Source organism: Lactuca virosa, chromosome 4 (assembly GCF_052849685.1).
Source record: "Lactuca virosa cultivar CGN04683 chromosome 4, Lactuca_virosa_CGN04683_v6, whole genome shotgun sequence".
Classification (NCBI taxonomy): domain Eukaryota; kingdom Viridiplantae; phylum Streptophyta; class Magnoliopsida; order Asterales; family Asteraceae; genus Lactuca; species Lactuca virosa.
This window is the reverse complement of record NC_136429.1, coordinates 95,790,529-95,934,707: the sequence shown is the minus strand read 5'-3', so window position 1 is coordinate 95,934,707 and position 144,179 is coordinate 95,790,529. Positions and strand designations below refer to the sequence as shown.

The window sequence follows — 144,179 nt, the reverse complement described above, 5'->3', positions numbered from 1 at the left end:
TAGGTATGTTTGAACTATATGTTCATAAGGTGTTCTCGAACTATATGTTCATTAGGTGTTTTTGAACTATGTGTTCATCCGATAGTTCTTCTTTTTGACACTAATACGTGTCGGGGTACGGGAGCGTACAGGAGTAATTTATTAGTATTTTTCCCTATACTTTTTATTTTTTGAAGAGCTTTGGAGTCTTCGTTTCTTTTATGAAGTGATCGGACAAGCTTCATGAGTCAGCATTTCCGTTCACAATGGCGGATAGGGTGAGTCTCGGAGTAAAATACCTCACGATATTCGGATCACTACTAGGCAAAGTTCGATGCTGGATAGGGTGAATCTGGGGGTAATATACCTCACGATATTCAGATCACTGCTAGGCAAAGTTCGATGTTGGATGGGGTGAGTCTGGGGGTAAAATACCTCACAATATTCGGACCACGGCTAGGCATTGATAACTACCACTGACTTAATTGTCTTGTGGTTCTTTCTTTTACGAACGAAGGTTCGTGGTGAAACTTATTCCATTCCTCTCCTTTGATGTCTTTATCGATCCTCGTTTGCTGCTAGGGAATTTCCGAAGCAGTTTCGTCAGTTGGTTGTTCATATCGATCCTTTAGGTTAGATCTAGTAAGATCACTGTATAGGATCAGTATGTGGGGATCGACGTTTGTTAGTGCTTCTAGTATAAACCTCGGGCAGCGATGGACTTCGTGCCTATTCCTTAGGAATGAGTGATAGATGATTCTTAGGGTAATCCTTAAGAAATAAAGAAGATAATGGGGTTGGGTAATTGGGTTGATTGTTTGATGTTTAAACATAATAAATTTATTTATTGTGGGTTGAAAACCCTATATGCTCACCAGGCTCCCAAGCCTGACCCACTCAGTTTATTTGTATCACAGGTATCGATACGATGTTGCTTTACACTGAGAGGTTAAATAGGGAAGTAGATCACTAGTGTAAATGAATGTAAGTTTTGTTTATGCTTATGTTTTTGTATTGACAATGACATCCCAGTGGTTTAAATGAATAAAATACATTTCTTCAAAAATGATTTGATAACATATTTATCTTGTTTTTCTGGGAACAAATTCCGCAACACTTTCAATCAAATGATTACTCTGGTTATATTTTAAAAAGCATAAACGAAATCGGTCTTTTCTGGCCGTGAAATTTGGGGATGTCACAGTTGGTATCAGAGCATTAGTTTAAGCGAACTAGGAATTTGTAGGATTTCTACACTTAAACTTAGAATGCTAAGTGATGATCGTGAGATGAGTGTGTACCATATTTTAAGACACGAGCACTAGTATATTTTAGGAAAGATGTCTAAAATGATTTTATGTGCTAGATGTTATATGGTTGCCATATATTATATTATTTGTTCGGATCTATGGTCTGTTGCCGACCGGATCTGGAAACCTTACGTGTTTAGGATTCTAAGCGTATGACTACGATATTAGAACTAGCATGTAAACGTTTCGAAGTGATAAGGAGATTTATACGTCTATCGTAAATAAAGCTTTCCTATCTTTAATTCTCGCCCGGTACACCGAACGTCTGCTTGGGTGTACAAAACGTTATGGTAAAGACTCGTAGAGAATTAAGTAAATAGAGGAAATGAAAGGTTTATGATAGTGAATGACACCTATCGAAAGATATCATAAGAGTGGTATCTTGCCTTTAGAAGGTGTCTGATAAAATAACGGAATGTTTAAAGGAGTACGGTACGTCTGAAGTACACCTTCGATTGGCAGGATGATGGAACGATTGGTGTAATTCTTGAAGTTGTCCTATCGTCTGAAATTTCCATCACCAACCAAGTTGAAGTAGAATTGATGATTGAAGATACGCATAGAAGAAGTCCTAGTATAGTATAGGAAAATTTTATGATTAATTGGACATATTCGTATGTCTTAAAATGTTTTGTGATTTTAGGACTTGGGGACTGCTAGACAACACTTGGGACGAGTATGAGTAGGTGTGAATAGTAGTAGAGATCTGTACTACTGGAAGCACAAGACTCACACTTGGATCAGGGAAAGTCACAAGGTTACCAAGAAGCTAGTAATTGATTTCGTTTTTGATCAAGTATGTCGTTACCATCGTTTTGGTAATGACTAAGAAGATGATTGTTATTCCGACCCTAGAGGTCATATCAAATCGAGTCCGACTACGATGAGTTTATTACGTGGTTTAGATAACCAAGTTTGATGTAGCATTTGACTTAAGCCAAATTGAAGTAAAGGATGATCAAAACGATCAATAGAAGTATCGCGTTCATTGTTAAAGAAGTTGGGTTAGGTTGTGTTCTGACCCAAAGGGATAAAGTGATAACGTATGCATTGAGGCAATTGAAAGAGCATGAAAAGAACTACCCCACTCATGATCTGGAGTTGACAGCAGTAGTATTCCCCTTAAAGATATGGAGGCATTATCTTTATGGCACAAAGTGCAAACTTTTCACTGATCATAAGAATCTTCAATATCTCTTTAATCAGAAGGAATTGAACATGAGGCAACGACGCTGGCTAGAGTTACTCAAGGACTACGACTGTGAGATACTTTACCACCCTGGTAAAGAAAATGTTGTTGCTGATATTCTCAGTCGGAAGGTAAACCTTGAAAATAAAAGGCCAAGAGCGTTGAGAATTGAAGTTGTCTCGACAATTGTGGAAAGTATAAAGAAATCTCAAGAGGAAGCTTTAGAGAAAAATGACTGAAAGGAAGAACGTTTGGGAAAAACGTTAGTGTTTGATACAAACGGTCAAGGACTGAAGGGATTCAAAGATAGGATTTGGGTACCTAAGACAGGAGGAGTAAGAGACCTTCTGATGGAAGAAGCTCACAAGACCATGTACTCGATTCATCATGGCAGTACAAAAATGTATATGGATCTAAAACCCTATTACTAGTGGCCGACGATAAAGCTCGATGTTGCTAAGTATGTGGCCGAGTGTATAACATGTGTTAGGGTTAAGGCACAACATCAGAAACCGTATGGGAGTTTAGAACCTTTACATGTACCCATGCGTAAATGGGAAGACATCACCATGGATTTTGTGACTAAACTGCCCAGAAAAAGGAACGGTCACGACATGATTTGGGTGGTCGTTGATCGCTTCACTAAGAGTGCGCATTTCATAGCAGCCAACGAGAAATGGTCTATGGATAAACTTGCGAATTCTTACGTGAAGGAAATTGTGAGGCTTCACGGTGTTCCGTTAACGATTGTATCAGATCGTGACAACCGTTTTACCTCAAGGTTTTGGAGGAGTCTATCAGAGGAATTGGGTACCAAGTTGTGTTTGAGTACAACTTACCATCTGCAAACCGATGGTTAGAGCGAACGAACAATTCAAACGTTGGAGGATATGCTGAGAGCATGTACCCTGGAATTCCAAGGTAACTGGGATAAACACTTACCTCTAGTAGAATTTTCCTATAATAATAGTTTCCACTCGAGCATCAAGATGACACCTTACCAAGCTTTGTATGGAGAAAAGTGTCGAACGCCGTCATGTTGGATGGAAGCTGGGGAAAAGCAGTTTATGGGACCTGAAAAAGTCCATCAGACTGCTGAAAAGTTGAAAGTGATTAGGAAAAGGATGTTAGCTGCTCAAGATCGTCAAAAGAGCTATGCTGACAAGAAAAGACAACCGATATCCTTCGAAGTTTGAGATTCGGTTTTACTTAAAGTCTCACCGTGGAAGGGACTTATAAGATTTGGAAAAAGGGGAAAATTGAGTCCAAGGTTTATTGGACCATTTAAAGTTCTTCAAAGGATCGGGAATCAAGCTTACAAGCTAGAATTACCAGAAGAACTAGAGGGTATTCATAACACCTTTCATGTGTGTTATTTGAGGAATTTCACGGGAGATGTGCCCGACATAATTCCAATTTCTGAATTAAGGTTGGATGAAAACAAGAGGTTAATTGAAGAACCAAAGGCAATCGTTGACCGTAAGACTAAAAAGTTGTGACGGAAGATGGTCGAATTAGTGCTTGTGCATTAGAAACATACGAATGGGCCAAATCTCACCTGGGAAACGGAGAGTGACATGATGAGTCGCTACCCGCATTTGTTTGCTGATGTGTGATTCCGGGGATGGAATCATTCTAAGGGGGAGAGAATTGTAACGCCTGTGTTTCCAGGATAGGCATTAATGATGATGAAATAGTCTAGGTCAACCTTTGTAACTCATTTTGAAGAAATGAAAAGTAATTATGTGAATATTATGTGAATTATGTGTTTTATGCTTACTTACTAGAATTTAATTAATTAAGAGTAAAAATGAGCGTCGAAAATAAATATTAGATAAAGCTGATATCTATTAATAAAGTTGTAGTGGTCGCGACAAGGATTCCGGATATATAAAGAATACCGAAATCCGAGTAATAACGAAGAAGTTATGATATGTCGAAGTTTCGCGACAAAACCGGCACGGCGTCAAATGACGTAAAAAGTGAGTTTTTAATAAACTACTTTTTAGACTTGGTGATCTAAATGAAAGTCGTAGTGTTCGTAAAACCGAGAGTATGTATAAAAAGAATGTCCAAATCTGACTTCGTATGAGGAAGTTATGATTTTTCTAAGTTTCAGCTTAGTATTAGACAGCTAAAAACTCGAATCTTAGATCGAGTGATTTTTAGCCGACACAACCTAAACGAGAATCGATGGTCTCGTCAATAGTAGTACAATGGTAAAAAGACAGATGATAACGGACGTCGGATGAAGAAATTATGAATTTTTAACAGATTTTCTGTCCCGGTCTGTTAAAAATAATAATATTAAAATTAAATTTAAAATTAGCCGACGAAGTCTGAACGAAAGTTGCACAGCGTAGTTCTACCTACGTGTGCATATAAAGAACGTCAAAAACGGAGCTCGTATGCGAAATTTATGGATTTTAGAAGTTTTTGGCACAAAAATCGAGAATAATTGCGAAATTCGAGAAAAATCTCATGGCCTGAGTTCGGCCACGTCACCTTCGCTCCATGCGCGCCCCGTGTCCGATCCATGACTCATCCGAAGTTGGCTTCGCCGCGTGTCGCACATCTGTCGCTGTCTGATTGGACCGAAACCGAAGCCTATCCCCATCCGACGTGCAGCTGCTTCCGACGTCGCGTTGTAGGCTCCGAACTCGGACGCGTGGCCTCGCATGCGAGACATGTCCGAAGCGTGCCTTCTGTTAGGGAGCAAAGTCACTCTTGGATGTAGTGTTTTAGGCTTACCCTCTTGTATGTGTAAATGGGTTGAGTCTTTCCTATAAATAGGAAGTGAGTGACTCCCATTAGGTAAGGAACCATTTTGGAGTGTTAGACTAGAGAGAGAAATTGTGTACAAACCCATTTGTATATCCTTTCTAGATCTAATATGAGCTTACAAAGATTTATTTACTCCTTGTGTTCTTGATTTTACATGATGATTTACTAGATCTTTCTAATTCCGCACATGCCATCATAATCAACACCACTACAATTGGTATCAGAGCGGGTGTTCTTGATTAGATCACGAATTGATCCTTGATGGCTATCTAGATTTGGTGATTCTTCATGCTCTTATTAATCTTCGTGTTTAGAGAGTGTTTTGTGTTCTAGAAATCGAATTTTTCCTTGATTTGATCCATAATTCGATTTTCTCTCTCTAGAATACTTGTTTGTACCACTTTCTCTTACTAGAATTTGGTTCATATTCACTTTCTCTCTCTAGAAAAACCCAATATCTTATCGATTGATCAAAAATGGAAGAAACAATTCGTGAAAATTGGTTTGTAGAGGATCTTCCATGGTCATTCACTTTTGAAGGAGTTCTCAATTGTTTTGTAACCGGGTATTTTAAGCGAAAAGCATGCATTTCTAAGGAGAAATGTGAATGTGGAAAGTTCAATGGCTATCCTATAGATCATGATAATCATAAGGTGTTGCTTGATCGTTTGGTAACAACTTATCATGAAAGAAGGAAGAAGAAAGATGGTGAAGTAATTGAAGGAATTAGTCTTGATGAATGCAAATATGGTGATAATGTTCTTGCTTCTTACCCGGATGTTCATGATGTTCAAGAAAAAGGAGTTCAAGTTGACTCTTATGATGAAAAAGTTTTTTGCTCGATTGGAGTTCAAACTGATGATATTTTGTGTTCTTGTGATTCGTTTGAAGGAATGATTCCTTATCGGAAGCCGGTGATCCAAGAAATTCACAAGTATCAAACTCCAAAAGATTTGATTCAAAATCATAAAGTTGAAGTTGTGGAAAGTGGGTTTGTTCATGAGATCAAGTCTTCAAGATGCAAAAAGATGAGAAAGAAAAAGAAGAAGAAGATTAATCGGAAAAACAAGCGGGTTTACTCACAAAAATCGTCAAATGTTGTGAAGTCGAAATCCGTGAAGCAAATTTGGGTTCCAAAGCAACAATCTCCAAAGGTTGCATTGAATTTGAAGTCAAAACCCAAGAGTGTGGAGGTTATTTTTAAGATGTTCTTGGATCGACGAAGAACACCAAGCCCAACCCTCGCAGAGCCCGGTTTCTCAATAAAACTTTCGGTTTTATTAGAAACGATTGTTTTAGGAAACGAAGTGCTGCCTGATTATCGTTAAATCATGTGAGTGTAGAGTCACTTTCATTTTACACATAGATATGAAGTATTTTATATAAAATATGTGCTATATGAATATATATTGCTTAATTATTTGAGATGGATGATGAATGAATGATTTATACAGGTTTTTAAATTGTATATGTATTTCTATCTACAAATATGTTGGGCAAAACACGAGTAGATGAATTAGATGATGTGTGATGAAATAAAAATTGATGAGAGGTATCGATGTTTAAGATGATCTACTCATCTAGCAGAGTATAGACAACGACCACAGACTACTCTAGATAGTCCAGTGGAACGTTAGCAGACTCGTAACCGGTAGGTATGTTTGAACTATATGTTCATAAGGTGTTCTCGAACTATATGTTCATTAGGTGTTTTTGAACTATGTGTTCATCCGATAGTTCTTCTTTTTGACACTAATACGTGTCGGGGTACGGGAGCGTACGGGAGTACTTTATTAGTATTTTTCCTTATACTTTTTATTTTTTGAAGAGCTTTGGAGTCTTCATTTCTTTTATGAAGTGATCGAACGAGCTTCATGAGTCAGCATTTCCGTTCACAATGGCGGATAGGGTGAGTCTCGGAGTAAAATACCTCACGATATTCAGATCACTACTAGGCAAAGTTCGATGCTGGATAGGGTGAGTCTGGGGGTAAAATACCTCACAATATTCGGACCACGGCTAGGCATTGATAACTACCACTGACTTAATTGTCTTGTGGTTCTTTCTTTTACGAACGAAGGTTCGTGGTGAAACTTATTCCATTCCTCTCCTTTGATGTCTTTATCGATCCTCGTTTGCTGCTAGGGAATTTCCGAAGCAGTTTCGTTAGTTGGTTGTTCATATCGATCCTTTAGGTTAGATCTAGTAAGATCACTGTATAGGATCAGTATGTGGGGATCGACGTTTGTTAGTGCTTCTAGTATAAACCTCGGGCAGCGATGGACTTCGTGCCTATTCCTTAGGAAAATTCCTTAGGAATGAGTGATAGATGATTCTTAGGGTAACTCCTTAAGAAATAAAGAAGATAATGGGGTTGGGTAATTGGGTTGATTGTTTGATATTTAAACATAATAAATTTATTTATTATGGGTTGAAAACCCTATATGCTCACCAGGCTCCCAAGCCTTACCCACTCAGTTTATTTGTATCACATGTATCGATACGATGTTGCTTTACACTGAGAGATTAAAAAGGGAAGTAGATCACTAGTGTAAATGAATGCAAGTTTTGTTTATGCTTATATTTTTGTATTGACAATGACATCCCAGTGGTTTAAATGAATAAAATACATTTCTTCAGAAATGATTTGATAACATATTTCTCATGTTTTTCTGGGAACAAATTCCGCAACACTTTCAATCAAATGATTACTCTGGTTTTATTTTAAAAAGCATAAACGAAATCGGTCTTTTCTGGCCGTGAAATTTGGGGATGTCACATCTACCCTTTCTTCAGGTTCTAAAACTCGTTGTTTAGGTCTATCAGATCTATCTTTGAGCAGTATTGCATTTAACCGCTCCATGAATGCTTCCCAAGATATCCTCAGGGCTTCTCCCTGTGGGATTGTATCTGCCAACAACTTCCACCAACTTAAAACTCCAGTCTTTTGTTGTCTCACTGCAAAGACGGTTTTCTGCTTGTTACTGCAATTGCAACTTTCAAATACCATCTCCATCTCGGAGATACAGTTCATGATCTCTATAGGCTTCGGGCTTTTAGAAAGAATTGGTGGCTTGGCACCCAAGAAGTTCTTATACATGTGCCCATCCATGTCAATCCTTTTGTCCGGGTCGTTCCTCCTGACCATTCGGGGTTCAATTTGACTATAGTTCCCTTCATCATATTGCTTAATGTTCAACTCGGGTTGCTCAGCAGGCATAGTAGGCTTGTCCCGGTTCTATTGAAGTAAACGCCTTGTTTCCTTCATCTGACGTTCCAACATCATTTGGATCATTGCTTGCACTCCTGCCATCGTGATTGGCTCAGGTGCAGCTGCTACTTCTAGTGCACACTCAATCATAGGCCGTTGATTAACATTTCCATTAGTGTTTCCGCTTAGGGTTCTTGCCATGTCGATCTATACACCAGATTCATACGTTCGGTGTGCAGTGACGAGAATTTACATATAGAAAGCTTTATAGATATATAAATCTCCTTATCACTCCGAAAAGTTGTATGACAATTCAAATACTGTAATTAAACGTTTACAAATCTGAACACATAAAATTTTCAGATCCGGTCGGCAATAGACCATGGATCAGATCAAATAATAGCATCATAAAGCACATAAGGCTATACCATAAATCATTTAGCACATACAAGAAATTTCGGCATCTAATCCTAAAGTAAGCTAGTGCTTGTGTCAATTCAGGTGTACTAATTCAGGTGTACTACCTAAAATATAATAGACATACTCCTCACGATCATCACTTATCATTCTAAGTTTAAGTCTAGATATTTCCTAAAATTCCTAGTTCGCTTAAACTAATGCTCTGACACCAACTGTGACATCCCCAAATTCACGTTCATTTTCAAAATTTTATTTATTCTTATTTGAAAATCAGAGTATTCATTTTTAAAGAATAATGTTGCAGAATTTGTTCCCAGAAAAACATGATAAATACATTATCAAAACATTCCCGAAGAAATGTATTTTATTCATTTTAAAACATTTGGATGTCATAGTCAATACAGAAACATAAGCATAAACAGACCTTACATTCATTTACAATAGTGATTTACATCTCCTTTAATCTCTCGGTGCAATGTGTCTTCGTATCGAAACCTGTGATACAAATAGACTGAGTGGGTCAGGTTGGGAAACCTGGTAACTACATAGGGATTTCAATCCCACAATCTTATATCATATCTATATATTTTAGAACTCACAAAATATACAATTTCACCATATATAAGTAACTTCACCCCACCCCGTCGATCCTCACAACGACACGGTCTATACTCTCGGGTCTAAAATTAACCTCTTTACCTAATCTATACTCCCGGATCTAAAATTTACCTCTTTACCAATCCATACTCCCGGATCGGGTATGTCTGATCCATACTCCTGGATCAATAACTATGCCCATTCCATACTCTCGGACTAGGGACAATTGACTATGTCTGAATCCATACTCCCGGATTAATAAAAAATAACTATGTCCTATCCATACTCTCGGACTAAGGACAACTGACTAAGTCTAATCCATACTCTCGGATCAATGACAAGTTTTAAAGTTATTCCCTCCGTGCATATCTCACTCGTACTCACAAGGAGATACTACCCAATATCCCTCTTAATTTATTTAGGTATACTATATATCCTAAAATCATCATATATTTATCATATATGCTCTTAACACGTATTTCAGGCAAAATCAAATATATCACACATAAACATACAATTTAATACTTGTATTAAAATCATGTTCATGAAAGGGACTATGTACTCACATTAGTAGCGTGATTTGATAGAATCTAACTAAAAACGGTCAGCGGTTCGTGATCGTCGGGCTCGGAACGCGGAACACCTTCAGCAAAAACGATAGAGAGGAAAGAAGGTTTGATTTAAGGATAGAAAGGGCCTAACTTTCTATTTATAGGCTGTTATGGGCCCATTTACGTCGTGGACTTGATGTTCACGTCGTGGCGCATGGTTGAATCACTTCGTAGGCTTTCCATCTTCGTTCTAGCTTCGAAAGGTGTCCGGATGACATTTCCACGCCGTGAACTTCCATGAGTCATCCCGTAGCCTTAGTACATGTTTTCTAGCCTTGATTAGTGTCTTTGACTAGTTTTATGTTGTGGACTTAATGTTCACATTGTGGACTTGACGCGGCTAGGGTTTCTGCCACGTGTCATGCCCTTAGAGACCTATATCTTCGGAAGATCATAGAGACGTATTTTCTAGCCTTGATTAGTGTCTTCGAAATTATTTATATCCATGCGTAGGTGGAGATGTACTCTACAACTTTGGTTTAGGTCACTAAGACCAAAAAGTAGTTTATCGTAAACTCACTTTTTATGATTCCTGGTGTCGTGCCGGTTTTGTCGTGAAACTTCGACAAGTCATAAGTTCTTCGTTATAAGTCGGATTTCAACGTTCTTTATGTGTACAGAAACCTTTTGAAATATACTAAAACGTAGTTAAGATTATTTATTCTAAATAATCCTTTATCAAAAAGTCATTTTTGATGCTTATCTTCTCTAAATTGACTAGCCTGAATCTGTGGGCGTTACACGTGGGAACCTGAGTCCGAGATGCGTGAGCAACATCCTGAGTTGTTTCCTGAGGATGACTTCGAGGTCGAATTCTGATGGGGGAGAATTGTAACATCCAGAAATCAAGTATATATTTTATTATCTCTTGAATATTTATCAAAACTATCACATTTGGTCCCTTGAAGAAAAAGACTCGTGGAATTGGTCGTACACAGGGCATACATAAGAGTACGCACATCGTACTCATGCAGCATGCATGATCGCAGATGGCCAACTAGTACGTTGGGCGTAGGTGTTGTACGTGTTGGGTTTTATGTAATATAACACTCCTATGGTGCACATACAACCCTATAGCTTTGGATCTATGTTTTCTCTAGTTATATATGCAACAAAAATTTCCAAAGCATACAGCCTACAACTAGCATACAATTTGATATACAAATCATAAGAAATAGTTAGAAGATTATGTCTTTATTGTAGCTTGTTGGAATTGGCCTTTCAAGAACTTAGCACCCCAAGTGTTGTGCCTCAAACAAGTCATAAACATCATGAATAATTGGAGAATATTCAGAGAGAAGTTATGAAGCACAAAATCGTCCATCTCATGTCATTTCACTCTTAGGCTCTATTTTGGCTAAAAAAGGGTTACATTTATGTTGGAATTAAAAACCCTAATTTTGATTTGATGAACAAGATGCGGAAAATAAGAACAAACACAATAACAAAGATATGTTGAATGATCACTCGATTTATTCAATATATGAGGAATAGATTACACTTTAAGAATAGACTAAAGAATCAAACTCTACATAAGAAACCTCACAACGTGGCGGCTACATTTTGTCTCACTCTTAACCCTAATTATGAATAATACATGTCTATTTATAGGGAAAAGACTAGTCTTGGGCTTTTAACCTACACTACATCAAGGGGGCCCATTGCCATAATCCATGGAGTACTTTGAAACCCTACAATCTCACCCTCAAAGTATGGAATGGATGACAATGCTTCAACTTCCAAAACAAGCATCTACCAAATAAGAAATGAACTTGCAACGAGGAATATTTGAAGCAATTCACGAATCTTGATTCTTCAATAGTCTTCAAAAACGGGTTCTAGGATATATGAACTAAGCAGTGAAGTAATGTCTTTAAACTTCATTTTCTAATGTAATCCTAAAGATCTTCAAGAAAGCCAAACCCACCATAAAAACCCATTTTAGAATTAAGAAACCGAATCACTTCTTGTCTTTGAAGAACTCCCCCTCCAAGTCACAATTATCTTCAATAAAGCTAATGATATAAGCCACCAAAAATTATCATGTAACAACCCAAATTTTAAGATTCGGAACGCCACTTGATCGAGAAAATACTAGAAGTCGTAGATATAACAAGTCCTTAGAAGAGCTCGATGAAGAAATGCTACTGTAAAGGATACTTCTCCATAAAAGCTTTAGAAGAGCTCGATGAAGAAATGCTATTGTAAAAGCTACCTTCATAATTCTGCCACAAGCTTTATCAAAAATCTTCAAATTTGAAAAGTCACAAATCCAATTTCGAATGGCCATACCAAATTCTCCCCCGATTTATAATAAAAAACATGATTATAAAGCCTTCAAATGGTCATAAGAATGATCTTGAATGGATTAAATACTATGCTGCCCGCGACAAAATGATATAAACGATGAAGTATAAAATCCGAAATAGTCGAAAAAATTTGACGTTATCACGAAAAACGACTTTCCGAATCGCCAAGACCTGATGGAATCCTTAATTTTCACGATGAACAATATCAAACACCATAAATCTCCATGAACAGTAACTTGAACAGAAATTTGATTCCAAGACGCCAAATCACCAATAATCTTCAATAACTTGTGTAGAAAATCATCAAATCAAGAACTGATACTTCAAAAATCAATAGATCTTCAAAGAACCGCTCTGATACCAATTGTTAGGATTAAAATCCTTAATGATCGATTAGATTCAAGAACAGGTAAAATGAAGAACACAATAAAGACTCAAGAATGTCGAATGATTAAATGTCACGCCTCAGAAGAACTCTATGAGGAATTGCTACTATAGAGGCATGATTAGGGTTACAGCGTAAATGATAAGAGTTGACTAAAATATGATGCCTGCATTCACCTTAAATACTTTAAACCTAGAATTCATAATGAGTAAATAGGCCCAACTCGATAATACAAAAGACTAACTAAGAATGCCCAATGCCACAACATCAAATACCCAACAATCTCCCCCTTTGCGTCAATTGAGGCACGAACCCATCAGCCTTGGATTCGCTTCTGCACTTCATACACCTTCAGAATGATAGAAAAAATTTCTTGGCGAACTTGCATGTACCAAAAAATCATATCAGTGAAGCACTTAAGGTCATCCTTGCTGTTGCCTTTGTATTTGCTCACCATATCCAAAATATACTCAAGAAAGTTAGTAGTGAACAAATGCTTGTCAGAAAGGAAGAAACATCATTTACGAAAGTCAGCACCTGTTCGTTCCCTAGCAGAATAAACCACGAACCATCCCTTTCTGTAGATCTTTCCCAACTTCAGATTCTCAAAATCTTTTGGAGATTCCTTAAGGACCACAGAAGGCTTCTTTCGCAACACCGCTGAAACCTCTGATTGAGTGCGAGAGAGTCCTTGATGTTACTCTCCTTTATCAGTTATTCTTTAAGCTGTGAAATCTGAGAGGAAATAGTGGCTAGAAATGTTTCATGGTCAGTTTTCAGACCAGTACGAATTTCTTGCAGTTTGGTCTTCTCAGTTTTGAAGAGAGAGCCCAGACTCTTCAACGCTTCATTGGCTGACGTGGTGGTGGAGTTGAAAGTGGTTTGGAAGTTCTCCATGAAAGCAGTACTTTCATCAATTAGTTTATCGACTTTTTTGGTCATGGACTTGCAAACCTCAGCGGAATCAGCAACAGCCTTGTTCATCTTGTCAGCATTGGCTATATGCTCCTTCGAGATACGTTAAAAAGGTGAATCTACTGTGGCTTTAGCATATGCATCAGAAGAAGAAGCCTTGGCAGAGAGAATTAATTTGTCAATCTTTTCATAAAGGGACTGAAGTTTCCCTTTCGTAACCTGCACCTCATCTTCACTCTCAGTCTGGATTTGAAAAGGACTGTATGTAAACCCCCCCAATATCTTCGAATTCATCATCGCCAAAGACCATTTCTGGGTCATCTCGGTTAATAGGGGAAACAGGAGGTGAAATATGAGTGGAGAAACCTGAAGTTTTAGCCCCCGTATCAGATACGTTGACTGAAACGAAAGGTGGGGTTGAGGTAGTAGGAGGTACTGTTAAATCAGTCAACAGTGGGATGGAGAGAGGAATGTTGGTTTGTTGTTGTGAAGAGACTGGTGGAGGGCATGGAGCAATGGTAATTGGGATGGAGATGGTTTTATATTTCTTAGTTATGGTGAAAACTTTTACTTTATCATCTTTCTTTTTCATTTCTTTTGAATCAAATTGCTTTCGTTTATTTCTGATTTGATTCTTGACGAACTATTTCTCAACTTTCTTGGGGTTAGTAGTCGACTTCTTAGTTTGAGCTTCAGAATCCGAGACTAATTTTCCCTTTCCCTTGACATCCTTTCGTGGGTTGAAAATGATGAGATTTTGGTTTCTCAATGGGTTTCTTTGATAAAGAGGGTTTTGGAACAATGTTCTTTTTGAGTTTATGTGAGTTACAGGAATGACAATGCGAACATTGACCAGGGTTTACATGCGAAGGTGCTTTCGCATTTTGATTAGAATATTTTTCTGTGCGAACATAGTTGGAATTTTGGTATTGCCAAAATTGCTTCCTTTCATTGAGATTTCTCTGATATCTCCGATTTCTTTGTCGTCTTTGCTCGGCAAGTTGCTCAGTGGACTTGTGAAGATTCGCCCTGGGTTTTGGTTTTCCTGCATGAAATTCATTCTCAACTGACTGAGGTTCGTTTTGACTATCCTTTTTTCCACTTGAACTGCCTTTCTCATATCCTGAACGATTATCGTTTTTAACAAACTCTGAGCAAACTACCTCATATTCTACATATATTTCGCTCATATCACTGTCCTCATCGAATTCAGATGTGCTTCCAACATTTATCTTATTTTCTTAACTCAATTTGGTACTCAATGAATCGAATTTCTGTATAGTATCAGATTTGATTTGCTTTTTATCGTTTTCGTCCAAAAGTTGTTTTAACATGTTTTTGTTCTCTTTGGACTTAATGTATGATTCAACTCGTTCCATTCCTACCCTGTAAGCATCAGAAGTCTCATCAGACGAGACAATGGATTCGCATTTATAACAGTCGGCATCAATTTCGTCTTCCTTTAATTCGAGGAATGGTAAAATCATCTTGTGAATTTTCTTACCAATCTCACAATCAAGGTGCAACTGAGTAATGTTAAAGGAAAGCCTTTTAGCAATCAAACAAAAAATGTTACGTTGTTTTAAAAGCATCAAATTGTCTCGTTGCAAATAAATTAACTGACCCCTAGGCTTAGACATATCCGACTCGATCTTCTCAATCCACATTCTCCTCTCATCGCTTTTCGACGAATCCCTGCTGATTTGATCAGTTAGGTTAGAGTTTGTTAAACGAGTTCGTTTTAAACTATCACTAATACTTGAATAGGTGAATTTTAGGTCATTTAATTCATTCCCATATCTAGACACAGGAATATTTAGAGATTCAAGAATAAGATTTGGTTTGTTGATCAACTGTTCGCAGTCATTGATTTGTTCACCCACCGGTTTCGCAGCGAAACAACTATCATCCCTTCTTTCACTCCCAGTAGCATTCTCCTGCGTCTGTGACCTATCACTTGTGTGACAACCCGAAATTTTTATTCTTATAAAAGTCAATATTAGTCAACAAAAGTCAAACTTCTCATTTTGATCTATCTTATATTAAATAGATTATATCTAAAAATTTGGTTTAAAAGCCTTTAATTCAAAGGTGTTGTGTGTTTAAGAAGGAAAACTTTTAGAACCGAGAACCCTCGCATCTTTTTCTTCTTTCTTTCCTTCGGGGACCGCAAACGGCTTCTGAGCCGCAAACCTCGCGTGAGCCGTGAACAGTTTGCGGTTGTGAACCATTCCTCGGACCACAAACCTTCGGATTCTATCTCCTCGGGAAGGGTGTACGACCGCAATCTCCCATCTTATCGTCTCGGGATGTGTTCTCGGCCGTGAACCCAACCGTTCCTGCTGCTGTTCCAGTCCCTGTTCCTACTTCTGTAACTACTACTCCAACAACCCCAAATGAATATGATGGATCATTGCCAAATTGCAACAAGTGCAATTACCATCATAAGGGATATTGCAAAGAAACGAACTGCCAGAACTGCAACAGAAAGGGGCATACTGCCCGTTTTTGTAGGTCACCAACACAACCCATTTCCCAAGTCCCTGCTGCAGGAGTGAGCCAAACTTGCTATGAATGTGGGGAAGTAGGGCATTTCAAAAGCAACTATCCTAACTTAAAGAACGTTGGTGGTACAGGAAGAGTTTTGGCGATGGGCTATGAAGAAGCCGTAGCAGATCCTAATGTGGTGACCGGTACGATTCTTCTCAACAATTCTTTCGCATGCATTCTTTTCGATACCGGTGCAGAGAAAAGTTTCGTAAGCCATAAACTCAAACATTTGTTAAAACAAAACCCCGAAGCATTAAAAGATACATTCACCGTTGAGATGGCCAACGGAAAAACCAAAAATACCAATAACATATACATAGGATGCATACTTACTCTAAATAACCATTCATTCTCATTTGACCTTATGCCGGTCTCAATAAAAAGTTTTGACATCATATTTGGCATGGATTGGTTAAGTATTCACCGTGCTGATATCCTATGTTTCGAGAAAGCTATCTGTCTTAATCTACCAAGTAACGAATCTCTCGTTATTTATGGCGACAAATCAGGTACAAATCTTCAAATCATTTCTTGCATCAAGTCTCAGAAGTATCTTCACAAAGATTACTGTGCCTTCCTAGCTTACGTTGTGGATAAGACTCAAGAAGTGAAAAGCATCAAGGATATCCCCGAAGTCTGTGATTTCCCTGATGTGTTCCCCGAAGATATCTCAAGAGTCCCTCCTGAACGCCAAGTTGAATTCCGAATCGACTTGATTCCCGGTCCTACCCCTGTAGCTAAAGCCCCGTATCGTCTTGCACCTTCAGAAATGCAGTAACTATCCAACCAGTTGAACGAACTTCTCAGTAAAGGCTTCATTAGACCAAGCTTCTCACCCTGGGAAGCATCGGTCTTGTTCGTGAAAAAGAAGGATGGATCGTTTCGCATGTATATAGACTACCGGGAATTAAACAAACTGACTGTTAAAAACTGATACCCACTTACTACTTGTTGAATTCTCCTATAACAACAGCTATCACACTAGCATTAAAGTTTCACAATTTGAAGCTCTATATGGTCGTAAGTGCAGACCCCCTCTGTGCTGGGCTGAAGTGGGCGATACACAACTAGCAAAGAACCAAGTACCTGACAGTACTCTAACCGGTCCCGGGATCATTCATGAAACCACAGAAAAGATTGTCCAAATCCAGGAACGATTGAAAGCTTCTCGAGATAGATAGAAGAGTTATGCGGATAAACGACGAAAACCCTTGGAATTCCAGGTTAGTGACCACGTCTTGTTGAAGGTCTCACCCTGGAAAGGAATGATACGTTTTGGTAAACGTAGCAAACTGAATACAAGGTACATTGGACCATTCCAGATCATTGCTACAATTGGTCCAGTTGCTTACAGACTCAATCTACCGCATGAACTCGATATCATTCATCCCGTATTTCATGTCTCAAATCTCAAGAAGTGTTTGTCCGCTGAGACTCTTGTTATCCCACTCGATGAAATTAAGATAAACGAGAGTCTAAATTTCATAGAAAAACCGGTTGAAATCTTAGACAGGGAAGTAAAGAGAACTAAACAAAGTCGTATCCCGATAGTGAAGGTTCGTTGGAATGCAAAACGAGGACTTGAATTCACTTAGGAGCGAGAAGATCAGATGAAACAGAAATATCCCCATCTCTTTCCCTAGTCTTCTGTATCTGTATAATCTTAAATTTCGGGATGAAATTCCCTCTAACGGGGGGATGATGTGACAACCCGAAATTTTTATTCTTGTAAAAGTCAATATTTGTCAACAAAAGTCAAACTTCTCATTTTGATATATCTTATATTAAATAGATTATATCTAAAAATTTGGTTTAAAAGCCTTTAATTCAAATGTGATGTGGTTTAAGAAGGAAAACTTTTAGAACCGAGAACCCTCGCATCTTTTTCTTCTTTCTTTCCTTCGGGCCACAAACGGCTTCTGAGCTGCAAACCTCGTGTGAGCCGTGAACAGTTTGCAGTCGTGAACCATTCCTCGGACCGCAAACTTTCGGATTATATCTCCTCAGGAAGGGTGTACGACCGCAATCTCGCATCTTATCGTCTCAGGATGTGTTCTCGTCCGTGAACCCAACAGTAAACGGTTTGCTGTCGTGAACTATCTCTCTATATATATATGAAGTCCGAAAATTTCTCTCATTCTACACATATCAGCCGAAAACACACCATTTTCTCTCTAGATATTCAACCGAAAACCCCCTCTCTCCTCAAGAACATGCAAAGTTCTCTTGAATTCAACTTAGAATCTTGTAAGAAGCACACCTTGATCTTGTAATCAGCTTACAAACACTTCCAATCTTCATACCTTTAGGCCGAAAACTCAAGAACACCAACTGTTCTTGGGCCGTGAACCCCTCTTCTGGCCGTGAACTCCAATCAGCTTCAATTTTTGCTTCTAACACTCTTATTTATAAGTTAAACTTGCAAATTAGTTCTATCCCTTATCGTATTTGTGATTATATTCACTAAAAATATACATATATTACATGAAATGCTTATAGGACTCGGGATATAACTCGTGAAAATAACATCCAATATTGAACCTCCAATCGAATCACTCACAAAAGGTGAGTTCATACCCCTACATTTTTATGATTTTTAACTGTTTTAGAGGGGGGGGAATACAAGTGAAACACAATGAAAATTGTGTTAATATCTAAAATGTTGTTAAAGTTTTTAAATTGTTATAATTATCAAAAATTACATATTTATATATGTGTAAATTATACAATTTGGATTCAAAAGATTTAGAATATATAATTTGACCTCATTTCCTGTTCCTTGTTTGGTTGTGGGCTCGGGGTAAAGTTATTTAATCAAAGGTCTAATTAATCACAATTATATAAATATTACATTTATATAAATATAAAAGGGTTTTCAAACTGTTTAGTACTATTTAGTACAAACAGTGAACTTCATGGAATAACAGTATTACCGATTCTTACCAACAGTTAAACTATAATAGGTGTAGTTTAGAGAACTCATTCATTGGTTTCAAATTTCAAAGCACATAACAGAAAAAAGAGTACTTAACGGAAAACGAGTAGAAAACATTCTTCAGAAAACAATCACAACACAACCATATAAACTATATATTATATAGTTTATGAAACTGACCTACTGAGTATTTATTACAAAGTATAAATTGTCAATATTCTATACATAATCATCAATATAGCATTTGTGAGACAACCTTCATGTACTTTTATAACTACCCCCCAAGTCCTGAAATTATAACCAGAGTCTCCTGGAGGTAGAGCGCGACACTTGTGTATAGATCTATACGAGACTGACAATCCCGCACCAAAGCTGATTGCAACAGCTAAGTCGGCAGACCCGTGGTGAAAATGTCCTACCAATTGCGACGCCTGAAGAACGTCGTGTTCAGGCGATCATAGGTCATCTAGTATGGTTATAATAACTCACATTTTGATATTGAATAAAATGATTAGTATATGAATAAGTAAAACTTAACATAGTTTTATCTTTATAAAACTATAACATAGTATTTTACAATTATAAATACGGAATGCTATTTTCGTATAGGAAAAAACCTTTTCTTTATGGTTTTATGTAAACTAAACTACATTTTTACCTTAAGAACACATAAACTTTCATTCTTTTGCTTACCGTATAATACAACATAAAATATAGGATTTTCTGGGGAAAACGTGTTTACTTTATCAAAGAACGAGAAAACGGATTTGAGTTATAAACATGCTTATGAACTCACCAACTTAAATGTTGACACTTTTTCAAAACTAATTGTATTCTCAGGAAATCAGTAGACAGGTACTCCCCCGCTTTTGAGAAGACGAAGCTCTTTAAACTCATGTCTTTTGAACTTATACTTTTGGTGTCATGAATATTATGTTTTGAACACAAATGTAAAACTTGTAACTTTGTAAATACAATGGTTGTTGTTGTACTTTGATTACTAATATGCATTGTTGTGATACTATACATGACGTCCTCCGCCCCCGAATGTTTCCGCCGTTCCGGTTTGGGGGTGTGACAACTTGTCACCATCAAACACCTTCGTGCGAACCTCGAACTTTCCTCTTTCGCAACGAATGCCTTGCCATGTGTGGGCCTGCGAACCTAATCGTCTTCTGAGTCTATCGACCAGACCTCAACTCCTCCAAATTCATCTTCAACCATATTTTCCTGCACAATTAAAGCAAGAATAGAGTTATCAGCAACCTTTTTCTTCTTTATTTCCTCCAACTTTCGCAAGTGGTAAGCCTCATCATCTTCTCCTTCCTTTTTCTCATTCAACCTTCTCAGCATGCACTCCTTTGCTAAGTGGTTTTTGCCATGACAATAGTTGCAGTCATAGCCAGAGTCCCCCACAAGCTTATTCTCCTTTTTGTCTTCATCTTTTTGAGAAATGATTTTATTCTCCTCTTTCACCTTTTCTAAGCTGTAGCTGCCCTGCCAGTTTCGGTTCTTGTTAGATAGAAACTTCTTTCTTGCAAACTGCTTTGGATTTGAGACCATTAGAGCATACTCTTCGCTTGTGAGATCACATTCAGAGTGATCAGACTCAGGCTCTTCCTCTGTAACATTCTTGCCCTTCGCGACAAGAGCTAGAGATCCCATACCAGAAACAACTTTCGCTTCTTTCGACACCTCACTTTCACGTGCCTTAAGAATCTGAGCAAGCTTGGCTAAAGTGTAACTTTTGAACTGTTCGTGCGGATTGACAGTAGAAACCACTTCCATCCACTCAGATCTAAGCCCATTCATGAAAGTGACCTTTTGTTCGATCAAATCGCGTCCAATACCATGCTTCATCATCTTGCTAAGAAGATGATTGTAGCGATTGAATGCCTGGCTCAGATTTTCTTCTGGCTTCTGCGCAAAGGCACCAAACTCCGAAAGCAGGAGTGTTTGAGTAGAGTGCTCAAGATCTTCGTCAGTGGAGTAAAGTTCTTTGAGCCTATCCCAGATGGCTTTCGCAGTAATACACGAACTAACTAGACGAAAAGTATCGACCTGCAAAGCGAATCTAATGATCCTCTATTATTTGACGTTGCTGATCAGTTTATCTCTCTCGTCTTGAGGAACATCCTTCACGTCAAGAAGCAGCTGGTTGTATTCCTTCTGAGTTTTGATGGTCCTTTTGGTTTCTGTGTGAACGAATGAACCTATAGTAATCGCTTCCCATCTCAAATAGCCATTGTCGTCTGAACCGAGAACATAATCTTCAAAGTGGAGCGCCCAAACTTCATATTCATGAGGGAAGAGAATCGGGATCCTTGTTGTTGATCCAATACTACTTGAGATATTAATGGAGTTGATGTTAGAATCGTCTTGTTGCATGATGAAGTTTTCTTTAATACTTGTAAAGAATCAAACGTGTAAACTTAGATTGTTTGTAGGGTAATATCAAGATCACTTCAGGCCGTCAATGTGACAATGAAGATGACTGAACTAGATCATATATTAACAGAAACCCTAAAACTCTGTAACAGAAGAGATGCGTATAGATTACACAGTCTCCTGCTCTCATACCAATTGTTAGGATTAAAAACCCTAATTGTGATTTGATGAACAAGATGCGGAAAATAAGAACAAACACAATAACGAAGATATGTCGAATGATCACCCGATTTATTCAATATATGAGGAATAGATTAAACTTTTAGAATAGACTAAAGAATCTAACTCTACATAAGAAACCTCACAACGTGGCGGCTACATTTTTGTCTCACTCTTAACCCTAATTATGAATAATACATGTCTATTTATAGGGAAAAGACAAGTCTTGGGCTTTTAACCTACACTACATCAAGGAGGCCCATTCCCATAATCCATGGAGTACTTTGAAACCCTACAATTTATAGTGTGGGCTTCCTAAGGTTTAACTTGTAAACCCTAGTCCATTTACTTAAGCCTTTAAGCAATTCAATAATCCATATGATGGGCCTTATGGACTAACTCTTCATGGACTTCCACATAGAATTAGTTCATCCTAATCAATATGGATCATTGGTCCAAACTATAAATATTTCTGATTGACCTAATCAGTCCCCGTTAATTTAATTAGTCTCTTTTGATCACTAAATTAATTCCAAATTAACTCTTGATCAATAGTAATTAAATAATATGATTTCTCAACTGTTATATTATACTTATAATATATTAATAAATCACAAATAACCTCTTACTCAAATATCCATTCTATCAAATTATCCTGATGAAGGCAACCCGAAATGGACCATGCTACTATCGGGTCAAGTACATACCAATTAAAGTTATGGGCTTAGACACCTAATCCAACAGTCTCCCACTTGGATAAGTTTAATAACTATTATTTCAAGTACGACTCCAAAATTCGATTAGCAATCATAGCTCTTAAAAGTCGCTGCCGAACTCCGATCAATGATGCGTCCATTAGATAAGGGATCATATATTCCTCCATTCTAGATATCGTAGGATCTGATACATGGATTATAATCATTCTCTCTGTTCATGTGTTGTTTCCCGATTTCCGATTTATGACGACCGACTAATTGAACAAATCAAATCAGTCCAGGCTTGGCCAAGCGCTTAGGGTTGTCATCACTAAATCATCGAGGGGCCCACAAATATCGCTTTTATCTAACATTGGGTAAAAGGAATGGATAAAATTTGACTCAAATGCTTGCTTGTACTTACTCATCAAATCACACACAACAATATGTTTTATAACACCAAGTTACTGGTACGTTTACATATGTCAATGTGCAACCAACATGTAAACTACAACTCACATGTCTTGGTTTCAAGAATATAAGATATTATCGTCTGACTAATCATTCGTGATAAAATCCATGAAGTGATTAGATGAGCGTGGGTTGAATCCAATACTCAAATCTTATTAGAGGAGTACTCATGAATACTACAACAAACTTGTGCTATGTCTAAACACCTTTAGACAATCTACAGACCCATTCATGACAGTCTAGCTTCAATACCTACTTCCAAAGTATGATCGACTGTGGATAGTTTCAATAATCTTCTTATTCGGGAAGTCAAAACATGCAAAGTGAAACACAAGAATAATCGAATCCCATATAGTCTCAAAACTTTTGAATATAAATAAAACACCTTTTATTTAATCACCATATTGATTACACATTATTCATTGTATAATGTTTCTATTTATCAACTTAATACTTGAATTAAAACAATAGTCATCCGATGCTCCAAGCATGCACAATATGTTTGCCTTTGGTCATTTCTTTGTGAAATAGATCAATTGAACACATTTTCAATAAAATTTATTTCACAATTCCAAGTCTTTATCACAAGTGTAAGAATGCCAAATTCTTGCTACTAGTAGAATGTGTTAGATTCTAAACTATCATGCAATGATCCTTTTGTAATGTCGAGGTACACTAGTCACAGAGACTTTGCCAACGATATTACAAAGTATTCCTTTGGATATTGTCACAAGAACAATTCCAAGGAAGCGAAGTCTCAAATTCAAAGTTCATTCCTTTGAACATCCTTCTTGCATAAAAGTTTCTAACTTACACATAGATTCTTAATATCCATCTCCCATTATGGAAACATTTCCATATTTTCCATACGACTATCGATTTTAAATAGTATCCTATCTATTTAGAACTATATCAATATGGTCCATCCATTACCATACTTCCAACTGTCCATAAGCGACCAATCCTTGGCGAACCTTAGATTGTCCTTAACAGTTGTTTAACCACTTTAGTCATATCCAGTTCTAGTCCTTTTTCCCTCTTAATGCCCTAGGCATTTGGAAAATTAGAACATGTGAATATTATGGCATATGTAATCGATCCAATACCCGAAGTATATGGGATACGATTCATAATGTCTTACATAAAGACATGATACTGGACCAGTCTTTTCTTATAATATTTCCATATAGAAATTCCAATGTTGCAGCATTTCAACATGGTATTCATATATGCTCATGACTAAGCTTGATTAATACTTCAATCTAAACTTTTAGATTCGAAATAAAGTATAAGTATCCTCTCCCTTACTATAGCAAAACAACTTTTCAAATTCTGCAACTTTGCAAAATTCTTAACCTTTGTTTCCTATTACCAGTATTGCTAACCTACAACACCTAACATAATAATCATGCTCCCACTATCATGATAATTATATTTTTATTAGTACAACACTTATGCTCCCACTAGCTTTATACCCAGAAATCAGCTGGACTTCTAGAAATCAATACATATTGACTTACTTACCAAAGTTCAGATTTCTGATACGAGATGCTTTGATAAGTCTTTATCTAAGCTCATACACCTTTTATAAGAAAGCTCAAATGTGTGTCTAAACTATTTCAGAACTTACCGCAGTAAGTCCCGAATGTTCAAACTATTTGCCATTTCTCACAATTCGAACTATGAAGAGGGATACCGTAATCATAATCGAATTTGAGAATGTAAATATCACAATTGCTAACTCTTTAAAGTATACGTAGTGAAAGCGTTTCCTTACAATCATTTTCATGAAATGGAGAGAAACCTTATAACACTTAGATTTTATGGTGTATGTGTTCCTATCCATGTGAATTTGTTATTACTAACCATTATCATAGGATAAGGTCTATGAAAAATTCAAACTCATATGGACTGAACTTGTTGAATCTTAATTTATTGCCACTTGGCAGCACAAGGGCTTACCATGTCTTCCAAGTTGTTGAGCAGATCACCTTTACTGATCAATTAACTTTCACTAATCAAGGTGCTTTGCCTTATGCAAATAAATTGAGAACTCATAGAACTCACATGCATGGTCAACTTTAATTGGAATGGGCACAGAAACAAGAATATGTCAACACGATAGGTTACAAACCTCAACTCGTGTGCTAGTGATTAACAATAGGTTTTATTCTTGATTAGTTCCTAAACCTTTTCAAGATCTTAAAGACTCCCACTGACCTCTTGACATATAAGATTCTCTTGTCAAGACATTCCTTGACAAACAAATATTCAAGAGTTAGTGCGGATTCTTATCAAGAATGACACTTCACACAATTGGTCTTAGTTGGTCTTTGTTTTATCCAAAACATCACAACTACCATTTTGATTGTGTTGTAAACCTACTTAAGATATGTCAATCAAGTTACAATCTTGGATAATGACTCTAAGACTCGATTTTGGAACAAAGTATGACTCACCTTAATTGATTTAACCATTTCTACAATTCCCGATTCCTCTAGTTAGCCATACAAATGCACTAAGGTGTCCTTAGAGGATCAAATATGATATGGTTTCATAATCATTAGGATGATCATAAAACACGATGCTAAAGTACTCTCATTTCCTTTCAGATTGGAGAAACTTTTATCTTTCTGCCTATTGAGTCTTCTTATTCGTTCTGCTATACATTGAAACTTTTTCAATGATTCAGAATTACACTTAATCTTGTAAGCATAATCATATTCACCAAACTTTTAGTAAATCATAACAAATAGTCTTATCGTTCTTTGTAGTGGACTTGACCAGTGCACAAGAATGTGTACTCGATCCCTTAGTCCTTCACTTGACTCACATTTACATGTGAACAAGGAATTAGTCTTAATGTCTCAAAGACAAAAGTTATCATTCATCACAAAATACAAGTTGCATGATTCCAAGTTTCTGTCCTATTGAAACTTGGTTGATGAGAATCTTTCCTTATTTGGTAAATTTCTGACACTACCACAAACGAAAGAATCAAATCCATTTTCAACATTGCTAAAATATATAAACACCAATTTTCACAAATGCCATTGCAAGGAGATATAAGATAAGATAAAAATTCAAAATTTTCCTTTATTTATAAAATGTGGAAAAACCTTTCCTTACAATGCAATTATAAATGAAAAATATGTTACTAAATATTTCTAAGCAATCTATCATAACTCCTAAGCAGCAGCTCAAAAATCTGATCATCGAACCATGCGATCGAAATCCATCTCTTCTCGGTCAGACTTAGCTCACTCTTCCTTTAAGCTTCCTTTCATTTCTTCGATCCTATAAAACATCAAAATGCGACCTTGTCGCATCCTGTATTAAGAATCTACAAATAGGAACTTAATAGAGTTAGATAGTGGAATTACCTGAAGCAGAGTCAAACATTTTGACTTTCCCATCCTTGTGGTCCTTCAGGTAGATACGGCAGCTTCGCAACCAATGCCCCTTCTCTTGGCAGTAGAAGCAAAAAGACTCTTTAGGAATGGCACACGGGACAATCTCAGACTTAGCCTTTCCCTTTCCCTTGGAAAGAGAAATATTTTCTGGACTTCCAATGTTTCTATTGTCAATGTCCATGGAAGTTTGGGAAGCAGATCTTCCAATCAAATTTACTTGACCAGTGCGCCAAATCATTGCTGATTCAGCAGCAATTAGCAAATAGGTAAGATCAATAAGGGTCATGTCGTAGTTTTTCATATAGTAATCTTTAATGAACTCACTATATAACTTAGGAAGTGATTGAAGAACCAGGTCAACAACCAACTTACTCGAGACAACGACACCCAACATTCCCAGCCTGTCAATATGCAACTTCATCTGTAAGACATGAGCACATACAGACCTTTCATCTTGGTGTTTGCTTGCCAATAGGGCTTGAGTGACCTTGAACTTTTCAATTCTTTGAACATGTGGGTCAGGGAGAATTATTGGAGGAGGTGGAGGAAGTGAAGTATGATTTCTGGGAACATCATCTTCATGAGGAAAGCTTTTTCCAAAAGATTCGGGAAGACCATAGTTGTCAGAACTAGACATCTACAGGGAGAAATTCAAGTTAGTTAATATAACACCCAAAATAAAATATTAAGGCTAGGACCCAACACAATATTTTAGAATTCGGAAGAGGGATGCTGTAATCCAATTGCAAAATATTTGAAGGTAGGTAAATGACGATGTACCAATTTCCACCATGAAAAATGAAATTGAACATTAGGTTTTAAATGAATTGAAATTCCTAGATCTTTTGAGATTCATTGAAATTTTCAATGGCATGTTTAAATCTCAATTATGCCCTCTCAAGTTTGTGACTGGGATACTGAGAATCACAAACAAGGTGTGAATAACCATGCAAATTAGCTTGGTACACTTAATGTTAGAAATCGCCTAATCAATGTGCCGGTTAACCACACACGCTCCATTGATCCATGATTAACATCAAGCTACCCCTTGCCATACATTGTTAGTCACAAATTAATGTGTCGGTTAACCACACACGCTCCACTAACGACTTAACAAGGTGCAAAGTGCAATTTCATGGAATAACATCAATTCACATTTTTCCTAGGTAACTAAGATTGAGAATTTATAAATGTTTAGTTACTTGGTATTTCCATTATACTTATAGTGGGAGTTTGTGTCCTATCCTACCCATTCGGCTAACGATCCTCCACCAATCAAGTAAGCGGTGGGTGAGAGTGGACACTCATTCAACTGCCATTTTATAGGCAGTTTCCTTATACCCCCCCCCCCCCCCTTATAGATTGGCTTCGTGAATGAGGCCTACTAACGGTAAGACTGACTTTTTAATTATATGTATATAATATATTAAGCTTTTAATTTTATATAGTATTAGGGTGTATTTTAAACATTTAAAATACTTGGTGGTTTAATCTATTAATTAAACTATACTTTTAGTTTAATTAAACTCAAACCATATAATTATGGATTTATTAATACTCTTTTAATTAATCACTTTAATTAATTATCAACAAAGCCATAATTAAAACTTTTAATTTTTCAATTTAAGTTATGAAGCCAAAAGGTTTAGTATTTAATATTTCTCAATTAAAAACCCTTTTAATCAAATTTTAAATTCTAAAACTTGATGACAAGTTTTGTAACTCATGAAAACTTTTAGAATTCCATAAAAGAGACTTTCCAAGTTCCATAACTTGAGGGAAAGTTATGAAACTCTTCATAGCCTTTTAAAACAATTTTGTAACTTTTTGAAGACTCTTGGAATTCATAACTTAAGGAGTTAATGAATGAGACTTTTCACATCCATAACTTATGGAAGTTTCATAAACTCTTTAGATCAAACTTTAAAAAAAACTTTTCAAATCCATAAGTTATGGAGGTTTCATAAACTCTTTAGATCAAACTTTTAAAACTAATAAAATAATCATATCGTTTTATCTTTTAATAAATTGACCTAATTCAACTCTTGTAGCAAAATGATTCGAATTTTACAAATAATTAGTTTTTCATAAAATCAAGTAATTATCTTAAAATTTGGCAGTCATCATGTTATTGGATGGGGATAATCATTACCATATCAAAAAAATCAAATTTTATGAACCAAAACAGTTTGTGGTAATGATCCTAATCTAATTGAGGCCAAAAAACCCGAAAAACTGCAAACAGCCTATCCAACTCATCGAGTCTGATAATGGACTCGTCGAGTTGGTTGATGTTCTTCATGGACTCGTCGAGTTCATGTATGGACTCGTCGAGTCCACTGTCCAGTGTGCAGATTTTCAGTTTTTCCAGCTTTGAACAATTAGCTATGCATCTATATAACAGAAAACAACCTGGCTCTGATACCACTGTTGGGTTTTAGGTACTATAACACTCATATGGTGAACATACAACCCTAATAGCTTTGGATCTAAGTTTTCTGTAGTTATACATTGTGACATCGCCAAATTTCTCGGCCAGAAAAGACCGATTTAGTTTATGCTTTTAAAATAAAACCAGAGTAATCTTTTTAAAAGATGTTGCGGAATTTGTCCCCAAAACAAAACATGATAATTATTTATCAAAACTTTCTTAAAGAAATATATATTTTCATTATATATCAAAACCTCGGTATGTCATGTTCCGATACAGCCCAAAAGCATAAACAGTACATTATAAGCCTTATAACAGTTATTTACAACTACTGGTCTATAATCCAAAAATCCCTCTTCATCATCAAAACTATGCTCTGGGTCCACTACCTGTAATATAAAAAGCTAAGTGGGTCAGGCTTGGGAGCCTAGTGAGCATATAGGGTTTTCAACCCACAAATAATAATAAATTTATTAAATTCATCAATCAAAAATAAATTTATTAATTTCATCAACCAACAATAACCCTGATTACCCATTCCCGTTATCCTCAATTTACGTCCCTAAACACCTATTATAAGGGACCTAGTCTAAGGATTTTCATCGGGGTGACAACGATGCTTTAGGGATTCCTCAGCAATTTATGTCAAATAAGGCAACCATGAGGGGGATGGAGTACACTAGCAAACATATAGTTCACCAACACCTACAGGTTGCGAACCTGCTAGCGTTCCACTGGACTGTCTAGAAAGGTCCGTGGTCGTCATCTATACTCCGCTAGATGACTACAACAACAACAACAACAACAACAACATCGAGGCCTCTCATCATTTTAACACACATCAACTATTTCATCTACCCATGTTTTACCCAACATATTTGTAGATAAAAATACATATACAGTTTAAAACTTGTATAAAACATTTATTCAACATCCATCTCAAATAAACAAACAATATAATTACACATAGCACGTATTTTATAGAAAATACTTCATATCTATGTGTAAGATAAAAGTGACTACACACTCACTTGATTTAACGATAATTGGGTAGCACTTCGTTTCTTAAAACGATCGTTTCCGATAAAACCAGGATGTTTTCCCAAAAACCAGGCTTCACACGGGCAGAGTTTCAGCTCAAAAACTCTTTTTCTCGGGATCTTCGGGCTCTCCGGGGCTTGCTTACGAAGCTAGGATGATATAATAGGATTTGGGGTAATTTTTGCAATATAGAAGAAAGTATAGGGTGAGAGAATGAAAGTTTGTATCCCAAAATCGGCTGGCATCGTCCGCTATTTATAGGGGCTGAAAGCTCGAATTACGTTGGGCGTAAATTTAGAGTACGCTGGGCGTACTCCTTCTTCAGCCAGTACGTTGGGCGTACGAAGAGATCACATCAGACACGTCAAGGCTATGACACGTGTCTTTCATGCGAAGAAGTAGGGAGGGTGACTAACTCCGGGACGCTTCCACGAGTACGCTGCGCGTACTTCTGTACACTGGGCGTACTCCGAATTTTCAAATTTCAAAATTTCTTAACTTTCGCATACGAGCTTAGTTTTTGACGTTCTTTATATCCACGCGTAGGTGAGATTGTGCTCTACAACTTTCGTTTAGACTCCGTTGGCTAATTTTGATTTATTTTTAAAGTTATATTTTTAACAGGCCGGGACAGGAAAAGTCCGTTAAAAATTCATAACTTCTTCATTCGACATCCGTTTTCATCTGTCTTTTTTCTGTTGAACTACTATCAACGAGATCGTCGATTCTTGTTTAGATTGTTTTGGCTAAAAATCACTCGATCTAAAATTCGAGTTTCGGACTGCATACTGCTATGCCAAATCTTAGAAAATCATAACTTCTTCATACGAAGTCAGATTTGGACATTCTTTCTATGCACGCTCTCGGTTTAACGAACACTACGACTTTCGTTTAGATAGCTAAGGCTAAAAAGCACTTTATCATAAATTCACTTTTTATGTCATACAGCGTCGTGTCGGTTCTGTCGCGAAACTTCGACAGGTCATAACTTCTTCGTTAAAACTCGGATTTCGGTTCTGTTTATATCTCTGGAATCCTTGTTTCAACCACTACAACTTTCTTCATAGATATCGACTTTATTTAACATTTATTTTCAACGCTTATTTTTATCTTTAATTCATTAAATTATAATAATTAAGCATAAAACACATAATAATCAAATAATAGATTTTATTATTTCAAAACAAGTTACAAAGGTTGGCCTAGACTATTACATTATCATTAATGTCTAGCCTAGAAACACGGGCGTTACATACAGGCACCAAAAATTTCCAAAGTGTATAGCCTACTACTAGCATACAATTTGGCATACAAATCAATAAGTACTAGTTAGAAGATAACCTCTTTATTGTAGCTTGTAGGAATTGGCCTTTCAAGAGCTTAGAACCCCAAGTGTTGTACCTCAAACAAGTCACAAACATCATGACCAATTGGAGAATATTGAGAGAGAAGTTATGAAGCACAAAATCGTCCATCTCATGTCATTTCACTCTTAGGCTCCATTTTGGCTAAAGAAGGGTTACATTTATAGTGTGGGCTTCCTAAGGTTTAACTTGTAAACCCTAGTCCATTTACTTAAGCCTTTAAGCAATCCAATAATCCATATGATGGGCCTTATGGACTAACTCTTCATGGACTTCCACATAGAATTAGTCCATCCTAATCAATATGGATCATTGGTCCAAACTATAAATATTACTGATTGACTTAATCAGTCCCCGTTAATTTAATTAGTCTCTTTTGATCACAAAATTAATTCCAAAATAATTATTGATCAATACTAATTAAATAATATGATTTCTCAATTAATATATTATACTTATAATATATTAATAAATCACAAATAACCTCTTACTCAATTATCAATCCTATCAAATTGTCCTAATGAAGGCAACCCGAAGTGGACCATGCTACTATCGGGTCAAGTACATACCAATTTTAGTTATGGACTTAGACACCTAATCCAACAGTATGTCGGGCGTACTAGCCCAGATTTCAAACCCTAAATTTAAGGGTTCCCCTTATTTAAAGAACATTATGTCTTCATTTGAGCATCCTTATTAACCTCCAAACCCTCTCTAAAACCCTAATCCCAAGTTGTGTTGCTTGTGTGAGCTTTTGCGAGTTTTTGAGTGTTCTTGGTGCTTGTAGTGGAAGAAGGATACCTGAGAAGAAGGAGTGGGTGCTAGCAAGCTTGTAGATCCAGAAACCTTCCCTCTTTGTGCATCATTTTCAGGTATAAAGTCTATACCTTAGCAAGCCTTTCTTTAGATCTTCATGGTTGAAGTTTTATGAACTTTTGTCCCCAAGATTGGACCTTTATGAGTTTGGAGCACTCCAGGGAATTGTAGCCATCCTTTCATGCATTGTAGGACCTATAGATCCATAAAAATGGTTCCTTAATCATTCTCTTTGTTCATGCATGGGTAAGGTAGCTTAGAGTGCATTAGAAGCAAAAGATTGTTGCATTGGGTCCTTCCTACCCATGCAAAGGATTAAAGCCAACGACTTTATGGGTTAAGACATATTAGATTAGCAGATCTGTGGTTGGGTTAATTGTCTTAAAGGATTAAAACACTAACTTGGTGGAATTTGAGGCAGACGGATTACGTCGTGCGTACTCCTGGCTACGCTCAGCGTAGCCCGATTCCTCCCCCGTTCAAAGTTGACTTCGTTGTACGCCCAGTGTAAGGAATGTTTCGCTCAGCGTACTCGTTGAGCATTGATTTTTGTTGACCTTAACGCTTGGTCAAGACTTAGGGTTTTGGACCATGAGAAGGAAAAAATGGTCCTTTTGTCCTTAGAAGGTTTAGCTATGGGATTTGGTCTCGCGAGTGAGTTTTGGACCTTAATTATGAATTAGGGTTAATTATTTTGTTGACTAGGCAGAGTCTAGATCCGGCAGTTCGGGTGTTGGATTTACTTGTCGTCAGTATCAGGTAAGTCTCCTCACTTATTCTTACATGTGTGGTAGAATAGTTGTATTTATGATGACCAACTAGGTCTAGCTGTCATGATTATGTTATGTTATGTATTTGTGACTGAGGCTGCTGATAGCCAACAAGGGTTGCTGTTAGCTATTTGGGTCTGTTGATAGTCCCCAGGGTTGCTGATAACTCATAGTTGTTTATTTATGTTGTGTTGTATGTGGTATGTTGGAGAACTCACTAAGCTTTGTGCTTACAGTTGTACACACGCGCTTGGAGATTTACTACTGGGACATGTTTATGAACTCTGATATTTGTGATACTGGTTGTTTTGGGTTAATTATGTAAATGATAACTTGGTTGTGAAACTCTGATTTTGTTAAATTAAATATGAAAATTTTGGTCTAAAATTTGAGGTGTTACACTATCAAGATCATAAATCTTCGAAAAATTATGATTAATAAAAGAAGTTTTGTTTGAACGAGTTTCGTGGAATTTAGATCCAAAAAAGCTACAAACTTCCTTTTTAATAGTCATGACATCAGTAACCCAATTCCCATTAACCATCAACCCACTAAAATAAGTTTTTCTGTTTTTTAATTTGAGTGAATAATGAAAAAAACTGGAATTCTCATCCCTGTCACTTATCCACTTAGCCTTAGCTTTTTGGATTAAGTCCGTCTTTTTTAATTTCCCCAATTCGATAATTTAGATTTTTCTATATTTTAGTTTAGAGATCTCCAAACTATTCAGCTGCCTCCTTTCTTCTTCCATATCCAAATCATCGACCAATTTCATGCTTTCAAGAAGAGATGCATTTTCTTTCTCGAATTTAGCTTGTCTCCAATTCTTGATGGCATTTTTGAAAAATCTTAATTTGTCAGAAAGATACCTATCAGGAGCTCCTCCACCAACAAAATCTCCCCATGCTTTTAAAACAATTGCGTCACATTCCTCTCTCCAGAGCCAAGAGTTGTAAAATCTACAAGGAGATGCTCCAAAATCCATATAATGTGTGCGAAGTATGATAGGAAAATGATCCAAAAGCTCTCTAGGAAGAGCCGTGATGGTAGTGGTTGGAAACACAGAAAGAAAATAAACAAAATGTGATCAAGTTTGCTTAACTTGCACCCATCGTCACAAAAATCAGTGAATCTCCTGCCTCCCATGTTGAGATCAAGAAACCTTGCATAACAAATGAATTTATTGAAAGCAGATGCGATACTAGAGAAAAAATGAGAATTAAGACGTTCATCCGGTCTTCTGACAGCATTGAAATCACTGAAAATAACCCAGTTACCAGCCCTAGATTTCATAAGATGGAGAAGCTTCCCCCAAAGAATCTTTTTATCAACCGGGATTTGAGGGGCATAAACATTAACAAGGATGGTTTCACCTAGAATGCCTTTCCAATACCCAACAACAGCTAAGAAGAATCTATCTTTAATAACAACAATGTCATTGAGGAGATTTTTGTCCCAAAAACTGATAAACCCACCTGATTTCCCAACCGATTCAACAAAGTCCAAGTCGAAGCCACAATTCCCCAACCAATCACAAAACTCTGTCGGCAAAGAAGAAATTCGAGACTCCTGAAGACCACAAAAAGAGATCACATTTTCCAATTTTAATCTTTTAAGTCGGTCTATCTTATGAGATTTACTCATCCCCTAATGTTTAAAGATAACAGATTCATGAGGAAATCTTCTTAACGCCACCACAATCACATAAATAAGTGAAACACAATAAAATTTAAAAAATTAGCATGATCACATAAATGACTTGGGTAAATGGTCTAATCTCACAAATTGAACTACCAGCGGCAAGCGTCAAAACCATAATCCTAGATTTTGATTTTCTAATTTTGATGTTATACTATGTTAAAAATTGACCAACTTGTATAAAAAACACTTAACGAAATACAACGAATCAAAAATGTTCAAATATATAATATTAATTTACGGTGCGAGTGGTTTGAACTACGGTTTCATACTAAAAAAACCGCATACCATAATGTGGTTTTAAAAAATTACAAACCGAAAACACACCGTGAAAATTATAAACAGCATAATGTGTTGTGGTTTGGTCTAGTGGTGGAGGTTTATACGGGTTGTGTGGTTTTATATTTGCACTTAAATGTAGGGTCCGTCGGGAGATTTTGAAGTTACCGACCCTGTGCAATTTAACGAAAAAGCCTTGAAACTTGAAATATCTAACATTTTAAACAAGTCAATTTAATTTTTCAGTTTTAAATTGAAAAATACATAAATTAAAATCTCATTCAAAATAATACAAAAAAAATTGTTTTAAATTGAAAAAAGCCATCCTTCTAATATTAGTTGAAAATGAATTTCCTTGTAACTCTGTTCCTTGTTATATTCGAATTGGATTTATGTTTCCCTTCAAAACAAATCAATAAATCAGAAACTAAAAACCAAAAACTAACCATTGACCCAAAAAAATCAGAAAATCCTTTAACTGATGATTTTGAAACGTTTGGAGCTTCTAAAATCTGATTTTTGAGTAGCTTATCAAAAATACATATAATCTGATACCTTCAAAAATCAAAGAATTAGAATATGATCTTCAAGAAGCTTATCAGAATGTAGAAACACAAATAAAAACTTATCATAAATACAAATCATAAACAAAAAAAGGAAAAAACAGAATCTGATTGCTTTTACCTTAAAAAATTAGAAATGGATTTTCTTGTTAACTATGTTCCTTCTGATTTCCAAGTTTGATTTGTGCGTCCCTTCAAAAAAAATCAAAGATAAGAAATAAAGAAAGAAATAAAGAAAGAAACTGAAAACAAAAAACGAACCACTGAACCAGATTACCAGAAACTACAAACCAAATAAATAAATAAATAAATAAAATAAAATAAATAAATCAGAAAATCCTTTACCTTATGCTTTCGTAACTTAGAACTCTAAAATCTGATTTTCAATAAACAAGATGAACGATTGTAAGATTGTAAGAACTAAAAGTTATTTTTCGAGAAGGTTGTAAGATTGTTGCTTCTGATTTTCTTTGAGAGGAAAGAAGAAAGAAATCGAAAGTAGAAACTTCTATAATTGATTGATTTTTACAAATATTGAGAGTGACGACGATTTAGTAGCCATTATTAATATGTGCATAATCAGCAAAGAAATCAAAGCGTTTTTTTTCTTTTCCCCAAGTTTTAGTCGATTTATCGTATTTGTGAAGTTGTGATGCATACGTTTCCCGGTAAGAATGTTAACCTAACTTGATTTGGGCCTAAACTTAACCTATGCTAATATATATGCTAAAAACAATTATACCTTATGATTTAGTGGGTCATGTTTATGGGCAAACTTTGAACTCCTTTTGAGCCAACCATGCTTAAACACTTAAACACACTTTGAGCTCCTTTTGAGCCAACCCTAATTAAACACTTAAACATAGAAAATTATATCTCTATACCATCTACTTATATGTAAAGTCGATCATAAATCCAATTTTCTAACCTTCAAAAGTCAACAAAACGTTTACTTGAATTAGTGCCTAAATATATTTCGGATCAATTTCATTGGATGTGTTCTTTCTTGTGTAGGGTTAGACTTGCACTTCAAATGAAACTATGTGTGCTATAAAGATTAAATATGCCCACACCACCATTAAATAAAGGATATAGATTTAATCACCACATGGCTTATTAGTATTTCTATGTGGTATTTGTTTTGAAATATTAAAATTGTAAAAATGTCCTTACAACAATAATTTTTTATCTGTGAATGAATATTGCCTTTCATACCCCTCTAGGTGTGGTTAGATGCTCAACTTTATTCACTCATCAAGGAGCCCCAATAATTTTTTATCTGTGATTGAATATTGTCTTTCATACCCCTCTAGGTGTGGTTAGATGCTCAACTTTATTCACTCATCAAGGAGCCCCACCGATATCAAACTCCAACCAATTTAAGAAACAAATACCATATTAGCATATTTGTGTTTCTCACATGTCATATATGAAAATAGCATTTATAATTGTCATGTTTCAGATCAGCGTTTGACAAGCTTCAAGGTATGAAACTACAATCATTCGTAAAGCAAGAAATATTCTCATGCCGAAGGACATTAAATCCTCATAATCATTTGTCCAATGTTCACTCAACGATGTAGATCCATGAAGTACAACCTCGAAATAGGCCATTTCCAATATTCATCAACTATGTATGTATGTGGTTGTAACGTTCCAAATTTGAAACAAAAATTTTCATTTAAAAATAAAGTATTTATTCGAAATACAACTTTAAAGATCTAGATAAAACCATTTGATTCAAAACATTTATCAAAGTATCGTCAAGAAGTTATTATGTGTGGAATTCTCCAATGGAAACGATGAAATCGAGCCATACCCTTCCTTGAATATAGGAAAACCTGAAAACATTTAAACATGAAACCATAAACACAAAACTTGGTGAGTTCCCCAAAATACCATATACCATACATAAGATAGTGAACGATATGGGCCGAATCATAGTCTTATAGTCACTTCCTGCCATCGGCCAAATCATGGTCTTTCCTCGCAATGTCGTGGGCCAAATCCCGGTCTTACATACAAGTGTCAGGAGCCAGATCATAGTATTCCATTAAAGTATCATGAAGACAACTAGCATCCTACATATAAATGTTAGGGGACAGATCCTAGTCTTATATACAATGGCTAGGGGCCAGATCCTAGTCATACATAAAATTGCCATGGGCCAGATCCTGGTCTTTTATACATATGCCAGGGGTCAGATCTTTGTCTTCCATGCAAGTATCACAAATACAAATAGAATCCTACATAGTTTAGTGAGAAGACTCACCTCACATTCGTAGTCAAGTACCCATAGCTCAAAAAGTCCAAAAACCAGTACTCCAACATACCTATCAAAATACCCATGGTCAAAAAATAGTCCACACTCTAAGACTAGGAATTTTCCTAAAAGTCAACCAAGTCAAAACACAATGGTCAAAGTCAACGCCTATTGACCTCCACGTCATGATCATCCTTTGGTTACGTCGTGGGACCTTCCCGACAAAACAGTCGTGAGTCCTATTTTCGCCACGTCGTGACACCCAACTCATCATGTCGTGGCAACAGACTGAAAACAGATTATTTTCTCAAGCTTTTAATCGGTTAAGTCCTCAACCCAAACATTCCAAAAGGCTTTTATGGGATCAAAGGGCTCATAAAAATCCAAACTTTATGGACATGCATGCCTTATGCACGTCCTTTCCCAAACTAGGTCAATATATAAGAAAAGGGACCTAAAGCTGATACATGATTACCAAAACTACTCCAAATCCTAAATCCTGAAGATATAATGACCAAGGGATTTAGGCAAACAATAAAGTTGCAAACTTTATCACTTTCATCCATCCAGAACTCAAATATGGACCAAAACAATACAAATAACCTAGATCTAAAAGGAAGACATCACCAAGAAGAGAACTTGAGAACTCACAAATGGTCTAGAAGATGCAAACAAGGGTGGGGATAGCTTGCTTGCTGGATCTATGCACCAAACTTCTTCATTCTTCCTTCAAAATCAACAAAACTTGCAAATGAGCTCTAAAAGCTTGAAGGATGCTAGGGTTTCACTTTGGGAGGTTAGAGGCTGAAGAAGATACCCTAAACTCTAAGTTAAGGGCTTTAAATACGGATGAAACCCTAAAAATTTTGGGCATGGGCTGCAATAGCCACCCCATCATGACATCCCTTTTGTCACGCCATGAGGCTCACCTGAAATGCAAACTTCATGAAAGTCATGGAACGCCATATTTGATTCCATTCATCCCTTAGCTGCTCCATCTTGAAAAATGAGTGTAACAAATCTCTCCAACTTATATTAGACTTCGTCCTCGAAATTTGTCCTAACAGGTTACTCTTAAAACACCCATTGAACCTATTGAGGATTCTTCGAGTCCATTTAGTTCTTGCACGATCCAACGCCATTATGAATGCCCGAAACAATGACTATAATCACAAGGAGTTCCAAAAGCAGGCGAATATGCCAAATCCAAGCGGAAACTCTCAGGGGATAAAATCGCATCCAATGCAACACTGAGATGACACCTCATGTAGATGATCACCATCCTACACTAATTCCAAAACAATCTTTAACGAGAAATACACGACCCGATGAAGGAAGAACACCAACTTGTGCCCCACTAACCTACAACGAGAAGAACTAACTTCCATGACCATACCTGAAAGATTCCAAAGTCATGCCTGACTCCCAAGTAGATAGATCCACCCCCATAAGTCACCCATGATGACGAAACGCTCATATATTTGGTCCCAACGGGACCTCCCCGTCCTCTCACCACCTTACGGATAACTGGAAAACAGACTCCATGACCAACCACCGATGTCAACAACCTCACACTCAAATACAAATGCAAATCCAAACATCATCCCCAACAACTGAAGACTACACTAACCTATACATTAATCGTGCTTATGGAAAATTCGCAATTTCGATTTGACGAATATATTCTCGAACTTACGTTGTCATGCTGATAACTAAAGAATGGAATCCACTGCCAACTGCTGAAGCTAAAAACCTCACACATGGTCGCACAACGAAACTCTAACTGAAAGCCTGACTAGATAAAGGCTAACCTAGCCTATACATCAACATGACTCTAATAACCCTTAAGTCTAAGCAAGGGGTGACTAACAAACCAAAAAACGAACAATGACAGGTCTGTTTCTACTCAAACGTATGCTATGGGACAAATCGTAGTCTTATATCACTCCTGGCCTAATCAACGAACGATCTATTTCAACTATATAAATGTTGTGGCCTTCCTACAGTCTTAGAAACACCCTTGCATCGACCTATCTTAACCAAGTGAATCTTACGAGCCAGATTGTAGTCTTACAACACTCATACGATTACCATGGGCTCCCCTCATGGTCTTTCCAACAATCTACAAGATTACCAAGAAAAACTAACACAAGTTGGACCCCTAGCCTGCTAGACCCCATCAGGCGGTTGAGTAGTGTTTCGAACCCGAAAGCCTTAATCAGACAAGAACAGATAGAGAGGCCCTCGCACAACCCTCAACCTGGACCTAGGCACTAACATAAACTTGTGCCACTGCCGAAGCTTCAATCCTTCAGATGAGATAACCTTGAGTCTACAACATCTGCTTCCCAATTACAACTGAATGTTGAACATATTCCTTTCATAAGCTTCAATTCGGGCAACAACCAAAAACAGCTATCCTCCTATCCTTCAATATGAAACACTAGGATGACCTGCAATTAGAAATATTTCCATCTAACCCAATCGGTTATCCCCCACTTAAATATAGTTAAACTCGGACGACCTCATTACCACTCGAATTTCCAAGCCAACCCAATAACTTCAATATCCGGTTCTTAACATTCACGCTTAACATTACCATGATAAGAGAATCTGAATTCTTCAAACAAAACTCAAGAGATCCACATATGACTACAACCCATAATGACAAGACCCCAAGAGTTCCAACTTATGATTACAATCCCACAACAAAAGCAACTCAATCATAAAACCTTCACAACATGCACATCCCTAAAGGCATGAACCTAACGACAACTAAGTTTGCACTCGTGGTCTGACCAATCCTTAATTTTTTTTGTAACCATATAGGACTCTGAAGAATCCTTGAGAACACACCAAGAACTTCCCAACTCTTATGTCACAATAATCCCGAACCAAAAATCCAACATACCTTCACTGTAAATTCCTTCGACCTATTGTGCTGAAATCATAAAATCAAATCGGGTAATGATCCTCCAAGCAGAATACCTAATTCTACCGCACTTAGGGTTCAAACCATCATCAAATGACGTCTAGTACACAAGATCCTCAGACCGGCTCAACCAGATACATACCAACCTTGACTCTTGGAATGCAACATAGCATATGACGATTCCTTTGGATTATGACCAAACAATCATAAAGAAACCCTGAACCTTAGATGGGGACCTCAGAAACTCTTCCTAGCATCGCCACCTCAATCTTAGAGAAATTGATCATAATATTATTGGATTGATGAGGCACCTTACGAATTGAACTTCATGCAAGCAAGAATTGCATTAGAATAATTTATCGACAACCTTATCCTCCTCTGCAGCTTCAAGAATCCTTTACATACACTCAAATAATAGCTTCAACAAACTCATCATATCAATAGAACTCTCCATTCCGAATCAGAAACATTTTGATCCTCCTTGGATATGCCCGATCTTCTAAAAAATGTGCCACATATCCGAATTGCGACATGGTCTTCACCTAGGCCACTGAACCAAAAACACTGTCGAGTCTCGCACATTTCCTTGCTGAAAGACGAAAACGATTCACCACGAATCAAATGGTACCCCTTGTAGCAGAAACTGATACGGAGAACACCCTTCTTTTCTTCTATCTGTCGACAAACACACATTCGATCCCTTCCCCCCTCAAATGCTGGAGGCTGGATGAACATAACACCATCATAGAGAACGACGTCCCAATCCATTGGCCGACCACCCATCCTCAGGCTGCAATCCTTGAGTCGATCGTCACATTCGCTTCCTACATGAGTCCCGCGACTCAAACTGGCATTACATTAAATAAGGTCTTCAGCACCTTAAGATCAACTAACTTGTACTAATTTGTACCCTTCATATCCAAACTGCAAAATACCAGACTCGTCTTTATCCTAGACAACGATAACCGAAGGACCGATAGATACTGAAATACTACAATGAACCATGGAGCCAAAAAATGCTCACTACCCTCAACCAGCTTCCTAGAATCCATGTCATTTACCTTGATTCGAGTACGGATCTTGTGCTTCCTATAGTATGAGCCCAATACTACCCCCCACACCTATACATAGTTTCCTCAAGAATCATCATGGATCCTCTAAGTCACTTCCCTATGATATAATGCCCGTGTTTCTAGGCTAGGAATTAATATTGACATGATAGTCTAGGTAAACCTTTGTGACTCATTTTGGAGAAATGAAAAGGAATTATGTGAATATTATGTGTTTTATGCTTAATTATTAGGGTTTAATTAATTAAGACTAAAAATGAGCGTCGAAAATCAATATTAGATAAAGTCGATATTTATGAAGAAAGTTGTAGTGGTCGTGACAAGGATTACGGATATATAAAGAATGCCGAAATCCGAGTTATAACGAAGAAGTTATGACCTGTCGAAGTTTCGCGACAAACCGGCACGGTGCCGAATGTCGTAAAAAGTGAGTTTTTGATAAACTACTTTTTAGCCTTAGTAATCTAAACGAAACTCGTAGTATTCGTTAAACCGAGAAGTTCTATACAAAAAACGCCCAAGTCTGACTTCGTATGAGGAAGTTATGATTTTTCGAAGTTTCAGCTTAGCAGTAGACAGCTAAAAAACTCGAAATTTAGATCGAGTTATTTTTAGCCGACACGACCTAAACGAGAATCGAAGGTCTCGTAAATAGTAGCACAACGGTAAAAAGTCTGACGAAAACGGACGTCGGATGAAGAAGTTATGAATTCTTAACGGATTTCCTGTCCCGGTCTGTTAAAAATAATAATTTAAAAATTAAACTCAAAACTAGCCAACGAAGTCTAAACGAAAGTTGTAGAGCGTAATTTTACCTACGCGTGCATATAAAGAACGTCAAAAACGGAGCTCGTATGCGAAAGTTGTGGATTTTAGAAGTTTTTGCGCGAAAAACGAGAAAAATCCCCAAAACCGAGGAATTTCGCATAGGTGGACTTCGGCCACGTGTCCTCGCTTAGAACATGCCATGTGTCCGAAACTGTGCTGAGTCATCCGAGCTGCTGATCTGATCCGAAGAGGTCCAGTGAGAAGGCGACACGTACCCCCTTCCTCGTGTCCGAACCCTCGCAATAAGCCACGGAACCCCCTACTTCGGACCTAGACCTCGGTCCAATCACAAGAGGACAGCAAGCCTTCGCATGCGCAGCCATGTGCGAGCCCACGTGCGAGCAGGTGCTGCGAGCCCTCGGATCTGCACCACCAGGAGCCTTCTCAGCCGTTGGATCAGGAGGCTCGCCCCTATAAATAGGAGGGTACGAGACCTCCCGGGTATACTTTGAAAAATTGTCAATTTTAGCCCCTTTTTCAATATTTCTTTCATTTCAACTTCCCTCGAAGCCCCGGTATCAATTATAACCCCCGGAATACGCCACGAAGTGCCAGAGAAGCCCGGAAAATTTATCTTTTCGGTTTCGAAGTCCGACCTTTGCAGAGCCCGGTTTCTCAATAAAACTCCCGGTTTTATTAGAAACGAACGTTTTAGGAAACGAATTGCTGCCCGATTATCATCAAATCATGTGAGTGTATAGTCACTTTCATCTTACACATAGATATCAAGTATTTTATATAAAATACGTGATATGTGTATATGTGTTGTTTGTTTATTTGAGATGGATGTTGAATGAATGTTTTATACATGTTTAAAATGATTTAAAATGTATATATATTTTATCTTCAAATATGTTGGGTAAAACATGGGTAGATAAAGTATGAGGGATAAAAGTACAGTATAGATGTACGTTGGTAGCTATGAATTTAGTACAGTATAGATGTACGTTGGTAGCTATGTATTTAGTACGTTGGCAGCTATGAGACGTAGTGCCTATTTTATAAACCCTGGCGACTATGAGACATAGTGCCTATTGTATAAACCCTGGCGACTATGAGACGTAGTGCCTATTGTATAAACCTTGGCGACTATGAGACGTAGTGCCTATTGTATAAACCCTGGCGACTATGAGACGTAGTGCCTATTGTATAAACCCTGGCGACTATGAGACGTAGTGCCTATTGTATAAACCCTTGCGACTATATGACGTAGTGCCTGTTGTATGAACCTTGGTAGCAATGGACTTTGGATAAATTCCTTAGGTCAATCCTGATGAATGATTGGATGAAGGATAGTCGATTCTTGATCGACGTTTGTTAGTGCTTGTAGTATAAACCTTGGGCAGCGATGGACTTCGTGCCTATTCCTTAGGATGAATCCTTAGGAATGAGTGAGATTTGATTTTTAGGGTAAATCCTTAAGAAATAAATAAGATAATGGGGATTGGGTAATTGGGTTGATTTTTTTATGTTTAAGCATAATAAATTATTTATTGTGGGTTGAAAACCCTATATGCTCACCAGGCTCCCAAGCCTGACCCACTCAGTTTGTTTGTATCACAGGTATCGATACGAAGTTACTTTACACTGAGAGATTAAAAGAGATATAGATCACTAGTGTAAGTGAGTGTAAGTTCTGTTTATGCTTATGTTTCTGTATTGACGATGACATCCCAATGGTTTAAGTGAATAAAATACATTTCTTCATAAATGATTTGATAATATAATTATCATGTTTTTATGGGAGCAAATTCCGCAACACCTTTTAAAAGGATTACTTTGATTTTATTTTAAAAAGCATAAACGAAATCGGTCTTTTCTGACCGAGAAATTAGGGGATGTCACAGTTGGTATCAGAGCATTAGTTTAAGCAAACTAAGAAATTGTAGAATTTCTAGACTTAAACTTAGAATGCTAAGTGATGATTGTGAGATGAGTGTCTACCATATTTTAGACACGAGCACTAGTTTATTTTAGGAAAGATGCCTAAAATGTTTTTATGTGCTAAATGCTATATGTTTGACGTATATGCCATTATTTGTTCGGATCTATGGTCTGTTGCCGACCGGATCTGGAAACCTTATGTGTGTAGGATTCTAAGCGTACGATTACGATATTAGAGCTAACATGTAAACGTTTCGGAGTGATAAGGGAATTTAAATACCTATCGAGGGTAAAGACCTAAATTCGCCTTATTCGGTATATAGATTGTAATGGCAAGAACTCGTAGTGGAGTTGCAAATGCAAACGGAAACAGGGATCAACAGCCACAACCTCAAGTAGTTGAGCAAGTACCTGTTGTAGGAGTTGCACCTGAGCCAATGACGATGGCTGGGGTACAAGCAATGATGCAGATGATGTTAGATCGCCAAATGGAGGAGACCAGGTAATTACTACAAAAGAATAGGGAAGAAACTACGATACCTGTTGAACAACCCGTATTGAATGAAGGGCAATCAGTAGGAGGAAACTACAGTGGGACTCTTGGTCAAGCCAACCCACCGATAGTTAGACAAAACAACCAGGATGGAGGAGTTGATGGACGCGGGTGCAAATACAAAGATTTCATGGCATCTAAACCACCGTGTCTATCTGGGAGTCCGACACCGGTGGAAGTCATGAATTGGATCTCCGAAATAGAGACGATGTTTGAAAGCTGTGAGTGCAGCAACAAACAAAAGACCGCACTTGCAATTCCTCTGTTGAAATCTGGTGTGTTGAGCTGGTGGAAGTTACTAGCTGATTCGATGCCCAAGGGGGAAGCTAGCAAGATTTCGTGGGAAGAGTTCGTGGTGCAACTGAAAATGCAATACTGCTCTGAGCAGGATCTTCTGGAAATCAACAATGAGTTCTAGAATCTGAAGAAGGGAAAAATGAGCGTCATCGAGTACGCTACTAGTTTTACAGAAAAGATGAAGCTTATTCCCTATCTAATTCCAACTGAACTCTCCAAGGTCAACAAGTTTGCCCATGGTTTACCAGCGGACTTTGGTCCGATAGTCAAACAAGCAACCACTCTAAAAGCCGCCATCTGGGCTGCTAAGAATGTCGAGACTCAGATAAGAGAGAAAGGTTTGGAGAGAGCTGAAGTTGGAGAGAAAAGGAAGCATGAGGGATCTTCAAAGATCATCAAAGAAAGCAAATTCTCAAAATCTGGAGGAAGAGATGAAGCTAAGTGGTGTGAGAAGTGTAAAAAGAAACACTTCGGGAAGTGTAGCGAGGAGATGACTTGCTACAAATGTGGGAAGACAGGGCATTACGCCAACAAATGTGCATCTAACAAAAAGGTGTGCTACGAATGTAACGAAGAAGGGCATATTTCTTGAGACTGCCCAAAGAAAAACACACCGCCAAAACCAAAGGCATTCCAAATGATCCTTAATGAAGCAGATGGAAATATAAGGGATCAGGAGTAAGGACCTTATATTCCCAAAACTAAGACATAAAGTAGTAATGCAGTTAATAACTCGTGGTGTAGCCTATTAGAGGCGTAGTATAGGGTAAACTTGAACCTCTGTGTAATTGTTTCAAGAAATAATATAAACCCTAGTATTGTCATCTAATGAATTGAATGACTATGTGAAATTCTTGTATGGTGACTTGGAGAACTGCGAGACAATACTTGGGACGAGTATGAGTAGGTGTGAATGGTAGTAGAGGCCTATACTACCGGAAGCACAGGACTCGTACTTGGATCAAGGAAAGTCACAAGGTTACCAAGAAGCTAGAAATTGATTTCGTTATTGTTCGAGTACTTCATTACCTTCGTTTCGGTAATGACTAAGAAGATGATTGTTATTCCGACCCTAGAGGTCATATCAAATTGAGTCCGACTACGATGAGTTTGTTATGTGGTTCAGAGAACCAAGTTCGATGTAGTAGTTGACTTAAGCCGAATTGAAGTAAAGGATGTTAGCAGCTCAAGATCGTCAAAAGAGTTATGCTGACAAGAAAAGATAACCGATATCATTCGAAGTTGGAGATTCGGTTTTACTTAAAGTCTCGCCATCGAAGGGACTTATAAGATTAAAGTTGAGTCCATGATTTATTGGACCATTTAAAGTTCTTCATAGGATCGGGAATCAAGCTTACAAGCTAGAATTACCGGAAGAACTGGAGGGTATTCATAACACCTTTTATGTGTGTTATTTGAGGAAGTCCACGGGAGATGTGCCCGACATAATTCCCATTTCTGAATTAAGGTTGGATGAAAACAAGAGGTTAATTGAAGAACCTAAGGCAATCGTTGACCGTAAGACTAAGAAGTTGTGACGCCAGATGTTCGATTTAGTGCTTGTGCGTTGGAAACATACGAATGGGCCAAATCTCACCTGGGGAAAAACGGAGAGTGACATGATGAGTCGCTACCCGTATTTGTTTGCTGATGTGTGATTCCGGGGACGGAATCATTCTAAGGGGGAGAGAATTGTAATGCCCGTGTTTCTAGGCTAGGCATTAATATTGACATGATAGTCTAGGTTAACCTTTGTGACTCATTTTGGAGAAATGATAAGGAATTATGTGAATATTATGTGTTTTATGTGTTTTATGCTTAATTATTAGGGTTTAATTAATTAAGACTAAAAATGAGCGTTGAAAATAAATATTAGATAAAGCCGATATTTATTAAGAAAGTTTTAGTGGTCGTGACAAGGATTACGGATATATAAAGAATGCCGAAATCCGAGTTATAACGAAGAAGTTATGACCTGTCGAAGTTTCGCGACAAACCGGCACGGTGCCGAATGTCGTAAAAAGTAAGTTTTTGATAAACTACTTTTTAGCCATAGTAATCTAAATGAAACTCGTAGTATTCGTTAAACCGAGAAGTTCGATAAAAAGAACGCCCAAATCTGACTTCGTATGAGGAAGTTATGGTTTTTCGAAGTTTCAGCTTAGCAGTAGACAGCTAAAAAACTCAAATTTTAGATCGAGTGATTTTTAGCCGACACGACCTAAACGAGAATCGAAGGTCTCGTAAATAGTAGCACAACGGTAAAAAGTTTGACGAAAACGGACGTCGGATGAAGAAGTTATGAATTCTTAACGGATTTCCTGTCCCGGTCTGTTAAAAATAATAATTTAAAAATTAAATTCAAAACTAGCCGACGAAGTCTAAACGAAAGTTGTAGAGCGTAATTTTACCTACGCGTGCATATAAAGAACGTCAAAAACGGAGCTCGTATGCGAAAGTTGTGGATTTTAGAAGTTTTGGCGCGAAAAACGAGAAAAATCCCCAAAACCGAGGAATTTCGCATAGGTGGACTTCGGCCACGTGTCCTCGCTTAGAACATGCCATGTGTCCGAAACTGTGCTGAGTCATCCGAGCTGCTGATCTGATCCGAAGAGGTCCAGTGAGAAGGCGACACGTACCCCCTTCCTCGTGTCCGAACCCTCGCAATAAGCCACGGAACCCCCTACTTCGGACCTAGACCTTGGTCCAATCACAAGAGGATAGCAAGCCTTCGCATGTGCAGCCATGTGCGAGCACACGTACGAGCAGGTGCTGCGAGCCCTCGGATCTGCACCACCTGGAGCCTTCTCAGCAGTTGGATCAGGAGGCTCGCCCCTATAAATAGGAGGGTGCGAGACCTCCCGGGTATACTTTGAAAAATTGTCAATTTTAGCCCCTTTTTCAATATTTCTTTCATTTCAACTTCCCTCGAAGCCCCGGTATCAATTATAACCCCCGGAATACGCCACGAAGTGCCCGAGAAGCCCGGAAAATTTATCTTTTTGGTTTCGAAGCCAGACCTTTGTAGAGCCCGGTTTTATTAGAAATGAACGTTTTAGGAAACGAATTGCTGACCGATTATCATCAAATCATGTGAGTGTATAGTCACTTTCATCTTACACATAGATATGAAGTATTTTATATAAAATACGTGATATGTGTATATATGTTGTTTGTTTATTTGAGATGGATGTTGAATGAATGTTTTATACATGTTTAAAATGATTTAAAATGTATATATATTTTATCTTCAAATATGTTGGGTAAAACATGGGTAGATAAAGTATGAGGGATAAACGTACAGTATAGATGTACGTTGGTAGCTATGAATTTAGTACAGTATAGATGTACGTTGGTAGCTATGTATTTAGTACGTTGGCAGCTATGAGACGTAGTGCCTATTGTATAAACCCTGGCGACTATGAGACGTAGTGCCTATTGTATAAACCCTGGCGACTATGAGACGTAGTGCCTATTGTATAAACCTTCGCGACTATGAGACGTAGTGCCTATTGTATAAGCCCTGGCGACTATGAGACATAGTGCCTATTGTATAAACCATGTCGACTATGAGACGTAGTGCCTATTGTATAAACCTTGGCGACTGTGAGACGTAGTGCCTATTGTATAAACCCTGCCGACTATGTGATGTAGTGCCTGTTGTATGAACCTTGGTAGCAATGGACTTTGGATAAATTCCTTAGGTCAATCCTGAGGAATGATTGTATGAAGGATAGTCGATTCTTGATCGACGTTTGTTAGTGCTTGTAGTATAAACCTTGGGCAGCGATGGACTTCGTGCCTATTCCTTAGAAATAAATAAGATAATGGGGATTGGGTAATTGGGTTGATTGTTTGATGTTTAAGCATAATAAATTATTTATTATGGGTTGAAAACCCTATATGCTCACCAGGCTCCCAAGCCTGACCCACTCAGTTTGTTTGTATCACAGGTATCGATACGAAGTTACTTTACACTGAGAGATTAAAGTAGATGTAGATCACTAGTGTAAGTTCTGTTTATGCTTATGTTTCTGTATTGACGATGACATCCCAATGGTTTAAGTGAATAAAATACATTTCTTCATAAATGATTTGATAATATAATTATCATGTTTTTATGGGAGCAAATTCCGCAACACCTTTTAAAAGGATTACTCTGATTTTATTTTAAAAAGCATAAACGAAATCGGTCTTTTCTGGCCGAGAAATTAGGGGATGTCACATATGACCCTCCTCATAGATCCTTGCGCTAAACAACGTTCTAAGGCACTTTCTAGGCTCTCCTAGGATTCCACATCCTATAAAAGCATGTTCTAACACTGTTCCTAATCCATTAGGAACCTTACCTCACCCCGCTCTCAGGTGCAAAGGAAACTTTCGCCAATGTCAATTAACTATCTTACGAATACGATTACATGCAACAAATATTAAATAATCTTTCGACTGAAAGATCATGCCCTACAACGTGGGACTCAAACAAGAGCTGCATAGTAGAGCCAAATCAATTAATCTAAAATTATTTAATCTTTTTGGCATGCAACATAACATATTTGCTTAACAGTTAATTAAAATCAATATAGGCCTTATATAGCACAAAGCAAGTGACATTCGAGCAACAAAACCGACTAGCAATAAGGCAACATAAATATCAGGAAATTCTCATATACACTCTTGAAGATCCTTAATCTACTCACTACCAGGTATCTCTACAAGTTCACATATCAAGCATAAAAGGCATCTCTCCCGAGCAGGCATACTGGCATGCAACGCTGAGCAGATCCTTAATCTAACATCTAGCATGCATATCATACTATAACACATTTAACATGTCAACATGTATGAGTATTTTGGGAATTATTTACTTGAGCTCGGCTGACTTCATGCATCACACTCCCTTTTATTTATAAAAACCTTTTTAGAAAATCATTTTCCTTTTTAAAAGATTTTATAAATCCTTAGTTTGAGTTCTGACACACCATAGAGTGTGCCTGAATCCCTCAAACCAAGGCTCTGATACCAACTTGTAACGTCCTAAAACTCAAACCAAAATTTTCATTTAAAAATAAAGTATTAATTCAAATAACAACTTTAAAGATCTAGATAAAACCATTTGATTCAAATCATTTATCAAAGTATCGTCAAGAAGTTATTATCTGTAGAATTCTCCAATGGATGCGATGCGATCGAGTCGCACCCTTCCTTTTATATAAGAAAACTTGAAAACATTTAAACATGAAACCGTAATCACAAAGTTTAGTGAGTTCCCCAAAATATCACATACCGTACATAAGATAGTGAAAGTTATGGTCCGAATCAAAGTCTTTTAATCACCTCATGTTGTGGGCCAAATCATGGTATTTCTTCGTAATGTCGAGCGCCAAAGATCAGTCTTACATACAAGTGCCATGGGCCAGATTCTGGTCTTCCATGAAAGTATCACGAACACAAATAACATCCTACATACAAATGCCAAGGGCCAAACCTTTGTGTTACATACAGATGTTTGGGTCCATATCCTAGTCCTCCATGAAAGTATCTCAAAGACAACTAGCATCCTACATAGTGTAGTGAGAAGACTCACCTCACACTCCTAGTCAAGTACCCACAACTCGAAAAGTCCATAAACTCGTACTCCAACCGACCTATCGAAATACCCAAGCTCAAGTCTTAGTCCACACTATAAGAGTAGCAATTTGATCAAAAGTTATATAACACCCGCAAATTCAGGCTACACATAATAAGTAATAATTATTAAAATTAAATCACTGATTACGATAATCTATAGTCGTGCGCGTTGCAGACTATATAATATGAGTTTCGTATTAAGAAAAAATAAGAAAATCAGCCAAATCGTCCGTAAGTCGTAACAATAAGTGCGCCAAACATATGTATATATTATTATATATTTAGAAAGTACACGTTGTCCCGTTCCCGAAAATATAAATTTCGTAGAAATCCGACTCCATATGAATTAGACATGATTTTTATTTAGAAAGTACAAGGAATGTGTTACGTTAAAAGGTACGAAGAAAATTGTTGATTTTTGGGTAAATTCACCAAAAGGACAATCGTAGTACTCTTTAAGATAAGAATTTAGGTAAGAGGAACACCAAAATCGGAGTCCGTATGAGAGAGTTATGATTTTTGAAAAATCATTAAATCTTATAAACATAGGGACGAACCATAAAATCAGAATTATCTGATGGAGTCTAAAGGAAAGTTGTAGATCTCGTCAAGAGCTTTCCGGGGATATAAAAATGTCGAAAATGTAGTACGTATGAAGAACTTATGGAATTTACAAAATATGTGATTTGCGCCCTGTGTAGTGCACACCGGGTGCACGACGCGCGCTTCTAGAAGGTGAAAACGCAGACCACAAAGAGGCTGACATGTGGCACAAAGTGGATGGGGAGACGTATCCTTAAAATGAACGACATGCACCCCTTTTGCACGCCATGCACCCAAAAAACGACTATAAATAGGAGGCCAAGCCTCATTCCCTTCCCACACCTTCCAAGATCTTCTCTCTCGAGTTACTTTTGATTTTAGGCCATTTTCCCTTAGCTTTAGCCTTCGGCGAAGCCCTGCAATCCTTGAAATAGTAGTATCTAGCGAGTAGAAGCTCTGCCAGTGCAATTTCCTAACTTTTTTCAGGGAAAATATCGGTAAGTTAAGCTGCTCTCTATCTCTTTTAGTATAACTTATATTTATAGTCATAAGTCGTTATTATGAACCTATAAATAAGCTTTATCAGTAATTCCATGTCGTTATACATATTTATCTTCTTTCGAGGATGATGTCTAAGTTGGATTTAGTGAGGTGTTTAAAGTGGGATTTCCAAACAATATACTCTATATAGCAAACGGACCCTGCCTCCAATATGATCTTACCTGGTTGTCCCTTATCATTTATAGATCAGTAGACATTGGGATTTTTGAGGAAACTAGACTATTAATTAGTCATAAGAGGTAATAAACTAATACTTGGAGATAATTGAACCTAGGGCATATCAAAGGAAAAGCCAAATGCTAAAGCGAAGCAGTGTCCAACTTTCCAGTCATCCACTTTAACAAGTGAGTGCATAGTTACCTTCAACTTACACATAGATATCAAGTATTTAATTTGCCTAAATTCTTTATGTGCTTATTATCTGAGTTTCTAATATTTGTGTTACATGAGATAATGATTTTTCTAAAATATCATATATGTTTTTTACCGTACTCGTAATGTATTGGGTAGGACAGGTAGAAAGAGATAAGAGAGACGAGATAACAGTTAGGGACCATCAGAGTAGAGATAACGGTAAGAGACCATAAGAGAAAAGAGATAATGGTGAGAAACCATACCATATATAGAATAGTGGTGAGATACCATGCCAGAGTTAGGGCAAAGAAACCATACCCAACAGAGATCAGTCATCAAGCAGAGTATTGATGACGACCATAGACAATTCTAGACAGTTCAGTGGAACACAAGCAAACTTGCAATCTGTAGGTGTTAATGAATCACACAAAACAGGAGTGTGGTTTTTGTGGTTTGATTTGAGTACGCTATTCTTCTATTAATAATTTTTCGACATATAATGTTAGGTAAATTCCGTAAGAAAAACTTTCAGTAATCCTTAGGGTAGAACCCTTGCAATTATCCTATAGGATGAGAGAGAGTGTGTGTGTGAGAGAGAGAGAGAGGGATAAAGAGAGAGAGAGAGAGAGAGAGAGAGAGGGAGGGAGAGAGAAAAAGAAAGAAAGAGAAAGAGAGTAATGGGAAAGGGTAATTGGGTTAATTGTTGATGTGAATATATAAGAGATAAATTATATTATTATAGGTTGAAAACCCTATATACTCGCCAGGTTTCCCAACCTGACCCACTCAGTTTATTTGAATCATAGGTTATAAAATAAAGATACTCGGATAATGATGTATGAGAGATTCAAGGAGATGTACACCGTTAGTATATTGAGACATTATAAGTCTCCGTTTATGCTTATGTTCTGTATCGACGATGACATCTTGAGTTTTATAAATAAAAAAATTTCTTCGAAAAAGCTTTGATAATATTATTATCATGTTTTTGGGACAAATTCCGCATAATTAACCTTTTTAAAAAGAATACTCTGATTTAGTAAGCATAAACAAATCGATCTTTTCTTACCAAAAAAATCAGGATGTCACAGTTGGTACCAGAGCATTAGTTTGAACTTAGAATGTTAAGAAATAATCATGAGGATAGTGTCTATTTTATTTTAGGTAGTACACCGAATTGACACAAGCACTAGATCACTTTAGGATAGGATGCCTAATTTTCTTTTATGTGACAACCCGAAATTTCTATTTTGTACAACCATTCACTTCAATAGGAGTCAAAACTGTTTCTGCTAATTTTCAAGCTTTTTGGAATAAGTTTGAGTATTTTAAGATTAGTACTCCAAGTGATAACAGGAGAGAGGATGCCCTAGGGTTTATTGTGCAACAATATTATTCCAAAACTCCAAGAGTTTGGAGTTTACGGCCTAAACAAAGGTGTTTACGGCCGTAAACCCTAAAAGAGGGTATAAATATGACACTTAGTCATTATTTATCACTTTTCACAATTTCAAGATCCAAAACTCAATTCTCTCTCAAGTATCATCGACTTTTCTTCTTGATCTTCAACATTGTAAGTGTTTCTAGCCCTAAAAAGTTGATATCTTACTTAATCTAGTGATCTAACATGATTCCATCCGTGAAATCATTCCAAAAGTGTAGATCTTCAAGTTTCACCAAGAACACCAAGAACACACACTAGTGTTCTTGTACTTTTAGCACCTTTTCAAGCTTCTACCTAGTAAGTACTTCTATCCTAGATATTATAGAGCTTCTTACACTTCTAAACATCAAGAAAACACCCAAGAAACCAAGGATCAAGGGTGTTTACGGTCCAAGATGTTCTTGGACCGTAAACCCCAAAAGGGTGCCAAAGTGTGCCCTAGTCCCTTCTAAGCCTTGGAAACTAGCCTAGATCCATTCCTTGATGTGTTTATTACTTGAAAACATCAAAAGACCACAAACCATTTGGGTTTACGGCCGTAAACCCAAAGGGAAATGGTCCAGGGACCGTAAACTCCTAAAAGGAGTGAAATGGTGCCCTAATCTCTTCTTAAGGCTTAAACATGAAGTAGGAATGCTTCTTATGATCTTTAATGCTTCAAAACACAAGATGGTCAAGAAACATGAGTTTACGGCCGTAAACTCATGGGTTTACGACCGTAAACTCAATGAGTTATGGTCACAAAACCGTAAACTCAAATAAAGGGTTCCCTTGAACCCTAAACTCAATAGCAATGTCCTACAACACTTAGATGCAATCCTTAGGACTTATAGCACTTAAATAAGGTGTTTTTACATGTCCTAGGATGTCTTAACTTTGTTAATTAGTTGTCTAAAGACTAACTGGATACATATATGTGATATTATATGTTAACTAGGATCATCGTGTGTGTACAAGTCCTCACTTGACACCTAGCATCCTATACATTCCGTTCATCCAAACCACTTACTACAGGTGAGTTCATACCCCTTAATTAACCTTTTAAATGTTTTTAAATGCTTTTATGGGGGGGGGGGGGGGGGGAATACAAGTTGAACTATTATAGTTATTATATCAATCACATGTGATTAATAACTACCAAACAAGTGGATTTCTTACTTTTCAAACTGTGTTATCAAACTGTTTTACTTCAAATTGTTTTACAAACTCTTTTACTTATCAAATACTTTTATTAAACTCTTTTAACTTATATTCTGTGTATCTATATGGATATAATTATATAAGTAGGATTGGAAGGACTTAGGACTGATAGCTCACCTTACTTCCTGTTCCTTGTTTGGTTGTGGACTTAGGGTATTCGGGTTATTTGTCCGAAGGTCGTTTGAATCCTAGTTATATATCATGTATATGTGTATAGATATAAAAGGTTACTTCTTTCATTCAGTTCAATGCCTTTGGGTAGCAAAGGTATACAAACACGTTCATATACACAAACAACATTACTAGTAAACTATAATAGGCATAGTTTAGGAAGATACTATTACTAGAACAATGAAACATACAATGAGTCAGTTCATTCATGAGTAATACATAGTGATGAGAAAGAAACATAATACATAGTGATGAGAAACAAACATAATACATAGTGATGAGAAACAAACATAATACATAGTGATGAGAAACAAACATAATACATAGTGATGAGAAATGAACATAATACACAGTGATGAGAAACAAAACATACAAGCTAGACAGAGAAAGAACACACAATACAGCTAGCACATACATATACATATACATATACATTACTTACAGTTATGTGAGCCACTTAACGGGGGCATGGCACTACCTGTCATGACCCGTTTTGTATCCAGAATCTCCTTAAATAGGGAGCGTATGAGTTTGTGTATAGATCTATACTGGATTGACTATCCTACACCTTGCTGCTCGCTACAGTGGGACTTGCAAGTCTACGGGTGCCAAACGTCATTTCTTACGATGTCTTACATCGTCGTTTTACTATAGAGTCGGTAGCAGGATACAGGCCGATCACATGGTACTTTAAATAACAAATAGTTTAAAGTAATTAGTGCAGCAGTAGTTACTTAATACAACACTACAGTACTATTTCATTTTCCCTTTACATTTACTTTGTGATATTCACACAATAAATAATAATGTAAAAACTATATTTTTGGTTAATGATAGTCAGATTTGGGAAAATACACACTCTTATAAGAGACACACACAGAGATACTAGATGCCTTGGTAGAAGGCTACTTTTAGTAGGAAACATAGGGTTTTCTAGGAGAGTTCAAACAATTACAAACTTTTACAAAACTTATACATTTCAGACTTACAAACACTTTCATACAAATACAGACACTTATGTACTTATGATCTCACCAGCTTTAAAGCTGATAAACTCTTTCAAAATAACTTGTATTCTCAGGTCACCAGTAGACAGGTACCGGTGCCAGGTTTTGAGAAGATGGAGCTCGTTCAAGACTCACCTTTTATTTTGATGTATATTTTTTTGGTGTCTATATAACTTGACAGAACACACTTGTATGAAATTATATTATTAATGCAATGGATGATGTTGTTGCTTGTTTACTACTTTGCATTGTTGTGATACTGAACATGAAGTCCTCCACCCCCGAACGTTTCCGCCGTTCCGGTTTTGGGGTGTGACATTTTATGTGCTAAATGTTTTGATATATAACATGCCTTAGGTTGCCTATTTAAAATGTTATTATTTGATTAGATCTAAGGTCTATTCCGACCTAAAATTAGGGAAATTTTATGTGTTTAGGTTTCTAAACATTTAATTACGGTATTAGAACTGACATATAACTTTTCAAAGTAATAAGGAGGATTACGCGTCTAAACCTTCTCTATCTTTATTCTCATCTCGATACACTGAGCGCCTGCTTTGGTGTACAGAACGTCATGATAAAGACTTGTAGCGGACTGAGCAAATGAGAAGGCTTACGATCGTGAATGATACCTATCGGAAGATATCAATGATTGAAAGTTTGGTAGAATCCCTAAAGACATCCCATCGTCTGACGTTTCCAATGCCAACCAAGTAGAAGAAGAATTGTTATTGAAGATTTGCAAGGAAGAAATTCTAAAAGAGTCTATTAGGACATGTGCTTATTTGGACACATTAGTATGTGTTAAATTGTTTGATGATTTTAGGAATAGTAACTTAGTCCACTGCGAGACATATACTTGGGACGAGTATGAGTAGGTGTGAAAACTAGTAGAGGCCTATACTACTCGAAGCATAGGACTCGTACTTGGATTAGGGAAAGTCACAAGGTTACTAAATCTCTAAGTAATCGAGTTATTTTGTTCATTTCCATCATTACCTTTGTTTCGGTAATGACTACGATGATAAATATTATTCCGACCTTTGTGGTCATATCGAATCGAGTCCGGCTAATCTACAAAGTAAGTTCGACATAGCATCCGATTTTAGATTGAAGGAAAAGATAATCGAAGTGATCAGTAGAGGTATCGCGTTCACCGTTAAGCAGCCTGTAGCTAGGAATGCGACATGACAGAATGTGATTATATCACATTATAACATGAAGGAAGGTATCCTTCGTGTTAGAGTCTAACTTAAAGAGAACTGAGTCTAATCGTTAAATCATACGATAAGAGGTCATTAGAACTTCACCCATCGGTATGTTACGGTATTCAAAGTAAATACCTTAATTTAGGAGGAAGAGTAGGTGCAGCACCATCAACAGTCAAGAAGTCTATGAGTTAGAAACTCGATAGAAAAGACATGCGAGTTACGATTATCACCTAGGATGGAGAGCTAATGTGCGGAGTCATTATACAAGCTCTGTTTTGTTGATGATTTCGGTACATAATCATCCTAAGGAGAAGATAATTGTAACACCCGCAAATTCAGTCTACACATAATAAGAAATAATTATTAAAATCAAATCCTGGATTAGGACAATCTATAGTTGTGCACACTGCAGACTATATAATATGAGTTTCGTATTAAGGAAAACCAGCCAAATCGTTCGTAAGTTGTAAAAATAAGTGTGCCAAAACACACACACACATACACACACACACACATATATATATATATATATATATATATATATATATATATATATATATATATATATAGAAAGTACACGTCGTATTGATCCCGAAAATATAAATTTTGTAGAAATCCGACTCTGTATGAATTAGATATGATTTTTATAAAATATAAAAGTCATACGTGCACAAGGAATGTGTGACATTGAAAGGTACGAAAAAAATTCTTGACTTTTGGGTAAAGTCAACAAAAGAAAATTGTAAAAATCCGACTCTGTAGTACTCTTTGAGATAGGAATTTTGGTAAAGGGAACACTAAAATCAGAGTCATTACGAGAGAGTTATGATTTTTGCAAATCATCAAATCTTATAAAAATAGGGACGAAACATAAAGACATAATTAGCTGATGGAGTCTAAAGGAAAGTTGTAGATCTCATCGACAGCTTTCCGGGGAAATAAATAACGAAAAAAACAGAGTCTGTATGAAGATGTTATGGAATTTACAAAATCTACGATTTGCGCCCCACGCGGTGCACGCCGGGTGCACGTCGGGTGCGCGAGGTGCGCTTCAAAAAGGTGAAAACGTACACCACAGAGAGGCCTACACGTGGCACAAAATGGATGGGGAGATATAGCCTTAAAATGTGTGACGTGCACCCCAAAAATGGCTATAAATAGATGGCCAAGCCTCATTCCCATCCCACACCTCACAAGATCTTCTCTCTAGAGTTGCTTTCAATTTTAGCTCATTTTCCCTTAGTTTTATCCTTCGGCAAAGCTCTGCCAGTGCAATTTCCTAACTTTTGTCAGGGAAAATATTTGTTGACCTCCACGTCATGATCATCCTTTGATCACGTCGTGTGAACTTCCCGACAAAACAGTTGTAATTCCCATTTTCGCTACGTCGTGGCAACAAACTGAAAATAACTTATTTGTTCAATCTCTTAATCGGTTAAGTCCTTAGCCTATACTTTCCGGATGGCTTCTAGGGGCTCAAAGGGCTCATAAAAATCCAAACTTTATGGACATGCATACCCTATGCATGTCCTTCCCCAAACTAGGTCAAAATATTAGAAAATTGACCTAAAGCTCATACATGATTACCAAAACTACTCAAAATCCTAGATCTAGAAGATATAATGACCAATGGACTAAGGAAAGCCATAAATTTGCAAAATTTATCACTTTCATCTATCCAATACTGAAATAAGGACCAATACAATCCAAATATCCTAGATCTAAAAGGAAGACATCACCAAGAAGAGAGCTTAAGAACTCACAAATTGTCTAGAAGATGCACACAAGGATGGGAATAGATTGCTTGTTGGATTTATGCACCAAACTTCTTATTTCTTTCTTAAAAATTACCAAAATCTTCAAGGAGGCTAGGGTTTCACTTTGGGAGGTTGGAGGTTGAAGAGGATCCACTAAATCCAAGTTTAGGGCTTTAAATACGAAAGAAACCCTAAAAATTGTGGGCTTGGGCAGCAACGGCCACCACGTCGTGATAGTCCTTCTGCCACATCGTGAGGCTCACTCGAAATGCACACTTCTTGAAATCCATGCCACGTCCTGGTCACAATATATCTCACGTCATGGCACAAGGTTTTTCTCCAAAAACCCTATCTTTGATCCCATTAAGCCCTTAGCTGATCCATCCTAGAAAATGGGTGATACAGTGGTTTTGGTGCTTTCACTAATATACATCCAACTCATGAATGTCACTAAAATTAGTTGTTCATCATAACTACACCCATAGACATGACCAACTATGGACTATAGAAAGTGAATCACATCTCTTTCACAGCAAAAGAAAGCATGATAAACGTGGAGCATTTTGATGATGATGAAGACAATGCACCTCATGTTATATTGATCATATATACACATCATTACTTTATGTTCCAATGACATGGTCTCAAATGTCGATTAATGACATTACTCGAGTGGACATTTCAAGAACAACTATTTTTGTTTGTTGGTATTTACCATAATGTCACTAATAGAAGACAATGTTGATTTTTCTTAGAGACCATTCCTTGTAAAGGGTTGAATATATATACATATATATATATATATATATATATATATATATATATATCATTCAACATATTACAAGGGTATAAATACAAGGCATACCGCCCATGTTTGGCTAAACTATAACCACAATACAAGGAGGATACTAATAGAGTAATTAGAAGACTAAGAGGTAAAATAAAGGACAAGGTTTGACTAAATCTATACAAAGTTATCACTTTTGGCAAGTTCAACGATGGGACGATCTTGAAGCTTGGAGTATAGCTAAGCAATGTCATCCTTTCCAAGTTGTTTGGTGAATATGTTGGCTATTTGATCAAGAAAGGATGGGTGGATGATTATTAGTTCTCTAGTTTAGTTTGTTCCCACACAAAGTGGAAATCAAAAGCAATATGTTTGGACCAAGTATTGATGATAGGATTTTGACACATAAAGGTGACACCAACATTATCATATAATAGACTCGGAGGCTGCTAAATTGGAGCTATGAGATCATGAAGAAGTTTCTTGATCCATTGTATTTTAGCATAGGTGTAGGCAAGATCTGGATATTCGCTTCAATGCTGGAAAGAGCCTCCACATGTTGTTTCTGTAAGGCCCAAATGATCACATTTGAACCATGGAATGCAACATATAAGTACTTAGATCGACTATCATCCTTGTCGAAGATCTGACCAACATCACAATAGGCCATAAGAGACAAGGTTGGTTGACAGTGAAACAATGATTTAATGTGCTCTTCAAAAATCATAATATTCTTTTGACGACTTGCTAATACAGAGTAAACGGAGCATACATATGTTGACATACACGGTTGACTGTATTAGCAATATTTGGGTGGGCTACAGTCGTATATTGAAGGGAGACAATGACTTACCGATACAACATTCGGATTAGAAAATAGATCGCCAACTAGAGTAATAGTAGTGAACGTATATGTAGGTATTAAAGTTGGCTTGCAGCCAATTATCTTTCCGCACTTCATAACATCGAGAATGTGGTTGTCTTGAGAAAGGGTGATCCCATGTGTTGTGTGAGTAATCTGAACCCCAATAAAATGAATCGTATCACTAAGATCTTTAATAGAGAAGGTGTAACATCCGTGACTTAAGGTAATGCTAATTATTTAATCTTGTAATTTATTTGTTGGACTATGAGAATTAATATTGGATCATGATTTGGGCCTTTATGGAGTTGGGTTGGCTGAAGCCGTACACTGGGCGTATGCTTGGCATACGCGGAGCGTAGTAGGAGCATTGGATGCGGGGGATGATACACGTACGTGCAGCATACGCGAGCTGACTCAAAACCCCATATATATATATATATATATATATATATATATATATATATATATATATATATATATATATATATATATATATATATATATATATATATATATATATATATGTCATTATGTCCCAAACCCCAGCATCCTTACCAGCCTCCTTAACTCAGAAAAACCTAGAAACCTAACCTTGTTCATCTTTGTGTGATCTTGATCTTGTGAAGTCCATTTTGGTAGCTTTGAGCTTGGAGGAGAAAGAGGAAGTTGGTGAAGAAGAGTTTGTGTAGCTTGAGCTTAAGGATCTGAGACATCATCATCATTTAGCACTCATTTGAGGTAAAAAGCTCAAAACTTGTCTCGTGAATGCTTAGATCTATTATGTTGAGTTTTTGGAACTTTTTGGTCCCAATAATGGAGCTTTATGGTTCTAAATCCATTTCTAGGCTTGCGGTTGCCACCCTTGGTGCTATTTGAGTCCCGAAGACAAAAAGTTGCCATCTTGAAGGTCTTAATGGGTTCATGCAAGAGTTATGGCCATTTTCATGGAAGTAGATTGCGATACTTTGAGTTTGGGTTCATGTGGGTCATATAAAGTCACAAAGTCAGTGAATTTTTGGATTAAGACGTTGAAGAGGACTTGGATCTGTGATTTTAGCCTTTGGAATAAAATATTAAGTGCTTAATGGTATAAGTGGCTTAACAGAGCAGTACGGTGGGCGTAAAAGCCCGTACACGCAGCGTACACGTCATGCAGCCTATACGCTTAGCGTACAGAGGAGTACGCCCTGCGTACTCACTAGATTTGGGCTTTGCGTCATTTGGGCCTCGGTTTGGGCCATTCCTTGGACTTTGCTATTTTGGGCCATAGTGGGCCATCATGAATTAGTTATTTTGGGCTAAGAATATGTTTGGGCTTAAGGGAAGGCCCATTTGAGGAGTTGGCCCAATTTAGAAAATTAGGCCAATGGTGGGCCACTAATGGGCTTGGGAAGTCTAACTAGTATTGGGCCTTTCATGTTATGGTTTTTGGCCTTAGGCATGGGCCAAATTAGATCAGGGGTAAAATGGCCATTTTACACTAAGAAGGATTATTAGTTTTTGACTAAGTGTTATTGTCGTAATGATAGCTCGGGGAGTCGTCGGAGCAGCCGTTAGAGATTCCTTATCGTGACATTCTGCATTCAGGTTTGCGAGGTGAGTTTCCTCCTATAGGAACGGGTCGAAGGCACCAATGTCGGCTCGTATGTATGATTATATGTGTCTGGATTTCGAGCCGATGTCGGGCGGTGCCCGATGAATGTTTATATGCTTTCCGAATTTCGGACCGATGTCGGGCGATGCCCGAGGAATGTTTGTATGCTTGATGTCTTCGTGATTCTTGCATGTGTCTGTATTTGTATGTTTCTGGATTACGGTCTGATGTCGGGGAATGTTAGTATGCTTTCGAATTTCGGTCCGATGTCGGGCGGGGCCCGAGGAATGTTTATATGTTGAATATTTTATGTGTATTTTTTGATATGGTATTATGTATACTGAGCTTTGCTCGATGCCGAACATTGTTCGATGCCGAGCAGGGCCCGATGAAGGGGCGGGGCCCACGATATGTTTATATGTGATTATGTGCTTATGTGTATGGTATGTGGTAGTTTGTGGAGACTCGCTAAGTTTCGTGCTTACAGTTTTCAGTTTTGGTTTCAGGTACTTCTTGTAGTAAAGGGAAGAGCTCGGGATAACTGCAGTGCGCACACCATTATGTTTAGCCTGGGATGATTACTCTGATGTTTTGATTTGGAAACTTTGATAATAATGTTTTGAGATAGTTTGACTTCTGTTTCGATGAAATGTTTTGATAACTATGCTTTTATTTAATGATTTAAAACGAAATTTTTGGTCTTGGTTTTTGGGATGTTACAGAAGGAGTGATGTAGATGATTAATGAAGCGTTATATAAGATCATAATTATTGCCAGTATTTATCATATCATCGACATATACAAGAACATATATGGTGTCAATAGAAGTAGAGTGCACGAACAAGGACGTATTTGATTGACATGCATAGAAACAATTAGCGACGAGATGATGTTTAAGCTTTTTAAAACAAGATCTAGGAGCCTGTTTCAACCCATAGAAATATTTGTGTCCATAATACAATGAGGATACTAACAAAGTAAATAGAAGACTAAGAAGTAAAACAAAGCATAAGGTTTGATTAAATCAATACAACTTTATCACTTTGCATACAAGTACAGGCACACATCCAGACATAATTCAATTTTTTAGGCAACTTGTCTTCTCTAAGACGATTGAGCTATAAATTTCACATGTTCCCGAAGGTGTGTCAAATCTAATATTTGTGTAGACATCTCTTGTTAGACAGACCATATTACTCTTCTCAATAGTGGTTTATTTTGCTCGACATTTATGAAAATATGGGCAGATGAAAACATTAAGTTATTGATAAACAATGCCAAAGGTTTGTATCAACAATACAAACTATCATTTATCTCTTCGTTCATGTCTCGATGTTATTTTTAGCTCTACATTGAATTTGAAAATACTCTCGAAAGAACCATATTCCTAGACCAAGTGTATAACATCTCATTTGTGGTGGCCTCAATAAAAAAGAGTCTATGAGTCTAATTACCTTATCCAATATGATATTCACCTGTTATATTGATGTGACGAACAAGAGGAGGTTGTGCATCCTGAAACACTTTTGGGTCCAATGGTTATACTTTATCTAATAAAGACAACAAAAGCTTTAAAACTAGAATAAACTTAAAACCATTTTAACCCACCGAGGATCATTTTGCAATCATGGAAAGATTAAATTAACCACATAAAGTAAAAGATTACAACCTTTGAAGTCTTTGATTCTCATGGGATATGGAATTTGATGAAGTGATCCATGAAGCTCCAAAGGAGAAGCTCACTAGAGGTATCACGACAACAAAAGCTTTAAAACTAGAATAAACTTAAAACCATTTTAACCCACCGAGGATCATTTTGCAATCATGAAAATATTAAATTAACCACATAAAGTAAAAGATTACAACCTTTGAAGTCTTTGATTCTCATGGGATATGGAATTTGATGAAGCGATGCATGAAGCTCCAAAGGATAAGCTCTCTAGAGGTATCCACTAAGCAAGAGTAGACCACTAAAACATGCTAGTGTTCACTTGTATATAAGTTATTCTTAAGACTTAATACATATACCACATAATTCTTAAGGATAAGCAACAAATATGCAATCAATCTAAAAAACACATTACAAGAAAGAGGATAGGGAAAGAACACCAAGTCTCTCAGTTTTAGAGATGAAAAAAAGTTGAATCCTTAAGTAAAAACTAACTAGTTTTTGCTATACTCTCTTCTTTATATACAAGAACACCTCATGAACGACCATTCCTTCATTAAATGTAAGAGTAACGACGTGTAAGGAAAGCATAGGAGCAATACAAATCAACCAAGTCACAATCCCATTCGTTTAAAAGGGACCTACAACTTTTACAAGAAAGATGAGGATTTGGTGTGATCTTTACTTAAGCTCCTAACTAACTAGTTACATTACTAACTAAATGGTTACTAAAAGTGTCCAAATAATTTGTACATAACTTATATATTCATGCCTTATGAATATACTTAGTTAATGTTCTCTTTTGTTATTATTTCCTAGAAACAATAATTCCCAATATGATGCTAAAATATTATTTTTCATAGAATAATGATTTTGAAATTAAATACAACTGTTGATTTTACTTATTAACAATCAAATTACTTTCATAAATAACCAACTAATAGTATTTATATATAAGGTGTGACCATATAGGATATTATGTCATTAGCAAATATCATTCTACAATGACTCTTGGGCATATATGTAACATCCTGTTTCGAGAAGTTTCCTATTTCAATAATTATGGTAATTGGGTGGATCAAGTAAAGGCCTTGGGCTTCAAAGGATTAGGGTTTAGATGCAATTGGAAGTGGATGATATAGGTTATATGATCCAAGCTCTCAGTTTGTGTTTTGGAGTCAAAGGGTATAATGGCAAAAGTGATGCTTCAGACTTCTTCATGAATTAAGGATTCTAGTTTGGTAAGTTTTAAGTCAAAAGAGATCATATGGGATTGTAGGGCTTTCCATTACCTTAATGAGCATATTAACAATGCCGCAAACGGAGTTGGGATGCATAAGTTATGACCATTGCAAGTTAGGAGGGAAATGGGTTTTAGCCTATACGTTGGGCATACATGGCATGTACGTTGGGCGTACTGCATGGAAGTGGCGCGATTATCCTTTGAGCACACTGAGCATATATAAGGGTATTCAGGGTGTAATAACGTGAATATTAGACCAAATTATTAGGGATTGGACCCTATTAAACCTCATTATCTCCCTTGAGCCTGGCCTTATTTCTAGCCTCCTTCCTCTCCAACTGGAACGTCCCAAAAGTTATTGTGTAAAAATTTCGTTCTTAAAACCAAGACAAACATTATTCATTCATTTCAAAATGCATCAAAATGTAATAATGTATAAAATAGTTATCAGAGTACAAATCATGTCATTAAATATGGACTGCTGGTGGATGCGATGTGATCATGTCGGGCCCTTCCCTTTCAAACTGGAAGTACCTGAAACCGTAAACAAAAAACTGTAAGCAAAAAGCTTACTGAGTTCCCCCACAATACCGCATACCAAACATATATAACAGCTTGAAACAATAACTGGGTATCTTTTAACCGGTATCGGGTCTATTTCACCCCCTTCAGTATCTTTCAACCGGTACCTGGTCTATTTCACCCCATTCGGTATCTTTCAACTGGTACTAGTCTATTTCACCCCTACAACTAAGCATACAATCATATCATCAAGAGTCACAAAGACAAAAAGCACATACATGCATATTAGCAAGTGTCACAAAGACAAATATCATCCTACAAACATAATCTAGTGGGCCGATATCGGTGCTTTCTGCCCACGAGTATAGTGAATAGACTTACCTAACATATGATGATCAACTACTATTGCTCCTATTGTCACGAATACAGATGCTAAAAACCACATATAGAACCATACAAAGTACAGCCTTAGCTTCCCTTTCAACACTAAGGGGTTGACCAAAAGACAATGCAAGTCAAAATTCAAAGTCAACGGTCAAGGTTGAGCCTCCATTCCATGGCCATCCTTGGCAAAGTCGTGGCTTTCAAACGAAAAAAAAACAGACATGTTTACCCCAGTCCCCATGTCGAGGCAACATGGGCCACGTCGTGGGCACTGGATTCAAAGTGTCTTAATGGGTCAAGCCAAATCCTTCAATCCTAGAGGTTCCAAGGTTCAGATCTGATCATTATTATGGTCTAATTGGATAAAGTTTCCAACTTTATCCCTTGAGACCCACCAAGAGGTCTAGATCCCAAGTTTATTGCCTATAAAGCTTAACTATGGCATGGACTTAATCAAGAAGCACTTAATCCCTTAAGTCCCAACCCTATTTGCTCCAGAAGAGCTTATGATACTAAAACAATCCTAAAGATTGGTGCTTTTTAGACATGCATGTCCAATGCATTTCTTGGACTCAACCTAGGTTAAAATGGGGGTTTATGGCCTAATCTCATGCATGGCTCAAACAACTCACCAAACTTTAGATCCAAAGCATGAACTACTATAAATGATCCAGAGATTCATAAAGTTGCAATCTTTATGAAATCTCACCATCCCATCTAACCAGATCAAGAAGAAAATGGGAGAAAATACAATATCTAGCACTCTATAATAAAAAAAGGTGGAACCTTGAACACTTACAAGGGTCCAGAATTGAGCTAGGAAGGGAGATAGGGACTCTCTTGCTGATCCTTGGCTTACTCCTTCCTGCTTCTTCCTTCAAGACCTCTCACAAGCACTCAAGAAAGCTTCAACAAAGGAGGAAAAGAGTTAGGGTTTTCTTCTAGATAAAAAGGGTGGTGGAGGTTTAGGGTGAGCAAACGCTAGCCTCCTCATTCCTTTAACTAGGGTGCAAACCCGAAAATTTAGGGTTTAAGACGTCAACGGTGGTAATGCCGTTGCCTTCCTTGCCACGTCGTGGCGAGTCAAAAGGACCCGCGACTAAAAATGCTTTGCCACGCCATGGTCATCCTTCCCACGTCGTGGAGACTCCCAAGGTAATATCAAAATAAAACGTACCTTAGAACCGGATGTTACAACTCTCCCCCACTTGAATCAGACTTCATCCTCAAAGTAGCTTGTTACGAACAACTCGGAGTAGTGCTCCCTCATTTCCTCCTCAGGCTCCCAGTTCCATTATAAGCCCTATCGGTGCTTCCATTTCACCTTCACCAGGTTCACCTCCTTGTTTCGTAGGTCTTTGGTCTTCCTATCGAAGATCGCAACCAGTCTCTCAATGTAGTTCAAGCACTCATCCACTTGAATGTCCTCCAAAGGCACCACTACGGAATCATCAAGCAAACACTTCCAAAGTTGAGAGACGTGAAAAGTGTTGTGGATCTGACTGAGCTCTTTGGGCAGATCCAAATGACAAGCAACCCTGCCCACCCAGCAAAAAACCTTGAAAGTACTGAAATATCTGCGGAACAAATCGCCCCACTTCCTGAACCGGATGACACCTTTCAAGGGTGACACCTTCAAGAGTATCATATCTCCAACCTGAAACTCCAAATCAGATTGATGCCTATCTGCATAACTCTTCTTTCGAATATACGCAGTCTACAATCTCCTGCGCACCTATTGGATCAGCTCGGTAGCTCATAGAACCACCTCCGTTCTACCTATGAATCTTTGATTGAACTCGCCCCTACAAATCAGGGTCTGACACTTCCTCCCGTAGAGCATCTCAAAAGGATGTCGATTAATACTGGTGTGGTAGTTGTTGTTGTAAGAAAACTTAGCCAATGCGAGATACGTATCCCATCTACCACCGAAGTCCATCACACAGGCCCGAAGCATATCCTACAAAGTCTGGATTGTCCGATCACTCTGACCATCGGTCTACAGATGAAAATTCGTGTTGAAGTGCAGACGAGTACCTAACTCCTCAAATCTCTTCCAAAATCTGGAAGTGAAGTGAACATCCCGATCTGAGACCACTGATACCCGACACCCCATGGTGTGCCATAACCTCTCGGATATAAATGTTTGCCAACTTCTCCGCAGAGACGCTATCCTAAATGGGAATAAAAATATGCACTCTTGGTCAATCGATCCATGATGACCCACTTCGAATCCACTCCTCGCGCTGTCTGTGGCAACTTAGTGATGAAGTCCATCGTGATCTCTTCCTATTTCCAAACGTGAACTCAGAACGGATCCATTTTTTCCTGAGGTCGCTGATGCTCGACCTTGACCTTTCTTCAAGACAAGCACCTCTCTATGTACCAATCCACATCCCGCTTCATGCAGGGCCACAATAATTGGGTAGGAGGTCTCTGTACTTTTTCGTCGCACCAAGATGAATGGAAAATCTCGAATTATGTGTCTCCTCCATCAGTACCTGCCGTACACCACCCCAATACTGAACCCATATCCTCCGATGTAAGGTCAATAGTCCCCTACTGTCGTAATCTAAAGAGGACACCGGCCCCATAATGCACTCACTCTTGCGGTGTTCCTCTTTTATGGCCTTGACCTGATCCTCGCAAATCTGCACCAGTAATGGGGTAATCACCATCATGCTCAAACATAGATCTCGAATAGGTGCACTTTTCACCTTGTGACTGAGCGCATCGACCACCACATTGGCCTTTCCAGGGTGATAAAGGATCTTGCAATCATAATCCTTCACTACATCCAACAACCTACGCTGCCTCATATTCAGATTTGGATGATCCATCAAGTACCTCAAGCTCTTTTAATCCGTGTAAATGATACAACGAAGCCCATAGAGGTAATGTTGCCAAATCTTGAGGGTGGAAACCACCACCCCTCAACTCCAAATCATGAGTGGGATAGTATGAATCATGAGGCTTCAGCTGCCTCGAAGCATAAGCAATAACCCGACCCTATGCATCAGTACCACACCCAAACCTGTGATCGACGCATCATAGTATACCAAGAAATCATCTATGCCCTCTGGAAGGGTCAAAATCAGAGTCTCGCACAACCTCTATCTCAAAGTCTCAAATGTCGCCTGTTGCTCAGGCCCCCAGTGGAAACTAATTGTCTTCTTCATCAACCTGGTCAACGGAACTACAATCCTGGAGAAATTCTAGATCAACCTTCGATAATACGCTACTAAACCCAAGAAGATCTGAATCTCTAAAGGAGACTTTAGAAACTCCCACTTCATCACTGCCTCAATCTTGGCCGGATCAACTAATATCCCCTTCAAATTAACAAGGTGCCCCAAAAACTGCACCTTGCACAACCAGAACTCGCTCTTGGAGAACTAGGCATAAAGTATCTCCCTCCTTACAGTCTCCAAAACCACTTGCACATGATCCTCATGTTGCTCTTTGGTCTTAGAATAGACCAAGATATCAACAATAAATACAATGATAGATCGATCCAACATCTGTCTACATACGTGGTTCATGAGATCCATGAACGCGACTGGGATATTGGTGAGCCCGAAAGGCGTCACCGCGAACTCGTAATGACATAACGAGTCCTGAAAGCAGCTTCTGGATATCCTTATCTCTGACTCTCATCTAGTGGTAGCCTGAATGTAGATCGATCTTGGAGAACCAAGACGCACCCTGTAACTGGTCGAATAAATCATCAATCCTCGGAAGTGGATAATGGTTCTTCACTGTTAGCTTGTTAAGATCCGAATAATCGATGCACATCTTGTGGGAGCCATCCTTCTTCTTCACAAACAAAATCGGTGCTCCCCAGGGAGAACTGATGGGTCTGATAAACCCCATATCTATAGCTCCTGCAGTTGTTTAGACAACTCCTGCATCTCTGACGGTGCTAACCGATAAGGTACCTTGGCTATCAGATCCGCACATCGTACCAAATCAAGACGTAACTCCACCTGCCTCTCCAGAGGCACTCCAAGAAAGTCCTTCGGGAATACATATGAATACTCTTGAACGAACGACACATCCCCAATCGTCCTCTTTCTTTCCATACTGGTGTCCAGTACATAAGCCACAAAACCCAAACATCCCTGTTGAAGATATCTCCTAGCTCTCGCAACTGAACAAAGAGCTGGACCGCACTAAGCAACCTCGCCCTAAATAACCAGTTCTCCCCACTTGGGGTTCGAACCCAAACTTACTGGTGCCTGCAATCAATCATCGCCCCATTAGGGCTCAACCAGTCCATCCCTACAATGACCTTGTTCTCGCGTAGAGGAATAGAAATCAAATCAATTGGGTATCTCTCTCGGAATAACTTAAGAGTACAACCTTAATGAACCCTCAATACACTCACTGAATGATCATCGACTATCACCACATCCAACGGGTAATCCATCTCCCCAGGAGCGTCATCAAATCTCTTGCTGAGTGCAAGAGATACAAACGACCAGGTTGCGCCCGAATAAAAAAGAACCAGAGCAGACAATTCGTTCACTAAGAATGTACCTAAAAATTACAACATGAAACGTAAGCATAAAAAATAATGAAAGCGCATAAATAAACGGAAAACATAACAGTAACCACATCAGGACTCGCACGCGCCTCCTGGGCTGTCAGGTGAAAATCCCTGTTCTTCACTACAGGGGCCGCCTACTTGCCCTCCCAACCGATTGTGAACCTCAAAGTCGCAGGAGCGGGTGTTGCAACCGCTCCTACCATCAAACTCGGGCAATCAACTTTTTTGTGGCCCCTCTGGTTGCAATGAAATCAAATCAGACCTGAAGCATGGTTGGTAGTAGTGGCAGTGCAATCCATGCCGAAGTGCCATGTATTTATGCACATATAGCAGCCCGAACCACCCGCCCTGCAAACCCCATCATGCATCCTACCACACTTGCCACAGCAGGCCCGACCCTGCTAGCCCCTCGATCTAGAATAAAAAACCTTGGGTTTCTTTGCTAAATCTCCAATAGTCTGCACCTGCTCTGCCTTCCTCTTTCTGATGTGCTCCAAATCGATTTCCCATTCCTGGGCCCTGGATATCATGTCCCCTAATGTCGGACATGCTGAATAGCTAACAAACTTACTAATATTTGATCTCAATTTGTCATGGTACTGAGTCTTCTTCATCTCCTCATTTGTAGCATATTGGGGTACCAATAAAGATCTCCCTCGGAACTAGGTGGTGATCTCTACCATGGTACCAGTTGTCTGAAGCATATCTTGGAACTCCCTTGCTAGCTGTTGCACCTCAAGAGCCGGTGAAAACTCTGCTCGGAACGAGGTCACAAAATCTGACCATGTCATGGCCTCGATGGCTGGTGATCCTCGAGCATAACCAACCTCCTCCCACCAATCCCAAGCTCTCTCCCTCAGACAGCCTGCAGCAAACGTCACCTTCGACCCCTCGGGGTAGAAGCTAGTCATCTAAGTACAATACATATCTCCCATCCATTATCCGGAAGAAATGGGGTCTTTCACCCCAAAGAAATCTAGTGCCCCGCGTCCCCTATAGTCCTTGAAGGAGAGAGTGTGGGCTTCATAGTGACCAGTAGGTAGCTCGGCTATAAAGGCCCGAAAACGTACCTCAATCAACTCAATGATACCGTCCTTGATCGACCCGAACATCACCAGGGTTGCATCAAGGATGCCTCCCGTAATCTCAGACGCGATAAACTCATGTAGCCCCTCATCAATGGGTTTGGTGCCCGTAGCTGAACCCGATCCATATCCCAAACCTCCTGCTCCACCACATGTCATCACCATGCTGAAACACAATACATAAACAATTAGTATACGCACAAAAGGTTCACGCTCTCGATGTTTCTCGAAATCATCAAGACCTTCTTTGTCTCGGGTATAGATCCTATTATTTTAGTAGCACGGGCCCAATACTAACTTCCACACCTATCTATACCTTCCTTGAGGACTATTTCAAATCCACTAAGTCACTTCCCTACTATTACTTAGTTCACACATACTATAGAGCCCCCTACACACAAAGACATACACTAGGCTTTCCTAGGATTCCTTTTTCCCATCACCCTCTGCCATCAGCTGCATAAAAGATTCCCTCCAACACCTTCTAACTACCTCACAAATACAGTTACATGTTATCGACATCAGATAATTTTTTAATGCTAGATCCCTGAAAGATCTAATATGCTCAAGAGTCATATTAGAATGATATTGCTAATTAACATATGATACTAAGGGTCACACTAACAACAATTTGATACAATTGATTATTTATTAGAAATTGATTTTAAAAAATATTCATAAACTCTTATAATGAATTGGAAAAATATTTATTTCATGGAAATAATTATTTTACAATACAATACGAATGAATTAATAAGTCATGTACAACATTTTGGACTAGTTGAGTCTTTTGTCTTTTACCTAAAGATAAACTTTATATTTTAGAAACTTTGAGTTTATAAAATTTTAACTTTTTGTCTTCCTTTTGCTCCTTGGCCAATACTTGCTTAGGCTAGAGAGGGCATGGTCGTTGTATTAATTTAGTGAAAAGAATACAACCTAAGAAGCATGGTAAGACACATTCATGACATGAGGACATGGTTGCTTAAAGTGTTAAGACCTAATGTGTAATAACTTGACTTTATGCGTGTAGATATATGGCTTGCATTTTGGTCTTGCACTTCTTAATGCATATGGCCAAAAATTCCTCCCTTCTCTCACTCTCTTACCTTCTTGCAAAGTGTTGAAGTTTTGAAGAGTTACTTGCATTCTCTCTTTAAGTCATACTTTGGTTTTGACTTAAAGCTTAAGAGTTGTAACTAGCATTACATCAAGTTGATCAATTGTTTGTGGCTTTTGGTTCCACATTCTTCATCAAAACTCAAGCCTCCCAAGAGGACTCAAGGGACAACAAAGGTTGTTATCATCTTCCTTCTTTTATGGTTGTGTTTTTATCTTTCCATTTATTTAAAGTAGATCCTTGGTGGGTTGTAATTTGTTATTGAGTTCGAAATTTACAAGACTTCCGTTGTTGTTATTTTTGATTTTTTGAAACTATTTTTGAACCAAAACCCAACAATTGGGATCAAAGCCACCTTGAAAGTTTTAGTTAGATTTTTTTATTTATGTAAATCTTAGTTTTTTTGGAGAATGTGGATAACTTGGGTTTGTTTAAAAACATGTTCATACATATTTTCTTGACAAATTTTTTAATTGTTATTTTTTATGAGAAAAATTTACATGCATTTTTTGTCACATAAAGTTGTCTTAGAAAAACAAAGGTTGTTTTATGTTTATATGTATTTTAGAGTGCATAAACAAGCCTTGGACCATTTGTGTTGTTGTTTGTGTGAATTATTTGAAAATGGTTTGCCATATTCTTCTATTCATAGAGGTATGTAATAAAAGTAGCTCGTTTTTATTCATTTTTATATAATTGATTAGTTTTAGACAAGATTTATTTTATGAAAAATGTAACAAGATGAATATGGAGGCCATTTTTTAAGTCTACAAGTGGAGGCCATGGTTTTATAAGGTTTTTATAAAAGTTCATAATTTTTATAAAAATCTTATAAAATTGCAACACAGTTGTTATTGCAAGTGGGAGCTTGAAGATCACATGAAGAACAACTTGTATTATTTGGTCCCTTTTTTCCTTTAGGAAGGATTTAACACTTTTGTGTTGGCTCACAAAAGTGTTAACTAGTTTAAGACTTGTTTATGTCAAATGCATGCTTGTGTTGTTTATTTTTCAAGTAAATATTTTGTGTGGTTGATAATTTAGCTTTTCACAAACTCAAACTATTTTTTTGGTCACAACAAACATCACATGGAGTTTGGTTTTCAAAATTTAAAAGTTGAACGTAAGATGTAACAAGTTAATGTTTTAAAATAAAAACTGGTTTTATTAAAAACGTTAATTACCGCAAATTTTGAAATAATAAAATATAAGTCTAAAAATTGTGATTTTGAAACTTATACAAACTCCAAATAATTTTTTAATGAAAGGAAGTATTATTAAACAATATTAAAAGGTTCTACAAGACTCAAACTCAAACTTAATATTTGGATATTATCGTTAAAATTGAACCGATCAAAATATAAAACCGGGTTTTATATTTGAACCTCAAAATGTGATTTTTTGAAAATTGATACCATGATCAATTGGATACATGAAATGATCATGATATCATATGTTTTAAATAGAATAGTAAAACATCCAAAACCCTTTCAAAAGGCAAGTCTTTGACATCCAACTTTATAAACATTTGCCCGCCATTTGTATAATGATTATGGGATAAAGGATACCTAACCATTTGTGTTATCTTTTGGTGGCCAAAGTATTTTTTTCGATTTCTATAACCATGTTATAGGCCAATTGTACAAGTTTCTTCACTTGGATGACTTGATTGGAAACCTCTTGTGATAAAGGTCACCTAAGCAAGAGTGTCCCAAGGTATAGATGAGACCAACCATGTCAAATTAACAAATGGATTGTTAAGGGTCTCATTTATCTAGGAATTACAAGTGGTGTAATTAATAAAAGTTATTTACCTTTTTAAAATTAAGTAAGTGAGATAAAGGATACCCAACCATTTATTTAATTTGTAATTTGGATCCTAGACTTTAAATAAATAATGTTTTTGGAAACTAAAGGGTATTATTTATAAAGAATTAAATACTAAATAAAACTTTGATAAATTTTGTAGATGGCTCCACCAACTACTATAACACATCATCACCCCCATGAACCTTCGATCCATGGTTGAAAAGGAAAAACTAGGCCACTCCAATTTTTTGGATTGGCGCAGAAATTTGAGAATCGTTTTAAAACAAGAAAAGAAAGACTATGTCCTTGAATCACGAGTCCCGAATGAACCACCCTCTATCCCAAAGGTTGCACATGATGCATTGATTGAGTATATAGATGATTCACTTGATGTGTCATGCCTTATGCTTGCCATAATGATTCCTGATCTTCAACGGGATGTGGAACTCTTCACTGCCTTTGGCATGATTGAACATCTCAAGAAGATGTTTGGTCCGCAAGCTAGGACTGAAAGATTTGAAACTGTTCGAGCCCTTCATGCCTGCAAAATAGAGGAAACCGGAAATGTAAGCACTCATGTTCTCAAGATGAAAAGTCATCTGGATCAATTGGATAGATTGGGCTCTCCATATCCACTAGACTTAACCACAGACTTAATTATGAACTCATTTCCAAAGTCTTATGACACTTTCATCATGAACTACAACATGAATGGGTGGGATAAACCTATATTTGAGTTGCACGGGATGCTCAAAACTGCAGAGAAAAAACATCCCAATAAAAACCCCCCAAGTGTAAATGATTTGGGAGGGACAAGTCAAGAGGAAGAATCAAGGCAAGAAATCCAATGGGAAGCCACAAACTAGCATGGGCAAAGGGAAGAAAGCTCCCCAAAACCCACCATCAAGGAAAAAGGAAAAGGTTGCTAAATATGACACATGGTTTGAGTGTGGTGTCGTGGGGGCATTTGAAAAGGAATTGTCCTAAGTACATTGTTGAGTTGAAGAACAAGAAGGTCGGGGAAGGCCCTTCAGGTGTATCCATTTTCATGATTGAAATGGGACTATTTTACTTTTTCATCTAACACTTTGGTATTTGATACTGGTTGTGGAACTCATAATTTTAATTCGTTGTAGTGGTTCAGAAAGAGTAGGGAACTGAAGACAGATGAGATGGTATTGCATGTGGGCAATGGAGCACGAGTTGCAGTCCAAGCAATAGGACATTTTGATTTACATTTACCATCTGGTATGTACTTAACATTGAACAACGTGTGTTTGATTACTTCTATCACTAGAAATATTTTATTAGTTTCCCATTTAAGAAAATCTGGTTTTAATTTTCAATTTGTTGATGAAAATATCCATTCCTTCTTGGATGGAATATTCTATTTTGAGGCTAGACCAATAAATGGAATTTATGAATTGAATCTAGATGACACTTCAAACAATAATTCCCTTTATCATGTTAACACAAAAAGGATCAAACAAGGTTTGAACCAAACATATGTATGTCATTGTCGTCATGGGCACATAAACAAGAAGCGCATATCACAACTCCAAAATAGTGGACTTTTGGGGGAAACCCGTATCTTGAATATGGCACCAACAAAGAAGGTAGACAAGACACCTTATCAGATATGGTATGGAAAAGTTCCATCATTATCTTATATGAAAGTTTGGGGTTGTGAAGCCTATGTTAGACAAGAGGCTTCCAGCAAACTCGAGCCTAGTTCTACCAAATGCATCTTTATAGGATATCCCAAAGATTGCTTATGATATTACTTCTACATCCCTAGTGAGAATAATATCTTTATCTCACGAAATGCTGAATTCTTAGAAAGAAATTTTCTAATGGATGAAGCAAGTGGGAGGCGCATGGGACTTGAAGAAGATCAAGAACCACAGACTGATGCAACTCAAGTTGGCACTAGTACTGAACAAGAGGTTGTTGAAGATGAAGAGATCATTACTCGTCAACCTATTCAAACACAAGGCGTTTGCAGATCCGGTAGAATTCGTCAAGATCCTGAGAGATATGGATTTCTCATTGACGAATGCTTCCTGATGATGAATTTTGATGATCCCATCACTTACCAAAATGCAATGGCGGATCCTGAATCTGACAAATGGATTGAAGCCATGAACGCAGAGATACAATCCGTGAGAGAAAACCAAGTCTGGGATTTGGTTGAAATTCCTCCCCAATGTAAGACTGTAGGGAGTAAGTGGGTCTTTAAGAAGAATATTGATATGGATGGCAATTTACACACATTCAAAACAAGACTTGTTGCTAAAGGATTCACTCAAACCCAAGGGGTTGATTATGATGAAACCTTTACACCAGTTACTATGATTAAATCTATTAGGATACTACTTTCCATAGCCTCATATCATGACTATGAGATATGGCAAATGGATGTCAAAACCGCTTTTCTACATGGACACTTGGAAGAAGATGTCTATATGGTTCATCCTGAAGGTTTTGTCAACCAAAGGCATCCTAATAAAGTGTGTAAGCTCAAGAGATGCAGTTATGGGTTAAAACAAGCATCTCAAAATTGGAATCGTCTTTTTGATGATGAACTCACAAAGTATGGTTTTATTATAAATGAAGATGAGTCTTGTGTTTACATGAAAACCAGTGGGAGCTCGGTGACCTTCTTGGTTCTATATATGGATGACATACTTATCATTGGAAATCACAATTCGACTTTACGAGGTGTAAAGGCTTGGTTAGGAAAGTGCTTCTCAATGAAGGACCTAGGTGAGGCTCAATATATTCTTGGAATCAAAATCTATAAAGATAGATCAAAACGATTAATAGGTCTAAGCCAAAGTACATACATTAACAAAGTCTTGAAACGGTTCAAGATGGAAAACTCTAAGAGATGAGCGATACCCATGGCGCATGGAATAGTACTAAGTTCCTCCCAATGTCCTAGCATAAAGGTTGGGCTAGAAAAGATGAAAGATATTTTATATGCTTCGGCAGTTGGATCTATCATGTATGCCATGAATTTTACTAGACTTGGTCTTCCTTATGCTATGAGCAGGACAAGCAAGTTCCAACAAAATCCAGGGGAGAGTCATTGGATCTTTGTGAATAACATCCTTAAGTACTTGCATAGAACTAAAGATATGTTCCTCGTCTATGGAGGCATTGATGAAAGCTTAAGTGTAAAGTGTTACACTGATGATTCATTCACAACAAACCGACATGATTGTAAGTCACAATCAGGATATGTGTTCATTTCAATGGGGGTGCAGTATCTTGGAAGAGCTCCAAGAAAAGTGTTGTAGCACAGTCCACTATAGAGGCATTGATGAAAGCTTAAGTGTAAAGTGTCTATGGAGGCATTGATGAAAGCTTAAGTGTAAAGTTTTACACTGATGATTCATTCACAACAGACCGAGATGATTGTAAGTCACAATCAGGATATGTGTTCATTTCAATGGGGGTGCAGTATCTTGGAAGAGCTCCAAGAAAAGTGTTGTAGCACAGTCCACTATAGAGTCAGAATACATCGTTGCTTCAGAAGTTACACAAGAGGCTGCTTGGATGAAGAAATTCATTAGAGATCTAGGCATGGTTCCTTCCATTTAGGATCCCCTAGAAGTCTTCTGTGACAATGAGGGTGCAATTACTTTGGCAAAAGAACCCAGATCACACAAGAAGACCAGGCATATAAGCTGCATATTCAACTTCTTTCGGTATAAAGTTGAATATAGGGAAATAAGTATTCGCAAAGTTCACACTGATAAAAATTTGGCGGACCCTTTCACGAAGCCCCTTCCTAAAGAAAAGTTTGAAGGACATAATCGATGGATTGTACTTCGCTATTCTAGTGATTGGATTTTAACTATGTATTGGTATTGAATATTTGAACATTTTGTAGCATCATCTATTGTAATGACTATGATATATATGGCATATGATCTTTTCATTACATATTTGTTGAGTTCTTTATTAACATGTTTAATCCTTGAGTAAATTTATTCACTCTAAAATCCATAGTCGGTTGTTATTGTGGGAGCAATAATGAAATAAGGATAATATGAATCGGAATGGTTGAAAAAGTGTTGTAACCAGTTTCATAGGTACTTGATAGAGAACAAGTATTGGATTGACCCGTTCAAGATCATTTCATGGATATATGTCATGAATTATACTTGATAAAAGGCAATATTTGTATATCCTTAGCACCTAAGATACATATATGGGTCTTAAGTATAGGAAATGTTGTGCTTTGATATAGTCAAACCCTGTTCTTTAACCAGGCAGTTATAAAAGCTATTTTCAGGTATGATGTGAACCATTCAAGAGGCATATATAGTCAATATGAGATTTGTTCCTCTTATTCGTTGAGAGTTAGACATCCAACGCCTGATGTAAAGTTAAACACTTATATGAGATTGAATGCGATTTATATCTCATGTTCAACATGATGTCTGTAGACAAGGGATAACTGATAAACTTAACTCACACACCAATTATAGCCTTGGGCTTCTGGGAATTGCGAGTTGATAGAATGGCACAAAGTCGTATGTTGATTGGGGCAGTGAAATGTTGCTTGACGTTCACTGCTGTTTATATCAATCTAATATGAGTCTTGCGCAAGTGGGAGATTGAAAGATCTAATATGCTCAAGAGTCATATTAGAATGATATTGCTAATTAACATATGATACTAAGGGTCACACTAACAACAACTTGATACAATTGATTATTTATTAGAAATTGATTTTAATAAATATTCATAAACTCTTATAATGAATTGGAAAAATATTTATTTCATGGAAATAATTATTATACAATACAAGTAACATATTATCTCGTAAGGAATGAATTAATAAGTCATGTACAACATTTTGGACTAGTTGAGTCTTTTGTCTTTTACCCAAAGACAAAGTTTATATTTTATAAACTTTGAGTTTATAAATTTTTAACTTTTTGTCTTCCTTTTGCACCTTGGTCAAAACTTGCTTAGACTAGAGAGGGCATGGTCTTTATATTAATTTAATGAAAAGAATACAACCTAAGAGGCATGGTAAGACACATTCATGACATAAGGACATGGTTTCTTAAAGTGTTAAGACCTAATGTGTATTAACTTGACTTTATGCATGTAGATATATGGCTTGCATTATGGTCTTGCACTTCTTAATGCATATGGCCGAAAATTGCTCCCTTCTCTCACTCTCTTACCTTCTTGCAAAGTGTTGAAGTTTTGAAGAGTTACTTGCATTCTCTCTTTAATTCATACTTTTGTTTTGACTTAAAGCTTAAGAGTTGTAACTAGCATTACATCAAGTTGACCATGAAGGGTTTTGAGAATAACAAACAATCCTATGTGTGCATGCAACCCTAAAATTGATCTACGTTTTCTCTAATTGAACATACCATGTGAACAACAATGTATAAACACTAGAACACTAGTAGATAATCAAAATCACATAATTAGGGTTACAAAACATACCTTCAATACTTAAATCTCTATTTCAAAGTACTCATGAATGTTGCTGCAAACCATTTCTATGTCTAAAGCCTTTAGAAAATCTACAATACAATTCATGACAATCTTGATTCACTACTTACTTCGAAAAGTACGATCGATTGTGGATGTTTTGAATAATCAAATTATTCGGGAAGTAAAACATGCAAAATGAAACACAATAATAAATAATCTAAAAAGATAGTAAACAATACTCATAAATAATACTCTATTATTTAATCATCAAATGTCAATTACATTTATTTTGTTACAAGTTTCTAAATATCTATCTAACTACTAAAACTAATATCATCCTTCAGAACAATGCTCCTTGCATGATGAATGTGCTTAATCCTGCTCAGACCCTTTGTGAGGGGATCTGCTGGATTCTCCTCGGACGATATCCTCTTCACGACGAGGTGACCTTCTTCCACTCTATGTCTAATGAAATGGTATTTTCTATCGATATGCCTTGATCTGCCATGATCTCCTGGTTACTTGGTTAACGCAACCTCTCCTTCATTATAACAGAAAATCTCCATTGACTCATTTATGGCTGGCACAACTCCAAGGTCTACGAACTAAGAAGGATAACAACACCTCGCAATATGTGGAGTAATAATGTTTTCTTACTCTAGCACATTTGGAATTGGAATTGTGATGTTTTTGTTGATCGAGAAACAAAAGATAAACTGAGACCTATTCTATGAAGTGTTTTCTTGTCGGAAATCCGCACACACTTTTGAATAACTGTTTTAGCTCGTCAAGGACTGTTTCTTGAGAGAAAAAATCATATATCAAGAAGTCAGTGGGAGTCTTATTGATCTTGAGAGTTTCAAGACCCAACCGACAATGATCCTTTTAGTTATCACTAGCAGGTTGATAACCTATTGTGTTTTTTAACACATTCTGATTTCTATGCACTTCCAGTTGAGTTGGCAACCCCTATGAGTTCTATGTTTTTCATTTAACTGCAAAAGGCTAAGTACCTTGGTCAATGAAAGTACATTGATCAATATGGGTGAGTTGCTAACAACATGGAAGCACTGGTGGGCTTTTGAGCTGCCATATGGCAAGAAATTTAGATTAAGCGAAGTTCAGTCCATGAAGGAGAACTAAATGTGATTTGGTTTGTCCTAAACCTTGTCTTTTGACTGTAGGTTGAAAAATAAAGTTCGACATGGATGGGAACATATGCGCCTTCGAATCTAGGTGACAAAAGGTTTCGCTCTAGTTCATGAAAATGATTATGATGAAACACTTTTGTTGATAGATTTGAAGGATCTAATAAAGATCAACATGGATATTGGTTGTGTTAATTGCATTCTCAAATTCACAATATGATTACGACATCCCTCTTCATATTTCGAATTGTGAGGAATGGCAAGGAATTGTTTAAACTTTCAGGAGATATGTTTATCACGTCTTAAAAGAGGTTGAACACATACATTATCCATATAAAGTGCATAAGATTAAAAAGCCTAATTAGAGGCTTGACGAAGCATCGCAAAATAGGAACTTGTACTTCCATGAGAAAGTCAAAAGGAATTGATTTCTAAAAATCTAGTTGATTTCTCAGTACCTGTCAAAGCTAGTGGGAGAATAATTGTTATGCCTGGTATTGCATGTTGACAATACTATCGATAGGGAACAATGTCTCTAATTTGCAAGTTGCAAAAGTTGGGAACTGTTACGCTATAGTGGACATAAGGGAGAGGTCACTCATACTTTGAATCTAAAGGTTTAGATTGAATAATAGAACTTAGTCAAAGGCATACCATGTTGAAATGTTTCGACATTGGGTATTCTATATATGGAAATATTATAGCAAGGAACTGAACAGATAATGAATCCTTGTAATAATGATTTGAGTCCTATATGCTTCAGATATAGGATCGATTATTATGTTATAATATTCGATTATTCAATTTTTCAAATGCTTGACACATTGTGTGAAAAGGATTAGAATTCCATGTGACTGAAGTTGTTAAACAAACTGTCAAGAACATTCTGAGGTTTACTGAAGATTGGTTGCTTGTGGATAGTTGGAAGTATGGTATTGTTTTGGAAAAACAATAGTGACATGTTTTGGATCAAGATGATTCTTGGTCATAACTGATGGTCATATGGGAATATGGAAATGATTCCATAATAGGAGATGGGTATATGGAAATGATTCCATAATGGGAGATGGGTATATGGAAATGTCTCCATGATAAGAGTTGGCTATAAAGTCTACATGTGAGTTGGAAACTTTAATGTAAAAAAGGTGTTCAAGGAATGTACCTTGAATTTGAGACCTCATTACCATGGAATTGTTTCATGTAACAAAATTCCAGTGGAATATTTTGTAATATCATAGACTCGGTCTTTGAGACTTTAGAATCTCGATATCATAATACATCAATGCATGTAAAGTTGGAATTCCACCACATCTTGGATAGCGATAAGAATTTAGAATCGTGAATTGAGCATCATTTGACTAATGTCTAATCGATCTATTCATAAAGGAAGGACCATCGAGAGGCATAGTATGCACGTTCAGGACATGGCATGACTGATGTTATCTAATTCAAGTGGTTAGGTCACTACTTGAAACATTATACAATGAATAAATTCATAATTGTTATGATTATTAAATAATAAAGATTTATTTATAATCAATGGGTATGATGTCATAATTAATTAATTTATTATTGTGTTTCACTTTGCATGTTTTACTTCCCTGAGTAATTTAAATATTATTCAAAATTCCACAGTTGTTCATACTTTTGGAATTAAGTAGTGAATTAAAACTGTCATGAATTGATTGTATATTTTTTATTGAGGCTAAGACATCGCAACTTGAATTGCTACAATATTCATGAGTACTTTGAAAATACGGATTTTAAGTATTGGATAAACCCACGCTTAGAGATTACTTCATGGATCTTGTCATGACTAATTCTAATACGATAATATTTTCTATTCTTAAAGCAGAGATATATAGTTCATTGTTTACAGATTAGTTATGCATTGGCTTACTCAAACGCATCTCGTAACTGGATGTTATAAAGGGTGATTCCATGTGTAATTTAATGTGTGAATTGTATGACTACGTAGTCAATGTACTTCGTTCCTTTTACCCTAACAGGAAAAAGCGATATCATTGGGCCCCTCGATGATTTGATGTTGACTATATAGTGTTGGGCCCAGCCAGGACTAATTGATGTGTTCAATTTGAAGTCCAATCAAGTCTTTACAAATCGGGAAATTGGGAAACATAATTTTGGACAATGAGATTGATTCTGATCCATGTCTCGTGTCCATACGATATCTTGAAGAACGAAGGAATAGTTGATCACTTATCTTAGGGCGAGTTCGGCAGTGGCTTTGGAAAGCACTCTTTGTTGTTTATTTCAAGGTCTATACTTGCAATTGTAGTTACATACTTATCCAAGTAGGAGACTGTTGGATTAAGATGTCTAAGCCAATAACTAAATTGGTATATTCTTGAATTATAAGCAAAGTCCTTTTTGGGTTGCCCTCAAAACTAGTAACTAATTAGAATGACAGTTGGAGATAGATGATAATTTGTTAGTTTATTATATGAATAATAAACTAATTGGAAATTGAAATATATGATTTATTAATATATTAATTGAAAATAGTTATGATTAATTTATTAATTAGAATTGATTTGGATTTCATTCTAAGATTAATTAGCATTAATCATTCAAATGACTCTTTCGTTTCCATGGGAGTTTCCTTAAGTAAGTATAAATAGGACACCATGGATTCCATATTTTCCACACACATATATTTGCTTTCATAGAGCCAAATTTATGCTCTAGTCTCCTCTCTCCTCAAGTCTTCTTGCTACTAGAGTTTTGGGTACAAGCCATTAGAGGCATCCATTCCTTTGGGGCTAGCTTTCCAAGATCTAGAGGAAGGATTCTACTTTGATTATTTACAATAATAATCAAAAGGTATGAAACCCTAATTTTATGTATGAATTTCGATTTCATAGCCTCTCTCGTAGCGTTTTCTTGATATTCATAGTTAGTTGTTATCAGTAGAGAAAACATAGATCCTTTCTAGGTTGCAAGTGAACTTAATGGTTTAAGTATTTTTCCGCTATATGTATTTTTTGTTTATAACCTAGAAAACCCATCAATTTGGACAACCCTGGTGATAATCATTGGACAACTGTAAAGAATATCCTTAAGTATCTGCAAAGAACTAAGGATATGTTTTAAGTTTATGGTGTTAGATAAGAGTTTCAAGATACATGTTATACTGATGTGAGTTTCCATACATACAGGACAACTCATGCTCACAATCAAGATAGGTATTCTTTTTTAATAGAGGAACGGTTGCGTAGAAAAGTTCCAAGCAGAAGATAGTGGCAGACTCAATGTGCGAGTGAAGATATATTACAGTTAGTGAAGAAAAAAACGAAGTTATATGGTTAAAGAACTTCATCGGTGATCTTGGAGTTATACCAAGCATCAAAGAGCCCATGGAGATCTTTTTTGATAATGAAGGTGCAGTCGCACAGGCTAAAATACCTAAGGACCATGGTAATTTGAGACACATACTCAGAAAATGCCACTACGTTTGACATATAGTAGATGATGGAGACATCGTTGTGAATAGGGTATCATATGTGTAGAATTCTTCTGATCCATTCACAAAGCCATTGTCAAAAGAGAAACATGATGGTCATGATAGGACCATTGACATGAGACTCGAGAATGATATGATGTAATAGTTTAGTATATTAGTTTGATTTATTTAAAAACATATAGTATTATGGATTGTAACCGTTTTGATGTTTATTTCGTGGTGACTTAATAAATTGCTTGTACTGATATCAAAGGTGTGTTATTTTTTTATGTGTTTCTCTGTTGCATGTTTGAACCCACTTTCAAAATGTTTAACTATATTCAAACACCCATAGTCGGTCGGACTTTAGGAAGTGAGTAAGTGATTTAAGATTTTCATGAGTATTAGTTAATTGGCCATTAAGATTGGACATTGCATAAATATTGCGCTAACACTCATAAGTACTTAACAATAAAGATTTTAAGTATTGGAACAACCCGCACTTAGAGATTACTTAATGGATCTTGTCATAAGTAATTCTAATATGATAATATCTTTTATTCTTCAAACCTAGATGCATATGAGATTTTTCTTATAAAATCTGTTGTGTATTGATCTGCTAACACTATACGTAACTGGTAGTCATAAAGGGTATTTCCATGTATGATTAGATGAGTATACAAAAACTATGTAGTCAAAGTTTATTTGTTCCTTCTTGTAACTGAGAAGCAATATCTATGGGACAATCGATGATTTGGTGTTGGCATCTAAAGTGCTTAGCGGAGCCCTGACTAAATTAATGTGTTCCATTTAGAAGTCAAATGTGATAGTCAGAAATCTGTATCGGGAAACAAAACTTTGAACATTGAGATGGATTCTTATCCATGTCTCATGTTTATAGATATATCTAGAATAAAGGAATATTCAATCACTTATCTAAGGACTAAATTTTGATTCTGAAAAGAGTTTAACGGTTGCATTAGATGACTACTCTCTATTGATTGTTAATGAAGTATTAGACCTGGAAAGTTAACGACTTGTCCAAGTGGGTAACTGTTGGAAATAGTTTCCAAGGTCATTAACTGTTTGGTAATATTTTTAATAATAGAAGGTTCTTTATGGGTTGGCCTCATAACACAATTAGCAATAAGGAAATGGATAAAAATAAGTTATTAATTTATTAGGTAATTAATAAATTAATTAAATAGTTTTAATTAATTAAAGGGCTTGAATATTAATTAATTCATTAAAGATTAATTGGAATATTCCAGAAACTCATGGAGCTTGGTAGGAGACAGTTATACTTATCCCTGGATAGGGATATGACATGTTTTGAATAAGACAAAGATAAACCCTACGAGTTTGTATCCCTTGAGAATTCATTTGTTACCTATAATTAGACAATTAGACGGTTAGCAGTCAAACCCTAACTGTTGATTCCCTCTCCCAAAATCATCCAAGCTCTCTCTCTCTCTCTCTCTCTCTCTCTCTCTCTCTCTCTCTCTCTCTCCCCTCCCCCCCCCCCCCTTCTATGAAAATTATAAACCCTCTCGTAGGGTTATAGAATTTTCATCAAACCCTAGACTAAGGTTAATCCTTGTTAGCTTTTGGAGTTTGTGGGTCTGACTACGTTAGATGGATTATACTTTGGGTCCTTCATCCGTTGCAAGTTTTGGCAGTCACATGGTCTCAATAAAAGAACAAAGAGGTTAGTATTCCATCTTATAGTTTGATTTTTATAGTAGGTTGCTATAACTAGTAAAACCTAGATGTTATGGTGCATGTACGCTTAGGTAAATTTTGATTGTTTCCGCTACCTTTAGAAAGTGTGTTGATGCTATTAAAACCCAACATCAATTTGATAAAGTGTGTAAAGATCTAAAAGCCTAGATGAACCAAAACCTAATATTGAATAATAGTACTATGGTTGGCAGGGTATTTCTAACACGCGGATCCTAATGACTCAAAGATTCCAATAATGCTACTGCCAACAGCTCCTTGTTGGATGATGATGATTATTATTCAGGTTGAATCATTTATGAGGATATATATCTTCAAATTTTCTTCTTCTTAGGAGTCCATTATCTTTTAACCATTTTCAAAAAATGAAAATCATTCCAAAATTACCCTTATGAGTTATAATAAATGAGAAATAAGTATTCTTTGCAATTTAAACCAATAAGTGGACGTAGGGGCTACACCGATCTTAGTTTGTTTTCAATTTTGTATCCCTGTCTCTTCAGAAAGTTTTTTTTTATTTTTTTTATTTTTTTTATTTTTTTTGGTCTCCAACTATAAAAATATTTATCGAAAAGATTTTGAATTTTATTGGATGTTACGAATATTATGTTCCTGCCATATATTTTTCTCATTTGATGTATTGGAAATGTCTAAGTGGGACTTGTCTACCTTGGAATTTAATACATTTTTTGGTACTCCTTTTAGGTTCATTTAGTTGCATTGCATTTTGTTTTTTCTCATATTCATTAAACAAACAAGCTTCTTTACATTCAATGCTACGGTTGGATAGAAAAACAAAAATAATTTTGTATTAATTATTGTTTTTCATCCAAAAACCTTATTCAAGACCAATGATAGTGTTCCCAAAACACTGTGATGAATTGTCAAACTGAAACCAAGAGTTGCAGGTGTAGAAGACATGGCATTGGTGAGGCCACGGTAATTTGAAATTGTAGTTCGTATTTATTGTTTGAATGTTAGATTTAAACGCAAAAAGTTAGCAACATATGTCCATTGTTAATCTAATATAACATCATACTTCGTTTCTTTATGTTACAAGATTGTACTTTAAATTTTGTTTTCCTTTCAAGACACTATATTTTGAAACGTTCTAACCGGTTATAGAATTATACTTTAAATTTATTCTTATTAGGATATTGTTGTATTTTTCAATTGGTCATGATCATTTGGCATATGTTTCATGTATGTAGTAATTATGTAATCTAAGTACTATGATATTGTTTAATTGGTATAGATAATGATAGTTTTTAAATTATTATGCTTATTCAATTCAAAATCAAGTTAGTAATCAAAGAGGTAATAAGGAATTCAAGGATATGTTATTATACAAAAAAAAAAAATAACGGGGCAACTTATTGTTTGTTTTACTTCTTCCTCGTTGTATTGTGATTACTAATTAAATTGAATTTATAAAATTAAGAAACCTTCATAAAATAAAAAGGATATTACCATTGTCTGGAAGAGTGTATGATTGGAAATAATTGAATGTTGACATCCACTCTCTTTACCCCAATTATGGCATTTCACATTGGCTTCTTTTATTTCCAAATTAACCCTCCAATCTCGTTACTTTCAAATTGTGGCATTTCACCTGGGCTTCTTTTATTCCCGGATAATGACTTAAAAGGATAATGTATTTTTTAATTTGTACATATTTGATCACTGAGTTTTTTTTCGTCCACATTTACCCCCTTCAACTTGTTAAATTGTACACATTCAGTCCTTATGACAGGTTACTCCAGGTTAGTCGGGAAAAATGACTTAATAGGGCAATATATTTTTCATTTTGTACACATTTAGTCCTTAATATTTTTGTACATATTTAGTCCTTAACTTTTTTTTTGTTTCAAAATAAGTCATTTTTTGTACTCATTCAGTACTTATGAATGATTTATTTAGTTTTTTCTCACGACATCTTACGTGAGACAATCATTGATGAGGTGTTTGGGGTTGTTGATGTTTATGTCCAACTTAATCTCGATTGTTTGGTTGCGTAGGTCTTGTGGTTTGGCTTAGGTCTTGTATTTTGAACATCATAACTTCTTCTTACGATATCAAATTTTAACGATCTTTATATCCACGTTTTCATTGTTTTGAGTCTACTACAACTTTCATTAAGATTACTCCAGTTAAAATCTAATATATTTTTTACTTACGATTTTATTAAAAAAAAACATCCATATATGCATTCATAAAAAACGTATGGACAGGAGCAGACGCAGAATACATAGTAGGTATTGTCGAGATGAAATAGGTGTTGCCGATACATGAAAAATAGGTATAAACGAAAAAAAAATCAAAATTTTTTCCACTGCGAATAAAAAAACAGGTGTTGTCGGTGCAACACTGAGACCATGCTAAATCCGCCCCGACGTATGAATATAAAAATCGTACGTAAAAATATATTATTTTTTAATGGGAGTAATCTAAATGAAAAGTAGACTAAAATACGAACGCATGGATATAAAGATCGTATGAAGATGTTATGACGTACAGACTACATTACCTAAGCAACCAAGTAGTCGAGATCGTGATAGATATAAGCATCAAAAGCCTCATATACCTCATTAATGAATGTCTCACGTAAGATTTTATGAGAAAAACCTAAAAAAATCATTCATAAGTATTGAATGAGTACAAAAAAATGACTTATTTTGCAAAAAAAAAATAATAAAAAATAAAAAAAATAAGGACTAAATGTGTACAAAAATATTAAGGACTAAATGTGTACAAAGTGAAAAATATATTATCGTATTAAATCATTTTTACCGGGTAACCTGGAGTAGTCGGTCATAAGGACCTCCTGAATGTATACAGTTTAACAAGTTGAAGAGGTAAATGTGGACGAAAAAAAAACTCAGTAACCAAATGTGTACAAATCGAAAAATATATTACCATTTTAAGTCATTATCTCATTCCCAAACTAACCCTCCAATCTTGTTACTTTCTAATTTTGGCATTTCACCTTGGTTTCTTTTATTCCTAAATTAAGCCTCTTGGTCTGACCTTTGGGCGGGCCTATAAACGTACCTGGTTTATATATAAAAGATTATAATCTCATCAACATTTTACAATAATCTAGGAACATACCTAGTTTATATATATAAGATTATCAATCTCACAAACATGTTACAATAATCATTGTTAAAGATTAAAATACAATTTCACACCAATATCTTACAACAATCATTGTGAAATATTAAATATATAAATCTATAACATAAAGTTACATTGGCTTATTCTTTATTGTTTCCTATCATTAGATTATGGAAATCACCTTCCACTTCCAATACTTTCAATTATTAAAAAGCCACAACATATTCTACCCAACTCCAAATATCAAAGAAACGTTACAAGTCATAGAAATTGAAAAAACAAGGATTCAACATCGAGATATACACTAAAATACAACATCTTTTTACTGCTTTTAATGTGGAACTCGAACCTATATATGTTTCCACAGTCAATAAGCCCCAAGGCTTTGGCACGTGGCACTCGCTAATACAACCAAAATCATTTAAGTGATTCAGTCTCAGACGGCAAAACCGAAGATTCACCGGAGATAGGCGCCGGCAACATCAGAGTACGCAATCCCGGCCGGAGTTCACGATCAAAAAACTCATCGTATTCCCCTTTGTCTCCGGCGTTCTTCTTTACTTCAATCATTCTTAAATTTGGTGTTAATTCAAATATCTCAGCTCCGATCGTCAATGGACCTTTCACTCCCTCCCTTGATCCTTCCAAACTTACCCGGAAATCCTTCTTCCTTACTTTGAAACTCACCCCTTTTGCGATCTCCTCGAGCTTCGAAATGATGTGTGGCACGGTGGCGCCGGAGACGAAACGTAACTCCTCTCCGGCGTCTTCAAAAAGGCCAGATAAACTGAACCCAGGTGAGAATGAAATTAGATCGAATGCGTTCAAGCTTGCAGGTCTGGGCATGGTGGTGAGCCGCTTTCTGGTGTCAACCTCGGTAGGTGATTCGGGCCGTGAAGATTGATCGGATGAGTAATCGATATCATCGTCTTTAAAGTCTTCATCTTTCACGCTAAACAATTTATCATCTTCTAAATAGAATTTTATGTTCTTAAAACCTTTCTTGAACCAACGATTCTCCATGAGCTCCGGTATGGTGATTCTGGTAACTGGGTTTGTTTGAAGGAGTCGTTTTAACAGCCGGGATAACTCCGGCGAGAACCACCGTGGACACCGGAATTCCCCTCTGTAAATCTTCTTATACATAACCATAACGTTTTGATCATGAAATGGTAAATAACCAGCCATTAAAACGAACAAGATAACCCCACATGACCAGATATCGACTTTCGCAGCTTCGTACCCTTTCCGGCCTAAAACCTCCGGCGCAACATACGCCGGCGTCCCACAAAAGGTATGAAACAGACCATCGCCTCTGATTTGCTCAGAAATGGCGCTTAATCCGAAATCGGAGACCTTCAAATTACCATCTTCATCTAGTAATATATTCTCAGGCTTTAAATCTCGATGGAAAACACCACGAGCATGACAAAACCCTACAGCAGAAATGAGTTGTTGGAAATAATTTCTAGCGATTTCTTCTTTTAATCTACCTTTAGCAACTTTATTGAACAACTCACCGCCTTTAACGTATTCCATAACGAAAAATATTTTAGCTTTTGTTGCCATTACCTCGAAGAGTTGGACGATGTTGGGGTGGCGAACACGGCGGAGGATGGAGATCTCGCGTTTTATGTGGGAGATTAAACCGCCTTTCAAGATCTGTTCTTTATCGATCACTTTAATGGCGACAAATTCATTGGTTTTCACGTTACGACCGAGGTAGACTTTAGAGAAGGTGCCATGTCCGAGAAGCTTTCCGATCTCGTATCGGCCAAGGAGGAGAAATTCACCTTCTTTCCTTGTGGTGGTCGGCGAGTTTGCTGCCATGGTAGTAAAGATTTTTGGGGGATTTTGATTTGGATTTAGATTTGGATTTTGAATTGGATTTGGATTTTGCAACTGTAATTCTTGAATTGGGTTTTCCTTTAACATTTGAGGAAGAGTGTGAGGTTTGATTTTGATCTGGTTGGATTTTGTTGATGATATTTGTGAGGTGGATGGAAACAGGGTGTTTTGTTTGTTCACTAGCAGTTATGAGCACATACTTTATATAACAAGCTCAACGAATGGATGGCCTCTGTGTTCCCGGAGAATCGATACAGACAAATGTTTATATACTTAAAATATTAATTTATATATTTTATTAAATAATCATGTTAAATGATTTTGAAAATTTAATAATAATATTTGAAATTTTAAAGATGATTATAAGTACAAATGTATTATAGTTGAACATAATGATAAAACAAAATATAAATTAGCTTGGTTATAAAGATAAATATTTATCGTGAAATACATGATGATTTTAGTGACCGTCTACCCACGGGTTTAGATACATAATTATGCTATATTTTTTTTAATATAATTTTATTCTTTGAATTATTTTAAAACTACATTTTCATTTTTTTTTTCAGATTCAATCAAACAATTAACTCAATGCAATTTATTATTATTATTAAGTTAATGCAACTTTTAATTTTATATAAAGTTAATTGTAATTATCGATTAAATGTATTTTAATTATTATTTTTTAACTAATTTAGAAGTTAACTATTGAATATATTTCGATTGTAAAATAAAATTCAAATTAATAGGATTCAAGATGGCTAATCTACAACAATATAATATTAAACATTTTGCAATTTGCATTTGAATAAAGTTATGGATATTAACAAAATTTACTATCATAAATAAAGCGACTATCCTAAATGGCCTACTAAAAAATATGTATCGAGTCTAAAACATCATATTTTTTAATATCTTATGCATATTCTGGAGTGTTGTTATTGTTTAGACTACATAAATCCAAAATCTTACATGTCTACATACTACAAAAGTTAATCTTTAATCTATAATATTTTTTAGTATAACATAATTAAAATAAAATATTTAAATAATTAATTATTTTAAAACATTATTAACTCAATAAATAAGAATATAATGTTGTTAAATAAATCTGTTTATCTATCTTTTATGTTTTCATAAATTAATATAATATAACTTAATATAATTTAATATAATATAATATTAATTTAAAACTAAATAACCGTGGTTTATATAAAACTTAAAAATGTTCTATTGTTTAGGTATTAAAATAGATATTTATATATAAGTTGTTGCTGCTGCTGCTGCTAGGACTCCACTGAAAGTGTGAGGTGTGCAATATGAGACTCCACCTTTATTTAAAAATGATTCATAAAAGGACTCCACATACTGAAACAAATCGAAAACATAGCAATTAACAATGAGCTAACAAAAAAATTAGACTTGCCTTTAATCACAGGAACTGAATTTTGATAAACCATATAAGTCACACAATATACTTCATACGAAGTGATTTTCTTGATCGATAATCACTTGTGAAATGGCAATCATTTGCACCTAATTGCTTCATTTCACCCGTTTGAGAAAACCAGCCATGAACCTCTGAATCACTATTGATTTCATCATCAAATTATATGACATCGATTTGTTAGATTTGTAGAAGTGACGGGTATGTAATCAAAAATATTATCATTAGATATACTAGACCAATGACGTATGTTATCCAGATCCTTAAGATAAAACATTTTGACCGATAATTGAAATTAAGACAAAAAATTGTCAAAAAAACACATTATCTATAAGTAAAAATATATATTCATATTAAAATATATGTAGCTTTCAAAATACTATTTTTTTTAATAAATTATATAAAATTTAATGGTGAAATGCGTATAGAAAAAATTAATGATAAATGTATATGTAAATTTTAATGTTAAAATGTGTATATCATCAACAATAAAATCTATATCATGGCCATGTAGTTGGTAACCTATTATGTCGATAACGTCAATACTGTTTTTTTTAAAAGGTAAACTTTAATGGTCATATGTGTACAACGACTAATGGTTTGATAGTAATACGTGTACAAACAAAAGTTCAATGGTATTTTTTATATATTTTTAATACTTTGTTACCCTTATAAGTCATTTTCCCTATAGTTTTTTGTTAACTTTTTGTTATTATTATCGGATACTTTTTATTTTGTTGGTGACGTGACAAACTATATCCAACATGGAATGACACATAGGTGCTGACATGGTAAATGACATTCTCCTTAATATCAATAGGATGTCCTTGAAGTCCTATTTTTTTCCTTTCTCTTTTTCCATTCAATCAATTTCACTTTCTCAATACAATGTCTTACTCATCTATCCAAAGAAGTTACATCAATGAAATCGAATCTCAATGTAACTCCTTATTCGATGCAATTGTGGAAAGGAATCAAATATTGTAGTTGGTTGGAATATGGAAAACACAAGTTGAAGGTTTAAGGAGGTGCCCTAATTAGATAGTGAAATCGTCTTCTTTACTTATCTTTTTCATGAAAATTTGATCATTTCTTAGGTCCAATGCATGAAACAGTGTGTAAAGTTGAACCATAATATACCTAATGTGTCCCAAATCATACATATTTTAATGGACATTTATATACTTTTTAAGTCATTTTTATCATTAAAATATGACGAAAGGTGCTTAATCGATCTATATTTATGTTGTGTAGCTGAAAATGACTAATTAATGAAATAGAAGCCAAAAGGGCAATTTTGGAGCATATTTCTGTGGATTATTGACCAAGGAAAATGGATGAAACTTAGCAATTCAAGAGATTCTGAAGATTTTGAAGATTATACCAAACTTACAAGCTCGCACCAGGAAATGTGTGTCGCACATCGATTTAAGTCAGTCAGAAAAACTATAAATAACACCCTAACTTTATCCAAAGCCTATATCATCACAGAAGAGCGACAAAAAAGGCAGAAACCTAGAAGGAAATGAACAAGGGGGACGTTTTGAGGTTCCTTATACGATATCAGCCGTAAGGATGATATTGTTGGATTAGGTGTCTAAGTCAATAACTAAATTAGTATAATCTTGAATTTTTATCAGAGTCATTTTGGATTGCCCTCAAACTTAATAATTGACTATAATGCTTTTTGGAGAGAGAGAGATTGATTTATTAATTTATTATATGGTTAATAAATTAATTAGAAATCAAAATAAATAATTTATTAATATATTATGAGAATAATATATTAATTAGAAATAGTATTGTTTAATTAAAAATTAATCAGAAATTAATTGGAATTAATTTTGGGATTAACTGCAGTAATTAAAAGTAGAAGGACTAAATATGACAATGTTAAAAATTAACCATGGACCAATTCTAGAACCTCTCAAGAGGGGGACGGATATAGAGGAGGATTCTAGAGCTTTTCTTGGGCTTTAAGGAAGCTTAGAATGTCTTGGGGGGCAAGAAAAGGGATAAGGTTTATCCAAGGAAATATGCCTTATCCTAACTTCCTTAATCGCCTATATAAACCCCTTATGGGATTCATATTTTCAGCCATATCTTCTCTAAGAGCTTAGAGCCGAAAATTCCTTCACTCTCCTCTCTCCTCTTTAGCTTCCAATTGCTAGGGTTTGGGTGTGAGCCATTAGAGGTACGAGACTTCTGGTGCTTGCTTTCCAACGGCCAATCAAGAAGGAATATTAGTTTATTTGCTATAATGTAATTTCTATAAACCCTTTCTTAATTTCAAAAATAGCAATGTACTTTTAGGGTTTTTGATATTTAATTGTTTTTTGCAAATCATAGTGAGAACAAAGATCCTTTAGGTTGCATGTGAACTTAGGGTTTAAGTTTTTCCGCCAAAATAAGATTTGTGTAACCTATAAAACTCATCAGTGGTATCAAAGCCATTATTCTCATTGATCTTTCATAAAGTTGAATAGATCAAAATTGGAGTTTATAGAAACTAAACCCTAAAGAGGCAAAATTTCGCAATTGGAGTTTTAGAAACCCTAGCCTCCTTTTCCTATATTCGAAAATTGAGGAGTCCTCTTTAGGGTTTACATTGTTTCCTTATTTTTTATTTTAAAAGACTTAAAATTTGAACAATTAAAAGCTGATAAATCCTAGCCTATTTTCGAAAATTAGAAGGCTTAGGATTAGGATTAAATTTGAATTATTTTAGTAATTGGTTAATTGTAAATAATTATTTAATCCATAATAATTTAATTAATTTGATTAATTGCATAATTAAAAGTTGAAGATTAAATCAAAACTTTTTTATTTTTAAATTAAATTAATTTTTATTAATTTCGAAAATTTAAACTTGAACCTAGTAATTTAGAAAAGTTTTAAAATACACCTTATACTATATCTATAACTAAAAGATTAATATATTATATGTATAAGACAAGTCAGTCAAATCGCTAGTACGCCTCATGTAACAAACCGTTATTTCAAACCTATGTAAAAATGTAGGTCAATTTGTATTTCTTTTTAAGGTCAATTTGTATTTCTTTTTAAAATAATAAAGAGAAATTTTAGCATACTGTGTATATTTACATAATTGACCCTCAAAAATAAATTATTAAACAATCTCGATTGGGATGAACCAAGTATTAGAGATTGTAACAAGGTTTCCAAAAACATAAAGAACACTAAAATCCGAGTTATAACGAAGAAGTTATGACCAATCGAAGATCCGCGACAAAACCGGAAAAACATTGTTTAGTGTAAAAACTGGATTTTCAATAAAAGGCTTTTTAGCCTTAACAATCTAAATGAAAGTTGTAGTTTATGTTAAACCGAGAACTTTCATAAAAAAAACGGAAAAATCTGACTTCGTATGAGGAAGTTACGATTTTTCTAAGTTTCAGTGTAGCAGTGTACAGCTAAAAACTTCAAAATAAAGATTGAGTGATTTTTAGCCGACACAACCTAAACCAGAATTGAAGGTATCGTCAATAGTAGTACAACGGTAAAAAGACAGACAAAAACGGACGTCGGATGAAGAAGTTATGAATTTTTAACGGATTTCCTGTCCCGGTCTGTTAAAAATAATAATATTAAAAATAAAATCAAAATCATCCGACGAAGTCTAAACGAAAGTCGTAGAGTATAATTTTACCTACGCGTGCATATAAATAACGTCGAAAACGGAGCTCGTATGCGAAAGTTATGATTTTCTCAAGTTTTTGGCACAAAAATCAAGAAATATTGAAAACCGGGAAATTTCGCAAGGCTGACCTTCGGCCACGTCACCCTCGCATGCGAGGCTTCCACGTGTCACCATCGGATTGGACCGAAGTTCGCCGTGTCACCATCTGATTGGACCGAGACCGAGGTCCAATAAGCAGCCAACAACCCTCGCAGGAGACACCCCCGGACACCCCTCGGACACCCCCTCGCACCGTGCCTTCTTCTGATTCGACCGAAGTCCGGTCCAATGGCCATCTGATACGCCTCGCCAGCTGTCCGAAGAGAGCCTTCTCCCTTCGCCACCTGTCCGAACACGCGGCAGCCTCCCCTTGCTTCGGATCCGAGGCTTCGGCCTATATAAGGCATGCGAGACCCTCCAGACATTTTACACTTTTCACCCCAAATTTCACACACTTTCATATTTTTCACTTTCACAAACTTATATACAACCCCTAAAGCCCGGGTATCAAGTCTAAAACCCTAATCAAGCCTCGAAGCCCCGAGATTCCCGAGAAGTTAACCTCTCTCCAGTCGAAACTCTACCCGATTTGAGCATGTTTTTCGTCAAATAAACTCCTTTTCGGGAAACGAAACGCTGTCCGAATCACCACCTATCATGTGAGTTCATACCCCCGTATTTTCATAATTTCTACTGTTTTAAGGGGGGAATACAAGCATAACACAAGAACTTTGTGTTATAAAATCATGATAAAACGACATTAAATCATCAAAAATACTCAAAACATTAAACTCTTTTATAAACTTATATTTTTCCCCAAATTCATATTTGTATATATATATATATATATATATATATATATATATATATATATATATATATATGTATGTATATAAATAAGATTTAAAAGGCTTAGGACTGATAACTCATTTTGGGTCCTTTTCCTTGTTTGGATGTGGGCTTATAGTACCGGTTATTTGTTCGAGTGTCGTTTAAATTTTACTTATATATTAAATTGTATATGTATATAAATATAAAAGTTATTTCATCAATTCAAATACCTTTGTAACATGTTGAGCAAGGGATTACATGCAAACATAGTTAAATACCGATTCAGAAAGTACATATAAATTATAATAGGTATAATTTATGATACATAGAACAATAAATCATGATTCAAGTATACTAGAATACACTGTTTTACAAGAAACAAGGGTTTTGATTCAGAACAAATCAAGGGTTTACACTTGTCAAATACATGTTCGGAATACTGATTCAAGAACATACTGTCAATCATTTATTTCAGAATGATTGGGTTTTCATAACTAATATACATGTGACGTTTATATGCTTTTTATGAGACATTCAATTCAGGTTGTTTAATTCATTTTAGACAACCAAGGTAAAGTCCTGACATTATAACCAGAATCTCCAGTCCGGGGATCGAAACAAGTTGTGTGTAGATCTATATCGGGATTGACAACCCCGCACTCAGGCTGCTAGCTACAGTCAGGCATACACGCCAATGAGTGGCAATTGTTATCAACAGTTTAAACGCCCACAAAGCGTTTGTTTCAGGCCAGCCTGTCATAGTATGGTTATAATAACTCATTAAAAAGATATTAACAATACGTTAATGTATAAACAACTAAGCGAAAGTACACCTTCAAAGTACCAGTTTCCATAATTCAAACTACAATGGTTCAATACAGTTTTCAATAACAGCTGGTGGAGCCAGGCACACTCTCAGTTACAAGTTTTACATAAAGGAATACAAATACAAAACATTGATTTACAAAGAGAACGGTTTTATGGGAATAAAACTACTTTTCATATACAACAGAAAATATAGGATTTTCTGGAACAATTTACATATGCAAGATACCGAGACATCCTTTTAAACATAAAAACTTATGCACTCACTCAACTTTATGTTGATACTCTCTTTTCAAATTACTTGAATTCTCAGGGAAATGATACACAGGTACTCCCCGAGCTTTTTGAGAAGATGGAGCTACTTTGAGTCATATCTTCTTTTGTATAACTATTTTGGTTCAATATACAATGATTGAACACATGTAAATACTTATACTTTTTAAATACAATGGTTGTTTGTACTTTGATTACTATGATGCATGTGTTGTGATACTACAAATGAAGTCCTCCACCCCCGGACGTTTCCGCCCTCTAGTTTGGGGGTGTGACACCTCATTCACGAAACCATACTATACGTGGAGTTTAAGGAAGCGACCTATAAAATGATAGTCATTGGGTATCCTCTCTTACCCACCGCTCTCTTGTATGGTGGAGGGTCATTAGCCGAACGGATTTGATATGACATAATCTCATTAATAAATATAATGATATAAAGTAACTAAACTATTTTTTAAAAGAACACTCTTAGTTGCTTTAGGAAAAATGTTAAAAGTATGTTAATCCATAAAATTACACATTATCCTTTATATGTAGTCAGTGGAGCATGTGTGGTTAACCGACACACTAATAGTGACTATAAAGAGTAATAATGGGCATATCAAAAATTGTCATTGTTAATGGAGTGCCTGTGGTTAACCGACACATTAGTTGGAGATGATAAATGACATCGAGAGTGTCAAGCATATTTGTATGGTTATTCAGATCTTGTTTGTGATCCTCGGCATCTCAATCACAAATAGAAGAGCATAATTTGAGATTAAACATGTCATTGATAAGTTTCAATGAATCTCAAAAGATCTAGGAATTTCATAGTTCAAAATTGGTGAATTGCTTTTACTTACCTTTCATAAATTCGCAATAAGATTACGACATCCCTCTTCTTAGTTGTGAATTGTTATATTGGATCCTAGCCTTAAATATTAATTATGGGTAAAAATATTAAGGATTTATATCATTAACTAAAACTTCTTTTTCTCTATAGATGTCTACTCCTAGTGATGCTTCTGCTTCTCAAAACTCTTCCCACAACTGTTCATTCCTCTCGATCGTGTCCAATATGACATTGGATGGCACCAACTACAATGATTGGATGTGAAACATCAAGATGGCTCTTCGATACGAGGGCAAAGAGTATGTCCTTGATAAACAACTCGTTAAGATCGATGAGGCCACTGCTACTCTTGAAAAAATAGCCTCCTACAAGAAACACTATGACGACGCGACTAAGGTTGCTTGCATCATGGTTACCACCATGATTCCTGACTTGAAAAAGTTATATGAGGACTACTAACCATATCAGTTGATCTTGGATCTTATGGAAACGTTTCACAAGAGAGTTCTTCAAGAAGAGTATGAGGTCGTCAAAGCTCTAATGGCTTGCAAATTGAAGCAAAGAGAGTCTGTCTGTAACCATGTGCAAAGAATGCAAAGATACGTGGAGTGCCTTGAAAGGCTAAATGTGAATTTCGACGAAGAGTTGGTCATGGACATGGTCCTTAACTCTTTGCCACCTTGTTATGGTCAGTTCATTTTGGATTATCATTTGAACAACACAGAAACCACATTGGCCCAACTCCACAACCTATTGCGAACGGCTGCGTCAGGAATGAAGAAGAATCAAACTCATACCTCTTCTACTGCTCCTGTCCTAGCCATTGGGAAAAATAAGAGCAAATTACACAAATGGTCCCTATGGTTTAGGGTAATTTGCGTGTTTGGTCCCTAATTTATTTTTTTAATTCGGAAGGTCCCTACTGTTTGTTTTTGTTACACGCTTGGTACCTGTCACCTAAAAAGACTAGTTTACCCTTATTTTTAAACTTATTTAAATAAACACACCCCCAACCCCAACCCCCTCACATTACCCTACCTACCACACCAATTTTCTCTATTTAAATAATAGTCTTTTTAGGTAAGACAGGGACCAAACGTGAAACAAAAACAAAAAGTAAGGACCAAGCGCGTAACAAAAACAAACATTAGGGACCTTCCGAGTTAAAAAAATAAGTTAGGGACCAAGTGCGCAAATTATCTCAAACCATAGGGACCATACGTGTAATTTACTCGAAAAATAAAGGAAAGAAAAGGAAAGGTGCTCCTAAGCAGAATTGGAAGGGAAAGGCCCATGTTGGGTCGTCTAGCAATGGCCCAAAAGCAAATCCAAGTTATAATATTCCTTCTTTTAGTGACCCCAAAGAGTCCATTTGTCACACCCCCAAACCAGAACGACGGAAACGTTCGGGGGCGGAGGACGTCATGTTTAGTATCACAACACATTCATCATAGTAATCAAAGTAACAAGCAACCATTGCATTAATATTAAAGTGTTTACAATGTATTAGATTCACAAAAGATTGACTCCAAAGTAAATAACAAAACAAGACATGAAGCTACTATGCTCAATCTTCTGAATCCCTGAGCGCGTACCTGTCTACTAGTTCCCTGAGAATACAAGTTATTTTGAAGAGTAGATCAGCATTTAAGCTGGTGAGTTCATAAGTATTTTAGTGATGTAAAGTAAGTTGTAAGTTCTTTTTAGAAAAGTTCGCCTGTTCCTCCAGAAAATCCTATATCTTCTGATGTGATGAAAGATAAGTAAAATGACTCTACAATTCCTTCTATGAGTACTAAATGGATACAAGTTATATAAACCCAGAGTAAACAGACAATCGGTTGTGTGAATCTGCCCTAAGCCCACAACCAAACAAGGAACAGGAAATGAGGCGGAAATCACACATCCCATTGTTTGTTAGATCTTCATTGTATATAACCCTAGCGTATTCGTTTGGTACTTACCGAGTTAAGTGTAATAGTTCCTTTATATTTGATGAAAACATTCTTTAAGAAAATCATATATTTCATTTAGTAAAAATGGTAACCACAATAGTCCCTTTTATAATCACTTAGTTTATACTAGCTATATATAATCTAATATCGAACAGACAGTTAAATGGGTGTATCTGCCCTAAGCCCACAACCAAACAAGGAACAGGAAGTAAGGCGGAAAGCACACATCCAACTACCTATCAGATATTAATTATATATAACCCTGATGTATAAACTAGGGTATTATAGAATTAACCACTAAAGGTCATTTAAGTTATACTGGTTTAATAAAATGAATTAAACCTTTTACTAGTAAGTTTCTAGTTTAGTTTACTAAATGTTCTATCTGAAAAGTATGTTTTGTACTAGAAAATGGTTTACTGAATTTGTATGCTATGACCTAACCCATACCTGTTACTCCCTATGATTACTTGATGTATACAGAATACATATATAGCTAAGATCGAATAGATAGTAGATTGTGTGAATCTGCTCTAAGCCCACAACCAAACAAGGAACAGGAAATGAAGCGGAAAGCACACATCCTACTGTCTGTCGGATCCGATTTATATATATCCCTGATGTATCTACCGAGGAATCATAAAGTTAGCATTATAGGCCTCCTTCTAACTGTGTGTACTAAGACTCAACTGTTATGTTTGTCTTTGGTAATGATGTGAGTTTTCCCAAGTTTAAGACTATCTTTACTAGAAAATAGTTTGCATTACCTTTTGAGTAAATTACATGAATGGTCCCTATGGTTTGGGATAATTTACGCACTTGGTCCCTAACTAATTTTTTTAACTCGGAAGGTCCCTAATGTTTGTTTTTGTTACGCGCTTGGTCCTTACTTTTTGTTTTTGTTTCGCGTTTGGTCTCTGTCTTACCTAAAAAGACTATTATTTAAATAGAGAAAATTGGTGTGGTAGGTAGGGTAATGTGAGGGGGTTGGGGTTGGGGGTGTGTTTATTTAAATAAGTTTAAAAGTAGGGACCTTCCGAGTAAAAAAAAATAAATTAGGGACCAAACACGTAAATTACCTTAAACCATAGGGACCATTCGTGTAATTTTCTCTTACCTTTTATGTGAGAAGATCACGATAAGAATGTAATGGGAAAATGAAAGTATTCAGCAATGTTGTATAAAGTGACTAATGAAGCACTAACTACCTTAAAAACTAGTTTGTTAACTAAGGTTAAAATATGATGTGGTTATAACCATGCTGATTGACGAGTGTTTAACACGACGACCTTCTGGCGTCGAAACTGATGTGACATTTGTCACCCCTTGGCCTGCCGACCAAACTGTAGCGAACAGTCGGGATGCGGGATTGTCAGTCCCATATAGATCTATATACACAACGCTCGCTCTCCCTCCAGGAGACTCTGGTTACAAAACGCGATATAACAAGTGTATTGCTATGCCGTGAAGTAGTGGTTTCACATTATTGTTATCTTGGTCTTGTTATAGTATTTTCCTCCCTGTACTAGTTATAGTATGTTCCTCCCTGTACTAGTTATAGTATGTTCCTTCCTGTACTAGTTATAGTATGTTCCTCCCTGTACTAGTTATAGTATGCTCCTCCATGTACTAGTTATAGTATGAACTGAACCCCTAAACTATACCTATTATAGTTTACTAGTATGTTTATTTGAACTGTTACTGATTTGTAGAAAAGACTCATTTATCTACTGAGTTATGTTTGTACTTTAAAAACAGAGTTTATAGACAACAAAGTAACATAACTTTAAAAGAGTTTTTGAATTGATTTGATTACTTATAAAAGCATAAGAAATCCTTTAATGTGATAGTTATCACAGATAAACATTTACACAATAACATTGTGTTCAACTTATATCCCCCCCCCCCCTTAAAAGCATTTAAAACATTTAAAAGATTGATTATAGGGGTATGAACTCACCTTATGTGGGTGATTCAATTAAAGATTCGTGTAAGGATGAGAAGTTCCACGAATGAATTCCCGATACACAAACGAGTCCTAAATGACATATAATGGCATATATGGGCATGTAATTAGTGTTTAAAACAACTAACATGCAAGGAAACAACCTTAGGGACTAGGAAACACTTAGAATGAAGTGTTACAATCACATGTGATTGATAAAAGGGAGCTTACGGCCAAAGGAAGATGTGTTCACGGCCACACTTGAGTTTACGGCTAAAGGAGAGTTTACGGCCGCAAACTCTTGAGGATTATGCACTAATTGTTTGTTTCATGGCTAGGAATCAAGTGTTTCTTAAGGATAACAAGATGATGGAAGAGATACTTACACTTTGGAGGTCTTGAGGGTGTTTACGGGCCAAGAACAAGTGAGTGTTCTTGGTGTTCTTGGTGAAAAGATGAAGACTTGAAGATCTTGAAGGAAAAGTGATGAATTCAAGGATGTGATTCATAGGATTCATATGATCAAGAAGATTAACTAGCAAAATGGATGAATTACTTACGTTTTTGAAGAGAAGGGATGGATTTCCTTGATGATACTTGATAGAGAATAAGTTTTCTTGACTTGAAGATGTGAAGAATGAAGAACAAATGAAGGAAATATATACTTATCATGAGAGTTCACGGCCACCAAGAGTTTACGGCCGTAAACTCTAGTTTGCGGCCGTAAACTCCTTGTGATGGAGTTTCCGGCCCGATTGCAACTCAATGAACTTAAGTTGACACAACCCTACACCCAATCCTAGTACTAGGCTTAGAACACTCAAACAGACCCCTAACTATGCTAAAAGATAGCAGAAACAAGTCTGGAATTTGCTTCGATTGTTTGGCTTTACCAGATAGAAATTCCGGGTTGTCACACCATTTGCTTCTATTGCATTAATAAGGGCCATTGGGAACGAAGTCTCCCCTAGTACTTGCACTACATCAAGGATGGCAAAGTGAAGTCACCGTCGGCATGTATTTACACTATTCAAACTAATAACTCACACCATGTTCATTCTTGGGTCCTTGATACAGGATGTGGTATTCATATTTGTTTTGATTTTTAGGGACTAAGAGAAAGTGAAGAGGTGGAGCATGGAAGGATGAATCTAATCATGGGAAATAGGAGATCTTCTTCTCTTACCAAGATTGGAACTTATGATCATGTTATATTAGATTTAGTTAATTGTTTCTATTCTTCAGAAATGACGCGAAACATTATTTCTTTTCATGCACTTTTTAGACAAGGTTTTCGATATTCGTTTAATGACATGAATGGATCGATTTTGGTTTATAAAAATGGCATTTTTATGTTTGAAGGTTTACCTTTTAATGGTGTCTATGAAACTATGATTTGTGTTGATAGCTTAGGTAATAATTTATTTCATATTGATTCGTCTATTTTTTAGACAATGCATGCTTGTGGAATTATCGTCTTGGGCACGTTAACAAGAAACGCATCGCCCAACTCCAAAAGGATGGAGTGTTGGAATCATTTGACTTAAGGCCAGATGATGAATGTGAATATTTTCTTTTGGGGAAGATGAAAAAATCACCTTTCACTGGATCTTGTGAAAGAGGTGTGAGTTTGTTGGATCTCATACACATATATGTGTGTGGTCCCTTTAGATCCGCTAGAAGGGATGCTAATCGATTTATGTGACATTTATAGATGATTATAGAAGATATGGTTATATCTACTCAATCAAGCATAAATCAGAAACCTTTGAAAAGTTCAAAGAGTTTAAAAAATAAATTGAGAATCAATTAGGCAGGAAGATAAAGATGCTCCGATCTAACATAGGCAGAGAGTATCTTAGTATCAAGTTCCATGACTATCTCAAGGAATGTGGAATTGTTTCACAACTGAATCCTCCTAGGACACCACAACTTAATGGTGTGGCTGAGAGGTGTAATCGGACCTTGTTAGACATGGTTCATTCCACGCTAAGTTGAGCTTCTCTTCCCATTTCTTTTTGTGGGTATGCCATAGAGACAGCCGTCCATATCCTCAAACTTGTCCATACCAAGAAGGATGCCAAAACACCTAAGGAGATGTGGACATGGAAAGTTCCCTCGTTAGCACATATCAAGTTCTGGGGTTATGAAGCTTTTGTTAGACGAAAGATTCGTGACAAACTAGAACCTAGAAGTGAGAGATGTATTTTCATTGGCTACCCAAAAAAGTCTTTTAGATATTTGTTCTACAAGCCTAGTGAGAACGTAATTTTTGTAGCACAAAGAGGAATATTTCATAAGAGAGATCTCATATACAAAGAGGACAGTGGGAGTGTTATTGACCTTAAAGAGATTCAAGAGTCAACCAATGAAGGAACCTTAGATGATACTAATGCTCAACCAGCGGATGAGGCTCCTGTTGAACCCATTGACAAATGATTACTTCTTTGCTGATCTAGTAGAGTTAGCATGCCACATGAGTTCTATGGTGTCCATATAACTACGGAGGGTGACACATTTTTCATGGATCGTACACTGGTAAATTTGGATGAGCTAACTAACTACAATGAAGCAATGGGAGGCCATGAAGTTTCCAAGTGGAAAGAGGAAATAGATAGAGAGATCAAGTTCATGTATGATAACCAAGTTTGGAATTTGTTTGATCAAGAACCTGGTCGAAAAACAGTTGGTTGAAAATGGATATTCAAGAAGAAGACCGACATGGATGGAAAAGTACACACTTTCAAGGCACGAATGGTTATGAAGGGCTTTACGCAAACCTCAAGGATTGACTATGATGAGACCTACTCACTAGTGGCAAAGATAAAGTCTATTAGGATGATGCTTGCCATAGTTGCCTTTCATGATTATGAAATATGGCAGATGGATGTCAAAAATGCTTTCCTTAATGGGAAGTTGGCTGAAGATGTTTATATGAGTCAGCCAGAGGGTTTTGTAGATGCAAAGTTTCCTAATATAGTGTGTAAGCTTGAGAAATCCATTTATGGATTGAAAGAAGCATATCGTAGTTGGAATCTTAGTTTCCATGAGAAAGTCAAAGAATTTAGTTTCTCTAGGAGTGAAGATGAGTCATGTGTGTATGTCAAGGCTAGTGGGAGTGTAACACCCTGTTCTGAATCGTTTCCTAATTCGGGGTTGTGAACTGTAGATCGGTTTATCATAAGGCTTAGGCCCTTTGGCAAAAATGGATTTAGACCCATTGGGTGTGGATAAGGTAAGTTAGATGATCCAGTAGTTCGGTTTGTGTTTTGGAGCCAAAGGGTATACCAGTAAAGTGTCAGCCTGGGATTTTGTTGAATTTTGGATTTTAGTTCGGGAAGTTCTAAGGCAAGGATGAGTTGATATAAGTGTAGATCTTCTTGTCACCTTTCCGTAGATATAAGGATCGTCGAAATCGGACTTAAAAGGAAGAAGATATGGCATTCGGAAGTTTGAAGGATTCAGAGATAGCCTAGTACGCGGGGCGTACATAGGAAGTACGCAGGGCGTACTAGGCAAGGGAGTCACGGGTGCTCCTTAGAGTACGATGGGCGTACCAGAGTTACGCATAGCGTACTCCAATCAGACCCAAACCCTAATTAAGGTCTTGAATCCTATTTAAGCTCCTTAACTCAACACCAAACCTTATTATCTCTGTGACAGCCGTCAAATTCAAGTCAAAGTCAAAGTCAAAGTCAACAAGTCAAACCGGTCAAACTTAACTAGTACTTGTATGTTAAAAGTTATTCTACGTATAAAAATGTGCATCTTTATGTCAAAAATTCAAGTGTCTCGAAGAATCTATGTGTTAATAATGTAAAAACCTTAAAAAGGGAGTTAAACGCATCAAAACACAACTAAGGACCCTTTCGGGGACTTAAAACGATCATTAACGAAGCATAACGGGGTTCACGAACCTTGCATTACGAGATTATACGATAATAATGACTAAGATTAAATCTCTCCCAAATCTCTCCAAGTATGTGAAATCTCTCCCAAATCTCTCCAAGTATGTGAAATCTCTCCCAAATCTCTCTAATTATGTGAAATCTCTCCAAGTATGTGAAATCTCTCCCAAATCTCTCTAAATATGTGAAATCTCTCCCAAATCTCTCTAAGTATGTGAAATCTCTCCAAGTATGTGAAATCTCTCCCAAATCTCTCTCAAAATCTCTCTCAACTTTTTATAGTCATCCCGACCCTTAACTTGGCCAAAAACCGCTCGAAACGAGGAGTTATATCGAAAAACAGCTAAATAGGGCCGAAACCCCTCTTAGGAACAGAACCTCTTAGGAACCGAACCTCTTAGGGCCGAACCCTCTTAGAGCCGAACCCTCTTAGAGCCGAAACCCTAAGAAGCGAAACCCTAAGAAGCCTCCTGGACCGAACTTGCAAGGACCGAAGCTTCTGGAGAACCGAACCCGAACTACCCTTCGCTTCTAGCCTACTTCGCCTTCGGTCCCTCTTCCGTGTTCGCCTGCGAGACTGCTCGGACCGAGCCCTCCTCTCGGTTCTAATGCATCAAGCGAACCTACCTTCGGTTCTAAGCTCCTAAGGCCGAACCTCCGGCCCTGACTTCGCAGATTCGCAACTTTTACCCGGTTTTCAACCCCGACTTCGTTTTAAGCCCGTTTTTCATGATTTTAACGTGGGATTTTCGCCCAAACTCATATTTTGACATATAAGACTCTATATATTCATACTTTAATCACATCCCAGGGATTTATTAATTATAAATCAATATTTTACATTAAAGAAAAGGGCTTAGAATATTTTATGTTACAAATGGGTCAAGTGTGCCCACTTGCCTCCATGTGTCACTTCCTCATTAACCCAACCCTATCCACATCACACAAACCAAGGAAAACATCCTATCATCTTTGCAACTTGCTCCAGCCACATCTATATAAAGAAATCCTTGGAAGAGCTCTTGATTTACTTTGATCATTTCCACACTTTTACACTTTTCTTACCCCACAAGGAAGCTTATTTTCTCTCTACTTCCAGCCACTTTTGGAAGTGTTCTTGAGTTGCTACTGCACTTATTGGTAAGTATTTCCTTCTAACTCAAGTGTTATTACATGTTTTCATAACACTCTTGGATTAACGACTCATATCTTCACACAAAAAATCATTCTTAGGATCATCCAAAACTTCGTGTGTTCATCAAGTGGTCTAGACTTGAAACTCATCATCTTCAACCTTACACTCTTCAAGAAATCACTCAAGGTGAGTTCATACCCCTAAATTTTCTAGTTTTCTTCAGTTTTCAGGGGGGGGGGAATACAAGTTAAAACACCAAAACATATTCAAAACTCAACTTGACAGCTTACAACAGAAAAGTTGTGACCCGTTCACGAACTGTTTTACCCAACTTAAACTTAATATCTTTCAAAACTGTATAATATGCAAATAGTTCAGGTTTATACCTTTAAAATGACTACTTTCACATCTCCATATGATTTTTCTACGATTTATGGTGATTTTTACAAAACTGCCTATCATTTCATAAACGAATTCGGACCAGTCTGTGATTATGAACACTTTCACATAAGTTAGAGACTTCTAAAAATCATAATAAAAATTATGAATAAACTAGACACATTTTCTAAGCTCTCAGAGTTTACGGAGTTAGTTTTCGACTTCATATGATTTTTATATGATAATTTCAAAACAGTGCAGAAAGGATAAAAACTAGTTGCATAGTTTACCATATTAACAACACTTTGTATTATGTTGAGCAAAGTGCATAACAATAAGTTTCTCAATGTTTGGATGCATTCTTGTTAGTTTATCATCATAAACAGAAATTAGTCATTCATGTTAAGGATTTTCCTCCATTCATTTCGAACACATCTAATAAACTACATTAAGTATAGTTTATGAATTTTCGATAAAAGCATACTACATGGAAAAGGTTTTACTCTCAAAACAAATGGGTTTTTCATATACTACTTGATAAACTATAATAGTAATAGTTTATGGATTTATATCACAAATGTATTTTCATAAAAGGTGATTTCACTTCCTCCACGGAAGAGGTTTTATACTCAAGACTATATGTAAACTAGTTAACGTAAGTTGTGAGACATTCTCCTTCGGGGTACTCTTAAGTACCACAGAAAATCCTGAATTAGTTATAACCAGAGTCTCTTGTAGGGAGAGCGTGATAATTGTGTATAGATCTATATTGGGATTGACAACCCACACCCATGCTGCTTGCATAAGTCCGATCGGCCGATCGGGGGTGACAAATGTCATTTCGTTTCCGACGCCTGAAGAACGTCGCAGCAGGTTATTCTGTCGTAGTATGGTTATAGCGACTCACATAGGGAGTTAACAATCTTTCAAGTTTACAGGAAAAATTCTACTTTGAAAAGGGGTTTTACTTCTAAATTAAACGAGTTTATGCCGATTTAAACTTGCATGAATTACTCTAAGTATGGAAAAATACTTGTAGATTCTCGATCTTGACGCTTAAGGCTACATGACTTTTTATAAGGAAAATATTGGATTTTCTTTGGAAACACATTCCCATTATGAACATTATAAGCACAAAACACACACATACTCTCCGTCTTAACAATTAGGACTACATGACTTTTATAAGGAAAATATTGGATTTTCTTTGGAAACATATTTCTATCAAAACTACATTTCATCTAGAATTGTTAGACTTCAGCTATAATTGCTAAGTGTATATGCTAGAGTTATATAAGAATCTAGTCGAAATCGACCTAGAATTGGTGGGCCCGCCTTACTTCCTGTTCCTTGTTTGGTTGTGGACCTAGGGCAAACCCATTATATTCGACGGTTTATTTAAATTAAATTTTATATAACTTATATACACTGGGTGATTATAGAAGGAATCTACGGGTCTTTCTAGGGTACATTATTGCATAACATAGGAAAATATTAAATTTTCTAGAATCATATTCTATCGCTTTCTACAAAGAAAACGGCTTCTTTCTCAAATAAAACTCTTATGAAGTCACCAACTTAATTGTTGATGCTTTTTCAAACTACTTGTATTCTCAGGAATTCAGTGAAACAGGAAATCAACCGCTTTTGAGGATGGGACGTTAAATCGCCAAACATTTCATTTTTATCATCATAAGTGTAATTGATTGGAAACAAGTAAACACATACTATTGTATAACTTTTTCAATTATATTTATGATGGTTGTATTTACTTTGGGCACTATTATACTCATTGTTGTGATACTATACATGAAGTCCTCCACCCCCGGACGTTTCCGCCATCCTTGGTTTGGGGGTGTGACAATCTCCAGCCTCCATCCCTTTAAACCCTAGAATTGAAACCCTAGCCTCCATTGGTGTGGTTCTTGAGCTTTTGGACTGTTTTCATGCTTTTTGGTGATCATTAAAGAACAAGGAGCTTCTTGGAGAAGTGTGGGATTGCTTGGAGCTTTTGGATCCAACCTTTGTGCACCTTGATCTATCTTCTGGAGGTATAAAGTTTCTATCTTGATGACCTAGGTGTTAGATCTAGTTTAAGGAGTATTTTGGGTTCATTTTGGTCCTTAGAGTCATCCTTGTGAGTATGAGCTACACCAAGAGCTTAAAATGTTGGATCTTGGCATTTATAAGGTTCCTTGTTCATAAAAATGTCATCTTGATGAGTTATTTTGGACCATACATGAGTTTGGGTGTTTATTATGGATTTTATTGAGGTTTTGGTCCCATTAAGCCCATTAAGCCATGCAAAGGAGTACAGTTGCCAACTTTACATGTTAAGACATTATTTAGGGGTCAAGATAAGTGTTTGGATTCTTTTGTCTTAACCATTAAGAGCTTATTTCGTATTTTTGAGCCTTTGATGTGTAGTCTGGGCATACGTGGAAGTACGCTCAGCGTAATGCATAGACGGGTTGTACTTTGTGCTTCGAGAGTGAGTATGCGGGGCGTACTCCCCAGTAAGTCAATTTTGGGCATTTTAATGTTTGAGCCTTGTTGGACCATTGGACTTCTTACTTTGGGCCATGGATACACTAAGTGTTTTCTTGGAATTAGGTCCATGATTGTTTTTGGGCCCAACTAGGAAGATGGGCCATATTGGGCCTTGGGATGCCTTTTAGGAAATTAGGCTTTTTGAGCAAATGGGTTGGGCCTTGGTTTTGGGCCAAGTAAGGAAAGGGTAAAATAGTCTTTTACCCTTTAGGAAGTTGGATTATGGATTGGGTCTCGGATTTTGAGTTATCAGGTTAATTATTAATTAAGGTTGTATTTATTGTTAGTTGGTGTGAGGTTATCTAGTTCAGCAACCCGAGCAGTTAGTTGGTTATCAGCGGTTTAAGGTGAGTCTTCCTTCGCAATATTCGTGAGTCGAAGGAACCAATGTCGGCCCACTAGTTTATGATGTAGTGTGATGATTGTCTTTGTAACAATTATCAGTTATGCCTTTATTTGCTTGATGATTACGTGACTTTCTTATGATATTATATGGTAGTAGTAGGGGGTGAAATAGACCCGGTATCCAGTTGAAATAGACCGAAAGTGGATTTCAAGCAACCATATATGCTTGATAGTATCCAGTTGAAATAGAATGAAGGGGATTGCAAGCACCCAGAAATGCTTGATAGTATCCGGTTGAAATAGACCAAAGGGGATTGCAAGCACCCAAATATGCTTGATAGTTTCCGGGTGAAATACACCAAAGGGGTAGGCAAGCACCCATATTTGTTTGGCAGTATGTTTGATTAGTATGTGGTATTTTGGGGGAACTCTGTAACATCCCGTTTAAAATAAAATAAATAAAATAAAATTAGTAAATAAATAAATTGATAAATAAATAATTAATTAATTAATAAAACCTAAAACCCCGAGATGTATTTTTATATTTTTATGTTAGCCCTAAATTCGTAATAATTTGTCAGAGCATTAGCGCATGGAGTTAAATGTTATAATTTCTGGAATTTAGGGTCTATTTTGTAATAACTGGACTTGAATTGTAATAAATTTCGGAGAGTAGGGGCTGTTTAGTAAATTATGGACTTAATCTAAAAATGTTTGTGGTAGGGGGCTGAAAGTGGAAAATGGAATTAAGTTTGAAGATGGAGGCGGGACTAAAACCCGACACCCCCTCCCTTGCCCTCATCTCTTATACGCCCCTAAACCCTAACCATAGAAATTGTTGCAGTCGCCACCTTATCACTCCACTCCTCCAGCCGCTGCCACCACCTTGTCGCTACCTTGCACCACCGAGCTGATACCGCCGCTGCTGCTGCCGACGAAAGCAGAGATCGATGAGATGACGTCATGGATGTGAGAGGTCAGAATAGCGGAGCTCGCAGCCGTTGTTATCTCTCTACGGTAAAGGCGCACCCATCCCACTATCTTCGCTCTTCTGTTGCTTCATTACGTTCCGTTGCCGCCGCCGCTTCGAGCGGCTGCCCCTTTTGTTGTGTTCTCCGGCTGCCGCCTGCCACCACAAGAGTGGCTGAGTTTGGCTGCGTGGTTCAATGGGCACTCTTCAGCCCGAGGACAATCTCTCAAATACACATTAAGTATGTGTGTTTACGTATGTATATGTGTGTGTGTTGCTGCTGTAAGTCTTGAAGTGTGTGTGTATTGGTTGGCTGGAAAACGAGAGGAACCACCATGGCAGCCAACCATGGTGGTTGCCGCCTTATTGCCATTTTCTGTTACCACCATCCACCGTGTGAGGTGGATGTGTACGTGTAATAATGTGTGTACATGTGTTTTCTGCATGATTGTTATTGTGGGAATTGTTTGTTTGGATTCTAACTCGAAACCGCCACCACCGCCATGAGTGGATGGTTGCCACGGACCGCCACCAACCACCACTTCCCGAGGTGGCAGTGGGTGGTGGCTGACTTATTAAACATTAATTTTACCTAAACATCTAACTTTAGTCCGATTGGCATGTGTTTGGGGTTGGAAACCCTAACTAGGGTTTAGAAAACCCTAATGTCAAGAAAACTCGAGTTTTGGAGTTTTGTCAGGACCAACGTTAAAACTGTTAATTGAACTTTAAATTATACTCGGTAGTGCCCTACGATTAACTTAATGCAGTATTGGACTTAATGAATTAAGTCCTTAAAGGGTTAAGTGTAGAAAACTAAACCTAGTTATGATTTTATGTGGAAAACCCTAGGATCGGGAAGCTCTAATTTGGACAATGATCGGGTGCGTATCTGGGCTATTGCTTGGATTATTATTATTATACCTGAGAATGACTAAGTCAAACCTTAATCAGTCCTACCCTTAGGTGATTAAGTCCTTAATTGGTTAAGTGTCCTTACTTAACCTAAATCTCTTCTAATGTGGAACCCTAATTCTCATTTCATGTGAGGTAGTCACTGCAGCAGCAGCCTCAGTAACAGCAGCATAGCCCTCATCAAAGGTCTCAATCAACGTGGTCTTAATAGACCCAAACATCTCCAATATCGCGTCTCGGATAGCTGCGTCCACCTCAGCATGGATGATCCTGCGAATCTCCTCGTCACTGGTACCACTGGTGCTCCCTGGGTTGTGGCGTGTACCCACAATGATGTCTCTGAAACACAACACGAAAATAATCAGAGACTCGTTCGAGCATACTCACACTCGGTTACCCACCCCCGCATGGTCCTTAGTATCCTAAGGATTCTTACTTGGGGTGCATACAGATCCGGTGTTTTCAGTAGTACGGGCCCAATACTACCTTCCACACCAACCTGTAGTCATCCCAAGTCCTCCTCCTAGGATCCTAGTTCACAGTACTCTATCCCTCACGGATATCAGACTACTCTCTCGGTAGGCCCCTCATATGCTCATCTAGGTATCTCCCCTAGATTATCTCTCAACTCGGAACTCTCTCTAAGTGATTTTCTGGTAAATACTCCTACACAGCATATACTCAGGTAGCAGCAACTCCTAGGCTAAGGCATCACAAATCAGGCAACACTAGCCCTAAATATGAAATACCTAACCTATCATCTAGCATGCATCCCTAACATCTCATAAATATCTCATAACACAAATAAGTAAGGGTATTTTGGGAAATCACCGTTTGGGCTCTGGCTGATTGTACACACTGCTCCAACTTGTTTTCTCTTAAAACTCTTGCTCGTTGTTAGAAAAATCATTTCTTTTGAAAAAATTTCTCAAATCCTCAGTTTGAGTCCAGACACACCCGAAGGTGCATCTGAATCCCTCAAACCAAGGCTCTGATACCAACTTGTAACACCGTAAATTTTCAAACAAATTTTTCATTTTTAAAATCACATAAATCTCATCAACACATTTCATAAAAATCCCCAATTGTCAAATTATTTAAAAACACATGATCATAATTTTTTGAATAAAATCCAGGATCCACAAAACATAAATTTCATCTCAAGTGTGTGTACAATCAAGTCGGTGCCTTCCCGCGATCCTGAGAAGTACCTGAAACACATATCACATAACACGGTAAGCACGAAGCTTAGTGAGTTCCCCAAAATACCACACATATCACATTAGCCTCTCATGGATATAACTCAATTAAGACCCTCCGGTTAATGTGTCTCAGTAGTGGACCCTCCGGTCCCACAACTCGGGTGGACCCTCCAGTCCTAACTCAGTAAAGCTCATAATATACACAACATAAATCACAAAGACATAATGCAGGATATCACAATACTAAATAATAGCCTACAAGACCCTCCGGTCACACAAATACCACTCAAGGTAAGTATAGTGAGAAGACTCACCTCGTAAGCAAGCAAGGAACTGAATAGCCCTCGAACAGTCTAATCCCGGCCTACATATAATAAGCATCTCTAATTAATATTTAAAGATCACAATTCTAATCAAACTCGTGATAAACCCTATTTAACTCTTGGGATGGGTAGAAGACCATTTTACCCCTCCATGACCTCTATCCCTCAAGTTTGACCAAACCCTAAAGTCAACAGAAGTCAACACTCGAGTCAACAGTCCATGTTGACCTGACTCGCTGAGTGCATCTATGTGACTCGTCGAGTCAAATTGTTTCTTGTGAGATGTCGCGAAAACCCAACTTAACTCGTCGAGTTGTCTCGTCAACTCGCCGAGTTACCCATGTCCAGACTCATCGGGGAAAACCCTAGCCGAATCGTCGAGTCAGCTCATTGACTCAGCAAGTCCATTCAATTTGTATTCCCATTCAGATGTTTTAAGGAAGATCTACCACTCCCAACTCTAGATCTAGTCTCCCAAGGCTCGAATGTCACGTAAAGCTTCGATCTTTACGTTCATGCATGGCATATTTTCTCCATAATGCCAATACAAGCTCCAACAAGGGTTTGGTGCTCATAGGCTTGTCTCTAGCTCCATAAAGCTTGGGTCTTTGGACTCACAAGACCTCCTACAATCCAGATCTGAGGTTTCAACCTCAAGATATGCTCAAGGGACTCAATAACACAAGAAGGATTGGGAAAATCCTTAGAACTCCCCAAACTAAGATCTCACAAGAAAAATGATCAAGATAGCATCTTTTTACCTCAAACAGAAGCTATCCACTGAGAACCTCTAGATCCAAACGTCCCTCCTTACTCCAATCCTTAATGCTTTCCTCTTCTTCTCTCAAGGTGCACCAAAATACTCAAGATAGCCTCTCCTTCTCACACAGCAAGCTAAAACTCGATTAGGGTTCTTCACAGTGCTCAAGGTTGATGAGGGAGGTAGAAATGAGGGTTTAAGGCCCTTTAAATAGGACACAAACCCAAAGATTTAGGGTTTCCTCACACAGCGCCAACTCGGCGAGTCGGCTCTCTGACTCGTCGAGTTAGTCATTAAACCCACGTGGCCAACCCGGCTCTACTCGACGAGTTGGGGCACCCACTCGTTGAGTCTCTCAGTTAACTTCAAAATAAATATGTATAAATATTATACCTAGGAGTCGGGATGTTACATTAGTATATGATCATGTATTATGGTAAAACCCTAACATATCTTGGTGATCCTCTTTGTGACTTTCTTTGTGCACCTGCTCTCTTGGTGAGAACTTTTCTTAGTGAATAACAATCTTTATGATAATCCTTTGTTCTTCATTATAACTTTTTTATATCTGATCAACGAACCTTCAAGTGGTATCAGAGTGGGTTTTCTGATACATTCAAGTTATCAAATCGTTTGTTGTCAAGGATCAAAAAGAAATGTGCTTAATGGCTCACATCGAGGATCTCCATAATGAATAATCTGAAAGCAACTCCATCTCTTTCGATGTTGATATCTCTCAAGCCGCAAAGGATTCTTTGATACAAGATTAGGAATCCTCTTCCATGTATTAGTTTAAGAATTTCATTAGTACTTCTTTCATTGAACAAAGCATCATTAATAGCATATGTGGTTCCAGAAACAAAGAAAGAAATTTTAAATTAAATAAATCGGATTCAAATCCATGAAAGATATTTTTAAAAGAAATCAAACTTCAAGAAAACAAATTTCTTGAATCATGGTATGTTATCAATATGGAGACTTCTTTTTTAATATTTGTAAGTATATTCCTAATAAGAACACCAATCCTGCTGAGAATATCATCGATCAAAATAATGAATGGATCAAAAAGTTTATTTTTCTTATCTATCTCCTTGATGACTGTCATAATATATGTTCCTTTAAGAGACCCATTCAAATATGGGTCTGTGAGTACTAATTGTGTGTTCTAAGCACAGCTTGGCCAGGAGCACATCTGGTACTTAGACAGTGATGCTCAAGGCATATGACAGGATTCAAGTCTCTCCTGGATGATTAGGTTAAAAAGTTGATAGGTTTTATAGGTTACAAAAAAAATATGTGGCGGAAAAATTTAACCCTAAGTTCACATGCAACCTATTGGATCTAAGTTTTTACTATTGATTTGCAATAAATAATTGAACATCAAGAACCCTAGGAGTACTCTACTATTTTCGAAATTCATAAAGGGTTTTAGGGTTTACATAACTTTTGATTATTGTAGTAAATAATCAATAATTCCTTCTTGAACAAGCTTCAGAAAGCAAGCACCAGAAATCTCATGCCTCTAATAGTTTGTACCCAAACCCTAGCAATAGAAGACGTGAGAGGAGAGAGGCGGGAAGAAGGAATTTTCATCTCAAAGGATTCTTAAAATGGATGATCGAAAATATGAATCCCATAAGGAGTTTATATATGTGAGTAAGGAGTCTAGGATAAGGCAAATTTCCTTGGATAACCCTTATCCATTTTCTTGCTCCCTAAGGCTTCCAAGAAGCCCTAGAAACCTCCTCCAAACCGTCCCCCCTATGGGAAGGTTCATGTATTCCTCAATGCTCAACTTTTGAATATTGTCAGTTTGTCACCTTTAGTCATTCTACTTTTAATTAATCTTAATTAATCCCAAAATTTATACTAATTAATTTCTTATTAATTATTAGTTAAATAATGCTATTTCTAATTAATATATTACTCTCATAATATATTAATAAAAAACTTTATTACTATTTATTAATCTTATAATAAATCAGCCTCTTTCTTCAAAAGTCGTTTTCTCAATTACTAGTTTTGAGGGCAACAAAAAAGGACTCTGTTTTTAAATCAAGTATATACTAATTTAGTTAATGACTTAGACACCTAATCTAACAGTCTCCCACTTGGATAAGTCTATAACTACAATTGCAAGTATAACTTCTAAATCAAACAACAAAAGGTTGCTTTCTAAAGCGACTCCAGATTCTCATCCGATCAGATATTTGTCCTAAGATAAGTGATTAAACATTCCTTCGTTCTACAATATATCGTATGGACATGAAACATGTATTATAATTAATCTCTTTTCCAAAAGTATGTTTCCCGATTTCCCGATTTGTGATGACCTCATAAGACTTACTAGTTGAACACATCAATTTAGTCCTGGCTGGGCCCAACACTATAATGTCAATACCAAATCACCGAGGGGCCCAAAGATACCATTTTTTCTTGTTAGGGCAAAAGGAAAAAATAAATTTCGACTCATATGATTGTATCTTCTACTCACCAAATCATACATGACACTACGTTTTATAACATCATGTTATTGATGCGTTTACGTAACACCAATGCACAACCGACTTGTAACTTTCAACTCATATATCTCCATTTTAAGAATATAAGATATTATCTTCTACTCACCAAATCATACATGACACTACATTCTATGCACGACAGTCTTGATTCACTACTTACTTCCAAAAGTATGATCGACTGTGGAGTTTTTAATAATCAAATCATTCGGGAAGTAAAACATGCAAAACGAAACACAAGAATAAATAATTGAAAAAGACAGTAATCATAGTCATAAATAATATCTATTACCTAATCACCGAAGTAAATAACATCTATTTTGTGACAAGTTTCAAAATGTCAGCTAACTACTAAAACTAATGTAATCTCTTAAGCATATGCTCCTAGCATGCTGGTTATGCTTAACCCTACTCAGAGCCTTCGTGAAAGGATCTGCAAGATTATCTTCTGAGGATACTCTCTTCACTATAATATGACCTTCTTCAACTCTATGTATGATGTAATGGTACTTTCTATCGATATGCTAGGATCTACCATGATCCTTGGGTGCTTTGTTCAAAGCAATCGCGCCTTCATTATCACAGTAAAGTTCCATTGGCTCCTGAATGGTCGAGACTACTATGAGATCTCCGATGAAATTATTTAACCAAGCCACCTACTTTGATGCCTCACTTGCTATGATGTGCTCTGATTCACAATTATAATCATCCACAATATCCTACTTGGAACTCTTCCTAGTCACTGCTCCACCATTTAACACAAACACCAGTCTGACTAAGAACAAAAGTTGTCTCGATCTGTCTGAAAGTTGGCGTCACTATATCTAGTTACTCTTAACGTATCACTGCCACCAAGGAAAAAAAATCATATATTACTCTGAATAGGAAGTTCACCATTCTTGGAATTTTCCATACTAAGACGTTTTAGTACCTTATCCAAGTAAATACTTTGACTAAGACCAATAAGTCTTTTCTTTCTATCTCTCATAATCCTTATCCCCAGAATATAAGCAGCTTCCCCTAGATCATTCACGGCGAAACACTTCCCAAGCCAAGATTTCACTTCTTGCAAGGTCGGAATGTCGTTTCCCATAAGGAGTATGTCATCAACATACAATACTAGGAAAGTTACTATACTCGCACTAGCTTTGACATATACGCAATACTCATCCTTGCTCCTAGAGAAACCAAACCCTTTCACATTCTCATGGAAACAAAGATTCCAGCTGCGAGATGAATGTTCAATCCATAAATGGATTTCTCAAGCTTGCACACTTTATTAGGAAACTTTACATGTACAAAACCCTCCGGATGACTCATGTAAACATCCTCAGCCAACTTCCCATTAAGGAAAGCAGTTGTGACATCCATCTTCCATATTTCATAATCATGAAAGGAGGCTTTGGCAAGCATTATCCTAATAGACTTGATCTTAGCCACTGGTGAAAATGTCTCAACGTAGTCAATTTTCTTGGTTTCACTTGCTTCAATTGAATCCCTGATTTTGATTAAGAAAATGTGTTGTGGGATTCCCCAACCTCCATACTACATTTGAGGAATTTTTGCATATCATGCTTCGTGAAATCTATAACCGATTTGGGATGAATGATAAGCTTACATATGGAATCCTAATGAAAAATACATAAATATTCATTGTGTTGAATTGCCTTAGTTGACCAATTCTCTCAAGTATTTGGATATCTCACCATCTTTCTTAGTTGCAAGTATTTTAGTTCTTCAAGTCTTTTACTTTTCAACAATCACACCCCCCTTCCTATTTTAGTTTAATTTTAATTAGTTAGTTTTATTACTCTTGTTCTATAGTATTGCATTGATGATTGAATACAAGCATTTCCCTAAGGATCGATCCCCTTTTTAATATTGTATTATGTTTTATTTACAAGCAAAATGGTGTAATTTGCTTGGTGAACTTAACATCCTACCACTAATCATAAAATTAAGTATTTCATAATACAAATTAACAAAATGGATATAGGAAAACTATCACTATTGGTAGATAACATAGAGACATGTGATTAAGGATATTAAGTTGGAATTGATCAATTTAGGAATCGGTAAACAACATATCAATATCTATTACACATAATAGAAGTCATCCTTAAAATAGAGAATGATTAAATACAAATATGAGTACATTCATATCTATTATTTATTCAATTAGTCATGCTTATTTAATTTCAAGTTTATTTGAGTGATACTTATCATAAATTCCCCTTATATGTGTTCTTTTTATGTTGATTAATAATTAGATTTAACAATGTAACGTCCCAAAAATTATAACGTAAAATTTTTATTTTTCGTTTAACGAAAAACACAAATTATCTTTTTCCAAACATTCCAAAGTATATCATAATAAAACATTTATCAGAGTACAATACCAAAATCATCAAGTTGCGGAAACATGGGTGGATGCGCTGCGATCAAGTCGGACCCTTCCTTTTCGAACCGGAAGTACCTAAAAACACAACCATAAAAATTATAAGCACAAAGCTAAGTGAGTTCCCTAAAATACCACATACCATACACATCAAACATACAATGGGCCATGCCCAACAACCATCGGGCCCCGCCCGGCATTGAGCTCTGCTCGGAACAGATCTTTCAGAACATGAGATGGGCCCCGCCTGACATCGGGCCCCACACGACATTCATACAGACACATAAACACATGCAAGAATCACTAAGATAAATAGTATACAAAACACCCATCAAGCCTCACCTGGCATCAAACCCCACCAGTATACATATCACGTACTACACATGCAAGAGTCACACAGACAACTAGCATCCTAAACATAAAAAATCATGGGTCGGCATTAGTGCCTTTGACCCATCAAGCACAGTAAGGAGACTCACCTCAAATAGAAGATAGCAATTCTCGCTCCCAAGTCTGCTACACAACGACTCCACACACTAAACACAATAAATACTAACCCAAGTTACATTCCTAAGGTCAAGCCCAAAAATCACGAGGCCCAGTAATGGCCTAAGCCCAAACTAGGCCCATTATTGGACCAAGCTCAAATAGGGAGTCCTAAGGCCCAATATGAGCCCAAGTCTATAAGGTCCACAACCCCAGAGTCTAAAAAGGTGGCCCAAAATGAAGAGGGCCCAAGAAGCGTACGCGTTGCATACCCACTTGTACGCCCTACGTACGATCCATCTATGCACATAGTACAACTCGACAAAGCAGAAAGAAATGGGGACTCCTTTGGAGTACGCCCTGCATACTAGAAGCGTACGCCCCATGTACCGCCCACCAATGCACAACGTACAAGTCTCTGATGCCAAATCCATGCGTTATGCTGAGCGTACTGCTACATACACCCAACGTACTCATCAGAGGGACAAAATTCATAATAATCTCTTAATGATTAAGACAAGAACATCCAAACTCAAATATGACCCTAAAGGGGTGTCTTAACTCGTAAAGTTGGCAACTTTAATCCCTTGCATGTCTTAATGGGACCCAAAACTTGTTTTTATCCATACTAGGAACACCAACTCTAGCATGCTTCAACAAAACCCTGAAGATGACATTTTTATGACTTAACAACCGCAACAAAGACCAAATATGAGGCTTAAAGGTTTTGGACTAACTTCTACTCACTAAAACCACAACCTTGGGACCAAAACATGATAATATACCACCCAATACTAGATCTATACAAAGAAGCCATCAAGGTTGAGACTTTATACCTCTAGAAGATGTAGAAAGGAAAACCAAGTTTAGATCTACAAGCTCCAAGCAATCCAACTCTCCTTCAAGCAACTCCTTCTTCAATGAGCACCAAAACACATGAAATCACACCAAAAACTCAAGAATCACTCAAATAACGGCTAGGGTTTCGTATCTAGGGTTTAATGGGACGGATGCTGAAGATAAGAGGGTTTGGAGTTGAGTTAAGGCCATTAAATAGGGTCCAAGTCCCTAAATTAGGGTTTGCATATGGCTGAAGTACGCCCTGCGTACTCCTGGTACACCCAACATACTTAAGAAGACATCCGCTATCCACCTGCCTAGTACGCCCAACATACTCCCATGTACGCCTCGCGTACTAGGCTTTGCCCTAAACCACCAAATTTATGAAGGTGATGAAACAATTAATCGAGTAATGAATTAATCAAAGTATGAATTCAAGTAAGAATATGAGATTTGAACACACGATGTAAATATGATCTTGTTATGCTCTATTACGCTTTCGAATTCTTTTACAGAGAATAGTAGACAAGTCTGTAAAAGTTCTTATCTAACTCTAGTAAATACTGAAAGCATACAAAAAATATACTAAGGCATTGACTCTAAAGCTTCGAATAAAAGCGCCCTAGTAAAATACGTTACAAAATATTCGAAGAGTCCAAAACATACTTCGACTAATTACAACAATTCGACCCTTACAATCTCCCCCTTTGTAATCATAGTCGAAGTCTTCAATTTGTAAGAACTGTGATGGAATACAGTAATACTCTTCGAATCTCCGTGTACCAGGAGATAATCTTCTTCAGCTCTTTCTTGTCGCCTTCATTGTTCTTCTTGCAATGATTCATACGAACAATCAGGTTCGTATATTGAGATGTTGAATATCTCTCGACTTCACTTGCTTGGAATAAGAACCGTTTAGACTTTCCAGCTTTGTCTTTTCCTGCGAAGACAATTCCAAAAGGCTTCAGGCAAATTTCACCATCAGCATACTTCTTCAATTCAACCTGAGTCTTCGTAGGAGCCATCGGAGCTTTAATTTCCATTCCTTTGGCAGTAGCTAATTCAACATCTGTTAGTGCCAAACACTCATAATAGTTTTCGATAAAAATCTTGATGTGAGCTACTCCAAGCTTGAATTCATCTGGTTCTGTGTTTTGAAGGTATGAGAATGATTTGTCTTTCAAAAGTAATGCAACTTGTATAAGATCATACAAGTTCATTAATGGAAAATCTGCAACAGTGAATTCGCAAATATTTCCATTTGCCCTGGCAACCACATACTTAACATTTTGGACTGTGTTTTCGAAAACCACATCCTTTTTCATACTTATGACCTTCTTGATTTTTATTGAAGACCAAACTTCCTCAGGGGCTTTTCCAAGAACAGCATGAAAACGAATTTTCATGTGTGTACCTTCATCTTTATTTTTAAAATTCCCTTCTGCTTTGAACTGAGGCATGATAAACATCATTTCGTTTATGGGAAAATCCAACTGGCCTGCATCAGTATTTGTGACCAAATAACTCTGCTTTGGTTTCTTCTCAAATGAATACATATGATTGAATGCAACCTTGGCCTCGATTGTTTCGTAGTTATAGTGTTTAGTTGGATCCCCTTTATCCATTCCCTTCGGATCATTTTCTCGCTGAGCCATAATGCTTTGAACTATTCTGAGCTTTTCGATTTCAGCATCAACTTCAGCCTTCTTTTCTTCTTTTGATTTTTCCACCACAATCGATTTCCCTTTATCTTTCAATGCTTGATTGTCAGTTGTCTCTTTTGGTTTTGAACCACTCCCACCAGTCTCCGAAGATTTACCAATCACAATTCCTTTCGAAATTGGTCTTGCAATTGGCATTGTTGTTATGACTGTTGAAGTCACCTGTTCAGCAGAAACAATTATTGGTTTTGTTATAGGGATTTTCGAAGAAAAGACTTTTCCCATAACTTTCACATCTTCTCCACTAGTCTTCGACTCACTAGTTTTTCTTTCTCCCCCTTGCACCCCTGTGAAAACAGGTGGGGCATTTGTGGTTGGAAGAAGACTTGATATGCGAAAGAGAGGAGCAAGTTGCTTGTTGAGAATGGCTTCGAATTGGATAAACTTCTGAGATAAAAATTCAGAAGTAATCAATAGAGAAGAAACTGGCCCATCAGAGAACTCTTTTAACTACTTAAGCAACTTAAGCACTTCGTCAAAGCTTGCACTTTCGGATGTTGAAAGTTAAGTAATTTGAGGACTCAAATTTTCATACAACTTAACAAATCGAGTGACTGCGTCACAAATGATATCAACCTTTTGATGCAATGATGCATAGTCATGTTAAACAGTTGCTATTTCTCTTTTCATATCTTCACGAAGTTCGTGAATTTGCAAGTTGACATCCTCTCAAACTTTTTTCACATCTTGAATAAAAAGAACATGTCGTTCCTTTGCAACATTCTTCAATTCTTTCAGATTACCAGCAAACTTCGAACTCTGAGAATTGATCCGAATTTCATTGTTTTGATCATTATGATCAATCTTCTCCAAGACTCGAGATTCAGAATCTTTAAGCATCCCCGATACTTTACTTATGATTCTGGATTCAAACACCTTCAGCAATGAATCAACTTCAACACTTGAAACAGACGAACCAACCCCTAGATCTGCTTGAGATTGAATGACTGAATTCAACTTTTGATTTAAAATCTTAAACTGCTTCATGGTCATCAGCATGTGATCTGGAAACTGCTCTTCTTCTTCATGAAACTCCAAGTCGTCAAACATACCACCAAACCCCTCATTATCAGGCTCTGTCTCCATACAAACAGTTTCTTGAATAGGTGAAGTTATTTTGGGTGGCTCGGTAGATTGAGAAGAAAAAATAGACGTAAAGGGTTGATCAAGAATGTGTTCGAATGTTGGGGAATCTATTGTTGAAGTAAGAGGAGTAGAAGATAATGGTAAAGAAACAGTACTTGCAAAAGGAGCAGAAGTAGATGGACCTGTAGCTTCATTCTTCGACCCTCCTTCACCCATATTGACATTTGCATCCGTATCAGATACATGTGCAGGGATGCCTGAAGTTCGAACCTCCTTAGGAACTGATTTGGCAATCGAATCTTCGGGTGGTATGACAACCGTCTTCTCAGGAGTGAAACTTTCGGTGATAAGAGTAAACTCTGGAGTTTCAGGAACTCTTTCACTATCATCATCTGTTGACTCAGTAGAGATTACAAGTTTTCGAGTCTTCTTCTTCTTTTTCTTTAACAAATGCTTTGCCATGTCTTCAGCCATTTGTTTCTTGGACACCGGTGAAACAGGTGCAGGCACTTCTCTAATTAGAATCCCTTGATGGGTTATTTGAGGTTTTCGAACCACTTTGTGCATTGGAGACTTGGATTTCATTTTAATTCTTCGAAACATGCCAGTCTTCGAAGGAAGGACTACATGTTCTCGTGTTTCTTCAATAATGGGCTCAATTACTGGAGTCTCAGCAACAGTCACTTCAACTGTTTCAGGCTTCTTCTTTGGAGATTTCGAAGATCTGGACTCAGTTTCATGCTTTCTCGACTTCTTGGTTTTCTTATCATCTCCTCCCAGTAAAACACCAGTTTTAATTGAAGAATCAATGGTCGTAAAATAGGCTACCAATACAGGGTTCGAAGAATCAACTCTTTTAAGCATCGCATCTGGAATACGAGCAACTGTAGGAAAAACATCAGCATTATCTGTAACCTCCTTCGGATAGTGGTAAGATTGAAAAACTGCTTTGTCTTCATCAGTGGGTACCAAAATCCCTTCCTTATTGTAAAAGTGTTGCAGAATCAAACTCCAGTATCTTGCACACGAAATACCATGAATAGCATTCTTGTGTTCTACACCCTTTTGAAATTCCTTCCACAACTGTGTAGAATAATCTACTTGAAGATCATAGTAGATTCTAGCAACCATGGCATAAACCTCCATTCTTCCTTTATCAAGGCCAGCTGATCTCCCAGTCAAACAGCGTAGAAAAATACCAAATAAGAAATTCCAGATTCGTGGAAGACCAGATTTCTTAAAATCACTAATCTTGGACAATGGTGGCTGATATCCCATTTCATTAAACATGTGAACGATTTGTGGAAAAGTAAATGAAACATATGGAGGCAAATTCGGAATATCAAGAATTTGGCAAAATACTTTCTTGGTTAGCCTGACCTTTTTTTCGTTCACCAGATGAAAAGTAATCATATCAATTGCTTTGTTATATGTCGCAGTTGATCCTGCTTGAGAAAGCCAGGACAATGGAACAGAGAAAGAATTGAACATCGCTTTGGCCAAAACCGAGTTCCTCAAAGCAACTATGAGCATCTTTAATTCTTCCGGGTACTGAGAAATGTCACCCTCCAAGTAGTAGTTTGTTGCTTGAATCTTCATTATTGGTAATGAAGAAGCATCTTCAGTGGTATGAGAATCAACATGAGCAGAAGTCGCCATTGTTAGGGTTTGAAGATGATGATGAACAGACAATTTTGGGATATTTGCTTTTTAATCGCGTAAACTGACAATGAACCCCTGGAATTCCCTTTTATATGTAACCCTTAAATTTGAATTTGAAGCGGGATATGTATTTAATGATATCCGACGTGGCACCTTGAAAACCGGACCATTACTGCGTAAAAGTACCATGCGTCAAAAAGTAGCTGTCACATCGCCTTGAGAAACGGACAGAATACCATACGTCATTTATAAACAGCCTGTCTTGTAATCCCCAAGAAAATTGTAACTGTCAGAACCCTTCGAATGGAAGCAAGGCTCTTTCACTTTTGGGATTAAAAGTGAAGTCATACGCCAGAAGTTCGAAATCATCAGCCTGAGTTGGTATTACTCAGAACCTCAAGGATTTCGTGAGTGCTGTGTTCCAAAGAATAGAGACGAGGAGCAAATATAATAAAAATATGAGATATTGTGATGTCAAACCATTGACACAAAAGCAGATGAAATCCCGGGCAAAGATTACTTCATTAATCATTAAGAGAAATGATCAATAGCTTGTATAGGTTCCAATGAATTACAATCGAATACTTGTTGATAAGTATCAAAGGGCTTCTTTTATAATGCTTCGAGGATGGTTTAAAATTTCGTGACATGGCATCCTAAACATAAGGTGAGAAATTGTAACAGAAATTACTTGTTTGACTAGTGTAGTCAGTGACAAGTTGGCTTTGAAAAATTTTGAAATGACTAGGACATTCGAATGAAACTCACACGGAAATCATATTCAAGAAAAAATTTATATGCTGGATCTTGTTGGGTAACAAACATCGTGGGTTTCGAATGTTTGATCAAGACCACTCATTCGAAATGAATATGATTTGGAGTTTCGAATCTTGGAACAGAAACAAAAGTTTCGTGAAAATCTGGAACTTAGTTCCCCGTCAATTCCTTAAAAGTTAATGAAAATTGGGTTTCACTTTCATCACGGTCTCATGATGTCAGATCATAAACACAGAGTTTTGATATATCTAAGTCTCGATGGGTTTGATCAGAGACCTCTCGGACATATGTCTTCGTGTGTGATCGTGAAAGAATTTTATGGATGAAAAAGATTGATGTAAGACACGAAAAGTACCTCTGTTGTGTTTGGACCAAACAGTAAACTCTTAACTCATTTTGAGAAGAGTAAGGTAGCTCAAAGACTAATGTGAATATAAGCCTGATTGGGAAGAAATCTTCGTATGAATAATTTCATTAAGGCTTTCTTACACACACATTGAGTCATGGAGGCTTTGGTCAACATACATCAGCATGCTTCTAGGGACATCCTAACTAGTTCGAATGATGAAAAATTTATCGATTCATACGAAAAATGTACCGTACCCGAGTACTGCAAGCATAATATCCGTTGTATCTTCATGAGAATCTGCAACAAAATACTAAAAAGAAATAGGAATCAAAATATTTTTGATGTTTTGATTTTTCGAAAATAAAAACAGAACAAACGAAAATCTTTTTGAATTTTTAAATTTTTCTAAAATTAAATGACAAAATAAATGAAAATCTTTTTGGATTTTGGAATTTTCTGAAAATTAAATGACAAAACAAACAAAAATCTTTTTGAATTTTTAAATTTTTCGAAAATTAAATGAAAAAATAAACGAAAATCTTTTTGGATTTTTGAATTTTCGAAAATTGAAATAGTACTTGATGCAAATATTTTATCATCCCCTTATAAGTAACAAATGTACGAATGAGAAGAGGTCGAAGCGTTGACTATGAACAGTAACAGCTAAATCAACCCTTAAAATAAGTAACAAATGTGCGAATTCGAAGGGGTCGAAGCATTGACTATGAACAGTAACCTCTGAATGCTGAATGATTTTGCATTATCTTTTAGTCAGCGCCTCTGAATCATTCCTTATCATGCATCATTCTTCTTTTTCGCATGGAACAAAATTTCCATCGATCATTCCAAGTCCTTCTATAATCTTCACAAGGGATTTTTCATCCAAAGCTTTCGTGAAAATGTCAGCTAACTGATCAGTTGTTTTCACGAAATGTACTTCAATATTTCCATCTTCCACGTGATCTTTGATGAAATGATAACGAAGAGCTATATGTTTAGTCTTCAAATGCTGCACAGGGTTATGACAAATTCTTATCGCACTTTGAGAATCACAATATAATGGAATCTTTTTCATATTGATTGCATAATCACGCAATTGACTTTGGATCCATATTATTTGTGAAGTGCAAGCAGCAGCAGCCACATATTCTGCTTCAACTGTTGAAATTGATACGCATGTTTGCTTTTTCGACTGCCAGCTCACCAATTTGCCATCAAGAAATTGACATCCACCACTTGTGCTTTTTCGATCAAGATTACAACCACCCAGGTCTGCATCCGAATATGCTTGTACAAAGAACCAAGTGTTCGAAGGATACCACAATCCTAACGAAATTGTTCCTTTAAGATAACGAAAGATATTCTTCACAGCAGTGAGATGTGGTTCTCGTGGATTAGATTGATACCTAGCACAATTACACATAGAAAACATGATATCAGGTCTACTAGCTGTAACATAAAGTAATGAACCAATCATGCTCCTATATAAAGTTATGTCAACGGCAGGTTTATCTAACGAAGATGTAAGCTTTATGCCCGTTGCCATTGGAACTCGTAACTTCGTGCTATTCGTCAATCCAAACTTTTCCAACAGATTCTTCGTATATTTTTCTTGATTAATAAAAATTCCTTTTCTGTTTTGACGAATATTCAAACCAAGAAAATTATTGATTTTTCCCATCATGCTCATTTCGAACTTACTTTTCATCAAATCTTCGAATTCTCTAGACAAAGCAGGGTCAGTCGAGCCAAAAATAATATCATCAACATAAATTTGAACAAGCATTAGATGATTCCCCACTTTCTTTCGAAATAATGTGGGATCAACTGATCCTTGTTTAAATTTAGATTGTTTCAAAAATGAGGTAAGAGTTGCATACCATGCTCGTGGTGCTTGTTTCAAACCATAAACTGCCTTATCTAAAATATAAACATGATTTGGAAATTCTTCGTTAATAAAACCTGGGGGTTGTTCCATGTAAACAGTTTCTTCAAGCTCTCCATTTAGAAATGCACATTTCACATCCATTTGATAAACATCAAAATCTTTGTGAGCTGCATAAGCCAGAAATATACGAACCGCCTCGAGTCTTGCGACAGGGGCAAAAGTTTCTTCATAGTCGATTCCTTCTTGTTGTGAATATCCTTTAACAACAAGTCTGGCTTTGTTTCGAACAATATTCCCATCTTTGTCGGTTTTATTTTTGAAAATCCATTTCAACCCGACAATCGAAACATTTTCAGGTTTAGGAATTAACCTCCAAACCTTGTTTCGTTCAAATTCAGACAATTCAGATTGCATTGCAACAACCCAATCTGAGTGTTCCATTGCAATCTTAACTGTTTTTGGTTCAATCTTAGAAATGAAAACGTTGAACATGCAAAATTCTTGATGAGTATTCAATACCTCATTCTTTGCACGGATTTGAGCTCTTGTTAAAACTCCCTCTTGTGGATTCCCAATTACTTGATCCTTCGGATGATCTTTTGTCCACTTTTCCATTGGCGGATATGCTGGATCAAATTCCAAAGGTGCATCTTCGTATATATCATCGTTTTCTGAGTCTACAATCGAACAAGCATAATCAAAATCATTATTATCTTCAATATTTTCTGAATGCTTCCCCTCAACATCATCATTCATCCTTTCTTTTTCCCCCTCGAAAGAATGATGTTCGTTATCTAATGTATTTGAATCCCAGTGCTCCCCCTCCACTGGATTGTTTTGCATAATTTCGCCATTTTCTGGAGAATTTGATGTTGAAGTATCATTAAGCTTTGTTAGTTCAGAGATATGATTATCTTTTGCATTGATTTCAGCATCAACAGCATGATATGAAATTCCAAAAATTAAATCATAATCAATATCTAATGTTTGTGAGGATTCAGATTCATCTTGTATGTTTTTCAGAATTGGATGATTTTCAAACTGAGTTGTTGTTTGTTTAATGTAGTAATCATCAAATGTAAGATTAAAAGTTTCTTCAACTTTTCGTGTTCTTTTATTCAACACACGATATGCAACTGAATTATGCGAATATCCCAAGAAAATCCCTTCATCTGCTTTTGCTTGAAATTTCGTAAGATTATCCTTGATATTCATAATGAAGCACCTGCATCCGAAAACATGGAAAAATTTGACTTTAGGTTTTCGATTGTTGAGAATTTCATATGGAGTAATGTTGAAACGACGATGAATAAACGATCTGTTTTGAGTGAAACATGCGGTTGATACTGATTCAGCCCACAGATATTGTGGAAGATTCGCATATGCCAACATAGTCCTTGCCGCTTCGCATAGAGACCTATTTCTTCGTTCAACAACACCGTTTTGTTGTGGTGTGTATGGAGACGAAAAATTATGCGAAATCCATTTGTCCACCAAAAATGAATCAAGAACATTGTTCTTAAATTTAGTTCCATGATCACTCTTAATTTTTCGAACAATCTTTTTCAATGTTGTTTCCATCTTTTTGATAAAGTCAATCATGATTTGTGCAACTTCAGATTTAAGCCTGAGAAAATAAACCCACGTAAATCTGGAAAAATCATCAACAATCACTAAAATGTACATTTTCTTGTTGAGAGTTGAAACAGTCGAAGGACCACACAAATCAATATGTAAGAGCTCCAGAGGTGCAACTATTTTCGAATCAATCGTAATTGGATGACCTTGTTTATGTTGCTTGCCAACTTCACAAGCTGCACATAAAGAATCATTGTCAAATTTAAGTACAGGTAAACCTCTTACCAGATCTTGTACCACAAGTTTATTGATGTTTCGAAAATTGAGATGAGAAAGTCTTCGATGCCAAAGCCAACTTAAGTCTGATGCTGCCTTCGAAAGAAGACATATAGCAGGTTTCCCTACTATCGGATTGATGTCCAAAGTGAACATGTCACCTTTCCTTTTGGATTTCAGTAACACCTCTTTTGTTGTGACATTCGAAATAATACTTCCTTCTTCGTTAAAAAGAACTTGATTGTCAGTGCCCACAACAAGTTGAGAAACACTTATCAAGTTATGTTGAAGACCTTCAACATATGCCACCCGATTCACTGTGAATTGACCATTCATGATCTTCCCATATCCTTTGACTTGACATTTTTTATTGTTCCCAAACTTCACTACTCCAGCATTTTTGAGACTTCGAAAATCTCGTAAATTCTCCTTCTTCCCAGTCATGTGACGAGAGCAACCACAATCGATGTACCACTTGTTATCATATTGCTCATCACATAGTACCTACATTCAATGGAAAAATTTAGGTACCCAAGGCTTTTTGGGTCCTTGGAAATTAGATTTCAATTTCGAATGTAATGAAGAACTTTTAACCCAATCACAAACTTTTGTTTTGAGACTATCAATTAAGTTCACTTCTTCATTTAAAGGAACCGAAACATAAGTTTTTGATGGTTTCGAATGTTCACTGACATTACCCTTCTAATTCTGAGTTTGTGAATGAACATTCTTTGCTTTTATAACTGGTTTCCATGCTTTGACTGATATGTTCGAATCCTTAGACGATGAACTGCCATTTGATGAATTATTCACATACTTTTCATATGCTTCGTGAATTTGCTCCTTTGAAAATGTATTTGACTGATACATCTTTCCTTTTCCTTCAAGCCAATGATCAATGTTCTTCCTTGACATTATTCCTTTTTCTCGTGAAGTTTTCATAGTTTCTTTCTTCGTTTGATTTGGAAAATTTGGTTTTATAGGAACAAAATCAACTTTTGGTTTTGTTATAAAAGATTTAGCATATGATGTATCAATTGTTGATTTAAAATGTTGACGTTGAAATAATTTTTGATTTGGTTTTGAGTTATTTGAAAATTTTCTTGGAATATTAGTTTCTGAAACTTTCGAAAACCTTGGTTGTTTATTCACTTCAGACTTTGAATGATTTGATTGAGATGAATGTTGAGGTTTTGTTGAAAAAGATGAATTTTTAGCTTTGAAAACAATTTTGGGTGATTGTGATTCAGACATCTTTTGAGACTCAACATTTTTCCAAAATATTTTCTTTCTTGCTTGTCTTTTTGAAATGTTGTTTTCCTTCAAAAATTTGTCAATTTGATCTTTGAATTCCTTGGAGTTTAATTTGACAACTTTTTCACATTCCTTTTCAACTTGTTTTGAATTCTCTTTTTCAATTTTTGATTTTTCAACCCATTTTCTTTGTGGTTTTTGACGTTGGAAAACATACGAATTCTTTGTTAAGTTGTTTTCAACTGTGCTTTGATTTGCGAAAAAACCTTCATCGGTTGTTTTTGAATTATCCTCTTCAACTAACTTCTTTAATTCTGGTTTTATTTTCTCAACATTTCTAGTAGTTACGAAAACTTGATTTGGAAAAATGACATTATCTGTATATTTGAAATTTGGATAAACCACTGAATTCGATTCAAGATAGTGTTCACCTTTTTCATTCATCACTTTTTCGAACTTTTGTGTATCACCATACACCTGATCAACCACAATTCGAGGATTTTCTTCTTCCTTTGAAGATTTCTTTTCCTTCGAAATGTTCACTTCATCTTCATCATCACTATCATCAGTTTGGCTGTCATTGAGATCCACGAAGTTCATATCATAAACTTTCGAAGTTGAGGGTATATCAGTTTCATTTTCAACCATCGAATCCTTAACTTTTTCTTTTCCTTTAGATGTTGAAGCAACATTAACTACAGACAACTGAGAACAATCAACATCTTCAAGTTCACTAATTTCACTAATATTGTCAGAATTATCTTCAATATCAGCAAAATTAGATTGAGAATCAGATGTTGAATTCTCAGTCTTTTTCAAAATTTGAATTTGTTCAGATTTAGTCAAAGTATCATTCACTATGTTAACTAATTCATTCGCATCAAGACATTCATCAATTTTGACAATTCCATATTTATATCTATCATTAGGGACTCTGTCAAAATCAGCTATTATTTGCTCACAATCATACGAAATATTATCTACCTTGGCTCTTTCGAATGCTAGGAAAGGTAGTAATTTTCTATGTTGCTCTTTACTTATATCACATGAATGATGTAAATCAGTTAATTTGCTATAAAGTCGTTTAACAGAATTACAATAGATGTTTCTTTGTGCTAGCAAAAGTTTAACATCACTCGATAACCTATCCCTATCACACATTATATTTGTCATTTGTAATTCCAAACATTCAATTTTGCTTATTTTCATGTCTAATCTCTTTTTGACCTCTAACAACTCCATTGACAACTTGTTGGCCTCATTGCTAGCAGATACAACAATTGAATCAAAATAAGTAACCGTCTCATCAAAAGAAATTAGTTCAGAATCATAAGCATGTGTAGGAATATTAAAATATTCGAGAATTTTACGTACCTTTGTTATCATTGGAGATTTGTCAGCTGCTTTGGATACGAAGCATCGCCCCTCACTTCGAATTCCTCATCATCTGAGTCCTTCTCCATTTTCGCATACAACGCCCCATGCGTTGGATTCCTCATTTCCTCATCGTCTGACCCGGATGACCAGATTTGATAAGTTCCATCTTCATCCTTATGCTCACCCTTTGCAACCAATGACAAATTCTTTGCTTTAGCACGAACCACCTCAAGCTTTTCTGCATAATATGCCTCATCTTTGACTTTATTCTTCCTCTCATCCTTCTTTCGAAGCATACAATCATTTGCAAGATGATTCGCACCGTTGCAATAATGACAATCTATTCATGCATCACCTTTCAGCTTCTTCTCACCCTTTCCATCAGCTATCTTCGAATCTTGCTTCTCAACTTTCTTTTCTCCTCAATAACATTTTTACTCACAGAATTTCCTTTCACCTCAGCAAGCTTAGTCTTCAAATTAAACAGCTTTTTGAAAAATTTCTTGACACGATTATTCGAGTAAAATGCTATTGCTTCATCATCCGAATTCATGATGAATCCTTCTTCTTCCTCAGAATCACCATTTTCAGCTTCTTTCTCAGAAATCTTTGATACAAGAGCTAATGGACCTCCCAAATTCAACTTCGATTCCTCAGCAATTTCATTTACCTCAATTTCGTGTGTTTTCAATTGATTATACAAATCATTGAGGGTTGATGTATCAAAACTTTGTTGATTCTTCACCATCATACTCACACTTCTCCATTCTTTTCGAAGCCCCATTACAAAGATGAGATTGAATTCCATTGAAGTTCTGGTAATTCCATAGCGATTGCACTGATAGATTAACTCGTTCAGACGATCATAGTAAACTTCAATTGTTTCTCCTTCTTTTTGTTTGAAATCTTTCAACTCAACCAAACACTGTTTAACTGAATTGATTTTTGTCTTCTCACTTCCTTGAAATTTATCTTCCAGATTGTTCCAGACTTCCTTTGCAGTTGTACAACTCCTAACGTAATTGTACACAACTGGAGGTAATGCACCTCGCAGTTCCCTCATACACCTCTTCTCCAGTTTCTTCAGACGATCAGTTTGATTATCAACTCCAGAATTTGTAGAAGATGATCCAATTGGTTGAACATTCACTGGAACATTGACATTTCCAGTGATACATGACCATAATTCTTCATCCAGACCATTCACATAATCCTGCATACGATCAGCCCACTGATCATAGTATTCAGGGATTAGCATTGGAATTTTGGTTGATGAACCTAGCAGATGAGAAAACGAGGTAATCGAATTGAGATTGAAACTCGCCATTGTTGTACGGAAGAAGATTTTGAGAAGTATGAAAAGATTTGAGAATTTGAAAACAAACTAGATGAATCAAATCGAATTGATGAGAATAACACTCGATTCAACAATTCAAATGCAGAATCGAATCACAGACTAAGATCTAGAAAATTTTTCACTTTCAAAAAGTGCGGAAACTTTTGAATCAAAAAAATTGATTCAAAAACTTTTTGAACAGCGTGAAAATCAGATCAGAGATATGATGCTTGCTCTGATACCAATTGATGAAACAATGAATCGAGTAATGAATTAATCAGAGTATGAATTCAAGTAAGAATATGAGATTTGAACACACGATGTAAATATGATCTTGTTATGCTCTATTATGCTTTCGAATTCTTTACAGAGAATAGTAGACAAGTCTGTAAAAGTTCTTATCTAACTCTAGTAAATAACCCTATTTATAGGGAACTGAAAGCATACAAAAAATATACTAAGGCATTGACTCTAAAGCTTCGAATAAAAGCGCCCTAGTAAAATACGTTACAAAATATTCGAAGAGTCCAAAACATACTTCGACTAATTACAACAATTCGACCCTTACAGAAGGCTATAACTTCTTTGTTCTAAGTCTGATTTCGACGATCCTTATATCCTAGGAAAGGTAATGAGAAGCTCTACACTTCTATCAACTCTCTCTTGCCTTAAAACTTTCTGAACTTAAATCCAAAATTCATAAAAGGCCTGAACTGTCACTTTATGGTTATAACATTGGGCTCCAAAACACAAACCGAACTCCCAGATCACCTAATCTACGTTGTTCACACCCAAAGGGGTCTAAAACTCTCCTTCCCCAAGGGCCAAAGCCACACACCCTATGATAACTGATTTTCAAGTCACGACCCCGAATTAGGAAACGATTCGAAACAAGGTGTTACAAATAATGGTAGTACATCTCAGTTCCTCATGTGCTTGACTCCCTTACTTAAGTTATACTATTCATGATCAGGTACACTACCTAGTGTAGATAGGATCAATTTGGTTTTTTTGGATTTATAAACTTTAAAGTAGATTTGTATTTAAAGTTTTTAGCGCCATTATCCAATGGAACGGTTTTCAAGTTATTTCAAGTATATTTTATAGACTATCTATTACACCTCAATAACTTAATCAACATAGTTTACAGTTGATCAAAAATTATAAATTATGCACAACTACCTTTGTGGCTTAATCAATGTTGTAAAGCTTCGATGAACATTTTAGGAAAATACCAGAATGTCAATGACTTTAATATTCTCAATTAGTATGAACTCATGATATATATCATGCATGATTTTCCAACACATTATTTTTTATGTAAAAATGTCATTCAACCATTGAAACATGCAGTACTAACAGTAGACAAAAAAACTTCACTAACCCTTATTTGATAAAAAAGAACTTAATTAAGACATGGATAATATTTGTAGTATTTTAACTTTTCCTTTTAACTTAAGAGTAAATTATAATTTTCTCATGATTTTGACACTAATATGCGGTTTTAGTTTTAAAAAAGTGATACAGATAGTCTCATGGTTTTGAAATCAATCAAAATTAGTCCTTTCACCTAATACCTTTAAAGAATTTTGTTAGTCCATTGCAAAAAGACTTTTTTACCCTTGCTAAAATTTCAAAACCTATAGACTTCACATACCAAATATGTATTTACACTAAATAATACAAAATAATATTTGAAACACTTTCACAATGGGGCTAATCTTTTCCCCTATCACCAAACGCATCTAATGTAACATCCCTATTTTTATAGCCATTTTAAAACTTTTTATTTATGCTTATTTAAAACCAGAGTTTATTTATTAATGCGGAATTTGGTCCCATAAAATTATTTCCAAAGAAACATTTTTCATTGATTTATAAAAAGCTTAGGATGTCATAACTGATATAAAACATAAACATAAACAGGCCTTACAATATCTTAGACTAACAATTTATATCTTCTTGAATCTCTCATCATGCATGTAACTTTGTACCGCTATTTGTGATACAAAGAAGCTGAGTGAGTCAGGTTGGGAAACCAGGTGAGTACACATGGTTTTCAACCCACAATAATATAGTTAACAAGTTTAATTATCAAACAAACAATTAACCCAATTACACATCCTCGTTTTCTTCTATATTCATTCTAAGAACATCTCCTAAGGATCATTACCTACATCACCAAATCATTGCATTTCGTATTTTCATTGCTAGAGGCTTCTCCTAATTATCTTCGCATTGGCAATACTACTTCGGGGGGTTTCCTATACGGTACATTTCGGATGAATACATGGTTCTTACATCGCCTGAACTCGTAAATCATCGGCAGAGTACATCGCATGAATACACGATTCTGACATCGCCTGAACTCGTAATTCATCAATAGAGTACATCGCATGAATACAAAGTTCATACATCGCTTGAAATCGTAATTCAGCACCAATAGTTGAAAACATGTCGGTGTTTCACTGGACTGCTTAGACTAGTCCATGGTCACCATCTATAGTATGGTAGATAAGTACATCACAATCATCGTAAGTAGGGTCAAGGCATTTTCTAATAATTTTGCATCTCTCATCTCCCATCTCTCATCACCAATCACTACCCGATACATTCATATATATATATATATATATATATATATATATATATATATATATATATATATATATATATACACGAAAATACTTATATAATATTACTGAGTAAAATCATATCATATAAGTTCATCCAACACATATTGTAGATAATAGGCGCACATAACATATAATTATCTCCATACCTTATATATATATATATATATATATATAGGGAAGGGTTATTTGGAAAACAAAAAAACCCTAAAAATCATAAAAATGCATAAAAAAAATACTTAGAGATCACAAAACTTTTTTTGACATTTTTTATGAAAAAATCGCAGGTTTTTAAAGAAATTCGCTGAAAAAAATTTTGAAAATTTTTTTTTTTTATAAAAAAAAAAAAAATTGATTTTTTATTTTTTTTCAGCGAATTTTAATTTAAAGCTGCGATTTTTTATAAAAAAAATTCAAAAAAAAGTTTTGTAAGCGCTAAGTATTTTTTTATGCATTTTTATGATTTTAAGGGGTTTTTTTTAGGGTTTTTTGTTTTCCATAGAACCTAAACCTATATATATATATATATATATATATATATATATATATATGTATATATATATATATATATATATATATATATATATATATATATATATATAAAAGATGAAAATAACTATGCACTCACTTGATAAAAGTAGATGTCTCGGAATTTGGACAAAACTTTGCCTTGTTACTTTAGACCTAGGTTCATATTACTAAGTCTTAGTTTTATACTCCTAGCGACTAATGATAGTCTAGATTCCTCACTAATCCTAATGTCTATATTAAATATCAAGTAAGGAATAACCCGGTAGGATCATATCAGAGGTAGGGTCTGTTTGGTATACAAAGTATACCGTTTGGAAATCCCATTTTAAACACCTCACCACATCCAGCTTAGACATCATCCCCGTAAGTAGATCGATCAGTATAATAACTTGGAAATATTGATAAATCTCATTTATAGGTTCATAATAACGACTTATGACTATAAATATAAGTTACACTGAAAGCAAAAGATTGTAGCTAAACTTAAAAAGGTTTTAGCGAAAACCAGGAAAACGTGTAGACAAAATTTTGACCTGAATACGGATATTTTCGAGCTCTTAGAGCTCCTGAGGAGGTACTACTACACCATTCCAAAAATTAGGAAGAAACCTAACTCAAAATTTGGAGGGGTTAGAGAGAGATTGGAATGAATTGTATTGAAAAACAAAGAAATTCTAAGGATATTTATAAGATCAGGGGCGCTCCACGCACCGACCATAGGCGCTTCGCGCCTTAATGATGATGTTGCTCCTTTGAGTGGTCGTCACGTGTCGACGCCTCTGTGGTCCACCCCATCCATTTCTAGAAGCTGCCATGTGTCATCACGCGGTGGTAACATGTGTCCGTTTATTATGGGGCCACGTTGACTTGTCTCGGAAGAGGGGGGTCGCCGACCAGGCCACGTGGCGCACTCCGGTGCTGACACATCATCAACACAGGTAAATTTTTGCAGATCTTCGGACGACCATAACTTTCGCATACTAGCTCCGTTTTTTACATTATTTATATCCTTGGAATCCTCTCGACAAGATCTACAACTTTCATTAAGATCTCAACATCTAGTTCTTGCTCTGACAAAATTCATATTTAGATTGGTTTATGTTGTTAAAGGTCGTGCGAAATTCATAACTTACTCATACGAACTCCGTTCTCGACTGTCTTTATATCGACGAGTTCATATTTACGAGATCTTCAGCTCCTTTTTAGATTGTTTTGGCTAACAATCAACCGATTAGAATTTCGATTTCTGTGCCCGCAATACTACGCTGAAACTTCGAAAAATCTTAAATTCTCTCACAAAGTCAGATTTGTACGTTTTCTATATGCACACACTCATTTTAACAACTACTACGACTTTCTTTAGATTACTTAGGTTAAGAAGTAATTTATCAAAATTTCACTTTTTACGATACGCAGAGCCGTGCCGGTTTAATCGCGAAGCTTCGAAGATACATAACTTCTTCATACGAAGTCGGATTTCAACGTTCTTTATATGTAAGGAATCTTTGTCACGTATCCTATAACTTTGGTTAAGATTATTTATCCTAAATAATCTTTTATCAAAAAGTCTTTTTTAACGCTTATTATATATTAATCGTGTAGCACGAATATGCAGGCGTTACATCTTACTAGAATTGGCGGCAAGCTTGACACCACAATTTCCATACTCTATTCCAACGTCAAACTCGAGAGCACCATCTCAACACTTTGTTATGATGTCAAGCTCGAGACCACCATATTCACTCGTCTTTACTCTCTCCAACCGCTATATATAGTCTTCCAACTATGCCATTCATCCTTCGTTCTTCCCGTTCATTCTTCTCTTCCCTCATTCATACAAATCGACTCCCATTAACCTCTCTACTATCAGATCACACCTCAAGATCGACTGCGGCTACCATCTACACCATTCTACCTATGTTCTTCCCATTATGATTTATGGTTAAGGTTTTCATTTTAGTTTACAGATTTCAATTTAATGGTGATGGTTATGGTAGTGATGGTTGTTAGGTCTGGTGTCAGTAATGGAGAAGTCGATGACACCCACTCTGTAAGTTCAAGGATGGGTAATTGTAGTGGTGATGGTGGTGTTTAGTGGGTCTAGTAGTGTGGTGGTGGTTCGTAAGTTCGTTGGTGGGTCTGGTGGCATCAATGATGTGTCGGTGGCACCCAATCTCTTGAATTCAAGATTAATGATGGGATATGTGGGGTCTTATTTAATAATAATAAATAAATAATTATATGGTAAAAAGTAAACGATAAAAAGACAAAACAAGGTTATATTTGTCATTTTACATGCATTTAGCGGAGATGGCTTAACGATAATTGGCTAAGGGACCAACCGTGATGAATTTTGAAACCATGACGACCAACTATATAAACTTTCCAAACTTGAACTAATCTCAAGATTATACACAACCACAGGGACCAAAACTGTAATATGCTCTTTAATGAGTTAAATGAGTGTATAGTATAGTTATTCAATACTAAAAAGTATGTGGGCAATAACGAACAATTTATACCTGTCACCGGAAATCTCTCGTTGCTTAACATCTGGTGTATAGTGAATGCTGATGACGTGTTTGCATGTGCTACACTACGGAACTCTCTCCTTGCTTAAGTCATAATATCAAATTTTAAATTCGGTTCACAACTACAATTAAACTGATATGAAATTTATAAATTTTATCTGATTTCAATATAACTAGTTAGATTTTTTTTATTCAAACCGAACACTGAACATCTTTATTTAAATATTTCATCATGCCTTTTAGTGATTAAAAAGATTTTGTTGACTAGTATTTAAAGTATATATCCATAACTATTCAACAAATTCATACCTAAACAGGTATCATCCAATTTTCCAATATAATTATATCCCAAATTTGACTTCTATATGAATCATTGGATCACGCCAATCTATAACTAGACATAAAAGGTTTATGGGAGTAGCTTTCGACTCTAGTCTAACTAAATAACAATATAACATCTTTAAATATTTAGTTCGTTCACAATGTTTTAACAATTTATAGTAATCTCAGAAATTGAGAAAAAAGGATATTACGTTTCATAAAATATAGACTATAATAATAACAATTTATAATGTTCTATAAAAGCATCAATTACTGTTATTTGTCAATTTTATAGATGGTTTATAACTATAATATATATATATATATATATATATATATATATATATATATATATATATATATATATATATATATATATATATATATATTAGTTGATCCAAAGATAGATACAATAGTTATAATATTATGTTTAGTCAAAATAAATAAGATAGACTTTTTTTCCAAGATAAAAAATGAACTTAGACATTATCGTAAGAAGGAGAATCATAGATTTTTCTCCTGGTGATAGTTATATAAACATATGGTAATTCAGGGGTCATGTAAACTTCTTCCAAAATAAAACTTTATTTGCTTAAAAACACTAAAATTCTTTAGATATAATCCTCTAAATATTAAATGCATGTTGATATAAAAAATGCCACATAAAAAAATGTTTTGAATGTGTCAATGTTTAAACCCTGAACATCATGTATGAAATTTCTTTTTTAACCACTAATTTACATAACCCTCATATGTAATTACCATATAAAAACCATTATATTTTGCATAATGTCATATGTTATCATTGATAAGTTGACATTCTTTTTATTAAAATCGTTCAAATTTAACATTTTTGTTCTAATATGATGTAATAATATATTTGTTTTTTCGTTTTATTATTAAATGTAATATCTTTTTTTTTGTTAGAAAGAGGAGTAGAAAAAAAAAGTTGTTAAAGACATTTTTTTTTAATTAGAAAAGAAAGAAACCATAATATTTGTGTGTATCTTGTGTTTGTGGTTATGACATCAAAGGCCCAATACTATAGACAATATGCAGGATCTCTCAATGAGATTTTTATGTGGTTGTTGGCACTATTTAATTATCCAATCAAACTAGGAAAATATATAGTAGTTGTTAACGTGTGAGCATCACAGTTAGGGGTGAGCAAAAACCGAACCGATTAAAAAAAAACCGATGAAACCTCAACCGACAAAACCGATGCAAAAACCAATGGTACGGATTTCGTTTATGCAAAAACCGAAGGTCAACGGTGCGGTGCGGTTTTTATCCAAAAACCGATCCACCAAAACCGAACCGCACCGTAGGTGTGTGTATATATATATATATATATATATATATATATATATATATATATATATATAACTAATTGTTGACTTCCATTATTTGAGTTTTACGAATTGACGTTGGGTAAATTTAATCAAATCCCACCGTTTTTTTTTTAACCTTCCCTCCTACCTTTTTTTTTTAACCTTCCCTCCTACCCTTTTTTTTTACCTTCCCTCCTACCTTTTGGCTTCTGTTACACACGAAATTATAATATAGTTTATGAGCGTCTTGTCTTGCGAGTTACGACATCACTCCTAGCGACCATTCTCCATCACAGTCTACATGTTTAAAACCGAAACCGCACCGATACAAACCGAAACCGCATTTAAAAACCGCAAAACCGAACCATTGAAAAACCGCACCCAACGGTTTTAAGAATGCAAAAACCGCACCATGCGGTTTGCGGTTCGGTTTTCCCTTAAAACCGCACTAAACCGCACCATGCTCACCCCTAATCACAGTTCAAAACATATTTGTCTATTTAAGGGTAAATGATAGTTCAAAACATATTTGTCTATTTAAGGGTAAATACGTATATTCATTTGAATTTGTTAGTTTGTAAGACTATATTTATAGTTATGAGGAAGTTTCAATCAACAGTTTTTCTTCGAGGGTGATTGAAAAGTGGAAGAATGCAAAAAAGGATATGGGTAAAAAAATAAAATAAAATAAATTATAGATTTTATCTAGAAAAATGGCATATAAACCGCAAACACGTGGAAAAATATTATTATAGGTCAAACAATCAAATTTGAAAAATGTTGTTATTGTGAAGACCTAAAAACCAAATTTTAAGCAATAACAAAAAAGATACCGATTTAACAAACAAAATATAATTTCAACAATTTTTTCTAACAAAAAAAGAATACAAAAAAGTTTTTATCGTCGTCAAATTAGAAAAAAAGTCTTGTTATGCTATGTTTTATACATTTCTTCCTTCTTTCATCATTTTTGTATCACATCAATCGTCATCTATATTCACTCATTTCCTTCAACCTTTTATACTCTTTTTTCCAATATACAACACCTAATAGCAGTAGAAAGAAAGAAATGAGAGAGACTGAAACCATGGCGGTGGTCTTCTTCACCGGCACGGTGTTACTGCCGCTCCGCATCAACACCGCTGACTGAGGGTGTTAATATAACACATAACCTTAAAGTCCTAAAGTTAATTATTTTTTAGTGGGGAAAAAAATTGTCAATCTCATCGACATACATGGAGTGGAGAAGTGGGGACCAAATCCAAATCCCCCATTCAATTTTAGGTTACTTTTTATATGTTTGTTAAAGTTATATATATGCCAAATTGTTTTACTTTTACCACCACCAACCACCCTAATTTATAGTTTCAAAAACCTATTAAGTTGTAACATGCTCTTTAATAGTTAATACTTAATAATTACTTAAGGTTAAACCGTAAAATAGAGTGTTTTAATGAAAAAAAATAAATTAAAATATAATGGTCAAACTATAAAATATAAAAAAAATTATATATATACAGTTGGTCG

At 36.3% G+C, this 144,179-nt stretch overlaps 2 protein-coding genes and 1 pseudogene across 2 annotated transcripts; 1 reads left to right on the top strand and 2 right to left on the bottom strand.

The window, feature by feature from the left end:
* Nucleotides 1-33,488: 33,488 nt before the first annotated feature.
* Nucleotides 33,489-71,208, bottom strand: LOC145104794 (uncharacterized). The gene is made up of 4 exons (XM_079041976.1): nt 71,088-71,208; nt 70,498-70,649; nt 33,882-34,372; nt 33,489-33,762 (listed from the first exon to the last, which is right to left on the bottom strand). The coding sequence occupies exons 1-4, from the start codon at nt 71,206-71,208 to the stop codon at nt 33,489-33,491; spliced, it is 1,038 nt and encodes a 345-aa protein (XP_078898102.1).
* A 3,677-nt stretch (nt 71,209-74,885) lies between these two features.
* LOC145104792 (uncharacterized) lies at nt 74,886-75,539 on the top strand. Its single transcript, XM_079041975.1, has one exon. It carries the CDS (start codon nt 74,886-74,888, stop codon nt 75,537-75,539), a length of 654 nt encoding a protein of 217 aa, XP_078898101.1.
* A 14,274-nt stretch (nt 75,540-89,813) lies between these two features.
* On the bottom strand, nt 89,814-91,687 carry LOC145106518 (CBL-interacting serine/threonine-protein kinase 12 pseudogene; annotated as a pseudogene).
* Between the last annotated feature and the right edge of the window lie 52,492 nt (nt 91,688-144,179).

Excerpts from the sequence above, each read along its gene's own strand:
- LOC145104794 (XM_079041976.1), bottom strand. The coding sequence starts at position 71,208 with ATGTCCGACATTAGGGGACATGATATCCAGGGCCCAGGAATGGGAAAT. Across the intron at positions 70,650-71,087 it reads ATTTAGCAAAGAAACCCAAG|GTACATTCTTAGTGAACGAA; the intron begins GTTTTTTATTCT and ends TGTAATTTTTAG. Across the intron at positions 33,763-33,881 it reads AGCAAACTTGATCACATTTT|ATTTTACAACTCTTGGCTCT; the intron begins GTTTATTTTCTT and ends ATCTCCTTGTAG.
- LOC145104792 (XM_079041975.1), top strand. The coding sequence starts at position 74,886 with ATGGTTGAAAAGGAAAAACTAGGCCACTCCAATTTTTTGGATTGGCGC.